The sequence below is a fragment of the Nuphar pumila genome, chromosome 8, assembly GCF_984573655.1.
Source record: "Nuphar pumila chromosome 8, dmNupPumi1.hap1.1, whole genome shotgun sequence".
NCBI classification, from domain to species: Eukaryota; Viridiplantae; Streptophyta; class Magnoliopsida; order Nymphaeales; family Nymphaeaceae; genus Nuphar; species Nuphar pumila.
In genome coordinates, this window is record NC_143256.1 from 12,971,777 (window position 1) to 13,115,955 (window position 144,179).

The 144,179-nt window shown below is 36.8% G+C and overlaps 1 protein-coding gene across 3 annotated transcripts; it reads left to right on the top strand.

Moving 5' to 3' along the window:
• The first annotated feature begins 45,598 nt into the window (after positions 1–45,598).
• On the top strand, positions 45,599–120,392 carry LOC149829635 (ALBINO3-like protein 1, chloroplastic). Of its 3 annotated transcripts, XM_090016051.1 has the most exons (12): positions 45,599–46,149; positions 48,042–48,152; positions 52,367–52,441; positions 61,230–61,290; positions 61,935–62,008; positions 62,099–62,203; positions 72,586–72,693; positions 87,960–88,063; positions 100,947–101,156; positions 101,256–101,415; positions 102,128–102,206; positions 105,657–105,730. In XM_090016051.1, exons 1-12 carry the CDS (start codon positions 45,781–45,783, stop codon positions 105,713–105,715), a joined length of 1,515 nt encoding a protein of 504 aa, XP_089872177.1. In that variant the 5' UTR covers positions 45,599–45,780; the 3' UTR covers positions 105,716–105,730. The 3 variants fall into 3 exon arrangements, with proteins under 3 accessions (XP_089872177.1, XP_089872178.1, XP_089872176.1); XM_090016052.1 differs by lacking the exons at positions 102,128–102,206; positions 105,657–105,730 and adding an exon at positions 119,706–120,392; XM_090016050.1 differs by lacking the exon at positions 105,657–105,730 and having other exon boundaries at positions 102,128–102,302.
• Positions 120,393–144,179: the final 23,787 nt, after the last annotated feature.

Consider the following 144,179-nt stretch of genomic DNA (forward strand, 5'->3'; position numbering starts at 1 on the left):
AATTGTGATTCGATATTTTGTATTGCAGGCAGGTCAGAAGAGAAGCAGAGCAACAGGTGAAAAGCTAAAAGGGTGATGTCAGTGGCCTGTAATTCTGTCGTGGTACAGAAAGCTGAGTGAATATCTGAAAGACTGATTACGAAAGATGCACTTCAGCGGCCTTCTGCACCAACATTATTTTGAAAATTGCTGGAACACCGTGACCCACCTGGTTAATAAGTGAAACCATAAAATGAACACGTTCTAGTTTGGGGTTTTTGAGATCACCATGACCCTAGAAGATGTGGCACGGATTACGAGTCTTAAGTGTCATGGAAGTGCTATCCTAACACGGGATTTAAACTATAACCCAAAGGACAATTGCACGACCCTTCTAAGAATGTTGATGGAGGAATGACGTGAGTGTATTTCTGGTGGAAGCAATTCCTCATCGATGAAAGTTTATTTTTTTCGTAATAAATGGGAAGGCGCTACTGTGCATCAGAAGTAATTGACCAAGAGTTGTGCAGCTTCCTTCATTACTTTTTGGACTTACTTTATTTTTCAATTGTTTTGGTTCGAGAATAAGTTACTTGTGGCTGCAGTTCCTAGAAGACTTAAATGAAGTCAACAACTGGGCATGGGTGATGCTATGCTTGCACACTTGTACAGTCAACTTTACCATGCGAGTAAGGGTATGAAAACTGTCGGGGGATTTTGGTTATTTGTTCAGGTATTTTTTTATTACATATTTAGTACTTATAGACTAAGCTCGTTGAAGGTTGTAGTCTTACTAATATAGTATTTTTGTAGGCCTGGACACGGGAGCATATTGTCTCCTTGCGTCCTCAGTATGGCCTTGCGGTTTGTGATTTTTCTAAGATTGGCCAGTGGGCTTCAATAAATGTCAAGAAAAAAATGCTCAGTTCATTTTAGATGGACTGCAATTAAATGAGGTAAATGGTTTAAAATCGTTGTAATGTTAAGCATTCTTAAGTAATCATCGCTTTAGGATTTTGTCTTCCTTAGTATAAATCGTTATCTCCTTAGCATCTAACTTTCATTAGCATAAATCATTGTAATGTTTAGCATTCTTAAGTAATCATCGCTTTAGGATTTTGTTATCCTTAGTACAAATCGTTATCTCCTTAGCATCTAACTTTCATTAACGTAAATCGTTATAATGTTTAACATTCTTAAGTAATCATCGCTTTAGGATGTTGTCTTCCTCAGTACAAATCGTTATCTCCTTAGCATCTAACTTTTATTAGCATAAATCGTTATAATGTTTAGCATTCTTAAGTATTCATCGCTTTAGGATTTTGCCTTCCTTAGTACAAATCGTTATATCATTAGCATCTAACTTTCATTAGCGTAAATCGTTATAATGTTTAGTATTCTTAAGTAATCATTGCTTTAGGATTTTGTCTTCCTTTATACAAATCGTTATCGCATTCCTTAGCATTTTGCATGAATAATTATGTCTATATCTAAACCACAATCTCGATTATACAGCTTGTCTGGAGACCGTATGGAGATGGGGAGGACGAAGACGAAGAGGTCATTGTTGTGGCTGTGAGACTGTCTGTCTGCGATATTTGGCTCTTTAGCAAATGTGAAGCCAAGTTGCAGCATGGTAGTCGAGTACTCCTACAAGCTGGCTTGGGACAGTCAGTACCAAAAGTGCCTGTGCTATTGAGAAGGAAGATGGATAGTGGTGGGGTCAGGAACGTGAATTGGCACGAACGCTTTAGGAAACAATTGGATAGCTGGAACAAAGGAGGTGTTCGTACCATACCATATGATTATAAAGAACGATAATATGACCTCAACTATTTCAAACAATATTGGCAACCCATGCATCTAAATCGATAATTTGAGAAGAAATAACCTGAAAGTAAGGACACTTTTATCCCCGAGCATGTCATTTTCTATTATAGACGTAATATCCATCATGTCCATTTGGCACTTCCTGTGATTCCCTCTGTTGCAATACACGATAAGGAGCAAACACAGCTCTTAAAGGAGAATGTATCATCTGACAAAAGGTTAGTGATGCTAGAGGGGGAGAATAAGAAGTTACGGAAGGACATGCAGAATTTGGAGAGACAAATTGGGTCACTAGTTGAGATGTTTACCAATGGACTTTATAAGATCAAGAGAACGAAGAGGCCACCGAATAAAGAGACTCCACCAAGACAAAGAAAAAGACAATTTGTAGTCATTAAGTGCCAGTGAATAAACATATGTGATTTGTGTATCCCGATAATTCTATGTTGTAATTCTATCATTTTTTATTGTAATTATATAATTCTTTCCTTAATAAGTGTAACACAGAAGTGCCACTGAAAAATTGACAAGACTACATAAACTTAGGTTTGTAATTATATAATTCTTTCATGATTTGTACTTATATTTGCTAAATCGTATAGCAATCACTGGCTTAGGGTTTATTATGTATCGCAATTCCTGTGATAGAGATTACTCTATATAGCGATTATGAAGTTACCATGATTTGTACTTATATTTGCTAAATCGTATAGCGATTACTAGTTTTGAGTTTATTATGTATAGTGATTCCTGTAATAACGATTACTCAGTATAGCGATTATGAAGTTAACATGATTTATACTTACATTTGCTAAATCGTATAGTGATTATTGGTTTAGGGTTTATTATTTATAGTGTTTCCTGTGATAGTGATTACTTAGTATAGGGATTACTCAGTATAGCGATTATGCAGTTACCATGATTTGTACTTACGTTTGCTAAATCGTATAGCGATTACTGGTTTAGGGTTTATTAATTATCGTGTTTCCTCTGATAGCGATTACTTAATGTAGCGATTAATAGGTATAGCGATTATGAAGTTACCACGAGTTGTACTTACGTTTGCTAAATCGTATAGCGATCACTAATTTTGAGTTTATTATGTATAACGATTCTTGTAATAGTGATTACGAGGTATAGTGATTATGAAGTTACCACGATTTGTACTTAGGTTTGTTCAACCATTAAGCAATTATTGGTTTAGGGTTTACTATTTGTAGCATTTCCTTTAAGTTCAAGGAACGCCGCATAACATTAGTTTAGGGTTTAGGGTCTAGAGTTTAGGAGAACGTCATCTGACACACTACTGATGTTATGTGACATATCATTCATTTACACGTACTAACATTGTTTCGATGATACTAGCAAATGAAACAACGTCTTTTAATTAATGCAAAATATAATTTATTTATTTATTTATTATATTCTTTGGGCATGATTTTTTAAAATGGGTGGGACGTGAAACGATGTAAAATGAAATGTCGCTTAACTTCAGTAGTGTGTTTCGCAAAGAACACAAGACGTTTCCTTTAAGAGCAAGAAACAAGCGACTTCATTTTCTTGCTTCGTGAACAACGAACAGAAAAACCGATGTTTTAGATGTCGAAAAAGGATGTTGTGATTCAGTCAAACATCCATAAAAAAAGGGCACCTTTGATTCATTTAACCTGCTTCATCTTTTTTATGTCATTTATAGTTCGTTTACTAAATATAATGCTATAGTTCTTTTAATGAATATTCAGCTAATTTCAGTGCAACATCCACAAAACAAGGTGCCAGAAAACTCAGCAAAGTGCTCGAAGAGAACATCGACCAAATGCAAGATGAATTTGCAGAAGGATACACTATCAGTAATTTTGTATGTATGAATCCACTATCAGTTATACATTTACATATGCCATGGTCATGTATATTAACAAGTGCATATTTGTTGTAAACAGACTATACACGATTTCATCGTGTATATTCAAAGCAAGGGATTAACCATGCTGGTCTGCGTCGTCACCTCTTATATTATGGTATATCGGTTATCTTATATGTTTATTTTCTTTTTTGATTTACTAATATACCTATGTGTTTGAAACTTACTATTATTATTGTTTCATTTAACATGTTATGACAATGAAGTCGTACACGATACTTCAAGTACAAGGTTTTGATGATGAACAAGTGAATCAACTGCATTTCAACTAAGGCAATGAAGAAAGATGACAAGAATTGAAGAATTCAATGAAGAATCTTTGAAGACTAGTGTGCAAATGTAAAATTCATTAAAAGTCTTAGATTCTTGCAAGAGCTTTACTTATAGTGCATATTTCAGATGCATTTTACCTAAAAAGTCTTTAGAAAAACTTTTCTAAAAGAACCCTTCATAAAAATCATTTTAGAAAACTCTTTACTTAATTGTTCATGTTTATTAGTCGACCAACAGACTCACCAGCCAACCAACTCTTTTGCACCAATTTTCCAAAGCAAAAATGTCAAATTTCTGAGTTAGTCGACTGAAGGTTTTATCAGTCGACCAAACAGAATGTCTGTTTTTTTGAAACTTTAGCAGTAGTCGACTAAAGGTTTTATCAGTCGACCAGACAGAACGTGTGTTTTCAGAAAAAATTAGCAGCAGTCGACTGAAAGATTTTTCAGTCTACTGATGATATTATCAGTCGACTAACTTTTTCTTTAATCGACTAAGTTTCAAAACTTCAGATTTTTAAACTGCTATGATAAACACATTAGTCGACCGACGATAACTGTCAGTCTGCTAATATTTGATTTCAGTCGACTAATTTTGTTATTTTTCTTGTTTTGATCGTTCAAAATGGATTGTTTTGACACCCTTTCATACCCTCAATGTATGGAATCTTTCAACTATAAATATAAGTGCATTCTACACTCAAAAATATCGAATCGTATCGAAATACATTGAATTACAAAGATCAAATTCTTTGCTTTTCACTCCTATTCATTCAAGTATTTGTTTTTTCACTCACTTGATATTTTCACTCTAGTTTTTCACTCAAATTCTTTTGAGAGACAGTGAATTCGTGAGTTGAGTATTTCAACAACCTCAAAAGCCAATTACATTCTATTTGCATTCATAAGAAAGGCTCATAGGTTGACTGTATTGATTATTTCATTTTTCTGTAAAAGGAAAGGACTCCTTGGTTTAAAGGAGTTGTTTGTTTTCAGTAGATTTGTTACTGAAAGTGAGACCGGATTTGGTCTGTATGATCTTGTAGTTACACAAGGTTTATAGTAGTAATCTCAAGCAGGTTTTGCTTGAGGACTGGATGTAGGTCTGAAAAAACGAACCAGGATAAATTCTTGTGTTCTTTGTGTGATTGCTTTGCGAATTTTAAAATCCTTCAAAATTCTAAGGATGCTATTTACAAGCACTATTCACCCCCCCCCCCTCCCTCTAGTGCTTGTTGCCTTGATCCTACAGCACTTTCCTTTGGTATCAGAGCAGGTTAGCTATATTTTTATCTTACCATCATCTAGCATGGCAACATCTTCTCAGCACAAAGAAGAATGATCCTCTGTTCATCATCCTCTCTTCAACGAAACAAACTATGGATATTGAAAAGTAAGAATGACAATATTTCTACAATCCATGGATCTCGAAATTTGAAGAGTTGTTTCAGAAAAGTACCAAACACCATCAATTGATTTCAACCTATGGACTAATGAAGAAAAGAAGATTGCTTCACTCAATGCCAAAGCTATGAATGCGTTGTATTGTGTCGTTGACAAGGTAGAGTTCAATCGCATCTTTCAATGTTTCACAACAAATGAAATTTGGCATACTCTTCTCGTTACTCATGAAGGTACGTCAAAGATAAAAGAATCTAAGATTGCCTCTTTGGTTCATAAATTTGAATTATTGAAAATGAAGCAAAATGAGTCTATATCGAACATGGTAATAAGAATGAATGATATTACTAATACTCTCAAATCCCTTGGGAAAAAATATTCGCAAGTGGATTTAGTTAGAAAAGTCCTGAGGTGTTTAACTCCTGAATGGGAGAGAAAGACCACAACTATAGAAGAAGCCAATGATTTAAATAACCTTTCGCTTGAAGACTTAGTTGGTAATTTGATGACATATGAAGTTCAACTTCAAGACAGAAAAGAAGAAGAACCCAAGAAGAAATCTCTTGCTTTCAAGGCCACATCTGGAAGACTCTGATGAAGATATTGCCCTTATTACTAGGCAATTCAAAAGATTCATCAAAAATGAAAGATTTCAAAGGAAGGTAAAAAAAACTGATTCTTCTAATCCTAATGAAGTCAAGTGCTTTAACTGCAAAAAGACATGACACATCAAGAAAGATTGTCCTCTTCTTAAAATCAAGACTAAGGACCAATTCAAAAAGAAAAAGGCTTTTCAAGCATGTTGGGATGATAGTGACTCCTCTTTCGATGAAGAATCTAATGAAGAAGTCGCCAACATGTGTTTTGTAGCACAAGAAGACTCAGTAAGTCAATATGAGTATGATGATTTATTAGAAGCATTTAATGATTTATATGCTAAATTTAAGAGTCTAAGTTCTAAAAACAAAGAGTTAAAAACTGAAAATTCAACTCTTGACTCTCAAAACAAAGTGTTACTTCAAGAGATAAAAGATCTCAAGAAGGGAAACTTTTGTCAAGCATCTGAGATAAAAGAAATTGGAATTAGAACCAATCTCTTACAAGAAGAAATAACAAGTCCAAAAGAAAAATCAAATGATCTTCTTTCTATAGTGACCAAATTCACTAATAAACAAGAAAATCTAGAAAGACTTCTTGGTTATCAAAGATGCTCGGTTAATAAAACCGAATTAATATATAATTTCTTTGATACTCAAAATAGACTAAATTATGTGGTAAAAAATCAAAGACAAAATTTTCAACCATTTGTTCAAAGAACTCAATTTTCTAGTTATAATAAAAATGTATCTAATCATGGTATTTATAATGCTTATAAGCCTAGACATGATTACTCTAGAAATGCTAAATCTTTTTATAGAAAGAATATTTATTATCAAAGGAAACCAAAATCCAAATAGATATGGGTTCCTAAGACTAACTCTCATGGACCCAAAAATAGAAAGGGGTCAAATGCTTTGTCTTCCAATGTTATTGTAGATACACAAAATAAGGAGCAAATAGATATTTGACAGCGGTTGTTCCAAACATATGACTAGAAGGCCGGAGTTATTTTCCACCCTCCAACGTAAGGATGGAGGAACCGTCACCTTTGGTGACAATCACAAGGGAAAAGTAATCGGTATTGGTAACATTGGCAATCCAAAATTTCTCTTGATAGAAAATGTTCTTTTAGTAGAAGGTTTAATGCATAATTACTATCCATTAGTCAATTATGTGATAAAGGTTTTCACATTTCTTTTGAACATGATTTATGCTTAATTTCTGATTTTCAATCTAAAAAGATCATTTTTAAAGGTAAAAGAAGCAATAATGTATATGAACTTTATCTAGATGAGTTGCCCACTTTTAATGAAAAATGTCTTATTGCTTTAAATGAAATTCAATGGTTATGGCATAAGAGACTTGGACATGTTAACTTTAAATTAATTTCTAAGTTATCCAAGAATGATCTCGTTAGAGGCCTACCTAAAATATCATATAAGAAGGACCACTTATGTGATGCTTGCCAAATGGGTAAACAAATCAAGAGTTCTTTCAAAGCAAAAGATATAGTTTTTACAAAACGTCCTCTTGAACTTTTACATTTAGATCTTTTTGGACCATCTAGAATTCAAAGTTGGAATGGTAGCAAGTATGGTTTTGTTATAATAGATGATTATTCTCGATTTACTTGGGTGATTTTTCTAAAAAGCAAAAATGATGCTTTTTCTGAATTTTTTAAACTTTGTAGAAGAATTACAAATGAAAAATCTATATCTATTATTACAATTCATAGTGATCATGGTGGTGAATTTGAAAATGAATCTTTTGTAAAGTTTTGTGATTTACATGGTATATCTCACAACTTTGCTTTTTCTAGAGCGGCTCTACAAAATGGAGTTGTTGAAAGAAAGAATAGAACTTTGCAAGAATGTGCTAGAACCATGCTTCAAGATAAAAATTTACCAAAATACTTTTGGGTTGAAGCAGTGAATACAACATGTTATGTTTTAAACATTGTTCTTATTCGACCAATCTTACATAAAATATGTTTTGAATTATATTATGATTGTATACCAAAGATTTCATATTTTAAAATTTTTGGTAGTAAATGCTTCTTGTTAAATACCAAAGATAATCTTAATAAGTTTGATTCAAAATCAGATGAAGCAATATTTCTTGGATATTCTTCTAGAAGCAAAGTTTATCATGTTTTTAATAAAAAAACATCTTGCATTGAAGAATCTTTACATGTTGCATTTGATGATAATTGTGAGCAGGTTATACCTCTAAGCGAAGGGGAAGAAGTCATATTTCAAGAAGAACCTTTGATAGAGGTCACTTCTCAAGAAAATGTTCATCTTCCACCGGTTTGGAAAGAAATTCTCAATCATCTACATGAGCAGATTATTGAAGAAATAAAGAGTGGTGTCCAAACTAGAAAGTAATTGTAATATATTGCAAATATTATTTTCATATCTAAAATAGAACCAAAGAATATCAATGAGGCTTGTGATGATGAATTTTGGCTTTTGGCCATGTCTGAAGAACTTAACCAATTTACTAGGAATGATGTATGGGATCTAGTTGATAGACCAAAGGATCATTCGATAATTGGAACAAGATGGGTCTTCCGAAATAAGCTGGACGAAAACGGTGAAGTCATTCAAAATAAAGCAAGGCTGGTAGCACAAGGCTATAATTAAGAATGCATGGATTTTAATGAAACCTATGCACCAGTGGCTCAATTGGAGTCAATTTGAATTATACTTGCTTTTGCTAGTTACATGAATTTTAAGTTATATCAAATTGATGTTAAGAGTGTATTCTTAAATAGACACATCAATGAAGAAGTTTATGTAGAGAAACCTCCAGGCTTTGAAAATGAAAAATATCCAAAAAAAGTCTATAAATTAAAAAGAGCTTTGTATAGACTCAAACAAGCACCAAGAGCATAGTATGAAAGACTACGAAATTTTCTAGAACAATTTGGTTTTTCCATTGGTCGGGTAGACTCCATTTTGTTTATTAAAAATCTTAATTCAGATATTCTTATTGTGAAAATTTATGTTGATGACATAATATTTGGTCCTACTAATGATTTCCCTTATAAAAAATTTGCTAAAGCTATGTAGGAAGAGTTTGAAATGAGCTTGATGGGTGAATTGAACTATTTCCATAGACTTCAAATAAAGCAAACTAAAGAAGGAATCTTCATCAACCAGGCTAAGTATATAAAAGAACTTCTTAAGATATTTGGGATATACTCATCGAAATCAAGAAGAAATCCTATGAGCACAACTACTTCTCTTGACAAAGATGAAAGCGGTAAAAATGTAGATGCTAAGCTCTATAGAGGTATGATTGGATCTCTATTATACTTAACTGCTAGTCGACCTGATATAATGTTTAGTATTTGTATGTGTGCTAGATTTCAAGTTAATTCGAAGGAATCTCACTTAACTGCAGTAAAACAAATTCTTCGATACTTGAAAGATACTTCAAATTTTGGTTTCTTTTACCCGAAATCATCTTCCTTCGATTTAGTTTCATATAGTGATGCAGATTTTGCTGGAAGCAAATCTGATCGCAAGAGTACAAGTGGAACTTGTCATTTCTTAGGACATTCCTTAGTCTCTTGGTTTAGTAGAAAGCAAAATTCAGTGTCACTCTCAACAACTGAAGTGGAATATATAGCGGCTAGTTTAGCGTGTTCACAAGTACTATGGATGAAACAAACCTTAAAAGATTTTGGTTTGAATTACTCCACAACAACTATTTATTGTGATAACACTAGTACTATAAATCGTTCGAAAAATCTTGTTCAGCACTCAAGAACTAAGCATATTGAAGTTAGACATCATTTTTTATGGGATCATGTGTTAAAAGGAGGTATTTCATTAAATTTTATACCCACTAATGCACAACATGCAGATATTTTCACTAAACCACTTAAAAATGAAGATTTTATGAGAATAAGGAGAGAGCTAGGCATTTGCTCATTTTTAGATTTGTAAATTTTTTTTAAATGTTTTGTTTTTTAAAAATCTAAAAATCAAATTTTTCAGTCAAGCGATAAAATTCTAGTCGACTGTGGTTATTTTTTTTAAATTTTAAAACTAAAGGGACCTGATACCCCTTGGCTTTGTTTAAAATGGGGCAATCGTTATTTTTTTACCCGCATTTTTTTCCTCTTCGAAAGCCGAGCACTCCCTCTCCTCTGTCTACTGGACGAACTTCTTCTCACCGCAATCCTCTTGCCATGACAGGAGTTGACGCTTGCAACAGCATCTTCTCACCTGCCGTCATCCACCGCGTCACCTCTTGTTCGTCGAACCCTTTATCACCTCTTTCCTCTTGCCTAAAATCCATAAAAACTCGACATCCCATTTCGGTGGACTGCTCCCGCCGATTGATTCGACCACTAACAGAAATCGTGATCGTGGCAGGCCTATTTTCCATCATATCCTCTCCAATGTATCAACGGAGTACCGTCCGCATCGCACGAAGGCTCCTCCAGTTTTTCTTCGATAGATAGCTACTGTCCTCCACAAACCCTAAGAGATTTTAATCTATTGCTGAAACCTTCTTGCCATGACAAAAGTGATTTTGCAGCATTGGTTATCCTCTACGACGTCGAACGACATTTTTCTCCCATCGGACGTCATTGGAAAGCCGACCTCAATAGTGTCTCCACCTGTTCCTCTCAAAGACCTTGTTGATCAGCCACTCTCTGCAACAACGATTCTCTTTGACAGGTGAATCTGTTTCGTTCTTAACAACCATGCCTCGTCAAAAAACAGCCTTCGCACAAGGTTCCCCTTCATCTACACCACAAGCACGTCATGGATTTTCTCTTAGACTACTCAGAAATCCTCTTTTATATGATACTTTTGGATCGATTTCTGCACTTCCTATTTTACCAGGTTGAAATGTTTTGTTTCATCTATTTTCTCGCTACAACACCAGAGAATTATTCACAGACATTTCACATCTTTTTGACGACAGTGCAGGCCCCCTTCATTATCTTTTATTGATCCATTTGTTTTACACTAATTTACAAATTGATCATGAAACTGGATTTATTTTTTCTCTTGTTCACGATGTTGAAATTGAGTTTGATTCTAAACTTCTTGGACAAATCCTAGATATTCCACCTTCAAAAACTCTTTTCAATACTATTGAACTTAATGATGAAAGAACTTTTGAACAAATTCTTCTTCCCGGTGCACCTCATTGTCCTCCTTTCAAGAATACCAATCTTCAAACTCGCACTCACATTGCTGGACAAATCCTTGCCCACAATGTTCTACCTAAAACTGGATCTTTTGATTACTATTCTATAGATCTCTTTACGTCTCTTTACGTCTTATTTGAAAATATTTTGGTAAATTGGGCCAACATGTATTTTACTACTTTGTGGAAACAAAAAACTTGTCTTCCGTATGGATGTCTTCTTATCCGTATCTTCAAATATTTCAAAGTACCTCCAACAAATGAAAAATCTATTAAACAAAAGGAATACTTTGATCAAACTGTTTTTAAACGAATGAAAATCAAATATCTACCTCCTTTAAATTTTGATCAAACTAAACCCTCTAAACCATCACCATCTCCTGCGACACTCTCATCTCAAGTAAAACAAAAGAAAGTCTCTACTAGTCAAGACAATGATGAAATTTTGCAACGAATTGAAGCTTTGGAGCTACATCAACACACTTTTAGTGAAGATGTGAATCAACAACTTTCGTCAATTCAGAAGGACATTACTGAACTCAAGGAGATTATCAAGCAACACTTCTCTTGAATTTTGCTTACTGTTATTACTGAACTTTGCTAATTTCTGGGTTGTAATATTTTGAACTTGAATTTGCATTTTGCTTATGCTATGATTGCACTTACTCCTTTTGATTATGATAAAGGGGGAGAAAAAGACAGACATGGAAATTGCATAATTGAAAAAGTTTTAGAAATGCATGAAGTAATGATGGAAATGCAAAACAATCCATATGTAATATATATATGCTTTGATTGTTTTAACTTCTTATGTTTTGCAGCATATTGATAGAGGGAGTAAAATCTCCATCTATGCATCTAAATGTTTCATCTTTGACTAGTTTGTCATCATAAAAATGGAGGAGATTGTTACGACAATGAAGTTGTACATGTTACTTCAAGTATAAGGTTTTGATGATGAACAAGTGAATCAACTGCATTTCAGCTAAGGCAATGAAGAAAGATGACAAGAATTGAAGAATTCAATGAAAAATCTTTGAAGACTAATGTGCAAATGTAAAATTCATTAAAAGTCTTAGATTCTTGTAAGAGCCTTACTTAGAGTGCATATTTTGATTGCATTTCACCTAAAAAGTCTTTAGAAAAACTTTTCTAAAAGAACCTATCATGAAAATCATTTTAGAAAACTCTTTACTTAATTTTTTATGTTTATTAGTCGATTGAAGGTTTTATCAGTCGATCGAACAAAATGTCTGTTTTCTGAAAACTTTAGCAACAGTCAACTGAAGGTTTTATCAGTCGACCGGACAAAATATGTGTTTTCAAAAAAAATTAGCAGTAGTCGATTGAAAGATTTTTCAGTCTACTGATGATATTATCAGTCGACTAACTTTTTCTTTAGTCGACTAAGTTTTAAAACTTCATATTTTCAAACGGCTATGATAAACACATTAGTCGACCGACGATAACTGTCAGTCTGCTAATATTTGATTTCAGTCGACTAACTACTGTTTCAGTTGACTAATTTTATTGTTTTTCTGTAACTTTTAAAAGGCATGTCTTTTCATTTTTCAAACATTTTGATCATTCAAAATGGACTGTTTTGACACCCTTTCATACCCTCAACGTATGAAATCTTTCAACTATAAATATGAGTGCATTCCATACTCAAAAACATCAAATCATATTGAATTACATTAAATTACAAAGATCGAATTCTTTGCTTTTCACTCTTATTCATTCAAGTATTTGTTTTCTCACTCACTTGATATTTTCACTCCAATTTTTCACTCAAATTCTTTTGAAAGACAATGAATTCGTGAGTTGAATATTTCAACAACTTCAAAAGCCAATTGCATTCCATTTGCATTCATAAGAAGGGCTCGTAGGTTGATTGTAAGTTTATTATTTTATTTTTCTGTAAAAGAAAGGGATTCCTTAGTTTAAAGGAGTTGTTTGCTTTGAGTAGGTTTGTTACTGAAAGTGGGACAGAATTTGGTTGTATGATCTTGTAGTTACACAAGGTTTATAGTGGTAATCTCAAGCAGGTTTTGCTTGGGGACTGGATGTAGGTTTGGAAGACCGAACTAGGATAAATTCTTGTGTTCTTTGTGTGATTGCTTTGTGAATTTTAAAACCCTTCAAAATTCCAAAGACGCTATTTACAAGCACTATTCACTCCCCCCCCCCCCCCTCTAGTGCTTATTGCCTCGATCTTATAGCACTTTCATAACAGAGTATCGTTCGCTGAATACCATACGCGACTGAATTTCTAGATGGACTATAATATTGGAGTGACGATAACCAAATGTCAAACTTTTCGTCAAGTGAAACGGTTTGTGACCATATCGATTTGTAAGATGTTAAATTTATTTAAGATCTTATTTTGATTGTTAATAACGATTTTTAAGCTATCAATAGGAATTTGCAAATGGATTTAATATATTATTTTGATTCTTAATATCGATTTCTATGTTGATTCTAAATATCGATTTAAGATGTTGTTTTGATTCTAAATATCGATTTAAGATATTGTTATGATTCTAAATATTGATTTTTAAGATATCAATACGAATTTTTAAATCGATTCAAGATATTGTTCTGAATCTTAATATTGATTTCTATGTTGATTCTTGATATCAATTTAAGTTATTGTTTTGATTCTTAATATTGATTTCTATACTGATTCTTAATATCTATTTTAAGCTATGAATAGGAATTTTCATATCGATTTATGATATTGTTCTGATTTTTAGTATTGATTTCTATGTTGATTCCTAATATCGATTTAAGATATTGTTTTGATTCTTAATATCGATTTATATGTTGATTCTCAACATCGATTTTTAGATATTGATTCCTACATTGTGGCAATCGGAAAAGCATTGGGTCTTATATGTGTTGGATGTACGAAAACAAAAAATATGGTTATACAACTCCTTGGACTATAACATTGGTGTAGACCATGACATTGTGCATTTGGTAATTTTCTATCTATAAGATTATTGTATCTTCTACCTTGGCCCGAAATTTACTTACTTTTGCATAAACCACAAGTTAGATTTTTCAGAGACATGTTGGGTGTCAACATTAGCTCATGAAGGCTTCACGTCGCAGAGGATTCTCTTTTGTAAAATGATGGTGTTGATTGTGACATCTTTGTAATGAAGTATATTGAAGCAATATACTATAGACGAACACCAAAATTCACCTTTATATGTTGTACACTTAAACATGTTTTATTCTCCTACATCATTGTTGACTACATTTCTATATTGGTCTGACTTTCATTTTTTTTTTCCAAGATGATATACCTAGATTCCGAACAGAACTATGCAAAAAATTGATGGATTTTCTAATTATGAAAAATACAAAACCCCAGACTGCAAGATTACCTAGAAAGCAATGAAGGATGCGAGGCCCTCAGAAGTAAGAGGAAGTCATTTTAAACATCTACCTGTTCTCAAGGATAACGTGAAGAGGATTACGTTCTACTATTGAGAGAGAGAGAGAGTAATTTTTGGTTCAACATTCAATTTCCTAAACATGATAAATTTTTTGTGTATAAACATTTGTAACAGATTTTGTAGACTGTATACAAAATTTACATTGATCCATAAACCAAAATTATGCACCTGGCACGCATATGTTGAATACGCAAATTGCCACCTCAAGCATACAAATTGCAACAATGTCAATTCCGCAGACACATGTTTCAAAATCATAATACAAATATCTTGCAAATTGACACATCTTACAAATCGATATAATATTGCAAATCAATATAATATTGCAAATCTATTAATATATTACAAATCGGTTTTTAATATCGATTTATATTTTGATTCATAATATCGATTTGTAAGCTATTAATGGGAATTTCCCACTCAATTTTTACGATATTTTATCATCGATTTGCAGATATTTCTTCCTAACATGATGTCTACTATAAATTTATAGGATATTATATCAATTTTTGTGAGATATTATTTTATTTGTTATTATCAATTTTTAATATATTATGCTGAATTTGTATATTGATTTGTAAGATATTATGTGTTTTCTAGTGTCAATTTATGAGATATTGTTATATTTGTTAATATCAATTTATAATATATTATGTTGAATTATCCTATATCGATTTGTAAGATGTTATGTGTTTTCTAGTATCGATTTGTGAGATATTGTTTTGTTTGTTAATATCGATTTATAATATATTATGCTTAATTTTCGTATATCGATTTGGAAGATATTATGTATTTTCTAGTGTCGATTTGTGAGATATTATTTTGGTTATTAATATCGATTTGTAATATATTATGTTTAATTGTCGTATATCGATTTGGAAGATATTATGCTAAATTGCCATATATTGATTTGTAAGTTATCAAGCCAAAGAGAAGTAAAAATTCTTACCAACTTTCTTAGAAATGGGAACTCCAGGGTCATTAATTGATGAAATAGGGAAAGGTTCATCAGCACGTTCAATCTTTGGCTTCTTAATATCAGTCTGATTATTGTTTTTGTCAGCACACCTTCTCTTTTCTCGAGCAAATGAATGAGGCGAAATCGCCTCCGCAACCCACTTTTTTTAGAATGAAGCTTTCTGATATGGCAAGCATAGAAGAGATGTCGATGGTGAACGTGGGGGCTCCTGCAATCTCACAGACCGCCTTCTTGGAGGCTCCTCCAACACGGGTCTCCTCGACAATGAGGCTTCATGGTACGGCAATCTTGGAGGAGAAGAGTGAAGTGGGGAAGATGGAGGCTCCTTCAATTTCAAGTGCAACCACCTTCTTCGTGGGGTTGGCTCCTCTGCCATCGGTTTCTTCGATGATATTGGTGTGTCGCGATAAGACAACAGCGGAACAGAGGGTGGAGAAGATGGGAGTTCCTCAATTCTTACTCGTGATCGTGTAGATGGCACTTCGTATTCAAAATCACTACAAACTACAAAAACCACGCAGAAAAGGTTGACGATACACTACAAACTAAAAACCATGCAGATGAACAAATGCGTTAAGCAGACCATGTTTAATTCACTATACCTCACATGCATTGTCATTGTCGTCCTCCTTTTCACCTCCTTCCTGATCAACGGTTAGACACGATCAAAGCCCGAACAAAATCAAAACAATATCTTACAAATCGACACTAGAAAACACATAATATCTTATGTTGTTTTGTTTGTTAATATTGATTTATAATATATTATACTGAATTGTTGTATATCGATTTGTAAGATATTATGTTGAATTGTCGTATATCAATTTGTAACATATTATGTGTTTTCTAATGACGATTTTTGAGATATTGTTTTGGTTGTTAATATCGATTTATAATATATTATGATGAATTGTCGTATATCAATTTGTAAGATGTTATGTATTTTCTAGTATCGATTTGTAAGATATTGTTTTGTTTGTTAATATCAATTTGTAATATATTATGTTGAATTGCCATATATCGATTTGTAAGATATTATGATGAATTGATGTATATCAATTTGTAAGATATTATATGTTTTCTAGTGTCGATTTGTGAGATATTGTAACTTCATAAATCATAAAAATACATGGTTACACAAAACTCACCGAGACGGCAAATCATATATTATGTGTTTTCTCCGAACAAGCAGGCTTGTGAGATATTGTTTTGTTTGTTAATATCGATTTGTAATATATTATGCTGAATTGTTGTATATCAATTTATAAGGTATTATGTGTTTTCTAGTGTCGATTTATGAGATATTGTTTTGTTTGTTAATATCGATTTATAATATATTATGATAAATTGTCGTATATCGATTTGTAAGATATTATGTGTTTTTTAGTGTCGATTTGTGAGATATTGTTTTGTTTGTTAATATCGATTTGTAATATATTATGTTGAATTGCCGTATATTGATTTGTAAGATGTTATGTGTTTTATAGTGTTGATTTGTAAGATATTATGTGTTTTCTAGTGTCGATTTGTGAGATATTGTAACTTCATAAATCATAAAAACGCATGGTTATATGAAACTCACCGAGACGGCAAATCATATATTATATGTTTTCTTAGAACAAGCAGGTTTGTGAGATATTGTTTTGTTTGTTAATATTGATTTGTAATATATTATGTTGAATTGTCGTATATCAATTTGTAACATATTATGTGTTTTCTAGTGACGATTTTTGAGATATTGTTTTGATTGTTAATATCAATTTGTAATATATTATGTTGAATTGCCATATATAGATTTGTAAGATATTATGTATTTTCTAGTATCAATTTTTGTGAGATATTGTTTTGTTTGTTAATATCGATTTGTAATATATTATGCTGAATTGCCGTATATCGATTTGTAATATATTATGCTCAATTATTGTATATCGATTTGTAAGATATTATGTGTTTTCTAGTGTCGAGTTTTATGATATTTGTAGTATGATTTCTATTGTAGAATTATAACATTACAACAAAAAATTATAGATTTACAGCAAAGAATTAGATAATTACAATAAAGGATTATCGATTTACAATAAAGAATTATAAAATTACAACAAAGAATTATAGAATGCTAAACATAACAACGATTTACACTAATGAAAGTTAAATGCTATAACTATTTTGTAGCTAAAGATTCCACACGTGATTCCTGTGTTGCGTTGCTCACTTTTGAATTGAACTGAGTCTGTCATTAAACAGAACAATATCAGGCACTACATTAAGTTCAACAAGAAATGCAAACATCCTCCTAAAATTATTAGATACCAAAAGACTTGTCAAACTCATGCCATCGTTTCACTCAAACATTATTTCATATTCCATCACTAAGATCCATACAACTAAACTAAGAACTCCGAACCTAATTTGAGAAGTGTTGATATTTGATATTACTGAATCATCAGAACTACTTCAATATCTCGTTTTTGTTTTTATTCCCTACCCAAGTCTTTGTAAATCCATATAATATAGTATAGTTCTTCTATTTCTTTGTTCCGAACCCATTCTTTCAATTCTTCGCTCCTTCATCTTCTTTATATGCATTCATAGGCTTGACTTCATATTCAATCTACACATACAGTCATAGACGAAAAAGGAAGAGCTTATATCGTAATCCATATAAAGAAAGTTGAATCTATATCTATATAAAGTCGGTAGTAATATGGGGAATGAAATAATATACATGGGTAGTCCATATATAACTATTGAATATCTACTATCACATATACATGTGTTTCTTCCATAATGTAAACCAGGAGGATTGCAGGTTCCAACGTTGTAATGCACGTCCGTAGGGTATTGCTGCATGTTGGAAATTACACAAGTTAGATATTGATAAGTTGCACGTAATACAATTTACATGGGAAGCAATATACTGTATTATATACCTATTCATGCGAAGGGCTTAGTTTTTTAGGGGTTGGTTGTTTCTTAGACATTTTCTTGCAAACCAATTTCAGTGCACCCTTTGTCCTCAGACGACTGCGATCAGAGGTAGGTTTCCTTTTGATACCCTTCGCTAGGTAAATATGTCTATCATAATCTACAAGGTTTACTCCTGGCTTGTCGAAGATGATGTTGATGCTTCGGTGCAACTTATCATAAGGGTTAGGGGAAGCGTGATTTTCACCTACGTTGTTCGATCCTGTTTTTTTATATTGATCTTTATGAGCTACAACAGACTCCTGGTGAATTAACTGTACTTTTTTAAGCAATTCCCTTGATATTTTTCTCATACATACATAGGCTTCTTCGCTTTTCGATGCCAAATCTGCAACATGCATAAGTGACCTACATAGTTATTGGTAACGGGAGGCTATGTGACACTTCTCATCAACACCAGTTGGACTAACATTATTTGTATCCAGCAGTTCAATCTTTGCTTGTCTCGTCCATCTTCGCATTATATATGACTTAGGTATTTCTTATATCTTCTCTTGATTAAGTGCTTTTAATGCATGACGACATAAAATACCTTTTAATTCAAACATTTTGCACATACATTCAACTGCTCTGTTATCAACACTATACGTAACATGTGTTTCTTTCCTTTTTTATTGTTCTTCGCCCTCCTATACAATATAGTATTTGTGCATATTCTCATACTGCATACATTCTTCTATGTTGCAATTCATGACCTGTATAACCTCCTTCTTAGTCCTTTCAAATACAGTTAGTGTATACAGATCTGCAGGTCGCATCAATATTTTTATGCCCAAAGTTACAGGGCAGGTGTTGAAGCATTTCACATCTTGTTCAAGCTCATTCTGTCTAAGACCATCTATAAATAATTCATATTGTTCCATAAAGCGAAACATTGTTAAACATGAATACAAGGTTTTTTTCAGTGTGGCATACATAGATTCAGCTCTTTGTGTGCTTATTATACCTATACAAAAGTATTATCTTCCTTATGTCAATGCCCACTTTTCTTTGTCTACATATAAATTTTGTAACCACACACAGTCTTCAAGGTCATACATCTGAATCATTTGCTCTCAATCAAACATAAAAGTGACCTCATCTATGCTCTCAAGTACACACTTTCTAAACTTTTTATCAAACCTTGTATTCTGATTAAAAATGTATCCTATGTTCTTTGCTACATTTTAAAAGATATGCCACGAATATAGGCGATGATGTGCATATGGACATACATGAGACACTGCAGTCGCAATTGCATGATCATCATCTGTAAGTACAACTCCAGGGTACTTCTCATTTATTGCCTATGTAAATACTCTAAACAAACACTCAAAGGTTTCCTTGGTCTGGTCATACAAAAAAGCGTCACCTAATATGCAACTCTGTGAGTGATGGTTCACTCTGACAAACTGCGCAAATGGCCATTGTTCCGTATTAATCTTCACTGTTGTATAAAAAATAAGCGCATCATTAAAGCATTCGTAATCTACTCTTGACTTTGAATCTGCCCAAAACATATTCACAGCATACCCATCTTCATCCAATTGCATTGCGCTAAAGAAATCAGGATCATTGCTTGAATTCTTCTGTAGGTAATCAACCAAAGAACATATTCCTTCATTCTTTATGTTGTCTGACCTCTTCCTTCTTAAATGGTTTCTTAGATCCATAGGTGTGAATGATACATTTTCGTGACCACCATCTATGTGCGCGCACAAATTATATGTCTTCTTTGGTGCAATGTTGGCGCTATCAGCTATTTCAGCAATTACATCATGCACTTCAGTTACTTTACGATGTGACCTTAACATGGGAGTCATAAATGAAGGGGCTAATTCATGGTTATGATCATTGATTAAAGTACAAACTACATATTTCTCATTCGGAAGTCTTCTTAACATCATTCTCGTTGGAGCCACATCTTGAATCTGGCTTGCTCCTTATTGGATTTTTACTTGACTTCTTCCAACCTTGCTTAGAACAAATATATGCCTTTCTCACCACGATACCTTGTGCATTTTTTGCCCAAGAATACCTTATAACACTGAAGCCAAGTTTTAAGGCATAATCATTGTAAAATTTGTATGCAGCTTCCTTATTATCAAACTACATTCTCTCTACGGGAACAGAGTCAAGTGTACTATCATGTAGACTTGAGGTGCCTGCACCTTTGTCAAGTGCATTGTCATGATCGTTTACCTCATTATCGAATTGCATTTCATCTACTGGAATATTTAAGTCAAGAGTAAATCTAATGCTTGCACCCTTCTTATCATGTGCATCATTAGTGCACATATTCACTTCTTCAGGTGCATCGATAGTACGTATGTTCGTTGCTCCATGACTTTCTAGTGATTGAGATACATCATCTTCACTTCAACTACTTGATATGCTCAACACTGTCATGAGAAAAATATCAATTTGTGTTAGCCAGCGCATACGTTTACTACGATTTATTCAAGATGCATATAACAACGGCTACCGACTAGTTAAGCAAGCCAAAGAAACGATTGAATGAATCATCATAGTATCAAAGCAACAACATAATAACTTACAAATATATAATAACAAACAAAACTATATCTCACAAATCGACACTAGAAAACACATAATATCTTACAAATCGATATACGACAATTCAACATAATATATTACAAATCAGTATACGGCAATTCAGCATAATATCCTACAAATCGATATACGACAATTCAACATAATATATTACAAATCGATATTAACAATCGTTTACCATATCTCACAAATCGACACTAGAAAGCAATAATATCTTACAAATCGATATACGGCAATTCAACATAATATATTACAAATCAATATTAACAAACAAAACAATATCTCACAAATCGACACTGGAAAACACATAATATCTTATAAATCGATATACAAAAATTCAACATAATATATTACAAATTGAGATTAACAACCAAAATAATATCTCATAAATAGACACTAGAAAACATATAATATCTTATAAATCGATCTACGACAATTCAACATAATATATTACAAATCTATATTAACAAACAAAACAATATCTCATAAATTGACACTAGAAAACACATAATATCTTCATAATCGATATACGATTATTCAGCATAATATATTACAAATTGATATTAACAAACAAAACAATATCACCAAATCGATACTATAAAACACATAATATCTTACAAATCGATATACGACAATTCAACATAATATATTATAGATCGATATTAACAAACAAAACAATATCTAACAAATCAACACTAGAAAACACATAATATCTTACAAATCGATATACAATAATTCAGCATAATATATTATAACTCAATATTAAAAAACAAAACAATACCTCACAAATCAATGCTAGAAAACACATAATATCTTACAAATCGATATACGACAATTCAGTATAATATATTACAAATCGATATTAACAAACAAAACAATATCTCAAAAATCGATATACGTGTTACTATAATTGTGATTTGCATTACATTGCATATACTGAGTGAATGGACGATACCGGATGGGGTAGAGGCCCTTGCTCGCATCTGTAACCAAGCATTCTTGTCAACAGGTCCCAGCGTCTTACAAATATCTTCAAGTTTCTAACCGTCAAAACGATAAAATCTATCTGCAATAACAAAACAATGCCTTAATGACACTCACGGTGACATACGTTCTTCAACAATAGCATGATGACATGGAAAGGTACTCACCACGCTTTAATGGCACTTGTTGAAATGTTTGTGTGTCATTGCTTTTTTCCATACTGCCTAACGAAAATGAAGAAGAAGTGATGACTGTAAAATGAGATTGTTGACAAATCTCTCTATGACGTCCACCAATGATCGAACCAGTCATTCAATTTATAGTTATCTCGATAAGGTAGGAACAAACTCGAGAATGTTTTGTATCTAACACAAGGCAAGAAGGAGAAAGCAACCATGTGTTGTAACACAAGCTAAAAGCAAAGGCGGAATGTGCAAATCTATTTACGAGGAGCGTGAGGACATTTTCGTCCAACACATATCTATCTTACGGGGGGACATTTTTGTCAAAAGCATATCTACCTTTTTTATATGTTATTTTATTATAAAGTCATCGTGGGCAACATTAGCATATGAATTATCATGGGTCCCAAGATATTCCACCGTACACACTGGAACACGCGAATTTGTGTTCTGGGGAGAACACACAACATCCTCCGTATAGGGACCAAACATGTGGAAGCTTGGATTGGACAACATAAGATAATCCTTTCTTGACAAAGTCAGCATATGGATTCTCTTCATACACAACTTTGGCATTGGGGCTCCTTGTCGAATTCATTGTGCTGAGAATGGTTGTTCCTAAAATAAGCGATAAAACTTTGTTAGAGGATGACAAACTTCGGCTTAGCACACTCCAGCTTGAGAGTCTCGCTTGGAGTGAGCCTACAACTACTAAGACACCTACAACCGCGAAGTTACATGGCCACTATGATTGGAATTTTGATTTGTCTATTGGACCAAACCACACAACTAGCTCAGTTGTCAAAGGTAGTAGGCGGTGGCACCTAAAAAAACTAGTTGGAGACTAGGTGGATAAGTCGGTTCTCTAATTAGAAAATTACATAAAATATGTAAACAAATTGCTAAAATTAATAACAAACATATAACGTAAAATCAATACAACACACGTCATCTAATACTAATAAAACAATTATATTAAATAACTTATTAAAAAATTAAGAATAAATGGAAAATTGAATAAACAAACCATGCAAATAACAATGTGAATAAACAATGTAAAAAAAGTAAAATCATGTATAGAAAAAAATATAACTTAGAAACAGTCAACTAGAAATATCTCATAAACATAACTCAATGTGCAATATATATAAAATATATAACTGAAACACAAAATATAATATATATTCTTATATATATATAATATATAACTAATATATATATATATATTATAATAAATGAAATAGAGAGAAACCGAGAGAAAAACAGAGGGTGAGCAAGAGAGAGTGAGAGAGAAAGACAATAAAAGAGAGAGAGAGAGAAACCGAGAGAAAGACAATAAGAGAGAGAGAGAGAATGAATTTCTTCTTCTTCTCAGCAAGAAATAGAGAGAGTGAGTAGTCTATGTCACCTTATGTTGCCTGGGTATGAGTGCAGGTACAAGTACGAAGGCTGCGATACGACAATTATAAAAACAGAGGATTCGGAGACATGACTATATATATATTAAATATCACATAAATACAAAATAAATAAAAAAAAAAACCAAATTCATAACAAGCTATATTAAATATCACATAAATACAAAATAAATTGAAAGAATTAAATTCATAAACCAATTTAACATAATTTATCACGTAAATATTTTATAGAATTAAGATGGTGTCCAGGCATATGTCCTCGTGTCGACACAGGTATGGAGGGTGAAATGGTGTTTCCCGGTATCATAAGGTGTTTTCCTTTTTCTTCTATACTTCATGACGAAATTAGAAAAAAGTAGGTACGCCTAGTCGTTTAAAGCCTAAGTGGCACCTAGGCGAGCTAGGTGGTAAAAAAGGGCTTCACCGTGTGCCCAAACCCAAAAGCTCCGGTGATGGGGCTGCGCCTAAGCTCGGCCTTTGACAACTTAGACAACTGAGGGTTCAAACAGAATTTTTTTTTCATGCTCATAGCTTCCAAAGGATTGATGGCAGAGTTCAGCCTATAATTTAGAAGGTCTTATTGGACCTGATCTTCCTATTTGAACCTGATTCTAGGATAAAATTTAACAAACCACACTCGACTCCATATATTAATTGGACTCTTTGCATCCTATTGGATTCTAATGATACCTCCTATTGACCCTATAGGGTTTGGTATCAGTAGAGTCCTGACAAACCGGACCCATCGACACCCCTAGTCCGTGGAGCCCTGCAACATGAATTGTGAGTCTTGGGCACATAAAAAAGGCCATGCATTAGACCCAAGGGGTTCGGCGTAGTGGGATGGGGCCTAGACCATTTGACGGATGGTCTAGGTTCAAATCCCATGGGCGGCATCACCCTTGCATAAGCCAAAGCTTGGTGACTCCCTAGGGTTGAGCGGTAAGTGCTCAAAATTTTATGCTGACATGGACAGAGACCGTAAGAATGGCAGGCTGAGCCAGCATGGTTAGGTCTATGCAAAAAAAAGCCATGCATTCCCTTTGAAACATGTGAACGTTGAAAACAGATTAAGGGTGTGCTTAATTTGGCCCAAATGAGAATCATTCTATTGCATTGGTAGGAGAACAACTCTCATTTGCCCCCAATTCACATGTGCAAGCAAACATGAGAAAATAGGGCAATGAGTTTTGAAATCAAATTTGACACCATTTTACATTCTTTTCACGTAAATCCAAATCGCATTCTCCACAGTAATTTTGAGATCATATGATTCCAAAAATCTCATGTACCTTCAAATCAAGTGAGATGCAAGCAAAAGTGTAAAATGCAGAAATAAAAAATGTCCTAGCATTGACTGGTAGCACATGCCGTGCAAGCAAACGTGTAAAATGCAGAAAAAAAATGTCCTATCATTGACTGGTAGCACATGCCCGCTTAATGTGGAAGCCGTTTAGAATAATTTACCAAAACACGCCTATCTTTTCATTTATTTACAGATACAGAATCAACCGTTTATAATTTGTAGTTAGCCTCTTTAGGTAAGAAATGTACCCCCAAGGGGTTGGCGTAGTGGGGTGGGGCCTTCGCTGCTAGACTGTCAAGGTTTGATTCTCATGGGTGTTGTCCCTCTGCGCAAGCCAATGTGTAGCATAGGCTTAAGGGGGTAGAGGTCAAGCCAGTGCAACTAGGTCATTGTACCAAGTGCGGTTTCTTCCAGTTATAAATTAAAAAAAAAATGACCGCCTAACTACTACACGGGTTTAGCGTAGTTGAACCGGGTCTTGGCTGGCATACCATCAGTCAAACTCGGTTCTCTCAGACATACCCTCTTGCATAAGCTGAAGCCCAGCATAGGCCCTGGGGGGTGAGGGTCTTAGCCATGGTGTTTTACTTCCTCGAGGACGGCGACTAAATCTCCATAGCCCGGGCTGCCATTTTCCCCTGTAAAATATGGTAAAAAAAAAATAACCACCTAACTAACATTGGGGAGGGGTTGTGTGTTCTCTCCCAAACACAAATTCGTGTGTTTGGGTGTGTACGGTGGAATATCTTGGGACCCGTGATAATTATATGTCAATGCTACCCATGATTTTATAATAAAATAACATATAAAAAAGATAAATAACATATAAAAAAGATAGGTATGTGTTTGACGGAAATGTCCTCCCGTAAGATAGATATGCGTATGACGAAAATGTTCTCCCGTAAATAGCTTTGCACATTCTCGCGAGTCTAGGTTCCCACCTTGGTTTTTAGCTTATGTTACAACACATTGTCACCTTATTGTTCTTGCCTTGTGTTACAAAAAATTCTCGGGTTCATTTTTACCTCGTGGAGATAACTATAAATTGATCAACTGGTTCGATCATTGGTGGGTGTCATAGGAGGATTTGTCGGCCATCTCTTTTTACAGTCATTTCTTCTTTTAAATTTTTGTTAGGCAGTATATAAAAAAGCAATGACGCACAAACATTTCAACAAGTGCCATTAAGGCATCATGAGTACCTTTCCATGTCATCATGCAATTGTTGAAGAATGTATGTCATTTTGAGTGGCATTAAGGCATTATTTTGTTATTGTAGGTGAATGTTGGCTTTTCGACGATTGTAAAATTGAAGATATTTGTAAGACGTTGGGAGCCGTTGACAAGAATGCTTGGTTACAGATGTGAGGAAGGGCCTCTACCCCATCCGATATCGTTCATTCACTCAGTATATGAAATGTAATGCAAATCACGGTTGTAACATATTGCCGATTTGTGAGATATTATTTTGTTTGTTAATATCGATTTGTAAGCTATTGTGCTGAATTATCGTATCGATTTGTAATATATTATGCGATATGTATATCGATTTGTAAAATATTATGTATTTTCTAGTGTCGATTTGTAAGATATTTGTAGTATGATTTTAAAACATGTGTGCAAAATTTATATTGTTGCGCGCTTGCATATTCAAATCACTGCTCATTTAGCAATTTCTATTGAAATCACTTCACAGCATCGTAGATATAATTGAATCGTTGTCACGTGAATCGCTATCATCAACACACATATACGATAAATCATTTTTTTTATTGGCATGGTAAATAACAACTCGATGCATAGTATAAGCAAACAACAAATTATTGTTGCTTTTATATTGTGATTCATTCAAATGTTTCTTTGACTTGCTTAACTAATCGGTATCCGTTGTTATATGCATCTTGAATAAATCGTAGTAAATGTATGTACTGGCTAACACAAATTGATATCTTGCTTTTGATAGTGGTGAGCTTATCGTCTGGTTGCAGTGAAGATGATGTATCTTAATCATTAGAAAGTTATGGAGAAGTGTACATTTGTACTAATGATGCACCTGAAGAAGTGGACATGTGCACTAATTATGCACATGATAAGAAGGGCGCAAGCATTGGATTCACTCTTGACTTGAATGTTCTAGCAGAAGAAATGCAATTCGATAATGAGGTAGATGATCATGACAATACACTTGATAAAGGTACAGGCACTAAGAATGTATATGATAATACACTTGACTCTATTCTCGTAGAAGGAATGCAGTTTAATAATAAAGAAACTGCATACAAATCTTACAATGATTATGCCTTAAAACTTGGCTTCAGTGTTAGAAGGTATTCTTGGTCAAAAAAGGTACAGCATGTCATGGTGAGAAAAACATATGTTTGTTCTAAGAAAGGTTGAAAGAAGTCAAGTGAAAATTCAACAAGGAGCAAACCGGATTTAAGATGTGGTTGTCCAACGAGAATGGTGTTAAGAAGACTTCGAATAAGAAATATATAGTTCGTACTTTAATCAATGTTCATAACCATGAATTAGCAATTTCATTTATGACTTCTATGTTAAGGTCACATCATAAAGTAACTGAAGCGCATGTTGTAATTGCTAAAATAGCTGATAGCGCCAGCAATGCACCAAGGAAGACATATAATTTATGTACGCACATAAATGATAGTCACGAGAATGTGTCATTCACACCTATGGATATAAGAAACCACTTGATAAGGAAGAGAACAAATAACATGAAGAATGGAGAAATATGTTATTTGGTTGATTACTTATAAAAGAAATCAAGTAATGACCCTGGTTTCTTTAGTGCAATGCAACTAGATGGATATGCTGTGAATATATTTTTGGCAGATTCAAAGCCAAGAATAGATTATGAATGTTTCAATGATATGCTATTTTTATACGACCGTAAAGATTAATACTGAACAGTGGTCATTTGCACAGTTTGTCGGAGTGAACCATCACTTACAGAGTTGCATATTAGGCAACGCTTTTTTATATGACCAGACCAAGGAAATCTTTGAGTGGTTGTTCAGAGTATTTACATAGGCAATAAATGGGAAGCACCCTGAAATTGTACTTACAGATGGTGATCATGTAATTGCGGTTGCAGTGTCTCATATATAGTGAGATGCACATTATCGCCTATGTTTATGGCATATCTTTCAAAATGTAGCGAAGAACATAAGACACATATTTAATAAGAAGACAGAGTTTGATAAAAAGTTTACAAGGTATGTACTTGAGAGCGTAGATGAGATCACCTTTATTTTTTATTGGAAAGAAATGATTCAGATGTACGACCTTGAAGACTGTGTGTGGTTACAAAATTTATATGTAGACAAAGAAAAGTGGGTATTGACATATGGAAGATAATACTTTTGTGAAGGTATGATAAGCACACAAAAAGCTAAATCTATGCATGTCACACTGAAGAAAACTTTGTATTCATGTTTAACATTGTTTCACCTCATGGAATAATATGAATTATTTGTAGATGGTCTTAGACAGAATGAGCTTGAACAAGATGTAAAATGCTTCAACACACACACTGTAACTTTGAGCACAAAAATATTAATGTAACATGCATATCTATATACACTAACTATATTTGAATGAATTAAGAAGGATGTTATACAGGTTATGAATTGCAACATAGAAGGATGTATGCAAATAAAGAATATGTACAAATACCATATTGTATGGAAGGGTGAAAAACATCTAAAAAGGCAAGAAACACATGTTACATACAATGTTGACAATGAAACAGTTGAATGTACATGCAAAATATATGAATTCAAAGGTATTTTATATCGTCATGCATTAAAGGCACTTAATCATGAAAAGTTACAAGAAATACCTAAGTCATAGTTAATGCGAAGATGGACGAGATAAGCAAAGATTGAACTGTTGAATATAGATAATGTCAGTCCATCTGGTGTTGATGAGAAGTGTCACATAGCCTCCTGTTACCAATAACTATGTAGGTCACTTATGCATGTTGCAGATTTGACATCAAAAAGTGAAGAAGCTTATGTATGCATGAGAAAAGTGTCAAGAGACTTACTTGAAAACATGTAGTTAATTCACCATCAGTCCATTGCAGCTCATGAAGACGAGTCTAAGAAAATGTGAGCGAACAATAAAGGTGAAAATCATACTTCTCCTGACCCACATGAGAAGTTACGCTGAAACGTAAACATCATCTTCAACATGTCAGGAGTCAACGTTGTAGATCATGATGAAAAAAATCACCTAGTGAAGGGTATCAAAAGAAAACTTGCCTCTGATCGCAGTCGTCGGAAAACAAAGGGTGCACTAGAATTGGTTGGCAAGAAAAGGTCTAAGGAACAACCAACCCATAAGCTAAAGCAATCAAACCCTTCTCATGAACAGGTATGTAATACATTATATTGCTTCTCATGTAAATTGCATTATATGTAATTTTCAACATGCAGCAATACCCTACAAATATGCACTACAACATTGGAACCTTCAATCCTCCCAACCAGTTTGAGTGGAACGATATTATCAGTTTTATAAGTCTTTTGGTATGTAATCAATGTTGAGAGAATGTTTGCATTTGTTGTTAAACTTAATGTAGTGTCTTATATTATTCTGTTTCATGACAGACTCAGTTCAATTCAAAAGTGAGCAATGGAACACAGGAATTACGTGTGAATTCTTCAGCTACATAATTATATTTGATTATATTAACATAATCGATCATTATAATATGTATCATTCACATGTATAAATTGTTGTCTCATCTAGCCTAGAGAGCTATAGTTTTGATACCATTGGTAAATCGTCGTTGTTCAATGCTTATACCATTAGTAAAATTTGTTGTTTCATGTAGCCTTCACATGTACAAATCATTGTAGATACAGGATATTTTTTTTCTTTCAGTATAATTTTTATTTATGAATGCTAAACATGTGATGACGATTTATACAAGGGTGCTAACTAATATAGCATTTACCGATTTCCCCCATTTGGTAAATTGTTAGTATTAAATCGTTATTGTTGTCACGTTTGTGGTTGTACATATACTATAGTTGAATCATTGCGCAAAAAGTTGTTCTATAAATAAACTGTATTAAAAGTAAAAATCATTTTCTCATCTAGCCTTCACATATACAAATCGTTGTACATATACTATATTTGAATCATTACGCAAAAAGTTGTTTTGTAAATAAACTGTATTAAAAGTAAATATCATTGTCTCATCTATCCTTCACATATATAAATTGTTGTACATATATTGTAGTTGAATCATTGCGTAAAAAGTTGTTCTATGAATAAACTGTATTAAAAGTAAAAATCATTGTCTCATCTAGCCTTCACAGATACAAATCATTGTACATATACTGTATTTGAATCGTTGCGCAAAAAGTTGTTATGTAAATCAACTGTATTAAAAGTAAAAATTGTTGTCACATCTAGCCTTCACATATACAAATCGTTGTACATATACTGTAGTAAAATTATTATACTATATAGTGTCCTATAACGATTTACACAATGGCGTTTATGTCGGAGACAACGATTTACCTTTGCTACAAATAACATTCTAACATATTGATGTGTTTAGTAAAAATGATTTATCATGTAGCCCATCGGCGCGATTTACAACCACATCAATTTACATAGTGTCCTATGTTAAAGGATAGAAAACATAGATCTTTCCATTCTGGAAGTATATATCAGCATTTCTCTTGATATCAACATTTATCAATATTTATTAGCATTCCTCTTGAAATCGGGGTAATTATTTACTTTTTATTTCAACCCAGAGAGATTTACATAATTTGCATACACAGTCTTACAAAATTTGTATATAGTCTTATAAAATTTGTATACACAGTCTACAAAATCTGTTACAATTCTCTGTACATCATATTATTTCTGGGGGGTTTACGTCGTTCGTTGCCTTCTAGATATTCTTGCCATCTGAGTTTTTTTCTCTTCCGTAATTAGAAACTCCATCAATTTTTTGCATAGTTTTGTGCGAAATCTAGGTATATCATCTTGCAACAAAAAGGTAATGTGAGACCCATATAGAAATTGAGTCTCCAATAATATAGGATAATAAAACATGTTTAAGTATAAAGCATACAACATCAAAATTAGGTTCTTGTCTATTATATATTACTTCAATATACTTTATTACAAATACGTCACAATCGATGCCATTATTTTATAAAGGAGCATCGAGTGCACAGTGGAACCTTCACTCGCCAATGTCGACACCCAAGATGTATTTGAGAAATCCCACCTATGGTTAATGCAAAAAAAAGTAAATTATGGGTCACCATACAAGATACAATACACTTATAGATAGAAACTTACCAAATGCATAATGTCACATTCTATACCAGTATGAAAGTCCAATGAGTTATAGCACTATAGTTGTTTTCGTAAATCCATCACGTATAAGACCCAATGCTTAGACGATCGCCACAATATAGGAATCAATATTTATGATAGATGATAAAATATCTTACAAATCGATATAAAAATTCTTATTGATAGCTTAAAAATCAATATTAATAATCAACATATAAATCGATATTAAGAATCAAAACAATATCTTAAATCGATATAATATCTTACAAATCGATAGTAGAAATCATGTTAGGACTATTATGCCTAACAAACCTTGGACAACAGGTTTCTTCACTTACCTTTTCACTTGACCAAAAGTCTCTACGATGATTATCATTAGCCCAGCATTATAGTCCATCTTGAAATCCAGTGGCATATGGCAGTCGACGGAAGAAACTCTGTTGAATGAAACTGTGATAATAGTAAGGTTAAAACACAAAACAATAAGAGTAAATAAAAAATAAATAAATATATAGGAGAACCAATATACCATGAAATAAGAGTTGATGATGCATCTAGTATTGGTTGTTGCATTGCTTTGAATATACATGACGAAATCGTATATAGTCTATTTTAAGCAAATATGCATGTATAAATATACATACCCATGTCATACGTAAATGTATAACTGATAGTGGTTTTATATGTACAAAATTACTGATAGTGTTTTCTTTTGCAAATCCATCTCGTAGCCAGTTGATGTTCTCATGAAGCTCTTTGTTGAGTTTTTTTAATATACATTTTTTTGTGAATGTTCTACTGGCATTAGCATAATATTCAATAAACGATCTATCATATTATATTACAATTTCTTTCTACAATACACAAAACAAATTGAATATATGACATAAAAGAGACAAATCGAATATACGATTTATCGCATTTATAAAATATATGTCTGATTCATCGTCACTAGCCATGTAGTTGTCATCATCTCCTTCATTGGCATCAATACCCCCTTTACAATGAAGCAGGTTATATGTTCAGCCCCCGAACATGTCGTTTATAAAGGAAACATTGGTTCGTCTATTCCTTACTCACAAAGCAAAGTGAAACAACACCCTCCTGAACTTGTGTGATGTGTCACTCATTTATAAAGGAAATGTCATTTCACATCTCGCTTGTTTTAAAAAATCATGCATAAAGTATATAATAAACAAATAAATTATATTATGCATAAATTAAAAAACATTGTTTCATTTGTAAATTGCTGATTTTCATAATACAAATCATTTCATGGTCAAACCATTGGTCATGATGTATTATAACTAAATACTCATATTGTTTGTAAATGAATGTGGTTTTAAATCACATCGATTTGTATTTATAAAGTTATCGGGACAATGATGTCTTTGTTTGTCTTTGTGAACGATATCGATATGTAATATCGTAATTTACTCATATCGATTTGCAACTGTTACTAAAATATTGTTTTAGTATAAAACTTAAATCAGTATCAAGTTATAAATCGATTTGTATTTATGAAGTTACATCGATTTGTATCATTGAAGATATCTCAATTTGTACTTTATTAGGTCTAAATATCGTGTTGATTTGTTTATTGTTTTTCTTTTCTACCTTTTATGAATCTTTCATTATGTAAATCATGATAGGACATATCATTCACATAAACAAAGCTCATAAAAGCAAATCGCGATAAGATAAATCATTTACGCTTTATGTCTATGGTTGTACAAATCATGATAGAACACTTTCTCTATAAAAAATAATTTGTGATCTGTTATAGAAAGAGTTATATAATCATACAATGTTATGTTACCATAAAGAATTATAACTGGTTGCAAGTCAATCAGTATCAAGCAAATCACGATAGCACGTAACCTTCATACATATAAATTATTTTAGCATTTTATCAATCATTGTGTAAATCGTGATAGGAAGACAAAGCTCGTAAAAGCAAATCATAATTTTCATAGTACACAACGCTAAACGCTTCTTCAGTTTTTATTTATGAAGGCTGAACATTACAATGATTTGTTTAGTGGCACTTGTGTGTTACACTTATTAAAAAAAGTCATTGAGTAACATGTCAACTTGTGCATTCAGATACAGGCAGCATGTATTGATCCAAGCTACTGGTGAGATATAGATCTTGGGAAATTGATCCAATTATACCTGGAGATCTGCTATAAAGTCATCGAGTAACATTCCAACTTGTGTTTTTAGATCCAGGTAGCATGTATTGATCCAAGCTAGTGGTGAGATATAGATCTTGGGAAATTGATCCAATTATGCATGGAGATCTGTTATAAAGTCATTGAGTAACATGCCAACTTGTGCTTTCAAATCCAGGTAACATGTATTGATCCAAGCTAGTTGTGAGATATAGATCTTGAAAAATTGATCCAATTATGCCTGAAGATCTACTATAAAGTCATCGAGTAATATGCCAACTTATGCTTTCAAATCCAGGTAGCATGTATTGATCCAAGCTAGTTGTGAGATATAGATCTTAGGAAATTGATCCAATTATACCTAGAGATCTGTTATAAAGTCATTGAGTAACATGCCAACTTGTGCTTTCAGATCCAGGCAGCATGTATTGATCCAAGCTAATTGTGAGATATAATTATTGCAATAAATATCATGATTTACGCAATAATGTCTTGTACCTTACTAATAAATATCGTGTTGATTTATTTTTTCTTTTTCTTTTCTGTCTTTTATCAGTTATTGTGTAAATCATGATAGAACAACTCATTTTTGACTTATACTTTAAAGTCATCAAGTAACATGTCAACTTGTGCTTTTAGATCGAGGTAGCATGTATTGATCCAAGCTGGTTATGAGATATAGATGTTGCAATAAATATTGTAGCGTGATTTACAACCACAAATGTTTCATAGATACATCGTGACCAATGGTTTGACTTAAATACAATACATGACCATCATCATCGAAGTTTACACAGAAGATGTCATCATCATCATCATTAAAGAAAATATAGATGTTTTCATCCTCAAAGTATATATCAGCATTTCACCAGACATGCCATTTAGAATGGATCTAATGGTCAAACACATATCAGCATCATGACCAAGGCAACAAAGAGGTACCAAAGAAAAACAAAGAAGTAGACAAAACATATCTATCCTCAGTTATCAGCATCACCTCCCCATCTATCATGCACAGGTAGATGAAACAAAGAAGAACAAAGAAGAAGACAAAATAAAAAGATGAAGAAAAAAAAGAATGACATAAGAAGAAGAAAAAAAAATGACATAAGAAGAAGAAGAAGAGGTACACGTGCGTAAAACCCTAATCTATGTAAAACCCTATCCAACCTATTGTTAAGGTCTAAAACCCTAATTTATTTGACCTCTCTTCCTCTTTTCTGCGGCAGTGCAACTTCTTTTTCTTCTTTTTTCTCCTCCGCCTTCATCTTCTTCTTCTTGCATTTTTCTTTTTTATTCTTCTTTGTTCTTCTGTGTTCCTTCCACCTATACTTGATAGATGGGGTTTAATGCCGATAACCTAGTTGTTTCACACCATGAGGAAAGATCTGGATAATCTTTGATGATGATTATGGTGGTTATCTTCTGTATATACATCGATATATTCATGACACGTATGCCATAATGGGCATCCCTAAATCGATACCCGCAATATGAATGAAGGGTTTGGTTGCTTGTTGGTCATATAAAGCCTTAGATGTGCACGATCTAAAACAAACGAGGAGACCATGGTTGTGGCATATTTGTCATGAAGTATATCGAAGTTTATGCAGAATATAATAACTATAATCATTCTCAATCGTTGCCACCATACTGAAGCAAGCACAAATATTCTGCATGATAGATAGGGGTGATGTTGATGACCATCTATTAGATCTATTTCTACTGTCAGACCCTCCATCATTTGCAAACCATCCATCATAGTTGAAAAAATATCTGCCTAATCTTCAATATATTTTATGACAAATATGATATTGTGTGGTTCCATCTTCTTTGCTTATAGAAAATATCTATGATGATGTGATCACATACATTATGTAGCTTTGTCAGCTCTGCTTCGAAGCTTTATGCACTAGGAAACTGAATTTCATACACACTTGGATTGCATTCGAAACATATCACTATTTGGACATGGGGGTGATGCTGATGATGATGTCTGTTTTATTTGATGATGATGGTCATGTATTGTATTTAAGCCAAACCATTGGTCATGTATTATAACTAAATACTCATATTTTTTTTAAATGAATATGGTCGTAAATCACGTTAATTTGTAGTTATGAAATTACCACGAAAATGATATATCTTTGCTTATCTTTGTGAACAAAAGTGATTTGTATTTATGAAGTTACATTGATTTGTATTATTGAAATTACCTCGATTTGTACTTTACTAAGTTTAAACATCGTGCCGATTTTTTTATTATTTTTCTTTTATGTATTTTATGAATCAGTATTTATGTAAATCTCGATAGGACATATCATTCACATAGATAAAGCTCGTAAAAGCAAATCGCGATAGGACAAATTGTTTATGCTTTACGTTCGTGGCTGTACAAATCATGATAGAACACTTCATCTATAAAAAATAAACTGCGATATGTTATAGAAAGATTTATATAATTATAGAATGTTATGTTATAATAAAGAATTATAATTGGTTGCAACCCAATCAATATCAAGCAAATCACGATAGCATGTGGCCTTCATATGCACAAATCGTTTTATCCTTGTATTAATCATTGTGTAAATCGCGATAGGAAGACATCTCATAAAAGCAAATCATAATTTCCACAATACACATTGCTAAACGCTTCTTCGATTTTTATTTATGAAAGTTGAACATTACAATGATTTGTTTAGTGACACTTGTGTGTTACACTTATTAAAAAAAGAATTATACAAGTATAGAATATCACGTTACAAAAAAGAATTATAAAATTACAACAAAGAATTATAGAATTACAATAAATAATTATCGGGATACAAAAATCACATAATGTTTATTCAGTGGTACTTGATGACTTAGATAGACTATGACATACGAATTGTCTCCTTCTTTTCCTTGGTGGACTCTCTTTTCTCGGTGGCCTCTTGGTTCCCTCGATCTTATTAAAACCATGGGTAATCATCACTACTAGTGTACCATATTGTGACCGCATTTATCTCCCCAAATTCTGCACCTGCTTCCATAACTCCTTATTCTCCCTCTCCAATATCTCTAACCTTGTGGTAGGGACTACCTTCTTCTTTGTGAGCTGTGTTGGCTCCTCATCGTGTACTGCAACTGAGGGAGTCATAGTTGTAGCCGGAGGGACACAATGGACGTTATTTCTAGGCTCGAAGATGAAATATTTGGGGACAGGAGGGACCTTACTTCCATGTTACTTCTTCTCAATCTCCAGATTTCGATGCATGGGTTCCCAATATTTTTTGAAATAGTTGGGATCATATTGTTGTTCTTTATAATCATATGTTATGTCATGAACACCTCCTTTGTTCCAGCTATCCAATTGTTTTCTGAAGCGTTCATGCCAATTTACGTTCTTGGCCCCACCACTATTCATCTTCCTTCTCACAACCACAGACTGCTTTGGGGTCGACTGTCCCAAGCCAGCTTGTAGGAGAACTCGACTATCATGCTGCAACTCAGCTTCAGATTTGCTAAACAACCAAATATCGCAGCCTCAGCAACAACCTCTTAGTCCTCGTCCTCCTCATCTCCATACGGTCTCCACACAACCTATACATTGGAGATTGTGGTTTAAGTATATACATAATTATTCATGCTAATGAATGCTAAATATTAAAATAATTTATAATAACAAGTGTTAAATATATTACAACGATTGCTACTAATGAGTGCTTTGTATTAAAATGATTTACACTAGTGAATGCTAAATATTACAATGATTTATAATAATGAATGCTAAAATAATAACGCTTTGTACTAACGAAGATAAAATCCGGCAATGATCATTACTTAAGAATGCTAAACATTACATCGATTTACACTAATAAAAGTTAAATGCTAAAGTGATAACGATTTGTACTAAGGAATACAAAATCCTACAAAGATCATTACTTAAGAATGTTAAACATTAAAATGATTTATACTAATGAATTTGTATTGACGAAGATAAAATCCTGTAACATTTATTACTTAAAAATGCTAAACATTACAATGATTTACACTAATAAAAGTTAAATGTTAAAGCGATAACGATTTGTACTAAGAAATATAAAATCCTGCAACGCTAATATAATGATTTATACTAATAAAAGTTAAATGCTAAAGCGATAACGATTTATACTAAGAAATATAAAATTCTGTATTGATCATTACTTAAGAATGTTAAATATTAGAACGATTTATATTAATAAATGTTAAATGCTAATGCGATAACAATTTATAATAATAAAGACAAAATCCTACAATGATGATTACTTAAGAATGCTAAACATTACAATGATTTACATTAATGAAAATTAAATGCTAAAGTGATAACTATTTGTACTAAGGAATACAAAATCCTACAACGATCATTACTTAAGAATGTAAAACATTAGAATAATTTATACTAATGAATGCTAAATGTCCGCACTTGTGGAGGGGTGACAACCAATTTTCCGATAACGGTTGGGTTACATCAAGGATCTGCTTTAAGCCCTTTCCTATTTGCGATAGTGATGGATGAGCTTACGAGATCAATTCAAGAAAATGTACCGTGGTGTATGTTGTTTGCTGATGATATTGTTTTGATTGATGAGTCTAGAGCTGGGGTTAATGCTAAGTTAGAATTATGGAGACAGACATTGGAAGCTAGAGGTTTTAAGTTGAGTAAGAGTAAGACTGAATATATGGAATGTCGGTTTAGTAAGCAACGAAGTAGTAATGGGAGTGTAGTGAAGCTTGGTGAGCAAGATATACCGGTGAATGATTATTTCAAATATTTGGGATCCATCATTCAAAAGTATGGAGAAATTGATGGAGATGTAAATCATAGGATAAAGGTTGGGTGGATGAAATGGAAAAGTGCTACTGGAGTGCTGTGCGATCGTAGAATGCCATTGCGGTTGAAGGGAAAGTTTTATAGGACGACTATTAGACCCGCTTTACTTTATGGTACGGAATGTTGGGCTGCCAAGAGACATCATATTCAAAAAATGAGTGTAGCTGAGATGCGGATGCTTAGATGGATGTGTGGAAATACAATAAAAGATAAGATTCGGAACGAAGAGATACGTAAGAAGGTAGGTGTTGCACCCATTGAAAATAAGATGCGAGAGAATCGTTTACGGTGGTTTGGACATATTCGGCGAAGGCCTAATGATGCTCCAGTTAGAAGGTTGGAGAAATGGGAAAATATATTAGTTAAAAGAGGTCGGGGTAGGCCTAGGAAGACTTGGATGGAGATGATAGGAAAGGATATGATTGCTTTGAACCTCACCGAGGACATGGCGTTGGATAGAAATGATTGGAGGAAAAGGATTCATGTGGAAGACCCAAAATGAATTTCTTTTTTGGTTCATATCGCTGACCCCAATTGTTTTGGGATGAAGGCGTAGTTGTTGTTGTTGTTGTTGTTGTTTGTGAATGCTAAATGCTAATTCGATAATGATTTGTACTAACAAAGATAAAATCTTGCAGCGATAATTACTTATGAATGTTAAACATTTCAATGATTTATACTAATAAATGATAAAACGATTGTAAACGATTTTAAACCATTTATCTCATTTAATTGCAGACCATCTAAAATGAACTTAGCATTATCCTCCTTGACATTTATTATATCCTACCAACCGATCTTGAAGAAACCATAAATTATAGAGCCACACTAAGGACGCAAGGGGACAATATGCTCCCACATTCAAGCCTATAAAAATAATATATTAGTAAGATTATAACCTTCAATGATCTTAGTTTATAACTAGTAAATATATAATAAACAATTATCTGGACAAATGGTCATAACCTTCTAACAATTTTTGTACCCTTACTCGCACGGTAAAGTTGACTATATAAGTGTGCGAGCATAACAACATTCCATGCATAGTTGTCGACTTCATCTAAGTCTTCCAAGAACTGCAATCACAAGTAACTTAACCTTGAACCAGATAAATCCGAAAATAAAGTAAGTCTAAAAAATAAAGAAGGAAGACACACAACTCTTGGTCAGCTGTTTAAGATGCACATGTAGCGAATTGACTTTCCCATTTATTACAGAAAAAAGAAACTTTCATCGATGTAGAATTGCATCTACCAGAAATACATTGACCTCGGTCCTCCATCGACATTTCTAGAAGGCCGTGCACTTGTCCCTTGCATTATAGTTTGAATTCCGTGCTAGGACAACACTTTTATGATGCTTAAGACCCATAATTTGTGTCACATCTTCTAGGGTCAAGGTGATCTCAAAACCATCAAACTGAAATGTGTTCGTCTTATGATTCCACTTATTGACCATGTGGGTCATGGTGTTCCAGCATGTTTCAAAATAATGCTGGTCTTGAAGGCTGTCAAAGTGCATATTTCGTAATCGGTCATTCTGATATTCACTTAGCTATCCATACCATGACAGAACTACATGTCATTGTCACTGCCCTTTGAACTTTTCACCTGGTGCTCTAATTCTCTTCTGACCTTCGTGTAACACAAAATAATATATTATTTATATCAAATCACAATTAGTCTCATTTGTACTTTTGCGCATCATTGTATACAATAATCACTATATATAATAATCGTTGTACACTCGCTATCACTGTAATCGTATACACAATAATCAATATTAAAGTAATTGTTATATATATTAATCACTATTATAGTAAATATTATACATAGGTCATAGAAATTTATATGCATAATAATTGCTATCACAGTAATCACTATACATAGTAATCGATATCACAATAATCATTATACATAGTAATTATTGTCATAGTAATTATTATACATAATAATATCTATCACAGTAAATTGTTACGTAATCATTATGCATACTAATCGTTATTACGGTAATCACTATACATAGGTAACAATAATAGCTATACATAGTAATTGCTATCACAATAATTGTTATACATAGTAATCGCTATCACAGTAATCACTATACATAATAATACCTATCATAGTAAATCGTGATAGACATGAGCGATTTATGTACCTTGGTCACAATTTTCTCCTCTTCATCCCCTTCCTCCCTCCTCTGCTTTTTTTGTTGCTCCATCATTCGCTCCTCATCTTCCTTCATCTGCCTTTCTCATTTCTCATTCATTCTCTCCTCCTCCTCTGCTTTTCTTATCGCTCATTTGCTCTGCCTCCTCCCTCATCTGCTTTTCTACTTCTTCCTTCCTTCGCTCTTTCACCTCCCTCATTTGCTTTTCTACTTCTTCATTCATTTCCCTTTCATTTTCTTTCTCCTGCTTTTTTCTTTCTCTTTTCTTCTCTTCCTCCTCCTGCTTCTTTCTTTTCCTTTCCTTATCTTCCTCGTCCTCCTTCTCCTTCATTTGCCTTTTCTTCTCTTTCTCGTCTTCTTTCTCCTTTCTTTGCCTTTCATTCTCTTCCTTGTCCTTTTTCTCCTTCCTTTGCCTTTTCTTCTCTTCTGCGTCCTCGTTCTCCTTCATTTGCCTTTCTTTCTCTTCATTGTCGTGATGCTTCTTCCTTTGCCTTTCCTCATCCATCTTCATCATTTGCCTTTCCTTCTCTTTCTCCTTCTCCTCCTTCTTCCTTTGCCTTTCCCTCTCCTCCTCCTCCTCCTTCTTTAATTGCTTTTTCTTTCTTTGATTTCATTCTCTTTCACCTTCTTTCTTTGCTTTTCCTTTTCTTTGTCATCATTCTTCTTCTTCATCTTTGGTTCTTTCTCATCCTTCTTTATTTGCTCTTCATCTTTAATATCGGATGGATCAGGCTCCATATTATAAAATTTTAACACTTTGTCCCTATATTTATCATCATTATCAATCTTCATTATATTTTGGTACGTTTCATAACGCTCATATATATCGGATTGGCGGATAATTTCTCCAATAGTCATCCCCTCAAATGGTGGGGGCTTTATTGTCTTACGAATTTTAGTCATTGCTAACCTGCACAACACATAAATTTAACCACATCATTATATGTTACAACCACCTCCCCAAGTATATATTATAACAAATTATCATATTCATTACACAATCACCAACATTACAAATTGTCGCAATATTTGGCTTTATAAGTAAACATCATTGTAAGATTTAGCAAACTTAAATACAAGTTGTGGTAACTTCATAAATACACACCGCTACTGCATCAAACATATAAATCATTGTTGCTTTAAACATACAAATCGCTACTGATTTAAATGTATAAATCGTTCATGCTTTAAACATACAAATCATTTTAGAAATCACACCCTTTATAAGTACATATCGTTGTAACGTTTGTGCTTCATAAGTAAACATCATTGTACGATTTAGCAAACTTAAGTACAAATTGTGGTAACTTTATAAATCATAAATACACATCACTACTATTTCAAACATATAAATCGTTGTTGCATCGAACATACAAATCACTATTGCATTAAATGTATAAATCATTGCTACATTCAAACGTATAAATTATTATAGAAATTTAGCCTTCATAAGTACATATCGCTGTAATGTTTGCCCTTCATAAGAACAAATTATGCTAACAGTTTTTCGACTCCCAGAAGATGGATAGATATAAATCAATTTGTTTCAGTATGAAAATATGTGTTATTTAGAATGAATAGTACAACCAGTTGTAAGATTTAACATTCAGATTTACAAATCAATTTATTTATATAATGAAACCTTACACAAAACTCACTGAAATGATAAGAGTTTTGGTAATCCGAAAGTGAGGAGAAATACCCAGAAGGTAGATGCAGCCAATGGTAGCAACGTTGCTCCCACTACGCAGACGATGACAAAGGGTGCTCCAACGACAGTAGATGATGGCAAATGTTGCTCCGACGACAACAAACGACTATAAAGGGTGCTCCGACGGCAACAAACGATGACAAAGAGTGCTCCGGTGGCAGCGGACGATGACAATTGATGCGTCGTCAAAGGGAGCTCCTGTTACAACAGATGGTGCATTGTCAAAGGGTGATTCGATGACCACATAGGAGTTTATTGCTTAGGGCAAAAACGAAAATGTTTGGACTTTGAAGAGTTAAGATCATCCTCCATTTTCTGGATAGAGGACATTTTTGTCATTTTCTTGAACTGTCGTTTCATGGCGAGAATGGTAGGAAAGGGTACTTAAGTCTTTACAACTGCACTAGACTTCGATGCTAAGTGATGCCGACACACACAGGGATACGAGCCCCACATGCTTATATACATGATGCTCATTCAGACCACCGAACACACACCAGCGTGTTGGGGGGGGGGGGACATATAATCTTCTTCACTAACATTGAGTGAAAAAAAAAGGTTATTTGCTAAGCAAATTACCATCATACCCTTATACAAAAATAGCTAAAAAATCCTATTTGATAACTTCTTACTCAAAATCATACCAACACTATGAAACCCCTTTATTTATCATTTATGAATCAGTTAACAAATGATCACAACTCCCCCCAATTAATACTAAAAGTTGCCTAAAAATGGAAAGCAAACCAATCTCTCTCTAAAAAATAAAAATTTATATTCAATCATTAGCATCATCTCTACTAGCAGAGCATTTTTGTTTTATATTTACACCCTCGCTTCCAAAATCAGAGATCTAGCCGCGCTGGCTCTACCTGACGTACTTACTGTCGTTGTCCTCGCTGCATAAAACTCAGTGGGCTTACTTCTTCCCCCCAAGGGAGTCTAATAGCAGAAGCACGCCTATACAAAATCGTCTGATTGCTCTATCAAAATCTAAGGACTAAACCCAGTATGCTCAGCAGTGGTCGGAATATGCTCAGCAACGGGTGGTTGATTACCAGAATGTCACCGGGATAGGTTCAGCTGTAGGCATCTTTGGGATGGAGGATCAACAAAATTCTGTAAGTTTGTGTAAATGAGCTAAAGAATAAATGGTTTAGAAAAGGTAATCTGTTTTTCTATGTCATCAACCTTCATTTACACTGGGTCAAGTATATCAAAGCCGATCCAGCATCCCGAACCGATTATATCCAACCTAACCAGATTTTATTGTACCCATGAGTTTGGATCAGATCCAAAATATAGACCCCTAACAACAGGTCAGGTCTTTGGTATTATAAATAAAGACCCGAACCCACTTGGACCTGACCCAAATGGTTCCATATAATGTAAAACCAAACTGATCCAAACCTGAACCAGTTATGTACCCAAACACATTTTATATGTGAACTGATCCTAACCAAACCCGTGAAACCTGATTCCCTATTGTTTAGAATAGTTAATAAGCTTCTCATTTGTTAACATATAATCTTCTCAATGAATAGCTGATTCCATTAGTTTACATGTTTTTTTGTGGACAAGTAATTATATCCTAGAATACCAATCATATTGAGACCCAATTAGAAACCCAAACTCGTTAAGACTCAAACTCATTAACCCATATGAGTCTACATTTTCAGCCCTACCAGACCTAAACATGGATACAAATCAAAATGGGTTAGGTCAGAATCTAATTTTTATACTTAATTAAAGAATAGGGATGGCAATGAATATGGGATGAAGGACATGAAACAAGGAACGGACAAGGGATGGAGGTTAAAATCAAAACCCTTGCAGGAATGGAGGCAGGGATGAACTTACTCTTGCCCCCGTTTCGCGCGGTCTCCAATCTTCATTAAAAAAATATTATTATACCCTTATATATATATATTCCTAACCTTAACATAAATCTCTTTCTAATGACAGAAGATTCTGTAACATCGGCAAAAGGATCGAAAAAATAGCCCCCCACTCCTTCTCACCCCGTTTGGACCGAGAATGAAGGATATGAAAATGAGAATTGATCGGGGATGAAGGCAAGAATGAAGGGCAAAATTTTGAGACAGGACAGGGGTGGAGACCTTGTCCCCAGTCCCTACCTCACCCCGGGTCCACTACCATTCCTATTAAAGAATGAAAAATGATCTTACTGTACGACTTATTTTTGGATGCACGTGCGAAATTCACATATTTTGTACATAGGAAGTATAAACAATTGTAGGATTTTTAAGGAAAAACACGTCAAATTAGCCATACAGTACAAACATTTTTTGATTAAAGAATGGGTCTATGAATACCAGATCCGATTATACTCGACCCAATATATACCCGAACATATTAACGCATATGGTTAAATAATTTTCAGTCAAAGTCAGACCTGGACTCGAATTAAATTGGGTTGGGTTTATGTCTAACTTTTAGACCCGATTCAGAATCTGGTTTCTGTTGAGCCGTTGTTGGATTGCAAAAAGCTGAACATGAGGCGGTTAAGCGTAATATTAAAAACGTTAGGTATATAATTGCAAATACAAAAAAAAAACGGTATGCTTTTGTAAATTACATAGTAGTGAGAGGCTCCCACGCTGAAGCTTCCACTCCCGCTTTGTCGATAGGTTCACAATGATATGTTCCATTGTCTGCATTATCTTTGCATGTATTTTTTGTAAAAAACGTGCCCGATTGGTAGCACTAGCTGCTAGCAGCTTTGTAGAAAAAGTGCCAACCCCTGCTGACCCTTTGGTCCCAAGTTCAACTTTCACCTAATGCATAGGTGCCTTTCGTTTTCACCGGTGAGCTCTTACCATATGAGCTCCGGCGCCGGTCGGAGTTTATATATATATATATATACACACACAGACTACAAAACCGCCCCCAGGATCGGAGATCTTGCAGCACTGCTTTGCCTGCTGTACTTGCGATCACTGTCATGGCAGCGTAAAGCTCCATGGGTTTATCCCTTGCTTCTAAAAGGTCGACACGCTTTGACTTGCACAAGAGGTGAAGCCTATGAGATTTGAACCTAGACCCGCTGCCTAGCGGCCTACCCCCATTCCACTACGCCAAACCCCCTTTCAGGCGAGTTTACCCGCTTCAGCCGAGATCTTCGTAAAGGAAAAAAACCCAAACGCGCCTCTCGCCTTTGAAGACATAAGAAAAGTTTTACCCCGTCTTTGGCAATTGCGTTTCACACGTGTTTATATCCAACATGCACACGTGCGAATCCGAAACTGGGTGGGGGTGGAAACCGCGCTACCCACGCCTCCGCAAAATATCAGCAGCAGCCACCAGATAACCAGATATCAATCCCCCTCTCCCCTCTCCGCCTGTGCCAACCACCATTACCACCGCTACCACCAAGCCGCTGCTTTTGAACTAGAGCTATCCTACTGAAAAAGGGAGCTCAGAATCGAGAAAGAGCGGGGAGAAGTGGAAATGAATGGGCTTCAGAGTCCGTACTCCCTGCCTCTCGCACTCAGACCGCACCGGCCTCGTCCAGCCCCAATTCCCGGAATCCCCTGGAGGAAGAACTCTGCCCACCTTCACACGCTGAGAAGCAGGGACGCTTCCTTGGTGGTCGCCAAGCTCGGGTTCGACCAATTCCCGGATTCTCCCCAGGACTCGGAGGCCTTCGCTCGGTTCGCTCAGGACGCGTCGTCGTCGTTCGAACGCCTGATCGGGAGGGCGGAAGGCGCGATTTACGCGCTGTCGGATGCTGCGGTGGAGACCGTCAACGGCGTGAACGAGAAACAGGGCGGGGATTGGCTTTCCGGGATTACTTACGTGCTTGAGAGCGTTCTGAAGGTAATCCCTTTTACCGGTTAGGGCCAGGAGGAAACCAGGATAAATTGCGATATTGGTCCTTGTTACGGAGCTCAATATCACAGTTCTTGATGGTTTTCTGGATAAGTGGAGTGCATCCAAGCAACCCCTGAGGTGTGTTTACATACGTTTACTTGGACTCCAATTGAACTTGGAATGCCTAGGTCAGTGAATCCCTGAACTTGATTGTTGTAAAAGTGGATAGTGTCTCTTTGAAATTCCTGGATTTTGAACTTCGAAGTGTTCAGATCTGGGTTTAAAACCTGGAATTAGCGCATTTTGGGGGCCATTAGAAAGCGACTCGATCCAAACATGGAACTGTGGTCTGGGATGGAACTGATGCTTTCTCATCCTGATGATCTTTTATGGAAAGTATGTATTGGAAATTTGATGAACAACATATAGGTCGATTGGTTTAGCTAAATCCTGATATTGCCAGATATCTATAGTTTTCCTGGCGTTAGCTTCATTGTCATAGTGGCACGGCATCTAGCATTGGCATCCATCACTTTGGTGCCGAGAAGAAGGAACAATTTCAGGTTGATTTGCGTAGAATAAGTAGATGATATGAAAGGGAGCCAAAAGTACATTTTAGACTGGTAAGTTTTATGGTGAGACCTGAGGTGCCTAAAATACTCAAGATGGCATGAGTGGATGATTCATATCAGTAGGAACATTCATTTGTTACTTCAATAATACACTAGAAACTGAGGGACATTTTTTTTTGTTTTAATGATCTTGTTTTTGGTGATTGAATGTGGTAAGTTGTTCACAAGCTTGATAGCACAAAAGGGTCTTAGCATTTTTTCTTTGTGAGGATTGCAAGAAGGGTTGCTTTGTTACAGAGCAGATCATATGAAAACAATATTAAGAGTATCAAAGAACCCACAGATAGCATGTATGGATCCTACTGGCTAGAATGTTCCCAAAAACATAGTTCTGTCTTAGCATTCTAGATATGCATGAGAAATTCACATTTTCCTTGTATTGAGGTGGTGTAATCTTTAAACTACAGAATTAAAGCTAAAGAGAAAACACAATCAATTCAATGATTTATGTGAATGATGACACCTTATGCCATTGGAGTGCTATTTTTATAGGTTTTTGGTTATTTTCTCTAAGGCAAGGGGGTTGTTTGGAACTACACATTGTTGTTTTTTTTATGAAAAATCTGGTCACTTTCCTGTTAATTTGATTAATTAATATGGAGTATGAACAACAACTTGATTGATATAGCAGCTGCCACAGGTGTAGGAGAATCAGTTAGGGTTTTTTTTGGTACGTACGCAACTATGACAGATCAAACTTGTACATGATCATAGTGATAAGTGATAAGGACTAAATTGGCTGCTTTGGGAGTTAGTGATGAGAGAGTATCAATATTTAGCGTGCTGTGGGAGGACAAATTTAAATTTTAACTGAGGGAAAGAGATATGTGATCCAGTCTGTTTGCTTGTACATCTATGCCTTGTAATATATCAACAAGGAAGATGATTGGTGTTCTCTCATTGTTAGCCTTTAAAAAAAGATTAATTTATAGTTTTCTCCATTTTGCTTTTGAGGATTCAGTAATTGTGTATAAAACAATGCCTATCCAAAATTGTGTATCAAACAATGCATGCTGAAATCCTAGAGCAAGCCTAGGTGCCTCCATCATCAGCATGTCATAACATGCATGGTATGAATGAAATTAATAGAACCAAAAAAGGACCATGCACTATTCTCTTTCCAAACATATTGGGCCGTCCATGTAAATTGGTATGTGAAACAATACCCAGAGAATAAGTTTGTACTGAGATCCATGTGCTATTATCCGGTTTATTAATTTCTTTTATGTTTATGCATTCCTGCGATTATTTCTTTGTTGATTGTAGGTCTTGAAGGATGGGCTTGCTTCTTTGCATGTTCCATATTCGTATGGGTTTGCAATTATTCTCCTCACTGTCCTTGTCAAGGCAGCCACATTTCCTTTGACTAAGAAACAGGTATATCTTGGTGTTAAGAGGTGTACTTTTTTGTTGAGGTATGATGTCTTGCTAGATTAGGGGTGTTTTTGGATTTGTTTGGATAGGATGGGGATATTTTGGTCCGTTGTGAAAGGTCATGAGCCTGATGAGTCGATCACTCTACCCCAATGTTGTGAAAAGCGTCGCGGCACAGTGTAGCACTCCACCAAAAACTGAAGCGAGGCGCATAAGGCGTAAGCCTCATAATTTTTTTTCTTTAACTTAAAAAAAATATTAAAAATATTTACAAATACAAATAAATAATAAAAATGCTTTATTGGTAAAGTAACAATCATAGTTATCAAAAACAGCCTCAAGGCGCAAATAGCACCCCTCGCCTTGAGGCGAGGCCCTCTGCGCCTTGAGGCATAAGTAAATAGCGCAACAAAGAAAAAAAAGAAAAAAAAGAAAAAAAAGAAAAAAGAAAGAAAAAAAAGAAAAAAGAAAAAGAAAAAAGAAAAAGAAAAAAAAGAAACAAAAGAAAGAAAAGAAAATAAAGAAAAAAGAAAGAAAAGAAAAGAAAAGAAAGGAAAGGAAAGAAAGAAATAAAGAAATGGAAGGAAGGAAAGAAAGAAAGAAAGAAAGGTAAGGAAGGAAGGAAGAAAGGAAGAAAGAAAGAAAAAAAGAAAGAAAGGAAGGAAGAACGGAAGAAAGAAAGAAAGAAAGAAAGAAAAAGAAAGAAAGAGAGACAAAAAGAAAGAAAAAAGAAAGAAAAAAGAAAGAAAACTATTTATATTTGCAATTTTCTGTAGAAGAAGAAAAAAATGTTAATTTTGCTATTTATTTGTAATTTTCTGTTTTTATTGATTGTTACTTTATCAATAAAGCATTTCTATTATTTATTTGTATTTATAGATATTTTGAATATTTTTTTGAAGTTAAAGAAAAAAAAAATTTGTGGCTTACGCCTCACTTCAGTTTTTGGTGGAGTGCTATGCTACACCACAACGCCTTTCACAACATTATTTATTTCTTTTCATTTCTTTTTTTTTCTTTTTTCTTCTTTTTTTTTCTTTGTTGCCTATTTACCTCCGCCTCAAGGTGCAAAGGGCCTCGCCTCAAGGCGAGGCACGCTATTTGCGCCTTGAAGCACGTTTTTGATAACCATGCTCTCCCCTAATGTTGTGAAAAGCATTGAGTCATAGCAAAGCGCTCCACCAAAAACTGAGGCGAGACGTAAGCCTCGAGGCATAAGGCGTAAGCCTTAAATTTTTTTTGAAAGCTTAAAAAAAATCTAAAAATACAAATAAATAAAAATGCTTTATACAAATAAATAAAAGAAATGCCTCTTGTAGTCTCTTTATGATAATAATTGCAAATTACATGTCCTACGAGTTTGAGATCTTTAGTGGGATTTGAAACTTCAATTCTATGATCACATCCTGCATCTCTTCCTATTGTTCAATTACAAAAATGCATATAAGAAAATATATATATTAACACAGGAATTTATAAAAACTCAAAGAGTTAAAAAAAAAACTTGAGTCGATGCTTTATATAATCCAATGAATTCAGATTCATACTCAATACAAATCAACATATATTACACAAGAATTTCAATTAAACGCCCACCAGGAATTTCATGTTGAAACAAATTATATAACTTAGAAACTGATTATATAATTGAAAAACTAATTATATAACTTAGAAACAAATTATATAGTTGTGAAAAAAACTACACAGCATAACAGGATTGACAATAAAATATAATATCCTAACATGTATGTATATCTATTTTCCACACAAATACACATAAATTTATATAATTAATTAAATATATAACATATGTATAACTAAGAAACTGATTATATAACTGAGAAACTGATTATATAATTGAGAAACTAATTATATAACTTAGAAACATATTATATATATGTGAAAAAATCTACAAAGCATAACAGGATTGACAGCAAAATATAATGTCCTAACATGTATGTATATCTGTTTTTCACACAAATACACACAGATTTATATAATTAATTAAATATATAACATATATATAATTGAGAAACTGAGTAGAAACAAATTATACATGAATTATATAATATATATGTAATATACACTTGTCCAAACACAATATATATATATATATATATATATATATAACTCAAAAACAGATTATATAACTGAGTAGAAACACATTATACATAAATTATATAATATATATGTAATATACACCTGTCCAATCACAGAATATAGATGTGTATAACTGAAAAACATAAACTGACAATGGAAAAAGGAAGGAAAAAAGAAGGAGAAAAACAAGGAGAGTGGTGGGCGAGAGCTTAGAGGAGGAGGAGAAAAAATAACAGAAGAAAAAAGAAAAGGGAAGGGGAAAGAAAAAGAGGAAAAAAATTGCGTACCTCAGGTTGACAAGGTCCTTCTTCTCGCAGTGAGAGAGGGAGAACGATACCTCTCTTCTTCTTCTTTCGAGGGAGAGCGAGAGATGAGAGATGAGGGTCGAGGGCCTTACCTCTCTCTCTCCTCCTCTTCTTCTTCTTCTTCCTTTCGGTCTTCCTTTCGGCAGAGAGAGAGAGAGAGAGAGAGAGAGAGAGAGAGAGAGAGAGAGAGAGAGAGAGAGAACAAGGAGAGACGAGAGAGCAGGGAGAGACAAGAGCGCGAGAGCAGGGAGAGCGAGCGACGAGAGAGTAGGGAGAGAAAGAGAAAGAGAGGGAGGCCCCCGACCCTAATAAGGGTCGGGCCCCCTCTATTTGTCCCCAATTTTTTGTCAAATGGAGGCTTTGACCCTATAATTAAAGGGGCACACCTCACCTTGCGGCATACGCCTAAGGGTTTTTTGTGCTTTTTACTAGCGCCTCAAGGCACAAGGGGCCTCACCTTCAGGCAGGATGCGCTTTTTGCACCTTGAGGCACGTTTTTAACAACATGGCTCTACCCCATCTTGCTTAACCTTAGAGCTCTCTCTCTCTCTCTATATATATATATATATATGTGTGTGTGTGTGTGTGTGTGTGTGTAGCCACATGCACATGCACACACATATCCCATGACTCATGACTCGTTTGATCTTTAATCAGGACCAGGTGGGTCAAACCACTGACTTGGCTAGAAAATGGTAATATGTTGTGCAAAAAGAACATTTTATGTGCAGCGGGTGATATGCTTTGCACCTGTAGGAGATTCCCTGCGTGCATACATAAGCTGATAATAAGAGGCTGGAACGTGAGCTCCTATAATCTGGTTCAAGACTGAGCTCAGCAACCACTGAGGACATGACCCAAAGCTGATTTCTTGGGCCACATGCCCGGCATTCTGCAATGGTCAAATTAATGGGCCAGCCCAGCCCAGCACTAGATGTCAATGTCAGATTCTTGTAGTTTGATTTGTGTTGCAGTTATAAATGGATGATTGTATGTGAAAGGAAATGAGGATCTTCCACGAAAGCACAAATGCTTGCAACAAGTATTTATCAAATACACTTTATTCATAACCCACAAGAGGGCACAAATGCGAGAACTCAAAAGAAAAATAATAAACTTTATTTCATTCACATAAAATGCTTAAGAAGCATTGATACAATGAGAGGGGAGTTACCCCTATTTATATATATGAGAGAGAGAGAGAGAGAGGAGCCTTTAGAAGGCTAGCTCCAACGGCTATTCAAACTAGTCAAAACTTTGACTAGTTTGAGTCTAGTTCAATATGAACTAGACAGCCTAAAATACAAAAAAATTAAATAAATAAAAGAAAAGAAAAATATAAATTATATATAATTATATTTATATGTATATACACTTTTTAACAGTGTGTGCTATGGATGAGTATGATTTTGAACATGTGCATCAACTAGCAAACTGAGAAAGTTGACCTTTTATGTTGAAAGCCTACTGAAAATTTCCCCTATTAGGTGATTCATTGGCTGCATTGCAGGCAATTCTCTTCATTGTCTTTTATATTAGGATTGTAGGATTGAAAGATTACTTATTCTGTTTCCATTGCCCCGCTCCACTACTGCACCTTATTGCAGGTGCACAGTTGCATATGATAACATTATTTTACAATTAAACCTTATAAACAACATAATATTACTGTAATAATCATCATCGTCATTGCCATTATGTATTTTTTCCATGTGTCACATGGATGTGTGTTAGTAAGAAATGAATTTAATCTTCAAATATTTCCTGTCTATTAATGAGATTGAGTTCCTTGTGAGATTTTCTGTCATGCAGGTTGAGTCAACTCTTGCTGTGCGAACTCTTCAACCTCAAGTAAAGGCTATCCAGAAGTGCTTTGCAGGTGATCAGGTAGGACCTATTTCTTGTGTCAGAAATTTGCAGATTTTTGGCGGGCAGAAGTTGAACCACATTTTGCATTTCTAGATGAGCTGATGCTTATGTACATTGCCTTTGGATTTCTATTCTTCTTCTGCATTGTTATTGCAGGCCACAGTGGATAGCTATAGATGAAATAGGATAAAGGAAAACTAGAGTTGTATCTTAGTAGGGTATTTTTATGTTCAGGATAAACTAAATTTCTGATTTATGGCTCTTCCAGGTTTATGTTGGCATCATTGGAAACTAATTGTATTCTCTATTGCATAACTTGTGTCTCCAGTACAGCATTTTGCACCACCTTCTGTACCACACAATATGCAGATATGCCAACAGTTGCATATTAGGTTCATGCACCCTGTCCATATGCTTAGATACCGCTTTTAGGTCATGTTTTAGCTGCTCCATTCATATTCTTTTGACATATGATTGTTAAATTATGTATCTTATATATATATAGATCATGACACATATCCATATATATTACATATATATGTCTATGTATCTATCTACATATATATATTTCTTTTGTAATACCCACTAGGGGTAAAACAGTCTTTTTACTCATTCACGCACCTATGTATTTTTCTCCTTTTTTTACTTTTTCTTCCTTTCCTTTCTTTTCTTATTTCTTTTTCTTATTGGAAGGGCCCACCTTAAGGGATGTTGGAGCATCCAACGGTCATATTTATGACCATTGGAAGGGCTCCAACGTCCCTTTGGGAGCCCTTCCAAAGGTCTCCTTTTGTCTATAAATAAAGGGGTTTCTCCCCTTTGTAATTTAAGCTTCTTGGAAGCTATTCATGAGTGAATATATTTTTTCTCTCACTTTTGTGTGTATACCACTTTTTGTGGTTTATTGTATTATTGCCCATTAGTGGCTACTTGTTTACGTGTGTGTGCATTTGCTTGGCTCGTGGAGATATCACATCCCTCTCTTAGCACTTCATTACAATGATGTCTTGAACAACTGCTTTGAGTTTTGAGAACTCATGTGAATCCTTGCACATTTTCTATTTCTGCAGTAAATGCTAACCCACTGTTAATTCTTTGAAGATAAGATTTCAGGTTGAATAAGATTGGATGCCTAAAGATGCAAAGTCCAGGACACACAAATGCTAAGTAAGCTGGAGGTCCTATTCTCAAGGGTCACAAATATTGTACCTTAATTCTACCTTTCCAGAAGATTGTTTTTAGGGGCGCATGAGATTGATGCTATAAAGATTGACTCACCTGCCTTACATTGTGTGGCTTGCTGCCACTAGTGCACTCACCCTTTTTTTTTTGGATAATCCAAGGGAACCCGATCAATCACCGACCGCACATTGGCTGGCCTCCAGTTGGTAAAACCCTTGAGGCCCCTCCTGCCTACCGGGGATTACACCCAGCTTCGACCTTAATGCAAGGGATGCCACCCGTGAGTTTCAAACTTGTGACATCCCGTGAACTTGGTGACATTCACAAGTCGCCCCTACCAGATGAGTGGAGCCCTTGTGGGCATGCACTCACCTTTTTGTGCTACTCTAAAGTCTAAAATCTTTTGAAAGGCATGCAAAACCCTAGTGGAGTTAGAAAAGTTAATATGAGGAAAGTAAGATTATTTTGTAATTAATTCAGAGTAAGCATTAGAAAAGTATAATTGTAGTGTCCTGGATGCTTCCAGTGGCTGTGCTGCATGGCATGAACCTCACATTTTTGACAGTTATTTTGTAACTACTTCAGAGTAAAAAAGCAGAATTGTGGTGTCCTGGATGCTTCAGTGGCTGTGCTGCATGGCATGAACCACCAAGTTTTGACAGTCAAGATGTGGAATTGCAGATTTGACTGGACCTTAGTGAAGGGATTCCCCAAACAACATAAGTAGGAAAAAGAAGTGGATGACTGTGTGTGGTTCTCTTCTGATCTTGAAGGTATAGAGATGCAGATTATCCTCTTGGGGCAGCGAGGCTAGGTTTTACATTTGATGAGTAAAATTAGAATGAATTGGTTAGGAGCCTGGATAGTTTTTTGAAGAAACTATGGTATTTTCCAGATGAACTTTTGGATAAGAATGATCATGACATAGTGTTGGATTATCGTTAAGATAAAAGTTTAAGTGAGTCAGTTTGTGCGTAAGGGTCATATTAATGGCTACATCCATGTTATCCAACTTTTTATTTTTCTGTTTACATTGGGCTTAAGATACAAAATGATTGACCACATCGCGGGTTCATATTCAAAATTTATTTTGAGTAAAATGCTGATAGCTCCTGTATGCAAAATGCAGCTTGTGAATTTTGGAAATGAAGCTTTACTTGTAACAACCCTAACTCATATGCCCTTTGAAAATGCGGAATATACAACAACAACAACTACGCCTTCATCCCAAAACAATTGGGGTCGGCGATATGAACCAACAAAGAAAATCATTATGGGTCTTCCACATAAATCCTTCTCCTCCATTCATTTTTATCCAATGCCATGTCCTCGGTGAGGTTCAAAGCATTCATATCCTTTCTTATCACCTCCATCCATGTCTTCCTAGGCCTACCTCAACTTCTTTTAACTAATATATTTTTCCATTTCTCCACCCTTCTAACTGGAGCATCATTAGGCCATTGTCGAAAATGCGAAATATATATATATTTTTTTAACAGTGCGGAAAACTTTCCAGAGACCCGGGGTTCTCACAGTTCCAATTCCAACTGGATAGCCCAAACACCACAAATGAACTTGCAACCATCATCTATAAGAACCAAAATAATTTCTTTATTTATGAATAAGAGTAAATTTCAGAGACAATGTTTTATTTGACTGACAACAACTGAAAAAGCAAGAAAGATTGAAATAAAAGAAAGAGCCACTGTGTCTCCTGTTGAAGCTGTCAAGCCCAAATATGACTTTATCCATTCCCAGTAGCCAATCCAACCTTACTGTTCACCATTTTCTGTGAAAAACCAACAAAGTAGGGTGTTAGAACCGAAATTCTGAGCACAGCTACTTCTAAAGAAACCAGGTGAGACAAAGAATATGGATAAGATTTCATGTAATGATTTGAGTGAGTACAGATATAAACATTTGTAGAATTTAAATAACCATGCATGCAACCAGTTACATATGCTAAGCAGGAAGAAACAATAATGCATGAGCATATACAAGAACTAAGTAACAATATCTTTCAATCCTGCATTTAGGAAGTAAATAACATACACCCACCATTCTATCATAATTCAAAGAACAATTCAATTATGCATGATCTAGTGCATACCAGGAAAATGCATGATTATGTACAATGTATGATTCCCTTTGTTATGTTTCATTTAAGTTTTCCTTCTCCATATGCATGCCCTATTAAATGCAACAACTTTAAGTTCTTCTTTTTAATTACCATTGCCCGCGGATACACCAAACGGGTACAATCCCGGAGGTTAAGTTGGTTTCCAGGATAGCTTAGCACACAATTTGTATTTTATTACTGGGTTCCAACTTAGCCCTCGACTGAGTCACCCTCGGAACATTAGACCTCCACACCTAATGTTGGAGACACAAGTGCCACCCCACGCCCACAAGTGTCACTTCCTTGGTACCATAAACAACAGCTGTGTCAAAACACACCACTCGCGGGTAAAGTGACAAACTCTCCCTAAAACCGTGACCAGGAGAAAGAACCTCAATATCGAGTTCAGGGGACAAAATTACAGCACACGAAGTTTTTGTATCCTCACAGTCTCCCCAAGACCGGATCTCTAAGATTTCCATACTTCAGATGAGATATCCCAGAACGTATATTACACTGTTCTTATCCATTATATTTTTATTTAAGTCAATTCTTTAGGTTTGCAACACCATATGCAAAAGTAAAGTGAAAATCCGCATCCTTCCTTGCGGGGACCCTTACGGGACTCCAGCCCGTATAAACAACTAGAACAGTGTAGTAATGTGCCATGTCATCTTATGTGGTTTAAGTAATGCAGTCAAAAACATATGTGAAAGGAAACCAAACCCACGACTCTCCAGGCCGATGATGGTCCAATTAAGTCATTAATGCATCACATAATAAAACCAAGTAGTGTTTATTCATAACACTAGGCCAATAGTGACAAAAACATATGCACTCATGCAAACATAACCCAACCATATGCATGTCATTACTCAATCATATGCATTTTCACTATGTGTGGTACCTACATCATATACGTGTATTAACGAATGCACATTTCTTTTGAGTGTGTAAGTGTACACATGCAATACAGATTCTCATCAAGCGTACATGCTCACAAAAATATCAATAACCGATCCATAATCACATTCACGATTGCACAACCAGTAGACTGATATGCTAAAATAATACTTCACATATTCACCGGGCAGAAGTGTAAGTTTCTGCGTATGCTAGAGAAGTTGGTCGGGCTTACCAATCCCGGACCCCCATCCTCCTAACTAAATAGTCAATTCAGTCCAGGCGACTACATATCTATCAATCATATTAAAATTACATGGATTTACAGGAAAGAAGAATATAGTTTGCATAATGCCAGGAGCCAGTGCCACAAAAAGTATTCACAAGGATCGACTGATCATGACCCAGGGCCTACGATTTCAGGTAGCCTTCATATAAGGCTTGTGCATAACTTATATGATAAACCTGTCTAACAGAACCAGTAATATACATGGTACAGAGTAAAAAATAATAACCCTCAAGCTATAGGATATTAGATTGATGTGCAACATTCTGTCAATGTGAAAGTGAAAAGTAAAGTGAAGGAATTCCAACTTCTATCAATAGACCACCTACAGAAAAACACAAATGAACCCATGCAAGATTCTGTCAATGAACAACCTGAAATATCAGTGAGTATATCCAGTATTTCGGTAAATGAGTAACTTAGAACACATTAATGAAAACAGTCAAACTCTCAATACGATTTTGAAAACAAACAAAAATTCAGTGAGCTAATAATAACAAACGTGCCCAGTTTACATGTTATACCGAATATGAATGGGACTGAAAAATATAGAGTTCAATTCATGTATATTTTCTAAAACACCCTCTTCACTCTATTATTCTAAGACCAACGGCTGATCAACCAATCTTAGGTAAAGCTGGTGGCCACCCAAATTAGGTGTCCAAAACCTCATACTGTATCATTTTCGGACTTCACCCTATTCTGTTTACATACTGCACACAGGGATATGCTTGTGCACCTAATACACCGGCCTTCATAGTTGACATATCATAATATGAAACTTCAAAATAATTAAGACAGGTAACCCAGTCCAATCATGATCATCACATGGCCCCTTTTTATCAACTTCCATGCATAGATATCCCCTTTAAGAATGCCATATCTGAATGGAGACAATGAATATAAAAATCTAAATTTCTGGAATCATGTATTCGGTCACGAATACGATACCCAAATCTGAAAATAGCAATTTTCATGTAAGTCCAAAAAAAAAACCAAGATTTCAAACAACCAAAAAAAATCCGTTGGGTTTATTGGCTTGCACAGTGTTTTCCTTTCAAACAAAAGAAAAGAAAAGAAATATGATGATTCAATCTAAATATACCCATTTATGCTCATTATATAGCTATGACATTTACGAATAAAAATCTCAGAGGCAAGATGAACAAGAAGACTCTCTATTTGCTTAACAAACTTTAGAAGAAGGGAATGACGAACCAAGTTGAAGCAACACCCCAGAAACTTCGTAAATTACATGCTCAAGAACATTTCACAAACATATTAAAGCATGCAGTGGAACACAGTTCCCGTATTACCCCAAAAAAAATTCCATAGCCCCATCTTCAGCATGTCGGTTTAACCAGCAAGAGAAAACAAGTTCTTTCACAAGACCTTGTTTAATCGTATTGTACAAAACAGGAAAAACATTTACGATTGATTTTTTTTTCTTTTCTTTAAATCCCAGCCCAAGGATACCATCAAAGAAAAGGGGGATTTCTCAGGAACTCATCTCAAATCAAAGTACGGAATCGAACCCCTGTTCGATTCCTCACCCAGGTTCGAAGAAGAACCGTACCTGTTTTTGGCGACCTTTCTGGCAATCGGAGACTGCCGTCGTTGCGAGAGAAGGGTCAGTTGAGCCTCGTCAACGCTGCCGTGTAGGGAGGATGCAGGCTGGTGTCGCTCCTCTCCACTGCCGTGGAGGAGGGTGCTCGCCGTGGCCTTCGATGGCAGCCGATAGCCAGAACTTGCAGACAATGGAGCCTCTTTCTCCGGCATGCGCACACTGACAGAGAGGGAGAGAGAGAGAGAGAGAGAGACCGAGCGAAGAGGGCGAAGACCCCCTCTCCACTCCCCCTTTATCGCCCAAACCCCCCTCCCCTCTTGCCGAGAGGCGCGGGGTTGGTTACGCTCTGCATAACTCCCCCCCTCCTCCCCTTCTGTTTTCTTGAACCGACCTGCAAGAATCGTGCCCTAGGCACGATTCTTGTTTCGGTTTACCTTTAACACGCACATGCGGGTCCGAGTCCAAGACCCGCGACCCGCGACACCAAATCCAGTTTACAACTGGATCCGGGTCGCCAAGAGCTAGCGGATCCTCAGTTGGATCCTTGTGGGTCCAACTGTGGGTCCGACCCCTTTGTACCAGATTTATTTATTTTTTTCTTATAAATACTATTAATTATTTATTTAATTAAAAATTAATATTATAAGTATAATTTAACACCCCATTGTGGGTTATTTACGGATTCTTTTATGGATCCGATAATGGTAACGGATCCGAGGCCCAAATCCCCTAAAATTCATTAATTCTCTTTTCCGGATATCGGGTCCGAACTCTGCTACTCGGGATCCAAATCCCAATTTGGATCCGGGCTGGTTATAAGAGTGGATCCGTCTAAAACTATTTGCTGCATTCTTTATTTTATTATGATTATATATATATATATATATATATATATATATATATATATACGGGTATATGGATCCGGAAGGTGGATCCCGGACCCATCTACGCACCATCGTAAATAGTTATCCCTCGAATTATTTAATTAATTAAAATTATTGCACTTATATATACATATAAGATTATACGAGGTACATTTATTCGTGAAAATCCCTTTATGAGTCCTGGATCCGAAATTTGGATCCCAGGCCCAGATCATATAGAATCACTTAAATTTTTCGGGTATTACATTACTTGGTCGAACTAAAAGGGTGATAGATATATGAACCAAACTGGGGTTCTCTTTCCTTATGGAATACTTGCAACTTTCAATTGAAAAGGTCAGTGGCATGCTTGGAACCATGTGCTATTGGATGTTCCAGATAGGACCTTCTTATGAGTCATTTTTCTGATGATTTCCCTATGCAGGTCAAAACTACGGTCTTCCTTCCCTTCATCTACAAATTGCCTCTTTTTGTCTGATGCAATGATACTGGTAGGCTGGTTGGGGTTCGGATTCATTGCTATGGAAGATTGTCTGATTTGGCTATCGTCATGGCAGTGTTAGATTGCCTACTGATCTGCCTAATCTGCTTCTTTAGTTTGACGTTCTTTGGGCCTTGGTAATTCATGATTAGGTATCAACAGTCTTGGTGACCATGTATTTGACAATAGAGATATCATTGATTGAAAGATAACTTATAGGCTATGGTGGGCGAGTAGGTGCTCTAAGATGGTGGGTTATAAGAACTGTGACAGGATTATGTTACAAGTATGATTCTAGAATATGGTTGCTTTCTTTGAAGCTTAGACATTGGTTGGTGATGAGTCAACCGATCTGCTTAACAATATGATTTCTATGGATCTGGAAAAAAATGGATAAGGAACTTTGGTAGGATGAAACTAAATATGCACCCATCTAGGTAATGATTTTTTCTGGCCATCTCGTGGCTTAAAAATGTCCACAAAACCCAAGTTGGTAAGGTTTCTGGCCATTCTATTCCATGAGTTGCCCATGGAATGGGTAGGCATTTGCACCCTATCACAAATAACCTGTCCATTTTTCTGTCCACCATGTGCTGGATAGTAACCAGAAAGAGGGAAGAAAGGTGAATGAGGTAAAGAGGGGTAATGGGGTAGCCTGATAAAATGCTCCTTCTTTTTTGTGGTTTTGGAAAACTTGGGTATGAGGTGAAATTTAAATTAATTGTGTATAAAAATATCCTCAAAATTGCATTTTGCCTCAGATAAACTTTAGGTGCTGGCCAAACAGTTTAAGTGGTTATTTAGTTTTGAAAAATGATCCTTTGAGCATCATTCTAAAGTGACCTTCATTTTCTGGTCTTTCTTGTTCTTTCATTTTTTCCCTCTAAGTTGGAAAGAGATGACTCATTGCCTATCCTTGTGTGGACTCGTTGATTTGAATTTTTATGTAGCCTTGTTTGCCATTTATCATGCAAATGTAGGTGGATGACTTCTACACTTTTATCAGGGTACTGTGATTATTGTTATTATTACAACTGTGGAAGCATCACTTTTTATAAATCTGGTTTTTGTGTGCGCTAGTTTGAAATGTAATGTGAAGTTTCAATAGATTCATGTAATATTGCAATCTGGGACGTGAATGCTTATTATTTGGTATAAAAATGGTTTAAATTTGGTGTTATCATTTAGGAAGAGTAATCCTTTGGGCTATTTTCTTGAGACATAATTTATGGAGGAATAGGATGTTGTTTTCATTTCTCCTTTCTGTGCCTTGGGCCACGTTATTTGTAAAGTGAGGGGAATTCCTGTGCTTATGATATACTTTATATTGGACATTTTTTTATTTATTTTGGTTGCTGATCTCTCAATTCATGTTTCCTTGCAGGAAAGGATACAATTAGAAACAGCTCGCTTGTATAAATTAGCTGGTGTGAACCCACTAGCAGGTGGTTATGTGTCCATTTTCCCCCTTTTTTAGCTCGTTAAAATTTTGCTTGTGCATGTAGCATGTACTTGTCTAGGCATTATTTATATATTTTATATTTTTAGGTTACTGTTCTTCTTCCATCGTGTTTTTGCATTATGTCTAAGCATTTAGTTTCTTAGGGTCAACTAGTTATTCTTGCCCATATTTTTGTGTATAACCTATGTCACATAGATGCAGGTGTGGGCACGGGGATACGGCTATATATATGTATATATATTAAATATTTGGTACTAATAAAGGTACAGAACTCTTGAGTAGAAATCACTCTTTTCTTCAAAATTTTCCATTTTTTTGTAGATCAAATGTTACAGACGTGATCTACATGGTTTGTTTAGTAGGAAACACATTTTGAATCATGTGATTATAACAAGTAAGCAGGTTTTAAAAGGGACTCAAAAATCAACAGTCCAGACCAAGTCCTTTAAAAAGGCACAATGGAGAGTGAATAAGAAAGATTGTTTTCTCTAGTTATCTGAAAAATAGAATGAGATTTCTAGGAAAGCTGGGCACAGTGAAGACATTCTTGATTGTGACGGAACCTTCAATAAAGTTGAAAACCTTTATATGCAAGTTGCAATAAATTCTATCTTATATTTATTCCAGGATGCCTACCAACTCTTGCTACAATTCCTGTATGGATTGGGCTGTACAGGGCTCTTTCAAATGTGGCAGATGAGGTCAATATCATATTGCTCAGTCTTATTTCTTGTGCAAATCTATTGATCCAAAATCTGACATTTAAGTGCACTTGGCTTTTGTGTTTTAAGGGACTCCTGACAGAAGGCTTTTTCTGGATTCCTTCTTTATCTGGCCCAACTACAATTGCAGCTCGACAAAATGGGAGTGGAATCTCTTGGCTTTTTCCTTTCGTAGTGAGTAGCTCTTTTTTGGTTTCTGGATTTTATTGTATTTTACATGGAAAAAGATATATTGTCAATGTATTGTGTAGCAAAATCTCTTTGGTGTGGAAATAAAATCTTGATAAACATAATTGCTTGTGACCGAAACATGATAACTTGTTGAGGACTGCTTTATGAATCCTTTTGTGTCCGCAAGCAGAAGCTATACTTTCTAGGAGAGATCTAGAGAGTTTTATGCGATTATTGACATTCTTCTACATGCAAATTTTTCACAATCTATAGAAAATGCAATATACCTATTTTTCTGTGCATGATTAGGGATGTCAATGATCGGCAATATCCAATATCCGACCCAATTCAGAATCTGATTAGTCAGATTTGGTTCAGAAAACTTAATCTGATTAGTGATCGGATGCGGGTTCGGTTTAAGGATTTCATGACTGAATCTGATTATGATGGATATCCGAACCCGATTACATATATTTTCTTGGTTTCAGTATTATCTTTTTTCCATCCAAATCTGAATCTGATTAGCCAATATCCGATTAGTCGGATTTGGTATTGGCTACATCCAACCCAAATCCGAACCGTTTACATTCCTATGTGTGCTATATATTTTTGTGGACAAAATCCATATGCTAGGGAACATTTCTCATAGAATTTATATTGGAGTTATTTGACATTGTTCATTTCCAAACATAAACAACATTGAACTGATTATAGTTTTTGATATTAAGATGTTGACCTGTATTAAGATCCAAATTTGTAATGACATGTTGCATATGTAATGAAGTATGTGCACCAGTAGATGCCACTAAGGGCTACACTTACAAATGTGTGCACAAATACAAGAATCCACTTATGGGCAAAAAACAAGGTCATCAAAGATAGCACAAGCACAAACCACTAAAGGGCTACAATACATAAAAAAATAAAATAATTTTAGTGTCTCAAAATGCTTAAGAGAAACATAGGTTTTGTGGGTGAAACCCCACATATACATACAAAATAATAGAGGAGAGATGGAGCTCAACTAGCTGTTGGGCTAGCTCTAATGGTTATAAAACATGACCAGAGTACTCCTAATAGGCACTACCTATTACACGAGAAAAAAAAATGAAATACACAATAAAAGGGCAAAAAATAAATACATAGAATAGAACCTAATATGCATATATCAACACACACACACACACACACATACACACACATATATATATATATATATATATATATATATATATATATTTGAATGCTCCCACTCAAACTTACGGTGATATCATCGAAAGTTTGTCAAGTAGGAAATGAAACCGAGGGACGGAAGCACCTTGATGAAGAAGTCGGCCAATTGATATTCTGAGGTGATATAAGTTAAAGTGATGGTCTTCTTCAAAAATTCTTCACGTATATAATAATAATCCATTTGATATGTTTAGTTCTATCATGAAATGTATGATTGCGAGCTATATAAATTGCACTCTTGTTGTCACAACATAATTTTGAGATATCTGTAGGTGAACCCTCGTATCTTCAAACAATATTTTCAGCAACACATGTTGTAGTAGCCATAACACGATATTCAACTTTAGTTGACGACAAATATACTTTCTATTGCTTTTTGCACTTCCAACTTCCAAGACACTAGAGAATCACCTAAATAGATACAGAAACCAGTAGTTCAGTGTCCGTCATTAAGATCTCCTCCCCAATCTGAATCAGAATAAACAATTAGCTCTAGTGGGGAGGAGGAAGATAACATAAGACCCTTAAAAGCAAAATTTTGTAAATATCTATCTAATAATTCTCATCACCACTCATATGTATTGTGGTAGGTGAGTGTTGGAACTAACTTGCTGTATGAACTACATGAGCTATATCAAGTCGATTGATAGTTAAATATCTGAGCACTCTAATAATTTGATGGTACAGTGTGACATCCTCCAAAGGTGATCCATCATCTATCTTCATTTTGGCATTGGATAATTTTCGGAGTGTCCACCCTCTTCTCATAAGTAATCCCCATCCTGTTAATAATCTCAGTAGCAAACTTGGTTTGGGTTAGCAGATATCCACGAGGAGAATAAGCTAAAAAAAACAAGAAATCCTAGATCAGTCATTTCAAAGTTTTCTTTAAGAACACTTTTGATATGTATAACCTCCTATTTGTCTCCTCTAGTAATGATCATGTTATCAACATAAAGAAGCATAACAACGATACCTGTATCAGATTTCTTAACAAACATAGTTGTGTCAATATAACAATATGTATAACCAAGTTTAATCATTATAAGATTGAACATGTCATACTAGGTTTTAGGTGCTTGTTTCAAACTATGCAAAGCTTTTTTTAAATGAAATATCTTTTCAAATGGAACCTCAAATCTAGGAGATGGATCCATATAAACTTTCTCTTTTAGTTCATCGTTTAAAAATGCATTTTTACATCTATTTGATAAATGACCCATCCCTTAACAACAACCACAACAATAAGGGTTTTAACAGAGGTCATCCTAGCTACAGGTGCAAATGTTTCATCATAATCTATACCATGCTCTTGGGAATAACCTTTAGTCATTAATCTAGCTTTGTATCTTTCTAAGGTTCCATCACTTTTGGTCTTAACTTTATAAACCCATCTACAACCTATGGTCTTTTCCCCTTTAGATAGATCCTTTATCTCCCAAGTTTTATATTTCTCAAGAGCCTCTAATTCATCATTCATTGCACTTATCCATTCTGGGTAATTTTTGGCTTGGTTGTATGTGGTAGGTTCAAAATAAAAAAGAATTTTAGTTAGACATCCTCTATATTAAGGAAAAAATGATTCATATGACACGAATATATCAGGTGGTCTAGAGACTCCATCAGATCTTCTAAGGGTACTTTGTTCTTGTGCTTCTAGATTGAAATATTTTTCTATGGCACTAGGTTGTCTATCATTTCCTCGCCTACTATATTGAATAATCATAGGTTCAAAAATCATAGGTTCAATTCTAACCATGTCATTACTTTCACCGTCCTGGATATTGAGTTGCGGTTATTCATTAATAATATCATCAATCACACATTCATCATTACTCTTAGGTAGAAATTCTAACAAAAATGAATAATCATTAGCTTTTTTAGGCATATTTTGATTAAAAAAACTTTCTTTTTCTATAAATGAGACATTTTCTTGAAACATAAAGTTTATCATTTTTGAAATCATAGCATCTATATCCTTTTTAGTTTTCACCCTATCCAAGAAAAACATATGGTAGAGCTCTAGGCGAAAGTTTATCATTTTTGTTTGTAAGAACAAAGCCTTTACATCAAAAAATCCTTAATCTTGAGTAATCGGGGAAAATTTTGTAGAGTTTTTCAAAAAGAGAAATATTTTGAAGTTTGGTAGAAGGGATTCTCTTTATGAGATATACGACGGTGAGAGTAGCCTCGGCCCAAAATGTTTTTGGAACATGTTTTGAAATAAGAAGAGTTCTAGTGATTTTTTATTAAGGGTGTCAACGGGTTTGGTTTACTCGGACCTGACCCAAACCAAACCCTATAAGATCTGGGTATGGTGATAAAAAGGAAGACCAGATTAAGACTCGGGTTCAGACTCAAAGGTCCGATTAATACATGGACCAGGGTATAGTTTGTGAAATTTTATACCAGACCTAGATCCGACCCGAGTTCTGATTAAGACCCACAACTTTTCAATGTAAAAATGATAAAAAATATGGTTTTACCAGGTCTGGTTCATGTAGTTCCTATCGGATCCATGTATGGTTTTTCTTATAGTGGATCTAATTAGACTCAAGTCCAAGAGTTTGATTTTTTTTTAAATTCTCAATTCCTTTTACGTAAAGAGAAAACTATCGGCAATAAAAACATGGGTTATACTTAAATTAGTGTCACAATTGATAGCAAATAATCATTTGAGGTCATGTGAAATGAGGCTCTGGAATCTAAGAGCCAAAAAACCTTACCGGGAGGTGAGGAAGTAGAAACCGCGACACCCGTAATGAAAGATGATGAGTTTTTGAGAAGCGGTTGTAAAACTTCCATCAATTGGGACAATGTCATGGTTTTAATGGATTTGAAATCTTCATTAGTTGGAAAGCTTTTACTGACGTCATCTTCTTCTCATCCCTTCCTTTGAACTTTGGGCAATAGGGCTTGGTGTGCTCCGGTTCTCTACAACTATGGCAAATGATCTTCTTTCTCCCATCATTATTATGTGGTCTTACAAAATGAGGCTTGGTGAAGTGAGGAGGCTTGTACATATTTGTGTTGGCTTCGAGTCTAAAAACGACCAACACATTATCTTTGGTCTCCTTGGATTCATACACGATTTTCAACCTTATCTCTTCCATGCATACTTCACCCAAAACTTAATGTAAAGGTAGAATTTTCTTGCAATGGATGATAGTGACCCACAGTTGCTCATACTTGATGCAACTCTTTGATAAAATATTTTTAAAAGGTAATTTTCAATAAAAGTATCCGTGTAAACCGTGCATCAAATTATACAAACCGGCTCACACTAGTGGTGAAGTCTGGGTCGAACTCAGAGAACGGGTTTAATCACTTTTGTACCCCACACAAGACGAATTTTGTTGCCTTTCCATAAAAATAAAAAGAATAATTAACTAATTACAAAAGTTACCCTTTGCAAAGGGCTTAAAGAAAAAAAAGGCCTTATTACAACCCAATTAATTAAAATGGCCCTTTGGCCCTAAAAAATAAAAATAAAGAAAAGTAAAAATTTGCAGAGCTTCTTTTTGAAGCGCTCTAGCCTTCTTCTCGTAATGTGTGTCCGGCCCTTTCGCTATCACGCTTTTATTTATCAATGAGGGTCCTACTGCAAAACAAAGAAAAGAACACAAAACAAAGAACACAAGGGACAAATTTCCTACACCAACATGGTTAGTTACGAAAGATCTCAATCAAACTCACTGAATAACAAGCAACAAACTAATTACAGAACATGAATTTGACCTAATGACATAAGCAAATTCTAATTCACAAAAAAGCAGAATGGGATAAATTTGTCTAACTAACTATGCCTTCTTGAATTACTTAAACAATAAAAAGGAAACATGAAAGCAACTACTATTGATTACCTAATCTGACTAACTATGACTACGAGCTGAAACTAACTTAACAAATTCATATGCAACCTCCTATCAAGAAACTGATCAAAATCTTAAATGGTTACCGAAATGCACAACGAGGTGAACCTCACTCTACACTGCAATACTCACATAAGTCTGGGATACAACAGCTTCACTGTTGATCACGCTGCATTGCGTGATTGGCAGTGACGGCGCTAGACACACAGAATATGTATGCGTGACCTGATCAAAATAATAAAAATCTAACTCTTATGTAATGAGATATTGCACTAACTCAAGAAAAGTAAAATATGGAAAAAAGAATACACGTGTTGACACACACAAAAACGAGGCCTGGATCTTCAGATTCACGCTAATACTATTGAATTCCAAAAGGCAAAAACCATTGACATACGCAGCCTGCGATCTGCAGCATGTATATTAAATTCTGCAGGCCTTGTCACACGCAACTGGCCTTGTCACACACACCGTTGTTTGGTCACGCAGCGACGCGTGAGTTTTAATTAGGGGTGGAAATCGGGTCTGGTTGGCGGGTTGGTGGGTCGGGTTAACGGGTTGGCGGGCCAGAATACCTCAACACGAACACGACCAAATGGGTAACCCGACACAACACGGTTAACCCGTTTAATAAATGGGTCGGGTCGACACGACACGATTACACGACATGACAACCTGTTTATTAAACGGGTCGACCCGATAACTTGAAGCATAAAAACCCGAGCTTATCTTTATTTTCCCCTTCTCAGTTCTCACTGGTCCAAAAACTCTTCTTTTCCTTCGTACCAAAATATGGGTCCTTCTATAATCACCAAAAGAGCTCATCATAGTGAGGAAAACAAAGAAGAAAACCTCATCACAGTGAGGAAAACAGAGAAGAAAACGAGAATAAGTACCTATTACTTATTCCAACCCCTTCTTCAAGATAAAAAAATGAGGTGCCTTCAGCGGGAGAGACGAAACGTTGGGCTTGCTTTGCTTGGGTGCCAAACCAAGAGGAGGAACAAGAGGGAGGAGAGAAGAGGGTGGTGGTGTGCGCCTGTGCGGTGATGGCAACGAGGTGGAGAGGAGAGGTCTCGGGCTCTCGTCTGCGGCTGGGTAGGAAGGAGTTAGGTGGGTGACTAAAGTGTAAAGTTAGGAGTTAGGGTGTTATATATATATATATATAAACGGGTTGCGGGTTCGTGTAAACAGGTTGACCCGCCCGCCTAACCCATTTATCAAACGGGTCAAACGGGTTGGCGGGTAGGCATACCCCTAACACAAACACGACCCTTTTAATAAACGGGTTAGGCGGGTCAACTCGTTTATGACACGAACCCGTTTAAGCCAAACCCTAACCCGGCTAAGAAGCGGGTTGGCGGGTCGGGTCAGATTTTGCCACCCCTAGTTTTAATAGATGCGCACGCTCCAGCAATAAAGATTTTACATTCAACGCAATTCGGGGCTGACGCACAGGCTCAAAACGAGATGCATATCTACCTATTGATTCTGGACTGACCAGATCAGTCCAAAACAAAAAAAATATAGCAGATCAGAACCACGGATTCTCAGATCAAATCTGAAGAATTGTGCCTGAGCACGCTGCTTCAGATTTGATCTGTCAGCTCTAACGACAAAAGCACAAGTGAACAGATCAGCATGCGCACTGGTTCAGTTGCTTTCTTTGGGATCAATACAGCAAGTCCTCTAAATCCACTTCGACTAAAGTTATCCTACAAGTATACGTCTATTCTAATCTAAATGCATAAAATAAACGAAAATCAAACTACCCTACATGCACTAATTAAAAGATGGAACGTTATGCATGCTGGACTCAAAACGAACATATTTAAAATGCCAAAAAGTAACGAGATGGAGGAGGAGAGGTTTGCCTCAATGGCTCGCCTTCGACGGACGAGTTGAGAAGAAGAGCGGTCTTCCGTAGCGATCACACGTGTGCCACCCTCTCTGATGATGGGGATACGAGAAACCGGCGACGATGAGGGCAAGAATAAAAGAAGAAAAAAAGGAGAATAAAAGGGGAGGAAACCGGTTGGAGAAGAAAGAGAGGAGAGAGAGGAAAGAGAAGAGGTAGAGGAGAGAGAGAGAGGGGGGAGGCGTGGATCTCAAGAGGGAAAAACGCCCCCTCTCTCTCAATGCTGTAATTTATAACCCATTATTAGGGTTAAACCTGTTTTTAGAAGAAATTTCTAAAAGTGTCCATAGATTTTTCAAAAATTTCAAAAGACTCCTTTTTCAAAAAGTATTTTCTAAGAACTTATTTAATTTTGCTAAAAGACTCAAAGAGGACTCTAATTTGCTCAATTTATAATTCAATTGAAATCACTAAAGCTTCTAGCAAACAAGCATTTTTAAGCATTTTTCGCACATAATCATGCATGTAAACATATAAAAACTATGCATAAAATTATGCATGATCAATACTCGGTCCTAAGATCCTCCATGAATTAAAAAAATTGTTCTTCAAGGATTTGATTTTTTCTTTGAAAAATGTCATTAAAAGTCTCCCAAATAGGCTCCAACTTGGACATTTGATCCCAAAGTCTTTGAAGAGTACCATAGTACTTTCTAATGGATTTATCTCCTTGCTTATAATTGTGGATGTGGTCTCGTAAATCTCATTTATGTGTGACATCCTTTTGAGTGTAAGTTGGTTTGATAAAGACTCGTGCTTATTTGGCTCTATCAAATTTGAAGATGTTGGCACATGGTTCTTCATTTATACTTCCCATGAAGAGAGAGAGAACTTTGGCATGACCAACCTCCCATTTTTTATGAGCTTACTTATATTCCAATAGGGCATTTTCTCTTTCACTTCCTTTAAGAGTCTCTTCCTTTGATGTACCATTTTCTCTCACCACAAATTTTGTGAGAATAGGTTGAGGTTCTAGTGTGGAGCCATCAACATATTGCCACTGCCAACTAGGATTATTTTCACCATTGTGGCCCATATGTTGTAGTTGCTTCTATCAAACTTAATGGGAACAACCGTAACAACTTCTTTGCCGGCCATGTAGAAAGTAAGAAGAGAGGAAAGAGGTGAAGGAGAAGAGTAAGATAATGAGGTGGATGACGAATGGGTGAGCTTCGCGAAGCAAAAATCTCACAAACCACCAACACACGATCCACGATCACACAAACCTATAACCTCAAGAGCTCAAGGCTCTGATACCGTGTAATGAAATAAGTGTGTGCACAAATAGATGCCACTAAGGGATACACAATTACAAATGTACGCACAAATACAAGAAGCTACATATGGGCAAAAAACAAGGTCACCAAAGATAGCACAAGCACAAGCCACTAAAGGGTGACAAAACATAAAAAATAAATAATTTTATTATCTCAAAATGCTTAAGAGAAGCATAGGTTATGTGGGTGAAACCCCATATATATACACAAAAGAATAGAGGAGAGAGGGAGCTCAACTAGCTGTTGGTCTAGTCCAACGGCTACAAAACATGACCAAAGTGCTCCTAATAGGCACTACCTATTACATGAGAAAAATAAACTAAATACAACAACAACAATTACGCCTTCATCCCAAAACAATTGGGGTCGGCGATATGAACCAAAAAAGGAAATCATTTCGGGTCTTCCACATGAATCCTTCTCCTCCAATCATTTCTATCCAATGCCATGTCCTCGGTGAGGTTCAAAGCATTCATATCCTTTCCTATCATCTTCATCCAAGTCTTCTTAGGCCTACCCCGACCTCTTTTAACTAATATATTTTCCCATTTCTCCATCCTTCTAACTGGAGCATCATTAGGCCTTCGCCGAATATGTCCAAACCACCGTAAACGATTCTCTCTCATCTTATTTTCAATGGGTGCAATGCCTACCTTCTTACGTATCTCCTTGTTCCGAATCTTATCTTTTATTGTATTTTCACACATCCATCTAAGCATACGCATCTCAGCTACACTCATTTTTTAAATATGATGTCTCTTGGCAGCCCAACATTCCGTACCATATAGTAAAGCGGGCCTAATAGTCATCCTATAAAACTTTCCCTTCAACCGCAATGGCATTCTACGATCGCACAATACTCCAATTTCACTTTTCCATTTCATCCACCCAACCTTTATCCTATGATTTACATCTCCATCAATTTCTCCATACTTTTGAATGATAGATCCCAAATATTTGAAACAATCATCCACCGGTATTTCTTGCTCACCAAGCTTCACTACACTCCCATCACTACTTCGTTGCTTACTAAACCGACATTCCATATATTATGTCTTACTCTTACTCAACTTAAAACCTCTTGCTTCCAATGTCTGTCTCCATAATTCTAACTTAGCATTAACCCCAACTCTAGACTCATCAATCAAAACAATATCATCAGCAAACAACATACACCACGACACATTTTCTTGAATTGAAGCTCATCCATCACTATAGCAAATAGGAAAGGGCTTAAAGCAGATCCTTGATGTAACCCAACCGTTATAGGAAAATTGGTTGTCACCCCTCCACAAGTGCGGACATTGGTTACTACTCGAAAAATAAACTAAATGAAAATAAAAAATAAAAATACAAAAATAAAATACACAATAAAAGAGCAGAAAATATATGCATAGAATAGAACCTAATATACATCTATCAACACACACACACACACACACACACACACACATATATATATATATATATATATGAGAACTGAACATATTAGGCTCCATTTTCTCGTTCTGCCTCATAGTTTGAAGTGTTTTATGATAGATCTGAACCGTTATATGTGTTTATCATGCTTGATTTAATGGGAATCGACTCTTGGATCATATTTTTTTGACAAAAAAGTGTATTTTTATGAGCCGGTAAAAATTGATGCCTTCATAGCCATTGATTTTGAATCACTGGAAAAACTTGTATACAGGTCAGATTCCAGTGATCCAAAAGCCGGTTCCCACTAAACAAAACCTGTAGATTACATCTATGGTGTTAGATATGAGAAAAAATACCAATAAACTACGATTTTAAAGGGGCAGAACCAGCGCATTACTCCCTCTCTCTCTCTCTATATATATTAATATATATTTACAAATAACTACACATTTTAACAACATATAGGAACTGAAGTTGGGTGAAAGTACCTGCTCTTTTTAGTACTATGATTTAGACATGCCAAAAATAAATCCTAAATTAAGCAACCTTATTGTTGTTCTTATGCAATTTGCCAAGTGCCTTTTTTCTTTTAATATCAAGTACTGTCATTTTGTTAATGCAATTTTTTATTACTTCTCATACTCTTTGTGGATTTTTAAACAGGATGGGCATCCACCTCTTGGATGGTTAGACACCTTAGCGTATCTTGTTTTACCCTTGCTACTTATTGCATCACAATACATATCTGTTCAATTAATGCAGCCACAGCAGGTGAGTGCATGCTCTTTCGTTGGATAACTCAGAATTTCCAATCAGCTAGTTCTTGGCAGATAAAACTTTCCATGTTCTGTCATTGTTCAAAAATTCTAGTTGATTTAGATATATTTTAATGTTAAGATAATTAGAGATGCTTATATGTGTATTTTTCCAAACTCATTGTCCAGATAAATTGTGGAACTCATCCATGGCTTTGCAAAGGCATATCGGTTATGGCATTCTTTAGAAACAAGGAGTGATTTCTAAATTCTGTTTTTTCAGAATTCAATCTATTTGTTGCATATTTGTATGGACTTTGGGCCTTTGTGCCTTTACACATAAATTATCATCTTTTGCTGCCATGAGTCTCATAAGCAGTGTCTGTTTGTTTGTGTTGGCATCATTTGTACTTATAACATATGATAAAGGTACAGGTGTGAAGGTCACTCATATCTTAGTCACTTTCTGATCTTATTTTGTTATGATAGAGAGGATGACCAATCAATGCACTGTTGCTGAATCATCATATAGGAATGTATATCTCACTGCAGATGACTTTCTTCCTTGTGAAACCTCAGCTGCCTTGATTCTTTATCTGTACGTTTCTCATGGTGTGGCTAGCTGTTGACACAACTACAAGATTAAAAAAGCGCTACAATGCATAAAATTTGTTGCAGGATTTCAATAAGAGGATATCTATCCGTCCACCACATTGAGTAATGTAACTCAGTTGTACTTATCATTGAAAACCAATAACGTAGATCTTACATGCATACAAAAGGCATATCACACATGACGTGCTGATAAATCAATGGTGAGAAGGTGTTTGAGCACTATACAAATTAGCTGTTAGCTGATCTGAAATAGATTTGGCTCGATGAAGAAACTCAAGAACACTAGGTGTAACTTTCTTCAATTTTCCGACTGTGCCTTGAAATGGTAAAGCTTCGGGGTGAGAACTTGCTCGAGTCAATGATGGAGAATATCCCATAATTCAGGAGCTAAAATCTCAAAAGGTAGTGAAAGAATAATGAAATAAAGGAGAATCAAGAATTGTTCCTTTTTTTTCCACCTTTTTTTTGGGATTATTTAAACAATAGTTGATGTCTGCAGCTGAGACTCATAAGCATCAAAGAATGATGTTAGTTGCTGACTTTGGCTGTTAACATCAACTGCCAGAAAGATGATTTCAGCAGCTCAATGGGCAGGATGTAGGCAAGGATCAGATCTGGCAATCATTAAAATATATGTATTGATAAATTTTTCCCTTTTTCTTTTGAAAAGATGAGTTCAGAAAATTGGAATCTTTTGGAGAGGAAGAAAGAGAGAAAAGAGGAATATTCTATACAAAAAAGTAAGGAGATTAATTAGCAAAAATCAGAAGAGATTAATGGCAGAAAAGAAAAATTAAGAAGTCTATAAGAAAATCTGGGTCTATGTCACCAGACACTTTAGTTAGCATGTGTATCCCGTATTGACACAACACGACACTCGGACATGCCAAGACACATCATAGACACAGTCAAACCAGTATTGGACACAATCATCATTGTGTGATAAACTTTATCTATTTCCTTTTATGAGCTTACTTATTTTGTAATCGCTTGCATTTTTTTTTCTTTTAAAATTTGTCATCAATTATAATTTCAATTTCAACCTCATTTTATTATTTTATGTTTTATTTACAGTGATTTAGAATTGTTGTTCAAGAGTTTGCACTTGTGATGATATTCATGTTTTATTGCTTTAGGTTAAAAATTTTACACGCACACACACACACATGTGTGTGTGTGTGTGTGTCTATATATATATATATATATATATATATATATATATATATATATATATATATATATATATATATATATATACACATTTGTATGGGTGTGTACGATCGTGTCCTTACGTACTAATTTTTGAGAACTGTCATGTCATACCAAGTGTATCCACATCTTGTCCTTGCCTTGGGATCCATGCCCTAGGCATGAGAAAACAGGGGGGGAGGAGAAAAGTTGCAGCCAAGAAAATGTCTCAGCAAGAGTGATTAGTCTCTCTCTCTCTCTCTCTCTTGCTATACACACACACACACACACGTGTATTACAGTGCCAAAAATGCCCTTGTATAATCCTAATCTAGATGCATATTACATCTAACTTAAATGGCCAAAATACCATTAAACACATTTGTAAATACATAAAATACAAATACAAATATAAACTGGTCCTATCCTTAACATCTTCCACATATAATACATATTTGTATACATATATGATATTTTATATGTGCTATATTTTTCATTTTACTTTTATTCTCAGTGAATCTCTCTCTATCTCTCATAATATAGAAGAAACATTAGGGATCATGGCTGTTGAGTTGCTTTCTTCTCTCTTGAAGCCAGATTTGCACTTTTTGGGTATAAAACAAAAAAAAAATCTTCTTTAGCTGTTTTCGGGTCACACAGTAAAATTAGCCTATGTGGTTTTCAAACATTTGATCTTCATTTTAAAAATACAGTTAAGGCTTTTCCTTGGAATGTCCTTGATTGGTGGCACTTCCCCCTATGGAAGGTTCTCTATGAACCCTAATATTTAATCAATTAAAACAGTTATTTTGAAACTTTCTAAATGAATAAGATCTTTGAACAAATTCAAAAAGTACATTGGAAAATTAAAAGTAGTTCTACTAATTATCTCAAACTTATATGTATTTCTATGCTCATTAAACTCACATTACATTGGGTCCAACTTTATACATGCAAGAACATGGACTCATACTCCTAAACTCTTTTCTTGCATTTTCTTACTAAGACTTGGAATTCCATTTTAATTTTTAAGTATAGACCTGATGCAGAGCAGGACCCGAGGGGATCCATACCGCGTGGCCCGGAAGCCCGATCCACCACAGAAGATGGACGATCGGACCTATGGGTCCGATCCGATCACAGGTACGGTGCCACGACGTAGGGACGTGCCCCTGCGTACCTACTCTAGGCGAGGAACAATCCAGACGTCACGAATCTAACAACAACGTGAAGACGACCCGGATCACGACTCGGGTCCAAGACTGGACCCGCGACCCGGGTCCACCAGCAGACTTTAAAAACCCTCTCCTAGGGTTGCATGAGACAGAGAACATTGAGTTTTGTAGTAGCTTTTCTCCTTTTTTTCTATTGCCTGTTTCCCCTTTTCTTTACGTTTATTCATTTTATTGTTCAGTTCATTGTTCATTGAAGTTAATATTGAAATAAAAACAAAACAAGCCTCACCGATTATCGGTGGGCATTCTTCTCAAGTTCTGCACATCGCACGACCGTGAGGGTCGTGCCTTCGTCAACCGTTGTCAACAAACGTGAAAGGTCACCCCCCGCGCTGCATCAAAGTGGTATCAAAGCCCAGCGTTTCCTCCATCAGTGACATGGTTCAAGGGGCGATGAGCGATCTGGCGAGTGGAAATGAGCGGGAGGAAGCCGACAACGAAGATGTAATGTTACAGATGATGTAGATGATGACAAAAATGCAAGAGAACATGTTGCACGTCAGCAGGGACGTGGCCAGCATGTCAAGACGCCTAGATGGGTTTGAGAATCGGCTTGCGGTCATCGAGTCGATCGGGGAGGCACGTGTGGTGGCTGTGCTAAATATGAGAGCAGGATCGGGTGACAGCGTCGACCGTAAAACAACTGTTGTCGCAGCCAACCCAGGCCGATTGGCTTCTGATGATCGCACCCCTGCCTCGAGCCTGATACCTCCCTTTCACCTCGATCTGATAACCGGTGGCACCCTCCAGGTGAACCCGACACTCCTGGCTGGCACCCCACTGCACTCGGGTGCACCCCAGCCCAGGCTACGAGTCCCCGTGGGACTGCCGCAGGCCGGGTCTGGTCTGCAGGACCCCAGCAGCATGTTGGGCCCTGCTGCAGGCCTCGGGGCAGCGATCCCACCCGGGAAGGAGCTTGTCCTTCCCCCGATCCCGTGCGTGGAGGCCCTATGGCAACAAACCAGCGGGCAGGAGCAGGGGGACCCGTGTGGATGGGTCTGGGTCCGGACCAAATTTTTTTTTCGCAGACCCAGGCCCGAGTCTCAGGGGGCATCCTTTGGGTCCCCGGGAGCGGGCCCAAGTTCCGAACCCCCTTACCCGACCTACCCCATTGGGTTTGGTTCGCGGTTCGCCCCGAATCAAGCCCAACCCATTATGTTTGAACCCCAAAATGGATCCAATGCCCACCCAAACTTGTATCGGACCGGGACGGAGCTCAAGTTTGATTTTGAGCCGGGTCAAAACCAGACTCATAATCATATGGATCGTGGATAGAGTTCAAACCAAGCCTTTTATCCCCACAACTCGACCCCCGATCCAACCTATCCAAATCTGGGTCCGACGAGTAGCTTAGGATTAGACCCGATCCATATCCAGTCGGGCAAATCATCCCAATATTATACCAACCAGACTCAATACCCGAACCCGAACCAACCCATTAACCCATCCCCGATCCAAAACCCAATACCACACCCGATCCAACACCACCATCATAACCCAAACTCGTATTATCCCATTCTTACCCACCTAGAGCCCGAGACCCGACAAGCCCGTCCACCTTTAGCAGGACCCCCTTTCATACCGGTGCCACAACGCCGGCCACAGGTGGCTTCCACCCACAGGCAGGCCAGACCGCGGCAGAATCAACAGGGATCGGCGCGACCTAAGCGCCGACCACACATCGTGGGAGTTTGTCAGCACCAACATCCAGGTGAGCAGTACCGCGCAGAGGGTGATGAAGCAGTGTGAGACGATGATGCTTTCTGGAACGAGTATCCCGCAGGAATGGTGGAGACTCGTCAACAAAGAGCACCAGAGCACCCCTCCACTTACGGGGTAAAGCTGGACCTTTCGGAATTCGCAGGACGATTTGACACGGAGCAGTTCTTCGACTGGTCCTATGTCGTATAGTTTTTCTTTGACTACCACACTGTTGCTGAGTACCGTCGTGTCTCTCTAGCATTCACTCGGTTGAGAGGCTTAGCGCAGACATGGTGGGTTGAGCTGCAAAAGTCGAAGGAGCGGCAAGGACTAGGGTGCATACAGACATGGGAGGAGATGCAGTCAAAGTTCGTGCCTTCAGACTGTTAAAATGTAAAACTGTACACATATGTATATATAATAATATTATATATATATATATAAATACATTTTTCATTTCTTTCTTTTCTGTAATTTTTTTCCTTTATTTTTATTTTTTGTCTTTATGTCATCTAGTTCAGTTTGAACTAGAATGACTGTTGCTAGTCAAGTCCTGTCCAGACTTGACTAGCAATAGAGTTGTTGGACTGACACATTCCAACAACTCTAAATAGAGCTGTTGGACTGTGTCCAACGGCTCTATTGAGTCCTCTTTCAGCTGTGTATATAAAGGGGTGCAGCCCCTCTTGTATTTAATTCCAATGCTTCTTAAGCAATTGGTTTTTCATATCAATAAAGAATACATTTTTATTTTTATTTTGTTTCCAGTTATACCCTTTTTAAGGGTTATGCTTTAGTGTCATTCTTGACACTTGCCCTTGTTAATCTAAGCTCGTGTTTCGAAGATCCCCATTTCATTTCATGGTATCAGAGCTGCGGAAGTACTAGATCTTGAGGAAAAGTTGCCTCGGTTTTCGTGCCCGTTTGCAAAAGTGTTCGCCACTTGAAGAGAAGTGTTTTATCACTTCATTAGAGAAGCTGCCTCGGTTTTCGTGCCCGTTTGCAAAAGTGTTCGCCACTTGAAGAGAAGTGTTTTATCACTTCATTAGAGAAGATTTCACATCTTGTTGTATTGTTTTTTTTCTTCTTTTTTCATTTTCCTTCTTATTTCTCTTCTATCCCTATTCTTTCTCTCCTTGTAATCGATGGATGACAATGATAAAGTCACCATCATGCCTATGAAACTAAGCGATACGAACTATGTAACATGGGCTTCAATCATGAAGCACCATATATGGGGAAAAGGCTTATGGGGGATTGTGGATGGTTCTGATTCGGAACCTAAGCTATCTCTTACTAAAAAGGAGGGAGATAAAGAGGTCCCTCTATCGGAAGAAGAGAAAATCAAGGCTATTGCCTCATACGAGAAGAAATGGAAAGAATGGAGAATATCTCATGCAAAGATAATGTCATGGCTTATCAATAGCGTTGACATTAAAAAATGCTCAAGTCTTGCCAAATTTGATCATGCCGATAAGGCATGGGAATACCTTAAGAATATGTATTTCCTTAAAGATATTACACACGTGTGCAACCTCCAAGAAAAAGTTCGAATGATGACACAAGGAGACAAAACTATTCGTGAATATTACAATGGGTTGTCCGAACTTTGGGAAGAACTTTCCCTTTTAGAACCAAAGTGGCATTGTGCCGAAGACATCGAGCTTCGTCAGAAACAACTTGATGCTGAACATTTTTACCAGTTTTATCACTGGATTAAGGCCGGAATTTGAAACCACTAAATCGGCCCTACTTCACCGGGGAAAAATTCCTTCTATTGTTGAAACTATTGAAGAGTTAACAATGAAAGAAAATCGTCTCCGGAAAGGTTCTTTAAAAATTAAAGATGATTCCGTTTTAGCCGTGTCTAGACTAGGGAATCATGTTTGATCATATAGGCCTCCTCACTTTAACCGACAAAATGGTGACTATGATAAGAAAAAAGTTATTTGTCATCACTGTCATGAACCAGGACACTACAGGCCACAATGTCCCAAACTTAAGGAGCTGAGAGAAAAAAGAGGTGCAATTGCTGGATCGGAGCCTAAAGATCAGGATGCACCAGTTTTCCTGACCCAACTAATGGAGATTCTTCAGCCTCTCATCAAAGGTGCCTCTTCCTCATCTGAAGCTTCAACCGGCGCAGCAGCCTCATCTTTTTCTGATCTAGGTAAAATTTCTTGGCTTCTTGACTCTGGTGCATCTTTTCATATGACCTCAAATAATCAAAGTCTATCCAAATGTGTTAAAAATAAAACAAGTGTGTCAAAGGTCTTTACTGCTGATGGGACTTCTCTTGAAATAGAAGGAATAGGAAATTTTGAAAAAATTTATAAAACAAAAAAAAAATTTATTCCAGAAATTAGGCATGTTCCCAAATTAAATTTAAATCTTTTATCTGTATTTCAAATTTCTGATTATGGGTGTAATATTTCTTTTTCTTCTCATGGTTGTTGGGTACAGGATCGCCAGTCAGGCAAGCTGATTGGGGAAGGCCATAGAGAAGGAGGACTCTATTACATGAATTTTTTGGAAATGCCGAAGAAAGCTTTTTGTTATAATATTCAAAAAATAGAGTTGGAACTGTGGCATAAGAGACTTGGTCACCCACATATAGCCAAAATCCAACATTTTCCAAATCTAGGGAAATTTTGTAACTCTGAATCATTTGATTGTAAAGATTGTATTCTCGGCAAAATGAAAATATTACCATTTCAGAACAGAACCTTTTTCTCTTCAAGACCACTTGAATTAATACACTCGGATGTTTGGGGTCCTGCACCAGTAATTTCTAAAGGAGGATTTGTTTACTATGTTATTTTTGTCGATGATTTCTCCCGACATACTTGGATGTACTTTCTCAAACATAAGTCTGAAGTATTTTCATACTTTCAAACTTTTCATAATATGGTTAAAAAAAAGTTTCAAAATGATATTACTATTTTTCGCACAGATTCAGGGGGAGAGTTTTTATCCACAGATTTTCAAAATTATTTTAAATTGCATGGCATCACACATCAAAGATCTTGTCCTTATACACCTCAACAAAAATGGACTGGCAGAACGAAAACATCGCCATATTATAGAAACCATTAGGACTTTATTAATAGCAAATCAAGTCCCGAAAGACTTTTGGCAGAAGCTGCCTTAACTGCCACCTATCTCATTAATAGGATGCCATCTTCTTCGTTACAAAATATCACTCCCATTGAAAAACTTATGAACATTTCTCCATACTACTCTAGACTAAGAATATTTGGGTGCAAATGTTTCATATTTACTGACAAAAATAATAAACTTTCCCCTCGTGCGATTCCCTGTGCCTTTTTAGGATATGCTGAAAACCAGAAAGGTTATAGATATTTTGACTTCAAAAATAATAAACTATATGTGTCTAGAAATGTTTCCTTTCTTAAAAAGGAGAGCTTCTTTGATTTTAGAAAATTAAAAGATGTCACTGAGTATTCCTTTTTGCTAGATCTAATATCAACATCTGATGAATATGCCCTTGATTGTAACTTTGATGATGATCAAAGAATTATTGATCTTAATGTTGAAAATGAAGAAGTTCATAGAGATACTAGTATTCAATATTCCAGGCGACAAGAGTCTAATCCTCCATGTGCACTTGAAAAATATTCTAACATTCCAACTAGACAATCATCCCGAATCTCGAGGCCTCCAGGAAAGTTTGTATCATACGAGTCTTTCTCACCCAGATATAGGGCAGTTATTGCATTAATTCACTCATATGAAGAACCATCCACATATTTTCAAGCAAAAAATGATATCAAATGGATAGAAGCCATGAAAGCTGAATTAGATGCACTTGAAAAGGCTTCTACATGGAATATTCAAGATCTTCCCTCAGGGAAGAAAACTATAGGATGTCGATGGGTTTATAAAATTAAAACTAAGAGTGATGGTACTCTTGAAAGATATAAAGCCCGTTTAGTAGCCAAAGGTTATGCCTAAGAATATGAGATTGATTATGAAGAAACCTTTGCTCCGGTGGCTCGTATGATTACTGTCCGAACCTTAATTGCCTTAGCTTTTATCAAAAAATGGTCTATTTTTCAAATGGATGTCAAAAATGCTTTTTTAAATGGAAAGCTAGTTGAAGAAGTATACATGGAACCCCCTCTTGGTCTAAGTATTCCTAAGGGTAAAGTCCTTCGCTTAGAAAAAGCTCTTTATGGACTTAAACAAGCACCAAAAGCTTGGTATGATAGGTTTAGTCGTGTTATGATTGATATTGGTTTTCAATTCTGTTTAACTGACACTGCTTTGTTTATTAAGAATTCTGATGCAGGGATCATTGTGCTTCTTCTCTATGTGGATGATATGATCATCACCGGAAGCGATAAACAGGGAGTTGAAACAATCAAAACACTTCTTAAATCTCATTTTGAAATGACTGATTTGGGCTTGTTGAGATACTTTTTAGGCATTGAAGTTGCTTATTCTCCTTGAGGATATTTATTTTCTCAGACTAAATTTGCTTTTGATATTGTTTTCAGGTCTGGTATTACTGATGATAAGAAAGTTGACACTCCAGAAGTTGTTAATGTTAAAATGAAGATTGATGATGGAGAACTTCTTGCAGACCCTACTCCTTATAGACAGCTTGTCGAGGCACTTTCCTATCTATCCATTACCAGACCAGATATAGCACATGTTGTTCATACAGCAAGTCAATTTCAACATGCTCATACTTCTGTTCATATGAGAGCAGTCATGCGTATTATCAGATACATCAAGTCCTCTCTTTTACGAGGACTTTTCTTATCTTCCTCCTCTTCTCTTGATTTAATTGCATATACTGATGCTGATTGGGGAGGTGATCCCAATAACAGACATTCAACCACTGGCTTTTGTGTCTTTTTAGGGGAATCATTGATCTCGTGGAGGTGTAAAAAGCAGCAGAAGGTATCTTTCTCATCCACCGAAGCTGAATACAGAGCCATGGCAACCACGACCATGGAAGTAGTTTGGCTCCGACGACTGCTTGCTGACATGGGAGCTGAAGCAACAAAGGCTTCACAAATGTGTTGTGACAACAAAAGTGCGATCTACATTGCCAGTAACAGAACATTCAACTAACGCACCAAACACATCGAAATGGATTGTCACTACGTCAGAGAGGAATATCTACATGGGACAATTGATCTGCCATATGTTACTTCAGAATATCAGTTAGCAGACTTCTTTACAAAGCCTCTCGCTGCTCCCTGATTTCACTTTCTCTTAGACAAACTTTCGCTCATTGTACCGTAAGTTTGAGGGGGAGTGTTAAAATGTAAAACTGTACACATATGTATATATAATAATATTATATTATTATATATATATATATACATTTTTCATTTCTTTTTTTTTGTAATTTTTTTCCTTTATTTTTATTTTTTGTCTTTATGTCATCTAGTTCAGTTTGAACTAGAATGACTGTTGCTAGTCAAGTCCTGTCCAGACTTGACTAGCAATAGAGTTGTTGGACTGACACATTCCAACAGCTCTAAATAGAGTTGTTGGACTGTGTCCAACAGCTCTATTGAGTCCTCTTTCAGCTGTGTATATAAAGGGGTGCAACCCCTCTTGTATTTAATTCCAATGCTTCTTAAGCAATTGGTTTTTCATATCAATAAAGAATACATTTTTATTTTTATTTTGTTTCCAGTTATACCCTTTTTAAGGGTTATGCTTTAGTGTCATTCTTGACACTTGCCCTTGTTAATCTAAGCTCGTGTTTCGAAGATCCCCATTTCATTTCACAGACCATGCCGAGCGAGCCTACAAGGAGTATCTGACCCTACGTCAAGGCACCAGAACTGTGGCATACTACACTGTTGAGTTTCATCATCTTTCCCTACGAGTGCAGATCGAGGAGACCGCCCGCCAGCAGGTCACGAGGTATATTTCTGGTCTCCGTCCTGTTATCTCTGATGATTTCAGTTGTGTCACAGTTGAGACATTAGATCAGGCAAGCAGTTACGCCATGAACGTTGACGAAAAGATGAAAAGGAGGCAGGAATATAGGACCTCTCGTAGTGAACAGTCCAGTCGGCCTAAGTCGAGTTTCCCAACCAGGGGAGCAAGCTCCCTTAGGAAGGAGGACTCAAAGTCCACCCCTAGAGCAGACCTTAGCAAACCTGACCAGTCTGGACCCACATACAATACCAGGTCCAAAGCCAAACCTAGTGAGTCTACCATCCGTTGTTTTAGGTGTCACGAGTTAGGACATGTTGCGTCTAAGTGTCCTACTGTTAGCAAGAACACCTATCTCGTCGAGGGTATTGTGGAGTCATCATCCGATAGTGAGGGTGAGTTGTTCGTCGAAAATTTGTTGTCCATTCGTCATGTGTTGACCACACCCCAGGAGTCGGCCGTATCACAATGGTTGAGGAATAATATTTTTAGAACTCGGTGCAACTGTGAGGGCCATGCGTGTGACGTTATCATTGATACCGAAGCATGCGAGAATATGGTGTCCGAGAGTGTAGTGTCTACCTTGAACCTTCAAACCGAGAAACTGTCCCAACCCTATAAGATGGCTTGGTTCAAGAAGGGAAACAAGGTCCTCTTCACCCAACGTTGTTTAGTTCGGTTTTCCATGGGGGAACACTACCACGATGAGGTGTGGTGTGATGTAGCCCCTACGCACACATGTCACATCCTTTTGGGACGTTCTTGGCAGTTTGACCGCAAGACCATTCATGATGGCCATAGGAACACATACTCTTTCATATTTAAGGGTCATAAGATAGTCCTTCTCCCCATCAAGGAGACTGGGTTTCCCATGGTGGATAAGCCTGAGCGAGTTCCCCGACTTGCAGGCCTATCCTACCGGTCTTTCTTAGACCATTGTCGGGAAGATGGTTATTGTTATGCCCTTGTGGCCAAGCCATCAACGAGTACGCCCTTGCCCGTTCTCGCGGATATCGCAGCCCTTATTGATAAGTTTTGCGACATTATGCCAGAAGACCTCCCAGATGACCTTTCTTCCACGCGAGTTGTGCAGCTTGCTATTGATTTTGTGCCAGGGTCGAGTCTCCCAAATCTCCCCGCATATCGCATGAACCCATTCAAGCATGCCGAGTTGTTGAGGCAGGTTCAGGAGTTGCTTCGGAAGGGCTTTATTCGTGAGAGTGTGAGCCCTTGTGCAGTGCCTGTCCTGCTCACTCCTAAAAAAGACAAGTCCATGTGCATGTGTGTCGATAGTCGAGTGATCAATCGCATCACTGTCAAATACCGTTTTCCCATCTCCCGTTTGGACAATATGTTTGATATGTTGTTTGGTGCTTCCATTTTCTCCAAAATAGATTTAAAATGCGGGTATCACCAGATCCGTATCCGGGAAGGGGGTGAGTGGAAGACGGCATTCAAGACACGTGATGGATTGTATGAGTGGTTAGTCATGCCATTTGGGTTATCTAATGCCCCAAGTACTTTCATGGATACCCCAAGTACTTTCATGGATATGATGACCCAAGTGTTGCGTGCCTGTATAGGAAAGTTTATCGTTGTGTATTTTGATGATATCTTGATTTATAGCTCATCTTTGTCTGACCATTTGAGTCACCTGCGTCAGGTCATAGAGATTTTAAGGAGCGAAAAGTTGTACATCAATGCCAAAAAGTGTGAATTTATGACGTTCAATATCGTATTCTTAGGTTTTATTGTGTCTTTCGATGGAGTTAAGGCAGATCCTGCGAACGTCCGTGCGATCGTAGATTGGCCTACCCCAAAGACTATAGGAGAGATCTATAGTTTTCACGGGTTAGCTACTTTCTACCGTCGTTTTATGCAAAATTGTAGCACCCTCATGGCCCCTATCACGAAATGCCTAAAGGGTACTAGTTTCCATTGGACGCCTGCCGCGGGAAAAGCCTTTACGATCATAAAAAAAAATGACTAGTGCCCCTATCTTAGCCCTTCCTTATTTCAGTGCAATCTTTAAGGTGGAGTGCGATGCCTCCAAAGTGGAAATTGGCGCCGTCCTGAGTCAGAACCGCTGACCTGTTGCTTTTTTTAGTGAGAAGCTGATTCAGGCCAGGTGCTAGTATTTCACTTATGACGTTGAGTTTTATGCCGTTGTACAAGCCATTTGTTATTGGAGGCATTATCTCATTTATAAGGAGTTTGTCTTGTACACGGATCATAAGGCATTGAAGTATCTAAACAGTCAAAAGAAGTTGAGTGCTCGTCATGCCAAGTGGGTCAGCTTCTTGCAATAGTACACCTTCACGATTCGTCATCAATCAGGTACTCTGAACAAGGTCGCTGACGCTCTTAGCAGGAAGAATAGTCTTCTGATGGCTATGTCAGTGCAGGTCATTGGGTTCGAGCAATGTAAGGAGTTATACCCGATGGATCCGGATTTTCAATAAATCTGGGAAAGGTGTCTCTCCTCTGATCGCACGGTCGACCCACGATTTAATATACATAATGTTTACCTCTTCCGCGGTAACAAGTTATGTGTGTCAGATTTCTCTCCTAGACTTCAGTTGATTTTTGAGTTATACGAAGGGGGACTAGCTGGGCATTTTGGACATGATAAGACGTTCGCTCTGTTAGCTGAACGCTACTTTTGGCCCAAAATGCGCAAAGATATTGTCAAGTTTATTCAAAGTTGTCGAGTGTGTCAAGTGTTTAAGGGTCATCATCAGAATAGTGATCTTTATACCCCGTTACCCATCTCGGAGCGTCCCTGGGAGCATGTGTCCATGGATTTTATTGTGGGTCTTCCCTAAACCCCGCGTCGTTTTGATTTGATTCTAGTCGTTGTTGACCGGTTCTCCAAAATGGCTATTTTTGTCTCGTGTAAGCGAACCACCGACTCCTCCTTAGTAGCTTTCTATTATTTCAAGGACGTGGCCCACTTTCATGGTTTACCTCACACGATCACTTCAGATGGTGACACGCGTTTTATGAGTCAATTTTGAAATCGTTATGGGCCTTGTTGAAGACCAAACTTCAGTTCAGTAGTGCTTACCACCCTCAAACAGATGGCCAAACCAAAGTTGTCAACCGCACCTTAGGGAACTTGTTACGGAGTCTAGTGGCGGAGAATGTCAAAACTTGGGACCTCATATTGCCTCAAGCCGAGTTCGCATATAACAGTTCTATCAACCGGTCTACAGGCAAGTCTCCGTTCCAAGTGGTTTATGGTCGTTTACCCACCCATGTTGACCTAGCACTTGTGCCCGATATCCCAGACCCAGCTCCAGACACATTTGATGTCGTCGAATATATGTGTGATATCCACAGACAGGTCCAAACCAAACTTGTTGAAAGTTACGAGGCCTATAAAGCTTTCGTAGATCAAAGTCGTCGTGATGTCCAGTTTCAAGTCAGTCAGTTAGTTTGGGTTTACTTGCGTCCCGAGCGTTTTCCCGTAGGTACCTATGGCAAGTTGAGTCCTAAGAAGTATGGTTCTTTTAAGATTCTTCGGCGACTGGGTCTGAATGCCTACCTCCTTGATCTACCCGAAGATTGGCACATTTCACCTATTTTCAACGTGTCTGATCTATATGCTTACTGTGGAGACAACAAGTCGTCAGAGCCGACTTCTTCCCAACCAGAAGAGAATGATGCAGAGCAAGACCCGATGGGATCCATACCACGTGACCCAGGCGTGGCCCGGAAGCCTGATCCACCACAGAGGATGGACGATCGGACCCATGGGTCCGATCCTATCACAGGTATGGTGCCGCGACGCAGGGACGTGCCCCTACGTACTTACTCCAGGTGAGGAATAGTTCGGATGTCACAGATCCAGCAACAACGTGAAGACGACCCGGATCACGACTTTGGTCCAAGACTGGACCCGTGACCCGGGTCCATCAGCAGGATTTAAAAATCCTTTCCTAGAGTCGCGTGAGAAATAGAACATTGAGTTTTGAAGCAGCTTTTCTCCTTTTTTTTCTATTGCTTGTTTCCCCTTTTCTTTACGTTTATTCATTTTATTGTTCAGTTCATTGTTCATTGAAGTTAATATTGAAATAAAAACAAAACAAGCCTCACCGATTATCGGTGGGCATTCTTCTCAAGTTCTGCACATCGCACGACCGTGAGGGCCGTGCCTTCGTCAGCCACTGTCAACAAACGTGAAAGGTCACCCCCCCGCGCCGCATCAAGACCCAAAAAAAAATTATTAATCTATTCCTATTCATTCATAATAAATGGAAGGGAATGAGGCTTGAGTACTTGATTTTCTTGACACTTGGGTTTTGTTCTTCTGAAAGCAGAAACACATTTATGTTTTAAAACTCATGGTATATCTAAACCTTTGATCTGGACTGGATGCTTTTGTTGTTACATTGAATTTCTTGGTTGTGCTTAATGCTGATAGTAGGATTTTTTTGGTTTGTTAAGTAACTTTGGTTTTACGAAGTAAGACATTGCATTGTGTCATGTTTATGACAAAAGGGAAAAAATTATAATCTGTGACGAGATTTTGTTTCATGCACTGTTTGCCTCCACTGTATTATCTATATTGTTCCTGAATTTTCCGAATATACTGTTTACTCCATTGAATTTTCAGGTTGATGATCCAAATCAAAGGACTTCTCAGGCTTTAACTAATTTCCTTCCTCTAATGATCGGCTATTTTGCCCTTTCAGTGCCTTCAGGCCTAAGTCTTTATTGGTGAGTAGATCGTAAACTGAACATAAAATTGATGCCGTTCAAATAGAAAAGGGTTTCTGAAACTTATTAAGCTAAAGCATGGTGGAGTAAAATGTTGCTGAACCTAGTAGGCGTTTCAAATTCCTTTTTGATCATGAATGCCATTAACCTAAAGCATGGTGGCATCATTGTAATTTTGTAAATATTGATTGCATTTTGTTTAGCAGGCATTAGGTTTGAAGATATATAATAAAGATCTCTATTGGTTCTGCCTCTCACCATGAAAGAGAGTATTAGGGAACAAGACTGTTCGACATGACTGGTTTTCATCATCTTTTCCTTCTCCAAGACTAAGACAGTGCCCAGACTTGATTGTCAGAGTATAAGCTGAATCCATTACATGGAATCTTCTTCTAGGACCAGTCACACTTGGGATAAGTAAAAGATAGTAATTGGTTGGGAAGTGGTGGTTAATGTTTGCCTGGCTTGTCAAATAGCTTGAGGGCTATGTCACATGGGTGCGTGTGCGGGTGCGGGTGCGACACGGGTGCGGCGCAATTTCAAAAATTTTGGACACGGGGACTCGGCTATATATATATATATAACAATAATTCTATTAAACAATTAAAATTAAGGTAAACACATCTATGGGCCATGGTTAAAGGAAAAAAAACTTTAAACTATGACCTTGTGAAATGGTCCATAATCTGTACTGGTCCAATTTTTTAAATGACCCCTTTACTATAGTATTCACATTTGTTCAGTTTTGACATTCAATTATTCAAATGTTTAAACTTTATACGTTAACAGTTGCACAGACAGTGCAATACAGTCGGTGCAATGCAGTCTGTGACTGTGCACAGTCACACAGTGTGACTGTGCAACTGCATTGCACAGTTTGGTTATATATTAAAAAAAAAAGATATATAAAAATTGATTTTTTTTTTGGTCTTAAAAATAGACATTTTTGGACTCGGTCAAAGTTGATCGAGTCCAAAATGTGGACGGACTCGGCCTCGACTCGTTGACCGAGTCCGACTCGGCGTTGACCGTGTAACGCCCCAAAAATCCAGGACTTGTAAGTTTTAGAATAGTTTAGAAAGCTTTGAAATCATACAATTATCAGAGTTTAAATAATACTTCAGCGGAAAATGATTTTTTTAAAACCACAAGTCAATGGACCTTGAGCGCATTACAGCGTAAACTTTCCTTTGTCAAATCCCGCACAACTATTGAAATCAAATGGTTTTGAAATGCAATTTCAATGATGGGGAATTTGTTTGTTGAAACCGAGAAGAAGTTTACTAAAACAGCTTTAGTAACTCAAGGTTTAATAAAAAGAGAAATTTTGAAATACCCTTCATACCAAATTTACCAACATGTCCTCAGGAGCGAAACGTCAGGGAAAAAGCTCTATCTTGATCTCATCACGCCATCGTGCCATCGTAGACTGTATTACCTATCCAAAACCTGCCTATAAAATGGGTCAATTTCACTAAAAACTGGTAGGTGCACAGACAAGACAATATAGAACATAATTAAGCAGAATAATTTAATATGTCAAGTAGACAGTCAATTAAATAGCAATTTGCTTTCAGCAGAGTCATAGAGCAAACTATCATGAGTACAATGCTAAAATTATTACAAGCATTTTACTGGCACGAGTAGGCTAACTACTACAAGCAAAGAACTGCATAAGAAATTTAACTAGCAAAATACAATATTTCATCAACCACACACACAATTCCAAAAGTATTGAACCTGTTGTACCATATAACTTTCATACGTGCATAACTGAGCACATTGTGTGATCGGATTTAAATTATGTTTCGATATTAACTGGCCAAGCGGGTACGCACAAGGCATGACTCTAGAAACAGCCTAGACTGATCCAGGGGTTTATTATGCTATGTATTTTATGATAACCCGGATAGCTAACTGAGTCCGTACCTAAGGGGACGGTCGGTGACCAAGAGAGAAATCCCCAAAGCAGCATAAACAATGGATGCATCCTAAACATGGAGAGCTACCACCTAGGATAATTATGGTAGTCTCCTTTCCCCTAACTCCGATGACTGGGGAAGCCGAGTCTTTTGCTCGTAATTGCCATTAATGGCCTGTCCATCGAAGTTTTGTACCTTCCCGTCCCCTCTCCTGACAGGAGTCAGCGATTCGAATGAGTACATCAGGGGTAGTTAACTGAAGACCCATTCTACATACTCTGGTCTTTCGACCAACTCGAGTATCTTGCCGGTGAAGGCGAAAACATCACTTATTTAGGTGATCACAATATTTTGTTATTTGCACTCATCGAGGTTGCCACAACCTACTCATCCAATCATCGCAACGTAAGAAGACGTACTTGTCAAAAGTACGACTACGATGAAAGGGAAATGGTTCCACAAAAGAAACCCCAACATATATTATCTGCAAAAGAATTAATACAACACAACCTGTCAAGATAAGTCTTGAGTTCACTTCAACAACATTTTTCATATTTCATGATGCAAGGTCATCTCGGATCTCTCGTCCGATCAACAAAGTACTTAACATGTTGTGCATGTCTAAAAGTATGTTATACTGAACCAGGGAGGTGTGTGGGCTTCTCAAAAGGAACACCCAACACACAACTTCATAACGCTCCAAAGAATAAAAGAGTGCTCATTTGACACGATTCATCCTTAAAAGTTATAATGCCACATTAAGTCATTCACGCAAGGCACAACACTATCAATCTTACATCCAAAATTTATCTTAGTATCGACATGTGACACTAGATTGATAAATAAAGATGGGTCCTTCAACAAAACCCCACTCATTTATATGCCTATGCCTCTGATCGGGGTTATTCGAATTGGGTCGCAACTCGAATCGGGGTTATAAAATATTTCTCCCAAGTGTGTGGACCTGGGAGGGCCTATATGTGACTTCGAAATCCGACAGGACTTAAAACTTAACTTTGCAAAAACTGTGTATTTTGAAGAGCCCTGGGTTTGCAGAAGGAAATCCACTTTATAAGAACTATAGCGCACAAGTACAACTTCTAGTGTTTTGAAAACAAGTGATAACAGGATAGGCACAAGACTACATTTATGTAAGTACAGATTTACCATGAGTGTGAGCATATGCAGGTTATAACATGTCAACAAACAACTCTCGACTTGTGATGCCGCACATCGAGGGAAAAACACATAAGTAACACACGAGGTGCCAAACCATACCTTGATCACTTTGATAGGCAAACACATAAGGTCATAAGTAATACATGAGACACGAAGTTGTACCTCACTCAAGGGAAATATGCAGGCAGAAATGTATACAAGCAAACAAGGGCCTATGTATTTCAAAACGTACGAAACCATACCTCAAATTCATAAACAACTACGCAAAATAATAATCGAAGAATGAAATTGTACATCAACTCATAGGAACGTACAGGCAAGTATATATGCAAGAAATTAAGGGCATAAGTATTGCAAAAAGTGCGAAACCACCTTCAACACATAAGCAAATACGCAAATTAATACTCGAAGAGTAAAATCGTACATCGACTCATAAACATGCAGACAAGAATAATAAGCCACGCAAAAGCAATATAAATCTAAGTACAACTAGCATAGACATTTTAATTATTTCAACTTAATTAGATCTTATTGCCCCTTGTGCGACTTTACCCTACCTCAGGATGTCGTGCAGCTGTGTACGCCTGCCTATGCGTGAGGATAAAACGAGGGTCGGGCCGCGGAGCACGAACGGGACCTGTTGCGTAAATCTGCAAGGGTGAGAGTTATTATGACGTAGTTGTCAAAAAGAGTAGAAGGCCACTCGTAAGACCTGCCCTGTGGGCAGAATCAAAAGAGTGGCAAGGGTATCGGCCCCTGTCTGACCAAACAACGAATGACAGGGGCCTCAGCCCCTGTCTGACAGGACAGCGGATGGCAGGGGCCTCAGTCCCCGCCAGACAAAGCAGTGAATGGCAGGGGCCAAAACACGAACGACAGGGGTCTCGGACCCTGCCTGCCGAAACAACAAACTGCAGGGGCCTAGGCCACCGCCTAACGAAAGAAATAAATGGCAGGGGCCGAGGCCCCTACCTCACGAAAACAACAAATAGCAGGGACTTGGGTCCCTGCCTAACAATACTGGACGACAGGGGCCTCGGCCCCTGCAAAACAATGAATGGCAGGGGCTTCAGTCCCTGCCAGACAAAACGGAAACTAACGGGGCCTCGGCCCCTGCCTGACGAAACGAAAAAAAAATGGCAGGGGCCCCGACCCCTGCCTGACGGAACAGCAGCGAAACAAGGGGGAAGGTGCGGCAAGGGGGGGTGTTAGTCCCCTGCCACACTTCAGGTAGGCCTAGAGGGAAAAAGGAGGGCACGACACCGGCGGTATGTCGTCTATCGGCCTCTCGGCAAGCCCTCAAGGAGAGGGAAAGAAGGGAGGAGGGGTGCCGCAGGGGTGACTGGCCCCCTGCAGGCTCACCTGCAGCCTCAAGAGAGAGGGAGAGGCAACAGGGGCCCTGTAGGCCACCTGTCGAGCCTCCGATGGGCACAGGCGAGGCGGGAGGGCGCGGCAGGGGCCGTGCGCTGCCTGTCGGCCTCCCGGCAAGGTGATAGAGAGAGAGAGAGGCGAAGAGGAGAAGAGGGAGGAGGAGAGGGTGGAGACGACATACCTGGAAGGGGCGGAACGTCGACGGTGGTGTCGATCGGACCAGCAGGAGGATGCGTCGGTCGAGGCTACCTGCGAGGCTGTCGCCCGTAGGGAACGAGGAGGGGGAGGACGGTGTATCGATCCTCCCCTCCCGTAACGCTCTTAAAGAGTTCGAGGAGGGGCGATAAATGAGGAAACCCTCAAGGGTTTCCTTATTCTGTCGAGGGGTGGAGTGGCGCGGGTGAGGTGCGGCGCACAGGGGAGATGATTTGTTTTTAAACAAATCCCCCCCTTTGTATCGGGTTTTAAAACCTAACGAGGGCAGGCCTGGGTTGGGTTCCGACCCGACCCGGGTCCGGTAAATTTTTTTTTTTCGTGGATTTACATCCTACCCCTCTTAAAAGAATTTCGTCCGCGAAATATCATTAAAAGATTATCTGCAACAATCTGGTTCATAGTTAATCGTTGTTAATGAGGATACACTATATGTGTGAGTGATCCGAAACACGTATGCTATTAAAGTAATCAGGATAGCACATAATAAATTCCTGAGAAAGGTTCGAAGCCAACAACTCGATCGAACAAAATGTGAGTAATTTTGTTAATAATTTATGTCTTCGCAAGAGTATATACGGAGTCACAAAAAGGGTTTGGCAGAAGACTGTAAGAATGTTTATTCGTCACCTTCTACTAAATTCGATACGAATGAAGAGACACAACAAGACATTGCTCTAGTTTGTTTACGTTCCTTGAACGGGGGTTTCTGTACTATATCATAAACAGGTTGTCGTTTGTTACCCTTACTATTTCTAACAGACTCTTAGTCCGGAATAGCCTTAATTAATACCCATATTTCAAGGCCTTACATGGTCAGTTGTCCTATCTTCGCTTAAGTTATCATTCGTAGAATGACCCTAACTTTCATAAAAGACAAAAACATAACCTCGTATCAAGATCTAGATTCAGCAAGGATCCGATTCTCTAATCTAAAACCAGTATATAATCATGCTACAACAGAAAGCCAAATTTAAAGATTCATAACTGGCTATATCAAATACTCTCAGAATGCATCATAACACACCATAATTATCTACGAAATCAAAATCTACAAGTTCTACGCTGGATCACCTGGTCTGGGAAATGTATGACCTCACAAGGAATTACCGCCCTAGATGGTTTACCTGGTCTTGGACAAATATACTTCCTCACAGGAATTCGCCATCTTTGCGGCTACCCGATCTTGGACAGTGTACTTCCTCACAGAGATTCACCACTAGTCGGATTACCTGATCTTGATCATACATACCCTCACAGATAATCCTTTGCGGACAAAGTCCTCAACAGGTACCGAAATCAATGATACATGCATCAAAACAAACGACGACTCTCAGGGTCGATAGCTACCAATAATGGGCAAAAGTATATATATATCATCAATGAGCATCACATCACTTCATATGGTATTCAATTCATAAAATCACCCATTTCACCAATAAGGTTCCAAGAATCATAGTTCACTATTGAACTTAAACATATATCGCATACTTTCAAAATTTCAGATCAATGCATTTCAATCATATCATACAAAAGCATATTCTCCTATGCATTATATCATTGCTATCAGGAGCATTGCATTATCCAAATCTAACCTCAAAGCATGAGTTCTATACAATGTGATCATATATATAACAAGGATCTACTAAACCTCAAGATACGTAACTTCTACGCAGTTCGAGTTATGCACACAAAATTCAAATTCTATATGCATCTAAGACATCCAAATCATGGCACCATCATATGCATATATATTTTTACCTCAAAGCACGTCGCATTTGACCATATCAGTGTGAAACACACGCACAGATCTACAAGTCATTTTAGTCCAATATGATATCCATCACTCATGCTATACAGGTATGATATATTCTCATAAACAATCATAATGCAACTCCCTGCAACACCGCTACGTAGGCGTGATGTATCATAAAAACTAAGTGTTTGTAGTCGTGAGGTGTCATTCCTCTAAATAGTCTAACTAATGATTTGTAGGCGTATAAGTCAACCACCTAAAAGTTAATCATTTGTAGGTGTAACAAGTCAACTACCCAAAAACTAATCAGTTGTAGCCATGGCATGTCATTTACCTGCATAAGCATCATAATCATAAGGATCTAGGTTGAACAAACTTCATACGTAATTTCATTAATAAACTTTTACTTGACAGGATCCGTACTGGAAAATAAAAAGTCTTACCCAAACTTATTAAAGTGTCTATTTGTTAATTCTCTACCTAACCCGTCATGACGAAAATAAACATGGTTCCCTACTTTCATTGCTACTAGTGAGGCAGCTTGGGTTGTTGTTGCTGACTTTCCTTCGCGGTTCGCTTCTTCAGATCTGCTTTCTTCTTGCGACAAACTCTGGCGAAATGCCCCATCTTTCCACAATAGAAACAACCTCTAGTGTCTCGAGGGCATAGTTGTCCAGGATGACCATAATTACACTTCGAGCATTTACGACTAGACGATCGATGTAGCTTGATTCCTTTGCCTTGCTTTTGTTTCTTAGATGGGGATCCCTGCATTATATCATTGGCAAGTCAGCATTTGGTAACTTCCTTACTACCAACTGACTTATTATTCTGAATATCTTTAACTTGTTTCCCTTGCTCCAAGCCTTGTGTGGCTAGATGCCACCTATCGTACTTTCGCTTATGGCGGCATTCTTTCACTTAATGGTCTCCCTTACCACAGAAAGAGCAAACAATATAATTTTGATGGTACAATAGATTCGGGGGAACTTGATGGTTATCCATCTGATTATCGCACTGACCCTGGAAGGTGTTCTCGCAAGCCACACTATGACTCAGGTTCTGGACCATAGATTGGAGATGAATAACACCTCCGGTCAAAACATTTATTGCCTCGCTTATCTCATTATACGACATCTAAATCGAAGCAAAATATTTTAATCAAATTAAGTACAAAACAACAAAATCAATAGTACTTACCGTGCGATGCAGATGTCGGATGATCAAGAATCACTATTTTCCCTGTCGCTCTGATACCAAGTTGTAACGCCGCAAAAATCCAGGACTTGTAAGTTTTAGAATAGTTTAGAAAGCTTTGAAATCATACAATTATCAGAGTTTAAATAATACTTCAGCGGAAAATGATATTTTTAAAACCACAAGTCAATGGACCTTGAGCGCATTACAGCGTAAACTTTTCTTTGTCAAATCCCGCACAACTATTGAAATCAAATGGTTTTGAAATGCAATTTCAATGATGGGGAATTTGTTTGTTGAAACCGAGAAGAAGTTTACTAAAACAGCTTTAGTAACTCAACGTTTAATAAAAAGAGAAATTTTGAAATACCCTTCATACCAAATTTACCAACATGTCCTCAGGAGCGAAACGTCAGGGAAAAAGCTCTATCTTGATCTCATCACGCCATCGTGCCATCGTAGACTGTATTACCTATCCAAAACCTGCCCATAAAATGGGTCAATTTCACTAAAAACTGGTAGGTGCACAGACAAGACAATATAGAACATAATTAAGCAGAATAATTTAATATGTCAAGTAGACAGTCAATTAAATAGCAATTTGCTTTCAGCAGAGTCATAGAGAAAACTATCATGAGTACAATGCTAAAATTATTACAAGCATTTTACTGGCACGAGTAGGCTAACTACTACAAGCAAAGAACTGCATAAGAAATTTAACTAGCAAAATACAATATTTCATCAACCACACACACAATTCCTAAAGTATTGAACCTGTTGTACCATATAACTTTCATACGTGCATAACTGAGCACATTGTGTGATCAGATTTAAATTATGTTTCGATATTAACTGGCCAAGCGGGTACGCACAAGGCACGACTCTAGAAACAACCTAGACTGATCCGGGGGTTTATTATGCTATGTATTTTATGATAATCCGGATAGCTAACTGAGTCCGCACCTAAAGGGACGGTCGGTGACCAAGAGAGAAATCCCCAAAGCAGCATAAACAATGGATGCATCCCAAACATGGAGAGCTACCACTTAGGATAATTATGGTAGTGTCCTTTCCCCTAACTTCGATGACTGGGGAAACCGAGTCTTTTGCTCGTAACTGTCATTAATGGCCTGTCCATCGAAGTTTTGTACATTCCCATCCTCTCTCCTGACAGGAGTCAGCGATTCGAATGAGTACATCAGGGGTAGTTAACTGAAGACCCATTCTACATACTCTGGTCTTTCGACCAACTCGAGTATCTTGCTGGTGAAGGCGAAAACATCACTTATTTAAGTGATCACAACATTTTGTTATTTGCACTCATCGAGGTTGCCACAACCTACTCATCCAATCATCGCAACGTAAGAAGATGTACTTGTCAAAAAGGACGGTCGTAGTTGTCAAAAGTACGACTACGATGAAAGGAAAATGGTTCCACAAAAGAAACCCCAACATATATTATCTGCAAAAGAATTAATACAACACAGCCTGTCAAGATAAGTCTTGAGTTCACTTCAACAACATTTTTCATATTTCATGATGCAAGGTCATCTCGGATCTCTCGTCCGATCAACAAAGTACTTAACATGTTGTGCATGTCTAAAAGTATGTTATACTGAACCAGGGAGGTGTGTGGGCTTCTCAAAAGGAACACCTAACACACAACTTCATAACGATCCAAAGAATAAAAGAGTGCTCATTTGACACGATTCATCCTTAAAAGCCATAATGCCACATTAAGTCATTCACGCAAGGCACAACACTATCAATCTTACATCCAAAATTTATCTTAGTATCGACATGTGACACTAGATTGATAAATAAAGATGGGTCCTTCAACAGAACCCCACTCATTCATATGCCATGCCCCTGATCGGGGTTATTCGAATTGGGTCGCAACTCGAATCGGGGTTATAAAATATTTCTCCCAAGTGTGTGGACCTGGGAGGGCCTATATGTGACTTCAAAATCCGACAGGACTTAAAACTTAACTTTGCAAAAGCTGTGTATTTTGAAGAGCCCTGGGTTTGCAGAAGGAAATCCTCTTTATAAGAACTATAGCGCACAAGTACAACTTCTAGTATTTTGAAAGCAAGTGATAACAGGATAGGCACAAGACTACATTTATGTATGTACATATTTACCATGAGTGTGAGCATATGCAGGTTATAACTTATGTCACATGGGTGCGGGTGCGGGGATTCGGCACTTCCAAAAAACCCGGGTGCGGGGGTGCGGCAGGGGCAAAAATGTCAATATATATATATATATATATATATATATATATATATATATATATATATATATATATATATATATATATATATATATATATATATATATATATAGGGGGTCGGGGTTCCCCTCCCTTATGAATCGATTTTTTTTTTTTAAAAGCAGCTGTTTGATGCTTTTTTTTTAAAAAAAATAGAGCAGCTGACAGAGCTGTTTTTAAAAAAAAGAATCGAGCAACTGACAGCTGCTGTCAAGTGTCAACAAATAATTTTTTTAAAAAAAAAATCGCAGCATAAGGCTGTCAGCACAGCTGCTGACAGACTGTCAGTAGCTGATTCAGCATAATTTTTTGAAAAAAAAAATTCGAGAAGCCCATTTGGGCAATTTTTTTTTTTTTTTTAAAATGGACCTTAATGATCCTGGGTGCGGTCAACGCACCCAGGATCGGGTTGACCGTACCCGGTGCGGCACCCGCACCCGCGTCGAGTCGCGTCGACGCGGGTGCGGCACCCTCCTAGCCGAATCCCTGTGACATAGGTTATAACATGTCAACAAACAACTCTCGACTTGCGATGCCGCACATCGAGGGAAAAACGCATAAGTAACACACGAGGTGTTAAACCATACCTTGATCACTTAGATAGGCAAACACATAAGGTCATAAATAATACATGAGACACGAAGTTGTACCTCACTCAAGGGAAATATGCAGACAGAAATGTATACAAGCAAACAAGGGCCTATGTATTTCAAAAAGTACGAAACCACACCTCAAATTCATAAACAACTACGCAAAATAATAATCGAAGAATGAAATTGTACATCAACTCATAGGAACGTACATGCAAGTATATATGCAAGAAATTAAGGGCATAAGTATTGCAAAAAATGCGAAACCACCTTCAACACATAAGCAAATACGCAAATTAATACTCGAAGAGTAAAATCGTACATCGACTCATAAACATGCAGACAAGAATAATAAGCCACGCAAAAACAATATAAATCTAAGTACAACTAGCATAGACATTTTAATTATTTCAACTTAATTAGATCTTATTTCCCCTTGTGCGACTTTACCCTACCTCGGGATGCCGTGCAGCTGTGTACGCCTACGCGTGAGGATAAAACGAGGGTCGGGCCACGGAGCACGAACGGGACCTGTTGCTTAAATCTGCAAGGGTGAGAGTTGTCAAAAAGAGTAGATGGCCACTGGTAAGACCTGCCCTGCCGGCGGAATCAAAAGAGTGGCAGGGGTATCGGCCCCTGTCTGACCAAACAACGAATGACAGGGGCTTCGGCCCCTGTCTGACAGGACAGCGGATGGCAGGGGCCTCAGTCCCCGCCAGACAAAGCAGTGAATGGCAGGGGCTGAGGCCCCTGCCGGCCAAAACACGAACGACAGGGGTCTCGGACCCTGCCTGCCGAAACAACAAACGGCAGGGGCCGAGGCCCCCGCCTAACTAAAGAAATAAATGGCAGGGGGCGAGGCCCCTACCTCACGAAAACAGCAAATGGCAGGGACTTGGGTCCCTGCCTGACAATACTGGACGACAGGGGCCTCGGCCCCTGCAAAACAATAAATGGCAGGGGCTTCAGTCCCTGCCAGACAAAACGGAAACTGACAGGGGCCTCAGCCCCTGCCTGACGAAACGAAAAAAAATGGCAGGGGCCCCGACCCCTACCTGACGGAACAACAGCGAAACAAGGGGGAAGGTGCAGCAAGGGGGGGGGGGGTGTTAGTCCCCTGCCACCCTTCAGGTAGGCCTAGAGGGAAAAAGGAGGGCACGACACCAGCGGTATGTCGTCTGTCGGCCTCTCGGCAAGCCCTCAAGGAGAGGGAAAGAAGGGAGGAGGGGTGCCGCAGGGGTGACTGGCCCCCTGCAGGCTCAAGAGAGAGAGGGAGGCAACAGGGGCCCCGTAGGCCACCTGTCGGGCCTCCGATGGGCACAGGCAAGGCGGGAGGGCGCGGCAGGGGCCGTGCACCGCCTGTCGGCCTCCCGACGAGGTCATAGAGAGAGAGGCGAAGAGGAGAAGAGGGTGGAGACGGCATACCTGGAAGGGGCGGATCGTCGGCGGTGGTGTCGATCGGACCAGCAGGAGGAGGCGTCGGTCGGGGTTGTCAGCGAGGCTGTCGCCCGTAGGGAACGAGGAGGGGGAGGGCGGTGTATCGATCCTCCCCTCTCGTAACGCTCTTAAAGAGTTCGGGGAGGGGCGATAAATGAGGAAACCCTCGGTTTCCTTATTCTGCCGAGGAGTGGAGTGGCGCGGGTGAGGTGCGGCGCACAGGGGAGAGGATTTGTTTTTAAACAAATCCCCCCCTCTGTATCGGGTTTTAAAACCTAACGAGGGCGGGCCTGGGTCGGGTTCCGACCCGACCTGGGTCCCGTAAATATATATATATATTTTTTACGTGGATTTTACAGACCGAGTCCGAAGCCGCACCCGTGTCCGCACCCGTGTCGGGGCGTGTCGACTCGGGTGCGGCACCTCCCTAGCCGAGTCCGTGTGACATAGCTTGAGGGAAATGATAAGAACCTAAGCTTCCCATAGGATAACCATCTTATGATCCTAATTCAAGCTGGTATTCTCATGTTCAAATGTTAAATGGCTTGGAAAATATTTATCATGGACTGGTTACAATATAATCCTTTCTGTGCATGTTCTTGATTAATGATGTAAGACTGAGGTGACTCCTGGTCACCTCTTTCCATCTATAAAAAATTTCTTCCTGCTTCTGAAAAAAAAGGGCAACCCTGTTCTATTGAGACTGCAGTCAGCTTGTAGTAATGTTCTTGGTAAACCCATAAGTACAGGATGTACACATGTTAAGGTGGAAGCCTGTACATGGGTACTTTTGTATCTTAAATTTGATTTCTTTTCCCACTCATTTTGAAATTGAATTATCTTATGTCTTTTTATGATATATCTGCTCTTCATGAATCTTTTCTTTTGTCTCAGTATGTGTTCAGTTTCATCAGATATAGTAAACTGTAAATATGTGGTACAGGCTCACCAATAACATCTTGAGCACCGCACAGCAGGTTTGGCTGCAGAAGCTTGGAGGTGCCAAAAATCCAGTTATGAATTTCAACAGTGAAACCTTAAATCCAGCAAAAGACATATCTGAAAAATCTGCATTTAAAGCAAATTCTAACCAAGTTCAAGCTTCACCAAGAGAAGCAAAATCTGATCCAAAAGGGCCACTCCCTGGTGACAGGTGGCTGTTAGCTATATCCTTCTACTCGTGATTTTTCAACCATCTATTAAAGTTTAGCAATAGACTTTGTACATATTTTTTACCTACACTAGCCATCAGGTTTAAGCAGATAAAAGAGCAAGAAGCAAGGAGAAGGAAACAGAGTGAAGAGGAAGCAAAGAGGAAGGCAGAGGAGGATGCAATAAAAGTGGAAAAAATAGCTGAAGTACCTTGCAAGGATGAAGATGGTCTCATAACAAAGGAAGAAAAAGTGTGCCAGGTAAATCTTTGTTATGAAAATACCGACGGAGTTGCTAAATTCTGATCCCAGTTAAGCCCACAACAACATGTGAAGTAGATAAGCTTCAGAGATACACTAGTAGCTTGTTGGTAGAAAGATGCAAAACCTGTGTCAATCTCTAAAACTCTGTATTTTTTTCATACAAAAGCATTATGCATAAATTCCATATGCCTAAAACTAAAAGCTGTCACAGGGAGTTAGGTGGGATCTGTTCAGTCTCTTTTCATAGTTGTGCTTGTTAAAATGTAATGTAATACAGTTAGTTATATTCTAGTTAGATAGTAATTAGGTTAGGTTAGGTTTTATTTCTGTTTTTTAGACTTTTTTAGACCTCTTTAGTAACATGTGCTTTTTGACCAAGTCAAAAAGCACCTGTACTTGAGAGCTGATTAAGAGCCGTTGGGAGTCCAACAACTCCCTCCTGGCTCCCTCTTGTGAGCATTATATACATGGGGTAAAACCCCCTTGTAAAACTACTTTTGTGTCTGGGTTTCATCCCACTTGAATGAAATATTATTTTTGCCTCTTTTTGTGTGCACTCCTTTGAGCATTTTGGTTGTTGAGTGTGTTTTGTTCATTGAGAAAGATCCTTTGTGATATTCATTTGAAGTTTTGGTTGTGGACTTCATCTTTTTTCATGGTATCAAAGCAAAGGTTGTGATTAAGTTTTTTGTCTTGTTGCATTGAGAAGCGTGCCACTCAAGCTTTGGAGAAGAAGAGACGTTCTTCTTCAAATATATATAAGGGTGTACTTGTATCTATCATTTGTAGTAGAGTATATCCCTTTTCTCTACTCTTATTGTTCTTTTCTTCTTTTTCTTTTTTTCTCTCCCTATTAAGCCTTGTAAAATAGATGACAATGATAATGTCACCATTAAACCCATCAAGCTCAATGATTCTAACTGCGTCACATGGGCTTCGATTATGAAGCACCTTATATGGAGAAAGGGGTTGTGGAGATTAGTTGATGGAACCGACTTGGAACCTAAACTAATCCTCACGAAGATCGAAGGAGAAAAAGAAATACCTCTTACGGCGGTAGAAAAAACTAAAGTCATTACCACTTATGAGAAAAAGTGTAAAGAATGGAGAATGGGTCACGCCAAGATTATGTCTTGGCTTATAAGTAGCGTGGAGATAAAAAAATGTTCAAGTCTTGCAAAGTTTGAGCATGCAAATGACGCTTGAGACTATCTTAAGAGAATGTATTCTCTTAAAGACAATGCACATGTGTGCAATCTACAACATCAAGTTCAGAATATGGTTTAAGGGGACAAAAGCATTAGAGAATACTACAATAGCTTGTCCGAATTATGGGAAGAGTTTGCTCTTCTCGAACCAAAGTGGCATTGCCCACAAGACATCGAACTTTACCAAAATCAAATGAATGCGGAGCACTTTTTTCAATTTATCAATAGACTAAGATCGGATTTTGAGGTTACCAAATCCATTATTCTTTATCGAGGAAAGGTTCTTTCAATTGAAGATACTATAGAAGAATTGAGCATGAAGGAAAATCGGCTCAAAAGTAGAATTGCAAAAAATGATGATGACTCAGTTCTAGTCATATCTTGACCAGGGAATCATGTTCGCACTTACAAACCTCCAAATTATGAAAGAACGAATGACAGAAATGATTTTGAGAAGAGAAAAGTAATTTGTTACTACTGTCGTGAGCCAGGACATCTAAAAACTTACTGTTCAAAGCTAAAGAAACCATATGAAAAGAAGGTTGCCTTTGTCGGACCTCTGCAAGAATCCAATGAATCTTCCATTGGAAGCATGTCTCTAGCATAACTGGTCGAGACACTTCAACCACTGCTCAAGGGTGCGTCTTCCTCTACTGGAGTCGCAGTATCTTCCATGAGCACCTTAGATCCAAGTCAATTTCTTTGGCTTCTTGACTCAGGTGCTTCTTTTCATATGACTCCAAATATTAATGTCTTATCTAAATGTCATAACTCAAATGGGTCAAACATGTTTACTGCTGATGGAACATCTCTTGAAATTAAAGGAGTAGGAGATTTTGAAAACTCGAAAAGGTTTTACATTCCACAAGTTAGATATATTCCAAAACCCAATTTAAATCTTCTATCTGTTTCACAATTAACTGACCATAGATATAATGTTTCTTTCTCCTCTCGTGAATGTCGAGTGCAGGATCACCAGTCAGGGAAGCTGATTGGGGAAGGCCATAAAGAAGGAGGCTTGTACTACATGGATTTTTGGACATACCTAAAAATACATTGTGTTGTAATGTTCAAAAGGTTGACTTGGACTTATGGCACAAGAGACTTGGACATCCTAGTGTATTCAAGCTCCAGTTATTTCCAAAGATGGAAAATTTTTGTAATTTTAAGAATTTTAAATGTGAAAAATGTATTCTGGGAAAAATGAAAAGACTACCGTTTCAAGCAAGAATCTTTGTCTCTTCTCGACCACTAGGGTTAATACATTCAGATGTATGGGGCCCCACACCTATTAGCTCAGAAGGTGGTTTTATTTGTTATGTAATTTTTGTAGATGATTTCACAAGACACACTTGGATTTATTTTCTTAAACACAAATTTGAAGTCTTTTCACACTTTCAAATATTTCATCAATTAGTTAAAAATCAATTCAAAGAGGATATTTCAATTTTTTGCACTAATTCAGGGGGAGAATTTTTGTCTAAAGAATTTAAGGATTACTTAAACTTACATGACATTATACATAAAAAATCATGCCCCTATACCCCTCAACAAAACGGGTTAGCAGAAAGAAAGCATAGGCACATCTTAGAAACAACAAGAACCTTACTTATTACACATCAAGTACTAAAGTTTTTTTTGGGCCGAAGCCACGTTAACCGCAGTTTACCTTGTCAACAAGATGCCATCATCTTCCTTAAACCATATATCTTCTGTTGAAAAACTTTTTAAACAAATCCCAGATTACTCTAGGTTAAAAGTTTTTGGGTGCAAATGCCTTGTTTTTTCAAACAAAAATGATAAATTCTCTCCTTATGCTATTTCATGTGCCTTTTTAGGGTATGCAAGTCATCAAAAAGGTTATAGATGCTTTGATCTCAAAACAAGAAAATTATATATTCCAAGGAATGTACCCTTCCTGAAAAATGAAAGTTTTTTTGAAAATATGAATTATAAAGAAATAGATGAATATTCTTTTCTATTGGATCTAGTTCCAAAAATTGTTGAAGATGATCTAGCAAAAATTCCAGGAGAACAACTTGATATAACAAATTCAGAAGCTTTTAGTGACCCTTCTTATTGCATTCACTACTCTAGGCGAGGTAATTTAGAGAAACCCTGTGCTCTCAAAAAATACACTAAAGAACATGAACAAGTATCCACTAGGAAGTCATTGAGAGTCTCTAAAGTTCCCGAAAAATTTGTATCATATGAGTTTTTTTCACCAAAGTATCAAGCTTATATTGCTTTGATACACTCCTATGTAGAACTCTCTACCTATGATATAGCAAAAGAACAATTTGAATGGGTCGAAGCAATGTCAATAGAGTTAAGAGTCCTAGAAAAAGCAAATACGTGGACTATCCAAGATCTTTCATCAAGAAAAAAGCCTATCAGATGTAGGTGGGTGTACAAAGTGAAAACCAAGAGTGATGGCACTCTTGAAAGGTTTAAGGCTTGTTTAGTTGCTAAAGGATATTCCCAAGAATATGGAATAGACTATGAAGAAATGTTTGCTCCGGTTGCAAGAATGACCATAGTTAGGATCTTGATAGCTCTGGCATCTTCAAAGAAATGGCATATATATCAAATGAATGTTAAAGACGCATTTTTTAATGGAAACCTAGTTGAAAAAGTATATATGAAACCACCATTTGGTATTAATGTTCCCAAAAGAAAGGTTTTTCGATTAAACAAAGCTTTATATGGACTTAAGCAAGCCCTAAAGGCTTGGTATGATAAATTTAGCCAAGTTATGATTGATTTTGGTTTTCAATTTTGTCTTACTAACACAACATTGTTTGTTAAGAAATCTAATGCAGGTATCATCATTCTTCTTCTCTATATAGGCGACATGATCATCACTGGAAGTGACAAACAGGGAGTTGATAACATTAAAAAATTTCTCAAAACACATTTCAAAATGAGTGATTTAGGTTTCTTAAAAAGAAAAATTTGTATAGAAGTTGCTTATTCTTTCAAAGGCTATTTACTAACTGAGTCTAAATTTGCCTTGGATATTGTTGACAGGTCTGGTATCACAAACGAAAATCAGGTTGACACTCCTGAAGTTGTCAACATTAAAATGAAGATTGATGATGGAGAATTACTTGAAAATCCAACTCCCTACAGACAACTTGTTGGATCACTGTTTTACCCAGAGTTACCGGAAGCGCCTAGCTAAAAGGGGAAGCGCGAAACGTCGCGCTTCCGAAGCGTGGGGGGAAGCGTCCCCCTTTTTTGGGAGGCGCGCTTCCCTTTAATGGGGGACGTGTTTCCCTTTAATGGGGGACGCACTTCCCTTTAATGGGAAGCGCGCTTCCCATCACGCTTCCCCCTCGCTTCCCCTGTTTTTTCCAATTTTTTTGTATTTTTTATTTTTTATTTTTATTTTTTTCGCTTCCCCCTCGCTTCCGAGACACTTCCTAGGTCGCTTCCGAGACACTTCCCGAATCGCTCCTAAGTGGTCCCACGCTTCCCCGCTTCTTAAAATTTTGAAAGTGCCTCGCTTCCCGCTCCCGCTTCCCGTATCGCTTCCCGCTCCCGCTTCCTCAACTGGCAACCATGGTTTTACCTCTTTATTACCAGACCTGATATTGCACACGTCGTTCATACAACGAGTCAATTTCAGCATGCTCCCACCACTGTTCATATGGGAGTTGTTTTACGCATTATTTGATATATCAAAATTTTAATTTTTTGAGGACTTTTTTTGTCTGCTTCTTCCTCCTTTGATTTAACTGCTTATACTGATGCAAATTGGGGAGGTGATCCCAATGATCGACACCTAACTACTGGAATCTGTGTGTTTTAGGTGAATCATTAATTTCGTGGAGGTGTAAGAATCAACAAAAAGTTTCTCTCTCGTCAACTGAAGTTGAATACAAAGCGATGACTACAACCATTATGGAAGTAGTTTGGCTAAGGCGTTTGCTTCATGACATAGGTGTTGAAAGTGCAGGAGCATCAAGACTATGCTGCGACAACAAAAGTTCTATTTACATTGTCAGCAACAGAACATTCTATGAATGCACCAAGCATATTGAAATTGATTGTCACTACGTACGAGAGGAGTTCCTACATGGCACCATTGATCTACCATATGTTTCCTTAGAATATCAACTGACAGATTTATTTACCAAACCTCTCATTGCTCTTCAATTTTACTTTCTCTTAGACAAATTTTTGGTTATTCAACCGTAAGTTTGAAAGGGAGTGTTAAAATGTAATGTAATACAGTTAGTTATATTCTAGTTCGATAGTTAGATTGTAATTAGGTTAGGTTAGATTTTATTTATGTTTTTTAGACTTTTTTAGACCTCTTTAGTAACATGTGCTTTTTGACCAAAGTCAAAAAGCACCTCTACTTGAGAGCTGTTGGAGAGCCGTTGGGAGTCCAATAACTCTCTCCTAGATCCCTCTTGTGAGCATTATATATATGGGGTAAAACCCCCTTGTAAAACTACTTTTGTGTGTGGGTTTCATCCCACTTGAATGAAATATTATTTTTGCCTATTTTTGTGTGCACTCCTTTGAGCATTTTGGTTGTTGAGTGTGTTTTGTTCATTGAGAAAGATTCTTTGTGATATTCATTTGAAGTTTCGGTTGTAGACTTCATCTTATTTCAGTGCTCATAGTATTGCATGACTTTCATGAGTTGCAATTAACTATTAAAAGCATGTGAATAATTACCACTGCAGGGGTTGCCTGCGTGGCCAGCAAGGTGGTTGTGAAGGTGGAGTTGAAAACCCCGGATCGAACCCTGCTGGCACATGGGTGTGTCTGTAGCAGGGTTACCGGAAGCGTTATAGGACCTAGGGAAGTGGGGTACGGAAGTGTTAAATGTGGTACTTCTGAAACGCACTGGGAAGCGCCATATTTAAATGGAAAGTGCGCTTCCCCATATTTTTTTTCTGTTTTTCCTTTGTTCTTCGTTCTTATTTTCCCTCTTTTTGCTTCTCCCTCGCTTCTTGTTCGTCTTCTTAGGTCTCTTTCGGTTTGCTTCCTAGGTCGCTTCTAGCTCGCTTCTCTTCTCACTTTCGAGACGATTCTTGGTTCGCTTTTAGGTCGTCTTACACTTCCTGCTTCCTAAAATTTTGGAAGTGCCTCACTTCCCGCTTTCGCTTCTGCTTTTGCTTCTCGCTCCCACTTCCCTAACTGACAACTCTGGTCTGTAGCTTTTAGAGGTGGGTCACGTAAGGCAGGATAGTCGTGGGGTACCACCCAGGGTTTTCCCTCGCTTCGGCGAGGGTTTCTCGTTATAAAAAAAAGAAAGCATGTGAATAATTGATCCAGCCGATTTTATGTAATGGTTTGTGAGCATTAGATGGAAAGGTGTTTGTATAGATCTATTAATTACAATTCTGTTTTGATGTCTTCGTCATCTAGGGCATCACACTAGCCGAGCTTGAGATGACTGGGCTTGGCTCATTGGCAAAAATAGTTGTTCGAGCTTGGCTCGAGCTTGAGCCGAGCTTGAACAGCTCCTGTCCAAGATCAACTCGAGTTAGGCTCATCTTAGCTTGAGTCAAAGGAGCTCAACATATTTCAGTTAAAAAAAAGTTTGAAATAATTAGAGGCATAGTGAAATTTGAACCACGACCTCCTGAATTGAGGTCAAACCTCTTAACCTTCAGGGTAAGACCTCTTTTTATGTGTATTAATGAACAAACCTATACATATCCCTTATATTTTCCCTATATAAACCATGTGATACAAGCTTAATCCGGCCATCATGCTTAATCAAGCTCAACTGCCTGATCAAGCTCGCTCGTCTACTTATACCAAAGCCTTTGCTCAAGCTTGACTCCTTTACTTGGACGAGTTCGAACCAAGCTTAAACGGGCTGAGCTCAAGCTAGCTCGGCTTGTTGTGCATTCCTATCATCATCATCAAGCCTTATCCCATATGCATTGGCTTAGTTTTTAAGTACCTTCTCTGATCATCTATACCTAAAGTTTAAGCATCTATCGGCCTAGGATGTAACACCCCAAAAATTCTGGACTTGTAACTTTTAGGAAAATTTTAAAAGCCTTGAAATCATTCGTTTATCAGAGTTTTAAATAGTAATTCAGTGGAAAATGGTATTTTAGAAACAACAAGTCAACGATCCTTGAGCGCATTACTTGCGAAAACCTTTTCCTTTATACAACGGATTTGAAACTCTGTATATTCAAAACCAAATAGATTAAAAAGAAATACAGTTTTAATAATTTAAAGTTTATACAAAAGAGGAATTTTCAAAGAAACCTTTATGCAAAATGTCCTTAGGAGTGAAACGTCAGGGAAAGAGTCTCATCTTGACACCATTATCATCATGCCATCACTTGTCGTACCGACCTAATCATTACCTGTACCCATAAAATGGGTCAGTTTCGTGAAAAAATGGTAGGTGCACAAGTAAGATAATATAGAATCATATTGAGCATATGCATTTCATTTAACACAATAGGCAAATTTTAACAAGTAATAGGCTAAATCTAGCATAGGCAGTTGCTTAATAAGAAGTTAATTAACACAAGTAATAAGAAGTTAATTGACACATGATAACCTAACTCAGTAAGTAACGTGAACAAATGTGGCATATGTATTAAATGCATACATGGTACACAATTCAACAAGTTATACGAACAAATCTAACATATCCATCAAATTCATTCACGGTACACAACTCAACAAGTTAATGTGAACAAATCTAGATTTGACAAGAAATATGAACTAATCTAGATTCAACAGTTATGTGATCTAATCTAGCTTTGACAAGTAATATGAACAAATCTAGATTCAACAAGTAATGTGAGCAAGATAACTTTTGTTTCGATATTAGTTGGCCTACGGGTACACACAAGGCACGAAACGTAGAAACAACTGAGACTAATCCGGGGGTTTATTATGCTATGTATTTTCAATACCTCGGGTAGGTAGCTGAGTTCGTTCCTAAGGGGACGACCAGTGACCAAGAGAGGAATCCTCAAAGGCATACGTAATAAAGGATGCATTCAACTTTTGTAGAAGTCTTTGGGATCTACCACCTAGGATAATTTTTGGTAGTCCCGTCCCCTAACTTCGATGACTGGAGACGCCGAGTCATTTGCCCGAATGGTGGTTGTTAACAACCTGTCCATTGGAGTTTTTGTACCATCTCATCCTCTCTCTTGACGGAAAACAACGGGTCGAATGGGTGCGTCAGTTGTTATTTAACTGAAGACTCATTCTGTATACTCTGGTTTTTCAAACCCACTCAAGCATCTTGCCTGTGAAGGCAAATCATCACCATTTATGTGATTTTCATTTCATCATTGTTCCTTTGCACATTGCGAGGTTACCATAAACCTCTCATTTAATCATCGTAGTACTAACATGTTGTGCCTGTCTAAAAGTATGACTACGATAAGAGGGGTACAGGTTTCTCATAAAGAAACCCCAACTTTAATGTGTTGTAAAGAAAACGATGTAAAGAAAACCAACACGAGCATCTTGCCTGTGAAAGTGAAGCATCACTATGTAACTTATTTTCACAAAGTGTCATTCGCACACTTCAAGGTTACATGAGCCTTTCATCTAATCATCGTAGTATAAACATGTCGTGCCTGTCTAAAAGCACGGCTACAATGAGAGGGGTATTGGTTTCTCAAAAGAAACCCAACTCCATTGTTTTGGAAAAGAAATGATGCAACAAATATTTAGTTTGACAAGATCAAGTCTTTTATATCACTTGAACAACATTGTGTGAATTGCACAATACAATATCGCCACGGATCTCTCATCCAATTTATCGCAGTATCGGCATGTTGCACATGTCTTGTGATACTGTTTACAATACAGGTTTTTCAGCAGAATCTTCGCGCAAACTGATGCCCATGCCCCTAATTAGGGTTATCCAAGTTGTATCGAAATCTCAAACCGCAATTGTAAAACACTTCTCTCAAATGCGCCGACTTGGAAAAACATAGTTGTTATTTGGCAACCTATAGGATCTCAAACTTTGCAAAATTGTACATTTGGAAAGCTGGATTCACGAAAGAAAATCCTTTTCTTAAGAATTTTAGCGCCCACGTGCAAACCCACAACCTTTGAAAAAAAGAGTATAAATAGAATATGTTGTAACCGAATATCTTATTTTGACATTATTTATCTTTCAAACCATGGATACAACTTTGTGTAACTCACACGAAACAAGATCGCCATGGATCTCTGCAGTATGCGCATGTCTCGTGATACTGGTTTTGATAAACAAGGTATGACTTTCTCAACAGAACCGCACCCAAACACATGCTCATGCCCCTAATCGGGGTTATCCGAATTGGATCAGAAACTCAAACCAAAATTGTAGAACACTTCTCCCAAATGCGTCAACTTGGGAAGGCTTAGTTGCGATTTCGCAACCTGAAAGAGTTTCAAACTTAACTTTGCAAAAACTGCGTGTTTGAAAAGCTGGATTCGCGCAAGGAATCCCCTTTTTAAAGAACTGTAGTGCACAAGCACCAACCTGCATCTTTTTTGGAAAAAGAGCGAAAACAGGTTATGTTCTTGCGCATCTTGCGAGGTTGCATTTATGTAAGTACATATATCAAAAATGCAAGTTTGTGCTCATTTCAGCGCTATAGCAAAGTACATAGCAAGACTCTATGTGCGAAACCACATATAGAGCGTAAAGCACGTAAGCAGTGCACGAGGTTACAAATGCGTAGGTAATGCATGGGGTACGGAACCGTACCCTGGCTAAATAAATGCATAAACAAGAGCCTATGTACAATAGCGTGACAACAAAGTAAATGACAGAAAGCGATGCTTGATATGCGAAACTGTATATCAAGCTAAATAAATGCATAAAACAGTAGCCTGTGCAGTAAAACGTAGAGTTACCAGAAGCGCCTAGGTAAGTGGAGAATCGTGCTTCAGAAGCGCGAAACGTCGCGCTTCTGAAATGCGCGGGAAAGCACGCTTCCCATCATGCTCCCCCCTCGCTTCTCCCATTTTTTCAATTTTTTTGTATTTTTTATTTTTATTTTTTTTGCTTCCCCCTCGCTTCCTAGGTCGCTTCTGGTTCGCTTCCTAGGTCGCTTCCAAGACGATTCCCGATTCGCTCCTAAGTGGTCTCCCGCTTCCTAAAATTTTGAAAGTGCCTCGCTTCCCGCTCTCGCTTCCCGTATCGCTTTCTGCTCCTGCTTCCTCAACTGGCAACCATGGTAAAACGCGACGGCAAAGTAAAGACAGAAAGCAAAAGCCTGTGCACTAAAGCGCGGTGGCAAAATAAATACAAAAAGCAAAAGCCCGTGCAGTAAAGCGCAACGACAAAGTAATGACAGAAAGGAAAATGATAAAGATCACGAAACCACGTCCTTGAGTTAAAGGCATACATATATGCATATACGTATACATATATATATATATACATATTGGTTATTGTGTGTGTTGAATGAACCATTGTGTTCATTGAGAGAGATCTTTTGTGATCTTCATTTGAAGCTTTAGTTGTGGGCTTCATCTTCTTACATGGTATCAGAGCGAGGTTGTGATCAAGCTATTTATCTTGGTGCATTGAGAAGCGTGTCACTCTTGTTTTGGAGAAGAAAAGACATTCTTCCTCAAGTATATATAAAAGTGTGTTCAAGCAAAGCTTGGAGGTGTGCTTGCATCTACCATTCGTGGTAGAGTATATCCCTCTTCTCTACTCTTGGTATTTTCTTCTTTTTTTCTCTTTGTTAAGCCTTGTAAAATGGATGACAATGATAACGTCACCATTAAACCCATCAAGCTTAATGATTCAAACTACATCACATGGGCTTCAATTATGAAGCACCTAATATGGGAAAAGGGGTTGTGGGGATTAGTAGATGAAACCGACTTAGAACCTAAACTAATCCTCATAAAGATCGAAGGTGAGAAAAAAATATCTCTCATGGAGGTAGAAAGGACTAAAGCTATTACCAGTTACGAGAAAAAGTGGAAAGAATGGAGGATGGGACATGCCAAGATTATGTTTTGGCTCATAAGTAGCGTGGACATAAAAAAATATTCAAGTCTTGCAAAATTTAAACATGCAAATGATGTGTGAGACTATCTGAAGAGAATGTACTCTCTTAAAGACATTGCACATGTGTGCAATTTGCAATATCAAGTTCGAAATATGGTTCAAGGGGACAAAAGCATTAGAGAATACTATAATAATTTATCCGAATTGTGGGAAGAGTTGGTTCTTCTCGAACCAAAGTGGCATTGCCCACAAGACATTGAACTCTGCCAAAATCAAATGAATGCGGAGCACTTTTTTCAATTTGTCAATGGTCTAAGATCGGATTTTGAAGCTACTAAATCGATTATTCTTCATCGAGGAAAGGTTCCCTCAATAGAGGATACTATAGAAGAATTGAGCATGGAGGAAAATTGGCTCAAAAGTAGAGTTGCCAAAAATGATGATGACTCGGTTCTAGCTGTATCTAGACCAGAGAATCATGTCTGCACCTATAAACCTCTAAACTATGGAAGAATGAATGATAAAAATGATTTTGAGAAGAGAAAAGTGTTTTGTTACTACTATCGTGAGCCAGGACATCTAAAAACTTACTGTCCAAAATTAAAGAAACCATATGAAAAGAAAATTGCCTCTATCAGACCTCTGCAAGAATCCAATGAATCTTCCATTGGAAGCATGTCTCTAGCACAACTAGTGGAGGCACTTCAACCACTGCTCAAGATAATGTCGTCCTCGACTGGAGCCGCAGTCTCTTCCATTAGCACCTCAGATCCAGGTAAATCTCTTTGGCTTCTTGACTCAGGTGCTTCTTTTCATATGACCCCAAACATTAATATCTTATCTAAATGTCATAACTCAAATTGGTCAAATGTGTTTATTGTTGATGGGACATCTCTTAAAATTAAAGAAATTGAGAATTTCGAAAACTCAAAAAGGTTTTGTATTCCACAAGTTATATATATTCCTAAACTAAATTTAAATATTTTATCTGTTTTACAATTAACTGACCATGGATGTAATGTTTCATTTTCCTCTCGTAAATGTCGAGTGCATGATCACAAGTTAGGGAAGCTGACTAGAGAAGGCCATAGAGAAGGCGGCTTATACTATATGGATTTTTTGGATATACCTAAGAATACATTGTATTGTAATGTTCAAAAGATTGACTTAGACTTATGACACAAGAGACTTGGACATCCTAGTGTATCCAAGCTCCAATTATTTTCAAAGATGGAAATTTTTTGTAATTTTGAAACTTTTAAATGTGAAAAATATATTCTGAGAAAAATGAAAAGACTACCATTTTAAGAAAGAACTTTTGTCTCTTCTCGACCACTAGAATTAATACACTCAGATGTATGAGGCCCCACACCTATTAGCTCCAAAGGTGGCTTTATTTATTATGTAATCTTTGTAGATGATTTCATGAGACACACTTGGATCTATTTTCTTAAACACAAATCTGAAGTCTTTTCACACTTTCAAATATTTTATCAATTAAGTAAAAAATCAATTTAAAGATGACATTTCAATTTTTCGCACTAATTCAGGGGGAGAATTTTTATCTAAAGAATTTAAGGATTACTTAAACTTGTATGACATTATACATGAAAAATCATGCCCTTATACCTCTCAACAAAACGGGTTAGCAGAAAGAAAGCATAGGCACATCATAGAAACGATAAGAACCTTACTTATTACACATCAAGTACCAAAGATTTTTTGGGCCGAAGCCACATTAACAAGAGTTTATCTTATCAACATGATGTCATCATCTTCCTTAAACCACATATCTCTTATTGAAAAACTTTTAAACAAATCCCAGATTACTTCAGGTTAAGAGTTTTTTGGTGCAAATGCTTTGTTTTTTAAACAAAAATGATAAATTCTCTTCTTATGCTATTTCATGTGCCTTTTTAGGGTATGCAAGTCATCAAGAAGGCTATAGATGCTTCGATCTCAAAACAAGAAAATTATACGTTTCAAGAAATGTATCCTTCCTGGAAAAAGAAAGTTTTTTTGAAAATATAAATTCTAAGGAAATAGATGAATATTCTTTTCTATTAGATCTAGTTCCAACAATTGTTGAAGATGTTATAGAAATAAATCCCGAAGAACCACTTGATATGACAAATTCAGAAATTTTAGTGACCTTTCTTATTGCATTCGGTACTCTAGGCGAGGTAATTTAGCGAAACCTTATGCTCTTGAAAAATACACTAAAGAACAGGAACAAGTATCCACTAGGAAGTCATCGAGAGTCACTAAAGCTCTTGAAAAATTTGTGTCATACGAGTCTTTTTCACCAAAGCATCAAGCCTATATTGCTTTAATACACTCTTATATAGAACCCTCTAACTATGATACAACAAAATAACAATCTAAATGGGTCAAAGCAATGACAGTAGAATTAAGAGCCTTAGAAAAAACAAATACTTAGACTATCCAAGATCTTCTATCAAGAAAAAAGCCTATCGGATGTAGATGGGTGTTCAAAGTGAAAATCAAGAGTGATGACACTCTTGAAAGGTTTAAGGCTCGTTTAGTTGCCAAGGGTTATTCCCAAGAATATGGAATAGACTATGAAAAAATGTTTGTTCCGGTTGCTAGGATGACCACAGTTAGGATCTTGATAGCTCTAGCATCTTCAAAGAAATGACATATATACCAAATGGATGTTAAAAACACATTTCTTAATGGAAATCTAATAGAAGAAGTATATATGGAACCACTACATGGTATTAACATTTCTAAAGGAAAGGCTCTTCGATTAAACAAAGCTTTATATGGGCTTAAGCAAGCCCCAAAAGCTTGGTATGATAGATTTAGCCAAGTTATGATTGATTTTGGTTTTCAAGTTTGTCTTACTGACACAACATTGTTTGTTAAGAATTCTAATATAGGTATCATCATTCTTCTTCTCTATGTAGACGACATGATCATCACTGGAAGTGACAAGCAGGGAGTTGATAACATTAAAAAAATTCTCAAAACACATTTCGAAATGAGTGATTTGGGTTTTCTAAAAACTTCTCTTGGTATAGAAGTTGTTTATTCTTCCAGAGGCTATTTGCTAACTCAATCTAAATTTCCTTTGGAAATTGTTGTCAGGTCTGGTATCACGGACGAAAAGCAGGTTGACACTCCTAAAGTTTACTTGAAAATCCAACATCGTACAGACAACTTGTTGGAGCATTGTCTTACCTCTCTATTACCAGACCCGACATTGCACATGTCGTCCATACAACAAGTCAATTTTAGCATGCTCCTACCACTATTCATATGAGAGTCATTTTGCGCATTATTCGATATATCAAAACATTAATTTTTTAAGGACTTTTTTTGTTTGCTTCTTTCTCTTTCGATTTGACTGCTTATACTGATGCAGATTGGGGAGGTGATCCCAATTATCGACACTTAACTACTGGGTTTTGTGTATTTTTAGGTGAATCATTGATTTCATGGAGGTGTAAGAAGCAACAAAAAGTCTCTCTCTCGCCAACTGAAGCCGAATACAGGATAATGGCTACAACTACTATGGAAGTAGTCTAGCTAAGGCGTTTGCTTCATGACATGGGTGTTAAAAGTACAGGAGCTTCAAGACTATACTGCGACAACAAAAGTTCTATTTATATTGTCAGCAACCGGACATTCCATGAACGCACCAAGCCTATTGAAATGGATTGTCACTATGTGCGAGAGGAGTTCCTACATGACACCATTGATCTATCATATGTTTCATCAGAATATCAATTGGCAGATTTCTTCACCAAACCTCTCGTTGCTCCTAGATTTCACTTTCTCTTGGACAAACTTTCGGTTATCCAATCGTAAGTTTGAGGAGGAGTATTAAAAATGTAATATTTATATGTAATATATTTGTAGTTTAGTTATCCTTTTTTAGTTTAGTTAGAAACTAGTTAGAATTAGGTTTAGGATTTTAGTTTGGACATTTTTAGACTTTTGGACATGTTACTTTTAGAGCTGTTGGGAGCCCAAAAACTCTCTCCAGCTCTATGCTTTATGCTCTATAAATATGGGGCTATTCCCCCTTATAAGATATACTCTTGAGTGTGGGTTTTCCCACTTGAATGATATATAATTTTCCCTCTCTTCTTGTGTACACTCTTTTTATTTATTTCGGTTATTGTGTATGTTGAATGAACCATTGTTTTCATTGAGAGAGATCTTTGGTGATCTTCATTTAAAGCTTTAGTTGTGGGCTTCATCTTCTTACAAGAGCGAGTGGGAGCCTGAGGCAAAGGGGGTTTGTCGGGGAGAGAGAAACCACATGGGGTTCCGGCGAGTTGAGGGAGCAGAGAGGCGGGCGACGCAAGGGAGGTTGGCCAGGGTCGGGTGCTCGGTGAGGGGGGCGTCGGGCGAGGTCGCCGGAGTGGGAGGAGTCGGGGGTGCCGAGAGCCATCGGGGGAGAGAGCGACGGGAGGGGTTTTCCCTTTTCGTAAAAGGGAGACCCCTCCCCTGCGTTCTTATAAAGAACACGGGGGGCAGTTAGGGCTGACCCGGGTTTGGATCCAGATCCAACCCGGGTCCGATACATTTTTTTTGTAAAATCGTGGGTTTTACATAGGATCTATCATGTCTCTATTCACTGTTTCCATCGATCTTCCAATTTTCCTGTTCCTTAAAAATCTATTGAACGACTTTTGGGTATGATTAGTGATATACGTCTCTCTACCGAAAAAACTATATCTAGACGACATTAGTTTTCTCTATTGTCAGACGTAATTCTATGCATATTCTTTTATGAGGGAAAGAATGACTTTCATTAAAATGGCACTGACATATCACCATAGAGCGAGAAACGGAAACTGCAAATGAAACAGGAGAAAAAATGAAAGCTTAATGATGTAGAATAAGACTAACAGCCTTAAACCCGAATCTGCTCAGTCCAATCCATGAGATGTCTATCCAGCCCACTTATCCTTCACTTAAAGATAAATCGGGACTGATTCTGAACATATTTGACAACTCCTAAGCTCTATCTTCTTTGTTAGATTAGGTGCACCTTATAATATGTGTTTAATCCATATGCATTTTATCTCCTTATGGCTTCCCTTTTTGCCCAGCATTCATCTCATAGAAAAGTGTTGGTCATTCTGGGATCTTATGGAAATCATCTCGTCAGCCATGGAGGACACCTGCTTTTCTCACGTTTGCTAGCTTGTCTTCATCACTTGTCCATCCAATCCCAGTTGTACTAATGTTACCTTTGCATATCTATTTTCACATGCTTCAAGGTCTTTTATCTTGAGAGTAACATCTTTTCTTGCTAATTTTCCTCTAAGTTTCCCAATTCAGAAATACTTAAACCATCAGGTTCTCCATTAATCTTGGGGTTAAGTAAAACAAAAAACCCATTAGTAAATTTTTTTTTTCATGAAAAGGAAAAAAAATTGAAAGTGGTAATTTAGAGTGAAAAGTTCTATGTAGCTCTCCTCTGTTATTGTTATCCAAAGAAGAAATCCACATTATGGTACTTTTCAAACATTTATTTCCCTGCTTTCAAGATTGTCATGCTTTCTTGTAGTTGTATTCACCGATGGCTTGCATTTCTTCTGTCAATAATTTGAGGGTATCCTATAATTATTATTCTTGCTTGGAGCTTGGAACTATTATCCTTGTTTGTTGCTATTCCCATTGGCATGAAATGCTTTTATTCTTTCCTTCTTTTATTACATTACTATTGCTTTATCAAATCTTTTATTTCATTCCTAGTAGTGTTGTTAGATTTTAGCATATTTCAAAAAGCTTCTTGCATTGCTGGTTTTTGAAATATAAATTAGTTCTGCATATTTTTCATTCTCTTGTGCTTGATTCATTCCCTCATATACAGTAGTAGATGGCCATGCAATTTCTATAGAATTAGGTTCACCATTTGTCAAATTGGCATTTAATTACATAAATATCTTGTGTTGTTTTTAGTTAATCTATCAAATTTTAATATTTTTTAGGTCTTTTATATTTTGTGTACCCTTTTTTCAGGTTTTTGTAATATAAACTTCATTCTTTAATATAAATTGGTTTTACATGGATTCATTTGCCCGCAAGGGCTCTGCACAATTGTCTAGGAGGGTCGGCTTAAGGCATTCAAGTTGAAGGATGCCACTAGTTCCATACATGGGGTACACATCTCTTGCCTTAAGGCCAAAGCAGCAGGTTACCTGGCGGGAGAGGGGTTGGGGTGTGCCATATGGCAAAGTATCAATTTCTCGGGAGGAGACACAACCTGAACCAGGGGTTCCCCTGAAAAAAAAGAAGAAAATGAATTCTTTCTTTAGTGCTCTTTATTTTTACTCTCTCATAGGGGGAGGGGGGTTGGGGTATGTTAACCGCTTGGTGGTGTGCCATATGGCAGAGCATTAATTTCTCCCGAAGACCCACCACCTGAACTGGGATTTCCCCTAAAAGAAAAAAAACAGAAAATGGAATCATTCTTTAGTGTTCTTTATTTTCACTCTCTCATATGTGATAATAGATAGCCATGCAATTCTATAGAATAGCGTTGCAGTTTGACTAGTTTATATCTATTCATAAAACTAGTTAATTTATCAATTTATCAATATTTTAGATTGTTTGAATTTTCTGTGCCTTAGATCTTGGAATTCAACTGGTTCTTGGTCCAGAATCCAGATCCTATTTGCTAAGACTACCTCAATGAGCATGCTCTTTTAATAACTTCCAGTGATCTTCGTCTCTGTCTTGATTCTTTCACAAAAATGCTCAGAGCTGATTGGATAGATGTGGATAATGGTATCTTCTGTATAGTTTCTATTTTTAAGGTTAAAATTTTGATATATCTTGAAATTGTTCTGTTGTTGGGACCTCTTCACCATTTATTGTGCTATGAGGTGGGAAGTTTCTCCTTCAGGGTTGCAGTTGTGTATATTATGACAGGGAAACTGAGACAGTAGTTGCTCACGTAATGCTCATTAATTGAGTACCTAATGAAAAGATGTCTGCTCCTTTTAAAATGATTAGTCATTGACCTTTTCCTTATGATTATTACTTTTCAAATCCTTTTCATCACTTACTAGTAAATTATTGGAGGATCATCCTGAGATTGTTCCTTGTGTCCTCTTCAGGATGGGACTGTGGAAGTGATCAATGGTACAGGGAATCTGGTTTCATCTGATTCTTCAGCTGCTAGGAGAAGTGAAATACCAAGCCAAAGAGAAGAAGTCTAGTGGCTACTGGTTTGGTATGAGAAATTATAATCGATTGATCAGCATTGGCTGCATACAAGTCAATGAATGATGGTGTCGTTGCTTCAAAGTTTCGACCTCCCTGATAAGAATTCATGACCAGCCATCATCTTCAGCAGAAGGATCTGCCTAATTGTATGATTACTAACCATCTTGGATACACAATTCTGTCAGTGAATTTGAGGGTAGGCCATTCTGTAGAGAATATGTGTGACATTGGAGTAGTTCTTCCCACTGTTGCATTCTTGAGCTTCATATGCGGGAAACAGGCTCTGGCTTTTAACATTTTGAGGGCAAGAGCGCTTCACAGTTTTTGGGATGACTTTCTACTTTGTTCTGTCTAATGATTTATCACAGTAAATTAGTCTTGTTCTGTTCTCTAACAACACATAATCCCAGATTTCCAAGATATCTTGCTGCATTTCTGCAGAGAGAAATTCAATATATACATGTTTATATGAATTCTTGCACTGTGCCACACTGAAATTTCATTATTGTAGCTTCCTTAATGATGTACTGGGCCCTTTGTAAGAACAAAGAAACTATTCATAATGCTACTTTTTTGGAATAATGTGCATTTAAGCTACTCTGTGTTTGGAATTATTATCTGATGAATCAGATGCTAACTTTGGATTGTTGCCAAGACATTTCAATTCATCATCTTCTTTTTCTCCTTTTTATTATTGAATGTAAAAACCTGACAAGTTAGGAGAAGTGGTGGCCCCAGTGATCTCCGTGGATTGGATGCCCGTAGCTTCTTTGCAATTTTTTTTCAAGGCTTTTTTTAGAAGGTAGCCTCTTTGCAATTTCCAAAGGCATACAAAACACAAACATGATTCCCCCTTCTTTTAGTAAATCTTCTTTTTGGTGTTGCTGGGGCCAGAAAATATCATGCGTTTACCGAATACCAGATAATATAGCTCTTATTAGGCTCTCGTCCATATGGTGAAAAATGCCAGATTGAAACCCATTGCTAGGGCCAGAAAATAGCATGTGTTTACCCTTAGATAATGTAGCCCTTGTTAGATATGTTGAAAAATGCCATACTGAAGGCTTCACCCACACACGTATATAGGGCCACTAGAATATGTTTAATCGGAAATTATGTGAACCAGAATGTGAATTGAGATTTTCATGGTTTTTTGTTTTTTTGTTTTTTTGTTTTTTTCTTAAATCTGACATGGGTATGATCTATATGCTTGATTTTAAAGGGGCCACCAGTTCTTGAATCAATCGATTGTAATGCATAAGCAAAAATTTTTAAAGGCTTGGAAATCAATTGCTTAGGATTTTCGTAAATATTCAGGCATCTAAAAATCATGTTCTTTTGTCGAAAAGCATGATCCAACAGTTGATTCCTAGCAAATGGATCGCGTTTTTGCAAAAAAAGCATAGCAAATGAATCATGCCAAACACATCTGTAGGGTTAGATTTGTCAAACTTTGCTTTAAACATCAATAATCAAGACTGTCCGTACCATATTGATAAAGAGCCCTGAAAAAAAAAATTGAAATGGAAAGAAAAAACAACTTTTGTTCCAGAAAGGCACCAATTGCAAAAGTTCTTTTGGTTAATCAGAGGTACTTATGGAAAATGACCATATTATACAACAAAAATGACATATTTCTCAAAATATCTCATAATTTTTTAAATTCTCCATGTTCAAATTCACAAATGTTCGATTTCTTTTGGATGTTTTTACCTTTTGCACGAGCGAACCTCTTGAAGTTCACACGATATATCGGTACACACTTCAGGTATCGCAAATTCTCACTAAAATGTTCATTCACATGTTTTTTTTGGACATCACAAAGTTTGCATAACCATATTTGCGAACCTCCTGTAACATAAACATGTGTAACTTCATAAATACTTTACTAAATTCACATATATAGTATGACATTCACGAGATACCATGTGAACATTCTTTTAATAATTGATCCTAAAGGAGATCTGCAAATATATGGTGATCTGCACATATAACATGTGAAGTTCGCATAACCAAATTTGCAAACCACTTGCAACCAAAACATGCATAGCTTCACAAATAACTTACAAAATTCACATATATAGTACAACATTTGTGAGATACTGTGTGAATCTCCTTTTAGTAATTGATCCTCAATGTGATGATTTGTGTAAATTTTAGGCATGCAAATTTTCGTATATTTACACGTTTGTTGAATCATATATAAAGTTATTTTTTAATTTGTTTTTATTTTTATTTTTTTAAAGAACCCTAACCCTTTTTCTTCTAGAACCCTCAACATTTTACCTCTTTTCTTGCGGCGATTTCTCTAAAAAAAAATTGTTGCATTCCGATGAAGTTGCAATATCCTTCTCATTGATTTTTTCGATTAAGTCGAAAGGTGAGTTTCATACAAATAATATATATATATGAGCATTTAATAGCACCATGTGTATTTATGTTTAGTTGTTATTGTAGATGTTTTTTATGTTTTTATGTGTGTTATTTAATAATTTTCACCGAATTTACCATTTAGGATTTACTATATTTAAGGTTATATATATATATATGTTTGTGTTGTAGATTATTTATTTTTGTTTGCTTGTCATTTAATTAATATTTGATGTTTTTGTGTTGGTGTAATAGGGTTATGGTTGACTTTATACAAGCAACGAATAGGGGTTAAGGGGTTATTATGGGTAGTTGGTTTTCAGAGTAGTTGTAGGTAGTTATATTAATTGAATGAATGAAGTATATATGAATGATCTTTGCTCACATGTTATTTTTATTAAATGAATAATATGTTGTGTGGTTGGTGTAAGCAGTTAATAATGGCCTCTGAAAAAGTTAAAAATATTCTACCGTAGCACTGATCACCCTACTTAGAGATCTATAGTGGTATCTAAAAACAATAGCTATAAAGAATTTATAGCCTTAATATCTCACAAAACCAAATATACAAAAGAGTCAATAATCCTTTGATATAGTTGCTATCCAAAATTAGATGGTCAATATATATGGATAGATATCTTTAATGATGATGATATAGAATTAATGTTATTTAGTGAAGACATTTACTTAGTTGCTCACAAAGCTGAACAAGAAGTTGTTGCTTGCAAAGTTAAATAGTAGTTGAAAGTGATGTACAAGAAGCAGTCGATGAATGAAATGATGATAATCTTGTAGAGAATGTGCATCTTTCTCAAGCACCATTGATCGATCTTAGTCATTTGGCGAACATCCAACTGTCCCAAACAATCAATGATATTGATGTCCCAAACATTGACCTTGGACATGCAGTTGCCTGAATTGATTAAGGATATAAATTTTTGACATGCAAGCAATTGATGTTGTACATGATGATAAGATAATTGTAGAAGATATGGAACTACATGGCCAAACCAGTGCCAATGATCTTCATTGCAGTAGAGTGGCTAACGTTCAATCTTTTAGGGGAGTTAACAAAACTAAGTACAAGTTACTGGACTTTGTAATTTATGCTTAAAATGTAAGTGTGATAATGAATGTTATATTTTTATGGTTAATCTTGAAAGTTGAAAATGCAAAAATGATGCATGCGTGAAAACAAAGAAAGCAATAGATACAATGAAATTTGATTTAATTTATACAACATAGCAATCAATTAGTGATAATAGTGATGATGTAGATAATAGAGAATCAAATAATATCAATGATAATGACTACACCATGCATGTTGAGTTGTACTAAAAAGTGATAGGAGAGGACCAAGACACTAATGACATGAGGCAAATAATGGTAGGTGAAAATGATACACAAATGACAATTGAGAAGTCGAACCCTTGGTATGTTGTATAAGCTATATGAGCATTTGTTGAACAGTAGAATTGTTTTATAAATGACGTGGTTGAATTTGATTCTCGTTCAATGAATTCTCATAGAATAAAGTGCAATTGAAAATCACTGAAGCAGAGGTATCTCAGTTGTATGACGACTTGTGTAACAAAAATCTGAATGATTATGAACATTTTTAGTGGCTAACAATAAGCTCAAACGAGACAAAATTTCAGCAAAAGGTTGAATGATCTTCAACACTATCGCGAGTTTTTGAAAGATCATATGATCAAAAGTAACTATAAAGCATAATTCATAAAGAGTTGTAATAACAGAGTCACTATCGTATGCACGAGAAATAACCCACAAACTATGGTTGATTGCCTTTGGAAGATCTATTGCATAAAAGTGTGCAAAACAATGTTCTTTCAAATAAAGAAGTATGAAAGTGAGCATACATGTAGTGGATCATTGGGTAACCTAGTAATAAAAATTGTATTTCAAGTAGATTTCAGGTGTTATTCACAAACGCATGCACAATAACTTGAAGATGACTTCAAAGGAAATCATGATGACATAAGTCATAAGGAAGGTGTAAAAGTTACTTACAACAAGCATGGCATAGACAAGAACATATGAGAGAGAAGATATATGGTTCATTCGATAAAGGCTAATTGATGATCACTAGAGTACATTTAGATCGATCAAAAAGATCGATTTAAATACTTGCTCATATCCTTTTGTCCATGCATCGATGGGTTTTTAAAAGGTTTCCCTCAAATTCTTATGGTAGATGAAGAAAAATACATGAATATATTATTGTTAGCCCATAGTATTGATCCTTATGGTGAGATATTTTCAGTAGCATTTACAACTATAGATGAGAAATCGAAGGATTCATGGGCATGTTTTTTAGAGCATGCGAAGAGAGAGTTCACTATGTTTGATGAATTTAAAGAGCAATTACAATTTATAATGATCTCAAATAGGCACGAAGGTTTAAAATATGTTGTCCCCTATACATTACCTATATATCATGTTGGATATTGCATGAAGCACTTGATGGAGAACTTTTTTAAGAAATTTGGGTCACCACTTAATGCACTTTGATGGAGTCATCTCAAACAACCACAAGACAACAATTCACTTATTTTCTTTAAAAATCTGAGAGCAAGACTTAGTCGCATATAATTATGTTGTCACTAACGTGCACTTTTTAACAAAAAAGATATGGGTGCTTAATGTCTAATATAGTAGAGTGCTTTAATTCATGGATTCTCGCTATATGTGATAAAACCCTAATTCCTCTTATTAAAAGACTTTGTCTCAAGCTGAAAAAACCTTTTGAGAAAAGAATACCGCGTAGAAAGTGTCAAGCGTTGTGGTACCTCAAGTCAAAAAAATATAGTGGCACTTAGAGAAAGGCACAATAATTACGTGTGCAGGTAGTGCATTGCCACCAACGTCAGTATAAAGCCCATAATCGATCTCACGATTACAGTGTTGAGAGTAGCAGGTTAGCAGGATTTCATGCAAACATGTGATTACATGCATTTGTACGAGGACAAGCTACCAGATGATTAGTGTGATAAGTTCATAATTGAATCGTATTGAGGTGCATATAATGCATATTCATTACTTTCGATGACAGATAATGTCCCACACATCACTTTATCGACTCTTATTTATGTTTATCTACCAAAAAATGTTTCGCAAAGTATGGCGACCTAAGGTAAAGAGACAAATAATAACATACAAGGATGTTATGTCATACAAGTGTAGTGTATGTGGTGAGGTTAGCCATAACATGCGAATGCATGGATAACAATATGTATGAGTACTTATGCTTTGCAAAATATGTATTTGTTAAGAGTTGTTTAATGAATCACTTCTTTATATTTATCTATTTTTTTATTGAATTGCTCCAATGTCTTATGTCTTGTATTTATATTTTAGGTATTTCACAATGAATACTTATACACATAAAGAAAAATGTGACAGTATAAAGAAAACCAAACCCCCCACCCCCAAGTAAAGACCAATTGTAGTGACTGAGGTATAATGAATGTCCAGAGTCATGTATGTATACAACCTGTAATGTCACGTATTTTCGTACTTAATTATTTTTTGATTTTACCAAAAAAATGGCTAAGTCTGGAAGAAATATCATTTGAGTATAGATTTTAGACCGATGTTTTTTAGTCTGGATTTGGCCCAGGTCTCATCAACGAGGTCGAGGTGGGCCAATCAAAGTGCATGAAAGAGTTTTATTTTTAACCTTTAAATTCAAGCAAAATGTGAGCAAAATCAGGTTATTTTTAGGCAAAATTCAGAATTTGATATTCATGTAATATGTCATTAGATGTGTCTCGAAATTTTGAGCACAACGGTATATTACTTTTCCAAATTCGAATCACAGTTGGCCCAGAAATCATGTTTTTGTAAAAAAGGACCAGTTTGTCATTTTGGATCTAAATTTGGATCGGATAGGATCTAATAGTTTTGATCCAAATTAATATGGATCTGAACTCTATCCATGACCCATATTAATCTGGATTCGGTCCAGTTCAAGATCTATTTGGATCTTTGGAGATGGATTTAGATCTCTGATCTAGATCTAGATCTAAATCCATACCCAACATTTCTATAGCTTTAAATTCAATTAGGAGATTTAAATTGGGGTTAATTTAGTATAAGAAGTCTCCTAAGTTAATTTGGTTGTTTTTTAAAACCTCTAGATAATTATAAATTATTTAATACTAATTAATTAATTTTAATTAATTCCAAATTTTTAATTAGGGTTGGTTTTGGACTTCTTAAAGAGTCCTTACTCATGCCTAATAAGGCTTGAGAAGCTTTAAGAAAGAGCTCTAAAGAAAAATTGAAACTACCAAAAAGTCAAATTTTGGGATTTAGAAAGTTTTGAAGAAAGGAAAGTTGAGAGGGCCCAAGAGAGAAGCTCTCCCTCTCCAGCCCATCTAAAGAGGGCTGGAGAAGGGGGGAGGGGGGGTCACCCCCTCTTTGGCCTTCTTAAACAAAGGAAACAAAAAAAAAAAAGAGGAAAAGGGGAGAAGAGAAAAAGAAAGGAAAAGAGAAGGAGGAAGAGGAGGAGGAGAAGGAGCATCTTCTCCAAAACCACCCACGTTTTTGCACCTCAATCCATATTTTTCTTTCAATTCACAAAAAGGTACGGGTCTCCTCTCTTGAAACGAATGAGGTATTGAATATGGGTGAGATTTCCATGCGATATTTTGCTAGAAATCCATATAATATGAGAAAATATGGATGAATGCCCCTATGTACATGGAAGAGGCTTCATGGATCCTCTTCCATGGGTGCATTGATGGTTCTTTTTATGCATTTTTAATTTAAAATTTTCGTATATGTCTATTTCTGTGCTAAAATAGAATTTCTTTTATGACAATGAAATAGTTTGTTAGGGGTCTATATTGTGATGATATTAATCTTCATGGATGATCCACGTTATGGATCTTTTAGACACATATAAACATATGATGAAACGAGTTTTTGCATGTATGTAATCTTTATTAAAGTTTGTACAATGAAGTATCTCTAATGGTGTTTACAAACCATACTAGGTTTTATTTTTGTGTTTTCTTATGTATTTAGTTATGATGAATTGTGAGGGATATTGAAAAAAAGGAAAAAAAAATAGCTAATGTGTCATTTGTGGGTCGAGTGCTCTCAGCAAACAGATTGAGTTTGCATATGCCAATCCCCATAACATTGAAAGGAGGTTGTTCATTACTATAATGACAATCAAAACTATTTTCAGACATGCCATCTAGAAGACCTCCCGTACAGTGTAGGTTGCTGGGAGCATCTTTAAAAGAAAAATAAAAAAAAATGTAGTGGAGTTCTGGGCTGTCAGCCAGGCCCTGACAGTCCATACACAAGTCCGGGCTGGGCATGTGCATGGACTGGCAGGCCCAGTCGATGGGCTCGGCTCGGCTGGCTCGGCTCGGCTGGCTCGACTAGCCTGGGGCTGGCAGGGACCTGCCAGGCCCAGTCCAGCTCTTGGGCAGGACTGGGATAGGCCTGGCAGTCCACTTCCAAGCTCAGTCTGGGTTCGTCAAGATCCCAACCCAGCCAACCAGGGCCGGCTGGGCCTGTTTGGAACCCCAGTCGACTGGGTGTAAACCTTATTTAAAAAAAAAACTTCTAGATCCATTCTGATGAAAAGATCTGAAACTTTGAACATGCAACATTGGGTTGAGAACCTGGTCATGTTCAGATTAGAGTTAAACTTATTCAATTTTGCCATATCACTATGTGATCTGGTAGGATAGGCCCAATTTGGGTGATGTTATTCAATTTAATAGGGTTTAGTTTTGTGTTGACAATGCCTTGACTGAGTAGGTCATGGGGAAGGGGCATCTGGTTTTATGTTGTCTATTACAGTTTGGTTTGTGTGTTATCCTTTGGGTCATTTATATTTATTTTATTAATTTGTGGTGATCAAATGTGATTATAAGACCATATAATAAATTTTTTTTAGGCAAAAATGTATATTTAGCATGACAATAATATATATCGTATCGATATTGTTATCAAGTCATGTTGTAGCTATGTGGGTCAGCCCACAATCTGTCATTGTTCCTCCTCATAGCCTCCCTTGAGTCTTTGTTGGTACCTTTTATTCCTAATTTTTTTAACTTCTTGTCAACCTTTCTCACTAGTGTTGTGATAGGTCTGTAAGGAATACGTCCAAACCCTCTTAGATGACACTCATTATTATTAGTATAGTTTTTTGACACGACTGCTAATCATTTTTCAGAATATTCAATTGTTCCCTCTCTTTTTGTCACATGTTAACTGCCAAACACTCAACACATACATATATTGTTATGTGTTTGAAAATACAGCTTCTTCTGAACAGAATATTCGAGTTATATGTGTGATATTCATACAGGTTTCATATGTGGTTGTATGCTCAATTTATGCATAAGTGAGGGTTGAATTAGCATATGTAATTTTCAGTTATGCTTATAAATTTCCATATTTGCTACCCATATTATATTCAGCCCCGGCATGTGGTGCATGGCCCCCACATGGGTTGGAGTCAAGCCTGACTGGGTCAGTTGCGTGTGCAGGACCATTTTATATAAAAAAAAAGTCCTTTGCAGACTCAGTGTTCGCCTAAATCTGGAGTTTAAAGTTAATGTGCATGTTAACTTCCAAATTTGGTTATTGTATGTAAATCTATATGTATGAATTATATTTTTGATAGCAAAACATAGTGATGCCCTAACTTTTGTTGGAATCATGAGGTAGCTGTATTGTGTAATTTTTTTTTATCATGCAGTTTATTCAAAATTTGATCTTTGGGGTCTTGAAATGATGATTTCCAGATTTACTATGTGAATGTATTTTGATTCTAATACATGTTAAAAGTGGAAGCTTTCACATGCTTGAACTCATGTGACATGCTTAAACATTATGCTATTGTGAAAGTTATTCATGTGCATACATGAAATCGATGTGTGTTTAGCAGGTACAATCCTGCATAAATGTTCACATGTACTTATGAATCATGAATGAATGTCTGTGTATTAAGTGATTACATGAAAGCATTGGCACAAGGATGGTGAACACATGCATATGACTGTGGTAGCTCATGCACATTGTTAAATTGGTATGAATGAATGTGAATTTGGAAACATGTTGGTATCATTGCATATATGACATATGATTATGGTTTTTGCATATGGTGCATCGATGATCGAAATGAATCATCATGGGCCTGGTGGGCCCCAAGCTCTGGGTTGCTCCTTCTTTATTTTATTTTAAATGCATCACAAAAATTGCATTAATATTTTGCATTGTTCTATGCTTTTCCATGGAAGGTAGTCCCGTGATGGTTCTCATAAGAAAATCTGTGAGCTTTTGCCTTGGTTTGCATACTGTATTACAAATTAAAGAAATGGGATAATAATGATTAAAGAAATGGGATAATAATGATCAAATAAAAATAAAAGAACTGTGCAATATACGTTTTTAGATCTCCTGTCGGAAGAATGAGAATTTTAGAGTTTCAGTTTTGGGGAACCACGATGATACAAAAACTCTGTATGCTTTATTGATTACTCTTGAACCCGATATTGAGGTTCTTTTTTCTGGCCACAGTTTTAGGGAGAGTCTGCTATTTTACCTGTGAGTGGTGTGTAGACACAAGTGTTGTTTTGGTATACCAAGAAAGTGACACTATTGAATGTGGAGGTCCTTAGTGTCTCGACATTAGATGTGGAGGTCTAATGTTTTGAAGGTGATTCAGTCGAGGGTTAAGATTGGAATCTAGTAATAAAATACAATTTGTGTGCTAAGTTATCCTAGAAACTCTACTTGACCTCAAAAAATTTTACCCGTTTGGTGTATCCACGGGCAACAATAATAAAAAGAGAAACTTAAATTGTGTGCATTTAATAGGGGCATGTATATAATAAGAGAACTTGATCAAAGATAATAAAGTATTTATGCATGTGCATAGACATCATGCATTTTTCTATTATGCAATAGATCATGCATATTTACTTGCTTCTTTACTTGCCCTGCATGATTGAATACATAATGTTATATCTTGTTACATGCTGAATGTTCTAAATGCCTATCTGAATCATGTTCTTATTGCAATATTTTTTTTCCAAATTATTGCATGAACTCCTATCTGTATTCTTTATGCTTACTTATTTTATTAGAGTGATTCGTACGCAGAATTCATCAGATTTTTGACACCCTACTTCTGTGATTTTTCGCAGCCACAGGGGATTAGTGAAGTGACTCGCTTTTGGAAGAGTTACGAGTGTTACACGTTTGCTAAACAGCTTCACAGATGGACAGCATGACTCTGCTTATCTTTACTTTTTTTTTACATTTAATTGTTCATGCACTCTGATTTTTCTTATGCAGTTGTCTCGAGACCATTATTACTTATTCAATAAACATTTTTCTTACTATAGTATAGATGATAAATGTAAGATCTCTAGTGGTTGTTTAGTTATCCAATTGTGAGTGGAACTGTAAAGGTCCCGGGTCTCTGAGAAGATTTCCGCAATGGGTTTAAAAAAAAATCTACACTTTTTAAGGGATATGAGTTGGGGTCGTTAAACAACCAGTGGTATTAACATGTATATATTTATATTCAATTTCAATTAGTGATAAAAATATGTTAATGAGAAAAAAAGATATGCAATATCCAATAGAGTTGAAAGAACAGGAATTTTACAAAAAAATTATGTTGGCAAGTGACGTAAGTGTTATGTTTGCACGTTAGTTTGTTCGTTCCTTTGTTATGTTCGTATATAGGCTCATTTGAAACTATTATGAATGTATCACATATTTTAATTATGAAGCATCTAGCAAGATTCATAGAAATACTCTAAGTGTTTCACAATTAGAACATGACAACAAGAGCATAACTTTTCAAGACCATTTACCTTACCTCATATTTCTTTGTGAGTTTCAAAAATGATGTTTCTGTTGTTTTTATATTGACTAATAAAAATTAACTGGTAAACATTAACCCACAACAAATGATCAAAACTAAAAGGATGGTTGATATGGATTGTGGATGCTTGGACACTGGCGAATTGCCGTATCTTTTTTTTTTAAATCTGACAAGGTATTCGTTGGATAACTTTGCATACTTATAAAACATAGATTTCTATATGCACAACGACCTTAAACTTGATTTATGTTGTAGGTCTTAATTCTTATCAATTGGGGCAAGGTTGCTTGATAAATAGATATGAATGCGAGAGAGTTCAGGTTGTACAATTTCATGGGATCTACAACTAATATAGATAAGAACATCAGAGAATTAGTACAATATTACTTAATAATGTGTTTATTATTCTCTCATACTCGGTAGGTTGAATGTTGTTTTGTAGGTTTATTTTTTCATAGTGGTTTGACTACGATTGTTACACTCATTGAATGACCTATCACATAAAAGGTATTTATTAATAAGAAAATGAGTAATTACCTTGTTTGTTAACTCAATTTATACATATATATGTTCTTAACTTGATATATGATTATATATATATATATATATATATGATTGTGATATATTTGTCCTATTGTACATGCAGTACTTGGGCAGAAACACAGAATTAAATTTCACACTGGTATGTATTTATATGTTCTGCTTTATTGTGTTTTTGAGATGAGAGTTATAGTTAATTGTTTAATAATAATAATTTTTTCATACATAATTGTGGATCTCCTTGAGGATCAGTTATTGAAAAGAAGTTCACACAGTATCTTGCTAATGTCATACTATATATGTGAATTTAGTACCTTATTTGTGATGGTCATTTCAGAGTGCAAACTTCATGCAAATTTGCAACATGTTATATGCATAGATCACCACATATTTGTGGCTCTCCTTGAAGATTAGTTACTGAAAGGAGGTTCACATTGTATCTTGCAAATGTCGTACAATATATGCATTTTTTTGCAAAGTTACGTAGGTTTCAGTTATATGAGGTTCACAAATTTGGTTATGTGAACTTTGTGAAGCCCGCAAAAAAAACATATCAATATATATTTTAGTGAGAGTTTGTGATACTTGAAGAGCATACTGATATATTGCACAAACTTCAAGAGGTTCACTCGTGCAAATGATAAAAAGGTTCTAAAGAAGTTGGGCATTTGTGAATTTGGACATAGGCGGCTTTAAAAAATTTTGGGGCATTTCGGAAAATACATCATTTTTCTGTATAATGTTGTCATTTTTCGTACTTGTTATAGTTGAGTTTGTCAATAACATGTGAGTAGGAAAACCATAGAAAAGTTGCCTTTTGAGGTTGTGTTTGGCTTTGTCTTTTTTTTCTCTTTTTATATGAAGGTACACTTAAGATGAATGAGATGATTCTGATTTGAATGACTTTTCCACATACTTCATAGTACTTTCAAACATGGTTGGCCCACTCGATGACTCAGGCGAAAGCTGTCTAGGGCAATGTTATCAGTATCGGTGTGTATCGGCCGATACGTATCGGCAAAAATTTAATACACTGTATCGACTATTTTTTAATAATTGTAGAAAACAATACCCAAAAATACTTTTTTAATATTATTTTAAATTTACTTTAATGGTTTTAACACTTGTCGTGTTATGATTGACACATTAAAATTTTTTATTATTTTTTGGCCGATACAAAACGATCTAGTTGAGTATCAGTATCGGCTGATACAGCTGAATCGGTGGCCCAACGATTCAGGGTTGATATCGATACTTCCAACATTGGTCTAGGGTCCAAATTATGACTTGTTGTAACGAGCGATTCATCTCGGAGGACTCAGATTATTCAAGAATTTTTATATACTTTAAAAATAAAATTCTTTGAAAATAAAAGTACATTTAAACTATTCAAAAAAAAGCTTAGCTCAAGGTCCCTATTTGATCACTGGCGGGAAAAACTTGGGTCTGTATTAGGAATTTCATAAAAGGTGGTCCATGACATAAAATATCAGGTAAAAGGTGGGTCTGTATCAGAAAATTTCCCTACCATTACCAAGTTTAGAAGATGCAAACTGATCGAATCTGGATCAGCTAAATACATAGGAAATTAAGTCAGATTATTGGGTCGGAACAGCCAAAAACCATAAAACTCATGTACTGGATCGGGTCCGTTTGCATAATCATTTTTCTAGCAATCATTGCATTGGACATTATAGCAACTCAACTCTGCCAAGTGGGGTCGATTGGTCCCTGTAACCAGTTTAAGAATGGAGTAGGGATGGACAGAGTGGTTTTCAATTTCTTAGTCTATTTATAAATCAGATCATATAAATGTGATCCGTATAGTTCATTTTCCCACAAAGCATGTATTAGATTAGATATATTTTACGTTTAGATAGGTTTCTAAAGAAATCCAAAGATCAAGAAAACTGAGACTATAGACTCAAGGGGTTTGGGGGTAGTGGGATGGGGTCCGGGCAGTCTAGATTCAAATCCCATGAGTGTCACCCCCCCTGCGTAAGCCAAAGCTTGGCGACTCCCTGGGGTCAAGGGGTAAGCCCTCGGAGTTTTATGCTGACAGGACGGTCTTTGCGCCTGTGGCGGTTTCTCCGAGTAAAAAAGAAAAGAAAAGAAAAGAAAATTGAGACTATATCAAAGCATTAAAATAAAAAACCTACTAGGTTTTTCATTAAAATAATTCCATGCAAAACGTTTCATTCAAAAAATAAAATCCATCTAAAACATTTTTTCTACTAAACAAACATTGATAAATGCATCCCTAGTTTAGATTAATTGGAAAAAACTAAAAATTAAAAATAAGAGAGACCAATTGCCCCTGGCAGGTGACCCACATTATCGAGTTTGGACTAAGCATAGATCAGCTTTGTTCTGCCTAGTAATATCACTTATGGGCTAAAGGTGTGCATATCACATTAATAATGTGAAGCCTGCATTTTCAAGTAGATTGGACTGGATGGTTGGGTATAGTATAGTTAATTTAGTATAAATAATACTTTCTATTAAATCATTTAGATGTGAAAGGCTTTCTTATAGGCATATTTTGATGCAATCTGAACCGTTCATTTGTATTCTTATTTAGAATATGTTGGGATATCTAAAGTGATTGGTTTAAACTTTAAAGTATCTTTCAAAGTAAGAACGATGATGCAATCTGAACCGTTCATTTGTATTCTTATTTAGAATATGTTGGGATATCTAAAGTGATTGGTTTAAACTTCAAAGTGTCTTTCAAAGTAAGAACAATGACAAGTTCATCTTTACAATCCCATTAAATGACCTGTTAATGTTCAGATTGATTACCCTTCCTGACTCTCTAGACACGAAGGACAATAATGGATGGTCTAGGCTCAAGATTTTGCGGTCCAACCCCAGGATGCCGGAACCAATGCATGTCGTCCATTTTGGTCCCCTCAGTTGGTCCAGGCCTGATTACACATATTTTGATTCGGTCAAATTGGTCACTGGATCTGGATTTCCCATCATTATAAGTTGGGTCCAGGTCCGGATTCGCCTGTGTTCGTCCCATCATTCTAGCTATTGCAAAGAATCCCTTTGTATATTACTCATTGAAAACTTCACAAAAATGGTCGTATCCCGGTATCCAAGGCCGTATCCATGTGACAGAGATGATAGGAACCGCCATATGGAGCTGATTTCAGATGAGAGCAGATCAGGTCAGGGGCCCTCGGATGCTATTCATCCGTGCAACCTATGGATCGTGTTAAATCTCAGATGGGCCCAAAGTTCACGCTAGGGTGCAAATGGATCGAGTTCGGTTGAACCTCCAATCCGAACCAACACTTTATTTTCAGATACGGATCATTGAAGTAAGATCTGAAAGGGTATTTGTTCCGATTCAGATTTACACATTTGGATCAATTTCAGATTCTGATCAGTGTTTTATGTCAGATCTATGTTTGGATTCCAACCTAAACCCATAACTTTACACATTGTACATGTAAAAACCTTGATTCCGGTCTTCTTTTATCGCATCCAGTACCATTATATATATTTTGGGTCCAAATTCAATCTCATTGGATCTTATTAGTTTCTGATTTGCATTTGCATACAAATTTCAAATTCATATTTTGATCGGGCAGAATCTAGCATGTTTCCGATCCATTTGCAGCCTAGTTCATGGTCAAATGAATGTTATCTAAAGGGTGTCAAATGAACGGCTGAGAGCAAATGGAAAAACCATGGTGGCAGGGAACAGCCTCATCTAAAATCCTGTGTTGCTTCCAACTTGTGCATATCTCCACAAAACCACATCACTCCCCCAAAAAAGCAGTAAGAGAGAGATCATTCTCACACGTATCAAGGATCATTTGGGTTTTGGGTCTGGGTCTGCAGTGGGTCGATGATTGGATCCGACTTGGCTGGATCGGACCTAGACCCATTTGGGTCTCGGGTCTGGTCTGATCTAGATAGTCCAGGTCAAGATCTGGATTCAACCAGATCCAGGTCTGGACCGAGTATGGTTTCTAGACTTGACCCATGTCCTGATATAGACCGGATCTAGATCCAGACCTAGGTTTGAATCATTTGATTCAATTAGGGACCTGATCATTATGCGCCTGGATCTGGACCAAGACTCTCTGACTCAGGATCCATTTGAACTAGATCTGGATCAAGATTGGATAATATCAGATCCGAAATAGGGTCTATTTACTATTTACACCTGAATCGATTTTGTGACCGATACGACACTTTTTTAGACCGGTTCAGAGTCATTTTGACCGGTTTCTATCAATTTTTTATCGGTTCTGAGATGTAGAGACCCTATTTTCATGAATCCATAAAAAAATATGGATTGTCTCATTCGGTTATAGGGTTTTATGAGCTTTTGTTTATGTTTTGCACCGATTCATTAGGTTCAAAACCGGTTTATACCCTTAGATGATCGATTTTGAGGCCGTTTTAAATCGGTTCAGGGTATTTTTAGACTTGTTACAGCTTGAGAACCCTGGGTTTAAACTATAAGACATGTTTTTGTTATTTTTTATGATTTATAAGTATTTATTGTTAAGGAAGCATGACTTATGAATATTTAATACATGTATTTTATGTCGTTTAAGTTATGCATAATATTTTTAAGCATAAATTATGACTAAATTCATGATATTTTTAATGTGTTATCATCAAAATTAGTTTATGCGCATAAGTTGAAGCATAAACTTGTATTTTGATGATATAATGCATATTTTGTCATGAATATACATGCATTAACACGTGTGCATTGGCATGCTCCATAATACAAATATGATTTCGGTAAAATATCTTGATTGATTGACTTATGCAATTACCAAAATAACTTGACTTGCGTTGATTAAGGATTTTTTGAACTGTATTAAGATTTAATATTATGAATGTGTGTGACTTTATGAAACGATAATTCTACCCAAAGGTAGGTCGTTGTGTTTCAAATTCACACAGGTGTAATAGTAGATGTGTATGTCAGCCTATGAAGCATGTTCGTACCCAAAGGTGCAGTGTTGAATTGCCTCTGGTTACATAATCTGCTAGTTTCACCAACTGAAGACAATTTTTTGTGAATTGAGGACACAAAGCAACTATGGGTATTATTATTTCTACCAAAGTAGAATGATAATGGCCCAATTATGCTTGTCTCAAAAAAAATAAATAATAAAGCGTCTCATATTTACCTTTTCAATATAAATCTCATATAAAGCGATTAATCTTTCACTCATACAGAGAATAGAATAGTCGCTCTAAAGGTTGTCTCTAAGAAGTGAGAGCGCTTAAAATGATGTCTATTAGAAGTGAGAGTGTTCAAATATTCTTAGCCTGTTGTTTTTGCAATTGTAAGTGACTCGGAATATTTGAGTTGTTATCTTTCACTGCAGGACAGTAAAGAAATTTCTGAAATTCATTAGAAAATAAATTATTGATTTTATACGAGATTTTATCTTAAGCCATATGGATAAAAAACTTCATTATGGGTCTTGGGATTGGGTATTTTATTAAGAGACCACTAAAGATCTTTTGTGATAATGAAGTGGTTGTGTCTTTCTCAAATAACAATAAGAGTTCAACCTCGTGTCGATATATGAAGTTAAAGTTCTTTGTTGGTAAAGAAATAACTGAGAATCATCTGGTATGTATGGATACAATTGGTATGAAGGAAATGACTGTGGATCTCCTTACTAAAGGGCTAACACCGAGATTGTATTCTCAAAATATAAAGGAGATGGGTCTGTTTGATTCTTGACAATACACATATAAAGGAGATGAGTCTGTTTGATTCTTGACAATACATTATGTGGTCATATTTGTGAAAATTAATTAATTATCTATGGCTTTGTGTATTTTTTATTTTGCATAAAGAATCTCTCATTTGGTTAAAAAGAATAACAAAATAGCAATATTAAAAGAACCAATAAAATGGGTTATATACCAACCTATTCATAAAGTTAATCTTAACATGCTAAATCACTAAAAATGAATTGTATTGTAGTACATGAAAATATGATATTTCATACAAAGGTGATAATCTCTATGACTCATATGATTCATTCTTGTGATATAGGATAGCATGTGAACCCAAATGAAGAATTAAGTCGAGATAATGGTATAAACCTCAATTTAGTACCCTTTGTGTCAATGAGTCAAGTGGAAGAATGTTGGACATTTGGGCTTGGGTCCAACCCATATTGTGAACCAGTTTAACACTAATGAGGGGTTAGTGGGCAACTAGTAGGATTTAATAGGGTAGGGGTTCACATTCTAACCCCCCCCCCCTAATCCTCCACTATAAATATGAGTCTTGGCTATATGATGAGAGTATCTTGCAGTCGAAGCTCAAGCGTGTATCCTCGTAATTCTCATTTGGGTTCAAGGTCTTACTCACCATTGACTTTAAGGCTTGGGCTCATCGTGGGCGTCGATAGGCTGAGGAGTATGCTGAACACCCACACATCTCATCGGCCATGGCATCTATCGGTATGTGTTGAATTAGCACTCAGGTTTTGTTTTAAAGATACACCAATAAATAGGGGTTTAGTGGTTGCTCCTACCATTGCTTGGGTGCTCTACAACATACTTTAGCCAGATCTAAATAAAATATAATATTATTATTATCATCATCATCACATGTAACGACCCCAAATCATACCCCTTGAAAATGCAGAATTTTTTTTTAAACCATTGTAAAAATCTTTCCAGAAACCTGGGGCCTTTACAGTTCCACTCCTAATTAAATAAAACAACCAACCGTAATAGAGCTTATAATTATCATTCATATCAAACCAGACTTTTATTGAAATAATAAATGATAAGTCTAGAGACAATTGCATAACTGATATATTCTGACTACAATAACAACTAAATAAACTGACAAAAAATAAAAGAAGAGTCACACTGTCTATCTGTGAACTGTCTATCAAATGTGTGACACCCGTGACTCCCAAGAAGTCAGTCGCTTTACTGATCACCTGCGGTTGCGAAGAAATATAGAAGTAGGGTGTCAGAACCAAAATCCTGAGCACAGGTACTTCTAATGAAGCAAGTGAGCTAAAGAACACTGATATGATTTCATGCAAAAGTTTAGAGGAATGCAATTATGACATTTACATGATTCAATTAAACATTTATGCAATAAGGAACATTTATTAAGCATAAAGGAACATTAATCAATAACAGGAATCACAATATAAGTAAGCAATATATTTAACATGCATTAGAACTTAAACATCATGCATCCACCAACATGTAACAATTACGGGAACAGATAAAAGATGCATGTCCTAATGCATAGCAAGAATATGCATGATTTATGTGTAATGCATAAACACTTTATTATCTTTTATTAAAGCTTTTCTTTCCATATGCATGCTCTATTAAATGCATGCAATTTAAGTTTCTCTTTTTAATTATAGTTGCCCGCGGATACACCAAACGGGTAAAATCTTGGAGGTCAAGTTAGATTCTTAGGGAAGCTTAACACACAAGTTATATTTTATTACTGGGTTCCAAACTTAGCCCTCGACCGAATCACCTTCGAAACATTAGACATCAACAACTAATGTTGGGGACACTAGGGACACCCCACGCCCACAAGTGCCACTTACTTGGTATACCAAAACAACAGTTGTATCAAACATACCACCCTAGGTAAAGTGACGGACTCTCCCTAAAATCGTGGCCAGAAGAAAGAACTTCAATATCAGGTTCAGGGGTGAAAGTAAAGCACATGGAGTTTTTGTATCCTCGTAGTCCGCCAAAACCGAATCTCTAAGATTCTCATTCTTTCGATGAGAGATCTCAGAACGTATATTACACTCTTCTTATTCATTATTTTTTTATTAAAAGCTAATTATTGAGTTTTGCAATTCAGCATACAAAAACAAAGGCAAAAGCTCACATCTACCCCTGCGAGAACTATCATGGGACTCCCGCCCGTGGAAACACATAGAACAGTATAATAAAAATAAATGTGATTTTTGTGATGCAATTAAAATAATAAAGGAAGAAAAAACTAAAGTTCGAGGCCCACCAGGCCCATAATGATTCATTTCGATCATCGATGCATTGTATGCAAAAATCATAACAATATGCAATTTACGGAATGATACCAATATAATTCCAAATGCACATTCATTCATACCAATTTAACAATATGCATGAGCTACCACAGTCATATGCATGTGTTCACCATCTATGTGAAATTGCTTTTATGTAATCACTTAACATACATGCATTCAATCATGATTTATAAGTACATGAGAACATTTATGCAGGATTGTACATGCTAAACACACATCGATTTCATGTATGCATATGCACTTGAAACTCATCTATAAATGCACGATAATTAAACATGTCCCATAAATGTAGGCACATGAAACTTTTTATTCATAACATGTGTTAACATCTACACACATGAACATAACCCGAATCTAGAAATTGAATTTCAGGGCTGCACACATTCATATCATGTATGCACCTGTACCAAAACAAACTTTGCAATAACATGTTAACATGCATGCATTCATAATCAACATGCTAAAATCAAACTAAAGCATAAGAAGCATTTCATTCATAAGATTAAGTCCATCGTACTTTAGCAAAAATCTGAAAAATAATCACAAGACGAGGCATCTTCTTTTTAAGTGTACACGAGCACTTGGAATCACTTGAAATAGAATATTGCTAATGCGTATCGTATCAATTCCGAGCATATGAAACCAAACCACATTCTTTTATACACAACAAGCCAACTTTAGTTTAATTAACAAGTCTTGAAAAAATTTAAAAAGCATAACTGAATGCCCAATTTTTTTCAAAACACCCAAACAGGCCCCTACCGGGCTCTCAGGCCACAGCATGACCTGACAGTCAATGCACAAGGCCTGCGCACTTGCTTGTCAATGACTGGCAATCAACTGATTAGAGCTCGACTGGTTGCCAGCCAACCAGTAGCACATCGCATAGGCTCTGCCAGCTCGTATAAGTGTTTGTCGAGGACTGGCAATCAGTCAAGGAAAGATGGGATGGCTGCCAGACACATTCTTCCCTTAATTTATTTTCGAAACATGCAAGGCATAGCCCCAACCGAGTCCACTCGGTTGGGGTCGAGATGACTCTTTTCACAAACCCTGCACAAGTCGGGTCTGTGCAGGTCTGGCAGGGTCCTCCCTATCACCCCTTAGGGGCTCACAGTTAATGTGCAGGCCTCACAACTCAAGAATGATCCACAAGTGAGCCACATAAAGGCAGCTGAGAGAAATATTAAGATATACTATCAGTACTATTTTAGCTAAACTTATCCACAGTATCACTACAGAGATGAACTAGAAGAGTAGTTACTGAAATTAAAACCACCCCTAAGTCAAAATCAATTATATTGTTGCATGCTATCAAATAAATTACATGTACAGATTTTCATTAGATGTAGACGTTTGTATGTTGGTTGGCATCCAAATGAGCATGATATATAATTTATCTAACCATCTGAAATCAAACATGCTAATACATTAAAGAAAACATTCACATTCATACACTATTATATGAAGCTTCAACGAAAAATGTCTGCCTTTTAAATATTCTATCGTACACTCCCATACATCTAAAAGAACCCATCATGGACTACCCATGAAAACTGATACGCATCATAAGAAAAACATCTAAGGAAGCGTGTCTAAATCAATAAAAATTCTATTTTAAAACTATACCGAAGTTTGTTTTCAAGAAAGCAAATAAAAGTAAAAACCACATCTATGGAAGAGGATCCATAGGTCCTCTTTCATATATGTTTGAGTAGACTCGTAGATCTACTCATTTCCCATGAGTTTCCTTCAAAACCATGCATGGAACCTCTCCATACTCAATATCTCACTTGAAATCAAGGGAGGAGACCCGTACCTCAAAATTGACGCGGGGGCGAGTGTGCTCTGTTGCGCCAACTGCAAAAAAGGTAATCAATTAACCATTTGAAGGGAATCTGGAGGGGTGGGCGGACTCATCTGCGAGCCTGACCTGACTTGTCATTCATTAAGGGAGGCAAATGCATGAAATGATGGATTCGGAGAGCCCAACTCCCTGTCTGTTCAAACAACAACAGAGGCCACCAAACAAACTATAACTGATTTAATAAGCCCCTCGCAAATACACGGTCTGGATTAGTTCATACTATCACATGCATGGCTTAAGCAAACGACTACTGGTTGGATCGACCAGGTAGCACCCCTTGCAAACATCACAGTACTGGCTCAAAGGCCAAGCCACTGCGAAGCGTCACCTACTGATACAGACATTGAAAATATCAGTGTAGGAAGGAGAGTTGTTTTGACTTCCTACCTGAGGCAACACCTACCGAACATTCGAAAGACTACATAGCAGCAAGGGGACCAATAACAAAACCATGATGCAGTGTGGCCTGACAAACTACATTGTCCAAGCCTTCTAGCAATAGGCACAAAGAGCCCTGGCGGCAACGAGTAGGGATGCGATTATGCAGCGGCAAAGGGGAAAGCAAACATAGAGACCCGAAAACACCAACTATGCACACAAACATGTGCACGGTGGACATGCAGAGAAGCCAAGTACCCAAGCACCTTGTGGCAACATAGTACAACACACAGCCACGACAATGTCGGGCATCGAAGCCAACACCACCTATGCGACCATGCATGCATAACATGCCTGAAGCTCCACCCACTAGTTGATACAATGGTCGAACTAGTGAGTAAGCAAGCCAGGGGCAACAGACATGCTGAAAGCGAGAGAGGGGAAGCAGGTAGGGCCTTGCCCTCCCTTGCCGAGACAAGGACACAGAGAGGGAGCTCGACCCCTCCCTGACGAGAAAAAAAGAACAGATGGGAGGAAAGGATCTCCCCTCCCTCACCTGCTGAAAGCACCAAGGCGGCAGGGGCGTCGCCCCCTGTCGACTGTTAGAAAAACTGGCAGGGGCTTTTAGCCCTTGCCGAACAACCATCGTTGTCAAAAAAAAAAAAGACAAGCAGGAGCTTTAGCTCCTGCCGCTCGACAGGAAAGAAACAGAAGGAGAAGAAAACACAAGAAAGGAGTTACCTGTGAAGATCGCCAGTGACGGGTTAGCGACGGATATATCCTTCGCTATATATATAATTTAGCGACGGTTGTGAATCTGTTGCCAAGCCGAGGTCGGTGTTTAGTACCGACAGATTTACGACGGAATTCGTCGTTCGTTATTCTGTCACAATTAGCGACGGATTTATGCCATCGCCAGTTAGCATCGAAAAATTCGTGACGTAAGATATGCATCGCTACTTCATCGCTAATCCGTCGCTAAGCCGGTTAGCGATGGATTAGCAACAAAATGAGGTCGTCGCTAATCCACTGCTTTGGTGTAGTGTTGTTGATGTCATTGTCACGGTGGTTGAAAGCGCGAGACGAAGGGGCGACGCGGGGTGTCAGGCGATCGTCCGAGATCTCAACAGAGGGGAATGAGGTGAAGTCGACAGAGGTGTCTGCCGGACACAGGGAGGAAGAGGGCGACAAGGGTTGGTGATGTGTTTTGATAAGGGTTACCGCGGGTGAAGGTTGTCGACATGATCACCGATGGCTTTGGTCGTCAGTGGCCACAGAGGAAGTGGAGGAGGCAGAGAGGAGGAGAGCGCATGGGTGAGGGCTCCTCCCTCACCCTTGCGTGCTCTTAAAGCGGGGGGGAGGAGTAGATATGCAGCGGCGCGGGGTAGAGGGTTCAAAAGAAACCCTCGCCCTTGCAAGTTTTAACCCTAATGGGTTATGGGTTACAGGTCCGGGTCGGATCTGACCTGGGTCTGAAAGTTTTTTTTTTCAAAAAAACTTGGGTTTTACATCCTACCCTTTTTAAGGAATTTTGTCTGCAAAATTTTATTGAATGGTTGTCTGTAAAGATCGTAGTTTGAGTTAATCGATATTGACGAAGATGCACAACCTGTGTGTGTTTGATCCCAACATGTATGCTTTTAAAGTGATCAGGACAACTCATAATGAGTTCCTGAGAAAGGTTTCAATTGAACAAAATATATGTGTGATTTCCTTAATAAACTTTATTTCTTGAATGGGGTCTCTGTATTTTATCAAAATCAGGTTATCGTTTGTTGTCCGTGCTATTTCTAACAGGTCCAAAATAACCTTAACTTATTTTCATATCTCAAGGCCTTGTGCAGCCAGCTATCATGACTTCACTTAAGGTGTCATTCTCAGAATGGCCCCATCTTTCCTCAAAAGACCCAAGCATAACCTCATATCATGATCTAAGATCAATAATGATCTGATTCTCTAATCGTTCTACAACAGAAAGTGAAATTTATAAATTCATAACTAGCTATCTCAATCAACCTTATTAAACTCTAAATTAAGACTTTATATTGAATTTAAAGCTAGAAAAACATTATGCTTAGATTTGGATCTGGATCCATATCCAAGATCCAAACCCATAGCCAAAACAAAAATGGATGAAGATCTAGATCAAATCCATATTTAAGTAGGACTTAAATAAGACCCAAATCTATATTAGTTCGGATCGTAGGCCTTGGATCCAACCCGGTCCAACTCTAGATCCATTTTGATAAACTGCTTA

What these genes read in the sequence shown, in the direction of transcription:
- LOC149829635 (XM_090016050.1), top strand. Translation starts at nt 45,781, where the DNA reads ATGAATGGGCTTCAGAGTCCGTACTCCCTGCCTCTCGCACTCAGACCG. An exon ending in TTTCAAATGTGGCAGATGAG is followed by an intron (nt 62,009 to 62,098) that starts GTCAATATCATA and finishes TTGTGTTTTAAG; the next exon opens with GGACTCCTGACAGAAGGCTT. An exon ending in AGGAAGAAAAAGTGTGCCAG is followed by an intron (nt 101,416 to 102,127) that starts GTAAATCTTTGT and finishes TGCATTGAGAAG; the next exon opens with CGTGCCACTCAAGCTTTGGA.